The 144,179-nt window shown below is 38.2% G+C and overlaps 1 protein-coding gene across 1 annotated transcript; it reads left to right on the top strand.

The window, feature by feature from the left end:
- Positions 1 to 36,377: 36,377 nt before the first annotated feature.
- AHI1 (Abelson helper integration site 1) lies at positions 36,378 to 122,592 on the top strand. The gene is made up of 24 exons (XM_054393440.1): positions 36,378 to 36,429; positions 40,585 to 40,778; positions 43,829 to 44,439; positions 45,064 to 45,221; positions 46,206 to 46,416; positions 47,212 to 47,404; positions 49,447 to 49,542; positions 50,728 to 50,913; positions 53,105 to 53,257; positions 54,583 to 54,715; positions 55,674 to 55,797; positions 57,915 to 58,144; positions 59,466 to 59,557; positions 60,129 to 60,247; positions 63,263 to 63,393; positions 64,638 to 64,778; positions 66,968 to 67,170; positions 78,645 to 78,753; positions 101,986 to 102,044; positions 107,508 to 107,573; positions 110,102 to 110,264; positions 111,490 to 111,590; positions 118,216 to 118,295; positions 122,364 to 122,592. The coding sequence occupies exons 1-24, from the start codon at positions 36,378 to 36,380 to the stop codon at positions 122,590 to 122,592; spliced, it is 3,834 nt and encodes a 1,277-aa protein (XP_054249415.1).
- Positions 122,593 to 144,179: the final 21,587 nt, after the last annotated feature.

Below are 144,179 nucleotides of genomic sequence, written 5' to 3'. Positions count from 1 at the left end.
CAGTTTCAGATAATTCCAACCAGATTTAGAAAAGTGTGGGATCCGGATGATGATTTTCAAATTAGGTTTCTGAAACATTCATCTCTCTTTTTCCAAGTAGCACCTTTCCCTTTTCTCTACCATCCCACTCCTGTTCATGTTCACGTTTGACATTGTATTCACTCCACAAGCACGCATTCAGAATCTCACAATGCATTTTTTTTCCCTGTCACATTATAAAAGTCCTAGACAGAAATACAACTCTAAAGACCTTTTTAGAACACCATTACACACTGCCATTTTAGCAGCTTCATCTGTCATCTTAATAATGTCCCTGGTGCAAGACTGCAGCAGAACATATCACAGCCTGTAACAAATCCTGTCAGACAGTCCTTATAAACTCCTTTCAGCTGGAGTCTATTCAGACTGTATTTAGACATAGCCACAATAGGTCTGCTTACTGTCCCCAGTAGGCTGTGGGACTTCAGGCAAGCTCTGACTGCCTGCTCTAGAATATTTACTGTACATAGTTTTTTTCATATGTCCATCAGGCCAGTCTTCCTGGGCTTTCTAGACAAGGGTTGACATTATGTCCATCATCCATTCTTCATTTGGGGACTCTGCTGTTACAATTCATTCTTCTGAAGTTTAAGCATTATCTCCACATGCCTCCTTGTTGTAGAGGATTCTTAAATAAATTTTGGGTGTTCTTTCAGATGAGGTCATAGGAGTCCAAGAAGACAAGAAATACAGTTCAAACCAATCTTGAATTCTGCCAAGGGCTGCTCCTCCAAATCATGGGGTCTACCTTCCATGCAGCATGACTTTCTCTTTCTTGGCTGGCTCTTCAATGAGTTCCTATTGTAACAAAAAACATTCGCTCTGGTTTTCTGCCTTTTCTATACTTCCTGCCTGAAAGCCTCACTGTGTAGGTCAAGACAAAGCTTCTGCAATTATGGCCTTAAGCGTGACACGCTCTGCAGCCTACCCACCTTCTATTTGCACTACAGCGGGTCTGCTATAGTTGAGCCAGCTAATACAGGGAGGTATCTAACAGCTTACTACTGTACCTCCAACAAATTTAAAACTGTTCTTAATGACCGAACATATTGCCTTCAATGCAATTGTCCTTCAGTGTAATTGTCAAAGACACTGTAGATAAAGCCTTTCAGCTTTCCCTCCACCCATATACTGGAGCTTGCCAGCAGTGCGGTTTTCAAGACTCAGCATTAGACTCATTTCTTTGTTTTCCTTTCTAGGGGATTTCCACATTCAAACCACCATCCCCAGCAGAGCTGCTGGAGAAGACTGACTTCATCAAGGATGTGGCCATCTCATTGTTATAAGTAAGGACAACTCAAGCTTTTTCATCACCGTAGGCAAAATTGAACATAGAGGAGGCAGACCAACCACCCTAGGCTCCATAGCCCATCCCATCAGCACTGTGTTGGTTCACTAGCAACACAACCTCTCCTTTCAGTTGCAAGGAGGGGAAATCGGGACCATGGAGACACTGGAGAGCTACCAGCACCCATTGATGTGGATCTCAGTCTATGAGAATTGCTCTCCTGCTATTACCACTTAAAAATAACACAGTTTCAGACTAAAACAGCAAATGAAGCCCAAGAAGATAAGAATCCTTCTCAGTCTTCTGTTTAATGATATGATTTGGCTATTCCTCTTAGTCCATCTCTCCAAATACCAACTAGTTTGACCATGGTTACATGCAGCCAGAGTTTCAACATCTTCCCATCTGTATCTGAGGGATCAAAGTCCAGTGATTCTGCTCTGTTTGCATCTGACACAGGAGCTTGACGGCCTCCGGCTGACTCAACACACATGAAAACGTCCTCTCACACGATGATTCATGAATGGCAGTTCCCAAATTACAACAACCCTTCTTACAACAGATAACATGTCATTGCTAAAATCAACAAGACAGTGAGGATAATGTTATTGCATACATTTCATAAATGGTACTATACTGTGTATTATTAGTACTCCAATGAACACAGCAAAAGGCAGAATATGTGCTTACAGAGGGGAGAAAAAAAAAAAAGGTGGATTTTGGAATTAAAACACAATCTTTAAACCTGAATTTTAATTCCTGGAACTCTTTCCTAAAGCTGAACAGAGCTAAGCATAACTAGCTTTTGGTTTCCTATGTTTTTGCATTTGGTTTGTTGCTGTTTGTCTGGTTTTGGTTTGGGATTTTGGGGGTTTTGTTTGTTTAAGTTAATAATAAAATGGTAGAAATTGGATGGCAAAAAAATGCCAGTCTCCATCTACAGGCCTTCTCAACATTTTACATGTTTGCCTCTAAAACTACCTATGTATCATGATCTTCTATATTACATTGAGAATGAATTATGATAACAACAGAAGACTGGGAAAATGAAGGCAGTATTATCTGCAATTTATTTGGTGGATAAAAGATAATCAGAAAAAAGACACATGAAACTACAATTCCCTTACCATTTGTATACCAACCCACTTTCTGTCAGAAGGGTAAATTTTGTGAAAGTACATTAAAAGCAATTTTGCAACAACAGCCAGCATTTCCTAACTAACCTTGGGGACTCCTCAGTAAATTATAATATCCAATAGATGACATCTCTCTATTAATAGATATAAAAAATGTCCTCCTCTTCCTTGCACATGTGTATGCCACATATGGAAGTAATTTCCTGTTACAGTATTATCTAGACTATGGAAAATAAAACATTCACTTCCAGGAGTCCTGACTGACAACTTTTCCTGTATTTTCCCTCAGGCCTGGATACATGATAGGAAAGTTCTAAGGAACTGACCTTCTGTAGCCTATTTATTATCCCTAATAGGAAACAAATTACAGGATGATGAGACATACTAGCATAGTCATATATACATTTCCCTAGAAGATGACAAACATTTTCCACTGCAATTACATATGTAACAGCCAACACTGATTTTTCAAAACTTGTTTTTGTTAATAGATGTTAGATACTTAATATATGTGCAGTCTTTAATTTCTGTAAATACAATTATTCTAGTTTACAAACAAAGGTTAATCAAACTGAAGTATTTTAAAGTGGAACACCAGTCAGATATAGACTAGGGAGTCTTGATATATTTCATGTTACCATAATTTTAAATAGTCAGCCTTTAGCATCAGGTTGTGTCTGCTCTTTTACTTGTGCCATACTCTTTAAAAGAACTCAAAACTTGGACACAAATAAAATAAGTTCAGAGCATTGTTCTATCAGACAAATCAGAAAACACCACAGCTTTCCAGAAGGGAACTTACTTAGTACAAGTCATAACCTAGTTGAAAACAGTGTTATAAGCACATTTAATAATAATTTATTTATATAGAATAAGGTTCTTGAACAACTTTACAAAAATCAGACATAAACAGTAACTATTCAGAGAAAAGAGAACAGGTGGATCATTCTGGCCACCTCTCCATGGCACCCCTTCTGGTCTACCTCTGTGAAGTGAGCAGTTTGCAATGCTGCAGCTGCACCAGTCATCAGCCTCACTGAACATGCAATTACAGACAAACCTGAACCTGGGCTTGGAGCATCCGACTTGCCTGGAAGGAGGAGGAAAGCAGAACACAGTGCCACGTGGAACAAAGCACTTCTGATGCAATCACACTTCACATTATTGACGTACTGAGTAGCTGCAGTAAATGCACTAGTGAAATATGTCTAATATAAATCCTTATGAGGTAATGCTTGTACTTAAAAAGAGCGTGAACTAAATAGCAACAATGAAGTCCTACATAAACCCCTAAAAGGAGGACATTGTTTGGAAGGAAGGAAACAGATATTTCTAAGTGTAGAGAAAGGGTTTATATGCATTTAATCACCTAAAAGTATAGAGATGAAGAAAAAAATTACAGGACTTCAATAAAGCACTATGGTGTCTTCCATGAGTATTCTTATGTATTAGCACATAAATATGAAAAGTGGTCATTGGTACTTTTAAAAATAAACAAACATGTAAGTCAAGGACACTGACTATAAAACTGATTACAGGCAGACTATCACTTGCCCTCTTAAACTTGCACATTACAGAGCCAAATTCAGGTTAATTGTGAAAATGGAGGCAAATGCAAAAGCATTTCAGTTGCTGAAAAATGCTTCCCTTTTTTTAGAAGGTAGAAATAAAAAAAAAAAAAAAGAAAGAGAAGAGGAAAAAAAAGAATCATCTCCAGCGGTTCACTGCTAGCTTAGTTTCTGGTTTGTGTCAACTTGTTTATATCAGCTGCTGATTTGCGTCATTGGCTTGGCTCTGTGGTTGTATCTGGGGCCTGATGGACACCCTGGTGCATTAAGAAATTCACCACAACAGTACAGCATGTTAGGATCAGATAGCACAACTTAATTCTGTTTTCTTAAGCACACACACAACCCTACTAAAAAATTACTGGCGGCAGCTAAGAGAGGCAGACTATCAGTTTAATACAAACCAGGTTTCAATTCAGGTAATAAAGAAAATGTCCATGGAACACTAAAAAAGTGCTTGCCAAATAATTTTAAGGGTACTAAAAGGTTGTACATATATTTTTTTTAAGGGTTTGTATTTCTAGGAATCAAGATACCTTACACCTCTTCACTTCCTCTAAGCTTTCGGTAGAAGTATCTTGAACCACTGTGTATTCACTGAGTTGTGAAGGGAAAGTTTTTACTGTGAGACACGAAACATTATTTTAGCTATGGCTTTAATTAGCTCCTTGGAAATTAAAAACAAACAAAAAAAATTCCTGAATATTTAAGCTTGAGCATCTGATCTGATCATTTGGAATACCGAGCACAACATAACTTAGATGCTCTGCTTAAAAAACATTTACTTTATAATATACTCACAGTTCAAAGGGCACCCATACAGAAGTCAATATTACATTGTAAGCTTTGTGTCCATGATTAGACAACACATGTTCACACATATAGAGCTGACAGAAATGCCTGAGCACTACAGAAATGAGTAAAAGGTGGTGCTGCTAGCAGCCTTCTTGCTAAACCAGATGTGTGTAGCCAAAAATGCCCAGCAGGGACTACTGTTCTGCAGTTCTGAGTGCAGATTTCAGTCAACCTTCTACTTCAACTGATATCCATCTCCACATTTTCTCTCCAAGCTTCCACCACCAACCCTTACAATTTTTTCTAGTTCATAGAAGACCTAGTGAATAAATAATACATGTCTAAAGTCAGAGATATTTCATAAGAGAAAATAAAATGTTTTTCAAAATCGTGTTTGCTTTATGCAAACTTCCTTTATAAAACACTAAAGGTTTCAAGAGCCTCAAAATATTCCTTGAAGATATTCCCAAAGTAAAACAGGAATTGTATATTTAAAAATTGCAACTTCGATCAAATTTGTGGTAAAATATTAAAATGTCTTTCAAGATAAGTACTACAGTTAAAATGTTTTGATCAATCTGTTTTATTTCTCTTTCTTTCTGAGAATTCAAAAGCATCTGGCTGTTGCCCAATTTGAAATGAAGCCAGATTTTGAAAGCTCAGATTCTTGAGTAGAATCAGATACTGTAGAATGATTATCCCCTACGTTGTTCTGATAATATACCACATTTTAGATGGAGAATCTGAAGCTCTTGTGATTCAAAAATAAGTCCACAAAAGCTTACTAACCAAAACTCTCAAAGAACAATAATCCAGTTTTTAAGCAATGGGTCCAGGAATAATCCAGAAAAAAAAAAACAACAGGCTGTAAAGTCTGACATAGACTGATATAGTTGCTTTTCAGAAGTACATGCTTCATTACAGCAGTAATAGTTTACTTGAATCTCCTTTTTCTTTCCAGTCCTCACAAGGAGAGACATAAATGGTGCTGTTACCTACACAGATTATGGAAAGAAAAGTCACAAGAGCAGCTTCACACTTCTCAAAAGATCCTACAATGCAGAATCAACTCCTTTAATGTGAAGCGTGCGTTAATTGCCATGAAGTAAAAATCTGACCTCTGTATCTGTCCAAACACACAATGCTCATTCTTATCCTAAAGACCTTCATTTCCTCCCTCTCATACATGTTAATATTAACAGCAAGAATTATATAGCATCCTGAATAGAAGATATTAACCTACAATCATCACTCTTGATGGATACTGAGAGCTTCAAGAGGAGCTGGAACATGTACTGTCAGAGAAACTTATCATTTGGCAGCTTGGTTTGCTGTGTTTGACCTCCCTTTTGAAATGAAGAGAATTTTCTGTGTTGGGTTGTTATGATTTACTCTTTCAGAGGAATAGTAAAAAAGCAATATTAGAAACAATTTTCATCGGCTTTTCTTTTATTAGTAACCCCTGATAAAGCACAGTTGAAGAGAAGCAAAGGGGTTCTGATTTCATGTGACACCTTCCGTAAACATTTCCATGTCTCTGTCTATATCAGGATTCCGCAGCTCTGGAACTGGTTGCTTCTGAAAACATTGTGAAGTGTTAATACTGTTGGTGGAGTCTACCACACCAGCTGGAGGAGGCACACCGAGGATCTGGTGAGTAGGAGTGAGCCAGAAAACTGGGCTGGGGTAGCTCTGTGGTTTCAGGACTCTGGCACGGACCTCAGGATTTAAGGTGTTCTGGCCCCACCAGCTCCAGCAGAACAGGAAAGAATTCAGCTACCAAGGAACAATAAGGAGCAATTTGCCCATACCCATAAAGACAGTATTTGGGACAGCAACCCTCCCTGGATGCCCAGCTCCCATCCAGGGAGGATGGGAAGAACACAGAAGTGATGAGCAGTGGTCTCCAGTGTCAATTTCACTGAATCTGTGCATTAAAGAGCACTATCACCTTGCCCAGGTGGTAGCTACATCCCTTGGGGGCTCCTCTGTTCCCACAACAATAAGTCAAGAGTTTTGCCTTCCCCATGTTCTGGCGGCTACTTTGCTCCTCATTCAGACATCCCTCAGTGTTTCCCTGTTTTCTAAACCCTCAGTGTTTCCCTGTTTTCTAAATTCCATTCTTTCAGACCTCCTTAAGAACAGCAGAAGGGTCCTGAAGTATGCCATTATGACAGTCAGAGAAACTTGGAAAGGAGATTTTGCAAAAATATTTACTATGTGAACTCCTTTCTGCTGGTCTTCATAGGAACTGAACTAAGTGACCAAGGGGGAAATTTGAAAGCAAAGCTTCTAACTGAACCCACAATTGAATAGAAAATCAACATGTCCTGAAATGACAACTGAAAAGCTACGTGAAAAGCACAAGTCTTCACTGTCTTTATAGATTCGCAATCATTTTTTCCCCAATTTGTTTAAGTATGTACTAATTGGATAAGAAACACAGGAAGATGACTCTCTGGTGCTTTGCTGACAGCTTAATCTACTTCTGTCTAGTTCAGAGCTTCGACTAACTGCTTTTATTGTTAATTCTGACTGTTAGTCACTGACTTTGATGCAGCAAAATTGGAAAAAAAGTTAAGCCAGTCCTTTAGTTTTGATCTCTAGCTGAGATCAAAAGAATATGCAATTTTAGCTGTAATGCATTTTATTTCTTCAGCCATTTCAGTATTTGGAGGTTATCTTATTGTAGGAAGAAGGTGTATAGGATTTTTTAAAAAACAATGAACCAGACCAGTAACCACTCTTGAAACAAACAACTGTAAACTGAGAAGTGTGTACATAAGGTGGTTTGAGTCTTTTCATTTATTTTTTCACACTCCTACTTAATTTTATGTAACTGACACAATGATACCATAGGTGACAAAGATGTAATTCAGTTAGAAAACGTAATAAACATGGTACTGAACTGCAACTATTCCTTTTAAAAATGCCATGCTTAGTGTCAGATTTATATACCAATGATGGGATTAAAAGTAGGCAGTGTCTTGGCAAAGGAAGAATTGTCTAAGAGGGAGTTGGAAGAGAAAGGGAGGAACCAGACAGTTTATTCTATCTATGTGTATGTAAACAACAAAGGGGCCTCTGCTAGGTACCTCATCTTGAACCTTGCTGTGAGTCGTTAGGGGGTCTGTCAGAAGACGACAGACACTGAACACAGCCTGAACTTCTGGACAGCGCAGGGTTAATAGGCTACTGAATATTGACTTCTCCACTCAGAGAAGTGAAGAACCTAATTTAAATGAACACACATTGTATGATGCAGGGGGGTGCATGTGAAGGGGAGCATGTAGTAGGTGTTTCAGGAAAGACTGTAAATCCTGAGTACCTTAGCCAATGGGGAAAGGGAGAGGGAAACTCGTGTCCAGGAATTTAGGATAAAAGGGGAGCTGCATCTCCCAGCCATTTGAGAGACCCCACAGGGAACTGTGCCATGGACTCTCCCTTTATTCAAATAAAGTTTTAAAAGACTCCTCTGACTCTGTTGTGAACAGGAACTTCTAAATCAGATTAATTTTTCCTTACACCAATAAATAGACACATTTTTTCCCCACATTTGTTCTTTTTTCTCAACACTATTCATAAGGTGTGCAGACAAGCCAGACCTTCCCAGAATGCTGCACCATCTCATCTAAAAGGAAGAGCTATATTCCATACCCACTGTGATTCTCAGCCTCAGAACTAGAAGACTTCCAAATAATCCTAGTGAGAGGACTAGAACAGTGGTTGTGAATGTACATATAGACAAAGCATCTTTAAGAACCATATGTGGTGATCTTTCTCCCATGAATACCTGTTTATAAACATTTTCACATTGTGTGACTCTATGAAAGACATCTAAAAAATTACCATTGACCTCAAGAATGATCCTGGACTTTGAAGATTGTAACAGGTTAACGTACTGTAACAGGTTAATCTGCCACCTTTCCCCCAAAAACACAAGTGAGGGAAAAGTAACACACAAAACATCTCTAGGTCAAGATAAAAAGAGTTGAGATAAAAGGTGTTTAATATGAAAGAGATAACATAATGCACAACTACCTTAGCCTATTTGCAGAAAATGCACAGGAGAAAGCAGCAGCAAGCAGAAGCCAGCAAACTAAAGCCCTACATCCCTTCCCCTCATGCCACCATCCCAGTGGGAAAAAAAGCCAACACCCAAAACCCAGAATCCAAAACCAGCAACAGGAAGCCTCTTATGTTACAATCTGAACTTTAAGCCCCATAATACTTTGTTCCAGCCAGCACTTTCATTTTGAAGCTGGCATGACAGCAGCACAATATGAATAGCAGCAGATTTAAACTCAACCCATGACAAACCTGAATATAAAGCCTTCCGAAGATAGACCTCAGGAATTAATATACTTTGCAGAGAGGTCGCTGATAGCCTCTTCACATCTAACAGATGTGAAGGCCTTGATGGTTACAGGTATAAAAAAAAAAAATTACTTTTTAACGTTGACATACCTATCCCATCTTTCTGCCACTACTATGAAGATGGGAGATACTTTTTAAACATCTTGGCCTATCCATATAAAAAGTTGAAAGCTTGCCTATTCAACAAAGTTATAGAGGGGAAGCTTGACCATGACAAATTGTATCTTTGAAAATCATTACATATTAATCTCTCATAAATTCTTACTGAGGCTTTGGGAAGTTGTCTTCATCAATAGAGGAAAGGAGGATTAAGTAACTGCCCTCACAGGAAGGTCTCTCCCTTCATACTGAAGCTTCATTGTATCACATTGGGGCTGCCCAAAGGCCCAAGCCAAGAGACACTTCTAAACATCACTTCAAATAGCAGGACATGTACTGCAGCGTTCAACAAAGTTGAAGTGTTGAAGAGGGCAGCCTTTGCCAACAGCAAAATAACACCTTGCTGTAATTTGTGCAGCTGCATCACAAAGATAAATGCCAAATGATGAAACACTTTATGCCAGATAAGGCAAAAAAGGGCCAACTCTTTCAATTTGCATAATTACACCAATGCTAACAAGAATAATCAAGATTATTGAATGGATGCCAATGTGTGTTTGGCAATCCTCACTTCTTTGGTTATGTTTCTGTAATGTAAATCATGTTCAAGCAAGAGTGCTTGAGGCTCAGGAAAGCTCTGTGGAGCTTTGCTTTGCCATGACAGAGACGGTTACAGTAATACATGAGAAAGTCATTCCTGGTCAAGAAAGTAATTTCATGGTACCAATGAAAACTGGGCTGACGATACTCAAAAGCCCACTTTTAGGCACATGGATTGTCCATAAGAAGGAATATTAGGAATTGTTCAGAAGAGACTACAGAGGTTAAAAACTAGAAGAAGAATCAGATAACTTCAAGGCGAACCAACAAAACTTTCACCCCAGACAATGAATGATACAGATTAAAATGGTCAGATTTAAAAGGCTGAAGAGAGGAAAAAAGCATGAAGCATCTTCTCCTTCATTCCAGAGGGTGGAAAGTGGAGCATGCTTTTGGGGAGAGTGGTTTGTGGGCATGCCTTATCAAACAAAAATTCTCCTTTATGTATAGGGACAGTGTGACTGTAGATGAGAGACAATATGAAGGAAGAGATGGTATTGCTAAACTGCCTGACAAAGATCTGGGTTTTTTTAGGAATATTTGTCCAGATTTTCATGTTTTAAAGCTGTTGTAAATCAGAAAGAACACAGTTTTGTGTAAAATATGTAAACAGGTCAGTATGCTACCCATTGTATGAATAGATAACTTATTTTAAGCCAGAGTCAAAAGCTGTAATGCAGTTATTGCTCAACATATGTGCTTAACTTGTGGCAGTATCACAGAATGAAAACACAGTTTAATATATTAGAATATCCAGCTACTGGCTTGGTGACCACATCAAAGTATCAGTCTTCTTTCTTCCTACAGTTTAATGGAACAGAAGTTTGAGGTTCAAAAGAGGAGAGTTCTTTCCCTCAGTCTGCCAAGTGACCTTCAGAAAATCACTTCAGTGTGCCACAAATTCGCTACAAATCAAATCAATCACAATACTTGTGATTCTTCAGAAAGTACTTTCAAAGCAACTGATCAAAGTTCCAGAAACTGTTCAAGTGCCATTGCTTGTATATGTTTATGTGAATGCATGACTTGACATGTTCACATTATTAAACCCATTTTTTCTTTGTGTTTTTTTCACCCAGTTTGTTAATTTAATGAATAAAACCATGCAAGTTATGACAACTGTCTTTCTAGCAACTTCTTGAAACTCTTGGACAATGCAGAGCATAGCTGCTCTCCGCCATCACTATTTTCCAAGCAATCTATATTTCTTAATCTTTGTTTAAACTAGCTTCCCTCACACAGGAGGAAGGGCTCTCAGAGAAATACTGCTGTAGCTAGAACAGACGATTCAGGATGTTAACCCTTTCACTCATCCTTCTCACACCACCTTTGGAAGCCTAGCAGACTTGGTCAATTTGAACAGGCACGCACTTTTCAACTGTTGCTGTGCATAATCCATCAACTCAGAGCAAATTCCCTCTCCCTGCTGTTAAAGCCAAGGCTCCAGGCTCCTTCACATTTTGTTCTGTTAACTCTGCCACAAGATGTTAAGGGCACAAAATGTAAATACCCCGGTGTTCATCACTGAGTTAAATTGCTCATTAGTTTTTTAATTCATAGGATATTCATGACAGAATATCTCAGGCTAGAAAGGGTCTCATGAGATTTCTACTCCAATATCCTGCTCAAAGCAGGATCAGCTCTGAATTCAGACAAGGTTTCTCAGGGATTTATCTGTTCAGGCTATGGAGAATGCACACCCAACTAGGCAAATTGTTGCTGCATTTGATTCTCCTCATGGCAAAAAAGATTTTCCTTACATCTAGTCTGAACCCATCTCACTTCAGCTTATACTTGCTGTATAAGCTCCATTATGCAGCAGTGTGAAAGAGCCTGATTTTCTTGATAATCTTGTCTTGGCTAGGGCAAGGCTGCTGCTAGGTCTCCTCAAAACTTTCTTGTAGACTTAACTAGCCTAGTTCCTTCAGCCTTCCTTTGCAAGGCTCCAGCCTTTCAACCATCTTGGCTGTATTCTGCTGAACTTGCTCCAGATTATCAATATCTTTCTTAAAATGGAGGAGCTTGAAACTGGACACAGCCTTCCAGATGTTGTCTCATGAGTAGAGATCTCATGCATAGTGAGCAAAGGGGAATAGTTACTTTTCTTGATCCTGTGAATATAGCTCAGGATGCTGTTGGTTTTATTCACTGTCAGGGCATGCTGCTTGGTCATGTTCAGCCTGTTGTCCAGCAAGAGTCCCATGCCCTTTTTAGCAGAGCCCTTTCACTATCTCTCTCTAGCAGTTCCTACTGTCCAAAGTAGGCCTTATGCTCATAAAAGTAAAATTTCTGTCAATGACATGAGCTGTGCAATCAGCCAGTGACCCATGCAATCTGTCTGCTCCTCAAGCCTTTTTTTCCTCATCACTGGCAGGATTCAGGCAAATACTACCTGGGCCTCCATGCGTTTGGCCCTTGTTCCCAAAGCCAACAAGTCGCTCCTGATTAGCTCATATTCCAGATGTATTAATGCTGCCAATGGAGTTAAGCAGGAAGAGAAATAGTACAAGGGCCAGACAAGCCTTGGCAGATTCTTTGCAACGTGCAGGATCTGAGTTTCCTAGCAAGTGACAGACCTCTCTAGAGTCAGATCAGCAGACTGGGCCTTCTGTACCTCAGAGTTAAGTCCCTAACTACTATTACTCCTGACTTTTACTTCATGCTAATGCATAGCTCATCAGGTGGCTTTGTTGCTTCCCCAAAGATGGCTTTCTTTCCCTTGTCTGTCACCAGCACATTGAAACTGTTCTGCAAGAGCAGATCTGCCATGCTGCTCTTGCCAGGAGTCACAAGCTTCCTGGCTTTCCCAGGCTGGGACTCTCCATTTGCTCTGCAACTGACCATGGTCTCTGGCTTCCCTCCCTTGGTGCAGTTAGAAATTCAGGCTTTTACCTCTGCATCATCTCTGTGAAGATGCTGTCAACATCTTTATATTCCCTCATGTTATGCAGTTTGCTCTCTTGCTCCCACAACGCCTTATCACAGCAGAGTATTTCTTCATCTAGCACTGTAATGGTTTGAAACTGTCTCTTTAATTTTCCTTTCAAAGTTCAAGCAGAGAGAGTGAAAGAGTGTAAATAAGTCACTATTGGGTGTAAGAAAGCAAAATAATGATTGTTCTAAACACTTCCGTTGGATAGATAGAGATGTTTAAGAACTATTACTCAAAGTGGGCACTCTGCAGTCAGGGCAGCTTGCTGGGGTGTCTGGTTGCTGTTTCTTCTTCTCTTCTGGCTGAAGATAACACACTGATCTTGGCGAGCTAAGTTAACAACTTTTCTGCTTTAGCTAACTCTGCTTTCTGCCAGGGGAGTCTAGGGGGGGAGGCCTCTGGGAGAGAGGCCCTTGGGAAAGGTCCCCTTTGGGGGGAAGCAAAGGGAGCTTGGTTGTGCTTTTCTGTTGATTGTATATATTTGTAAGTGTTGTGAATTTTGTATATTTGTACATATTCATTGCATTTCATCTTAGATTGTAGATTTTGCTTGTAAATACAGCTTTCATTTGCTTCCAGACTGAGCTAGCCTGGTTATTGTCGGGGGGTGGGGGGGAGGGGGCAGAATTTCAGCTCACACTGACACAAGCACATACCTTCTGTAGGCAAGGACACTGTTTCCTCCTGCTCTAGCCTTTGCTACTCTGCAGCCTGAGATCTGGAGAGCTGTGTGCTCCCATTGGAGTTGTGACTTGAATAGAGGCCTCTCCTATGCTAGGGGTAGTTGCTCTATTTAGTGCTGAGAATTGTGCCTTGTGGTGCAACACTACTGTTGATTAGTCCCACATGGGCTTCAGCAGATTTCTGGCCTACTTCAATGTGCCCTTCTGAGCAAACTGCTACTTCTGAGAGCTGTGCCCTGGGACCACTAAAACCCTCTTTAATCAGGATCAGACCTTTCCAGCAATAGAGACTGGAACTAAGGACACCAGAATTATTTTTCCATAAAACCTAGAAGCAAAGCACAGAGCTGCTCAGCAAGCAACAAGCACTGACAGGAAGCAGGAGCCTGAGAAACAAGCCCCCCAGCTCCCTGACACATGCCCAGCCCCATGAATTACCACTCTGAGTGCCAAGTGCCTTTTTGCAGCTCCTAGTCACACTGCTGCTCCAGGTTTAGGCTGGCTTCACTGCAGGGTCCCTTCTCATGAGGCTAATATCCCACTTGAACATGTCCTAACATCAACTCAATGTGCTCATGAACTCAATCCCACTGCCTGCACTGTCCTAACAGCAGCTAGAAGTCAGCACAGATGACAGCCATTCCAGAACAAGACTCTCCCCTCACCGGTTGTGTTTCTTCTTGTAAGACAAGTCTGCCAGAGCATCCCTAAAGCACTGCCAAGTCATGGAGGTTGTCACTACTCTTCTGCATTGCCTCCACAGCAATTGGAAATCCACCAGGTGCAACTTCTCCACCTCACCAAGCTCCCCCCAAGTGCCTCTTCTCACAACACCATGAGGCTTCTCCAGCAGCCTCTGAATAGGTCTCATTTAGCTCAGGACTGTGGCTGCTACCACACACTCTTGGCACCATTGTTGCCCTCATAGTATCCAGAAACCAAGAGAACTCTGGAAGAATTCACTTAATTTTTAAGAGAGGTTCATATTTTTATGTTTGTTTGTTTTAACTTTGCAACAGCAGCTGGTTTTAAAAAGACTATGTGGTTTTGTTAGTATCTCAGGCTTTCCAGTCTTAAAATCCTTAGGCTCCTTGGTAGAGTATAAGCATCTAGATATTGCTCATCCTCAATAATTATTTTATTCCACTACTTAATTCTGGATGCTTCATTCATTGACAAACACTTTATCTTACTCAAATGAGAAGTGAACAGAAAGCCCCCTAAAGTGTCATTTGTCAGTTCTCTTGACTTAAAAAAAACCCAAAACCATCACAGCCACCCCTACAAGAAACAGTGGCATAAAAGGAGATAAATTACACATACAAGGTGATTCCATGTTATTCAATATGCACATACTGCTCACACTGAAATGAAAAGGTTGCATTATACTGAAGGGTAGGCTTTAGGTTCAAAGACTGATACCGTGTTTAGACTAACAAATATACCAGAAGTGATAAGGTAAAAACGTGACAAAATATTTTTCTTGTATTTTTTTTCCAGTGCCCATGTAATTCTCTGGGTAGAAGGGTCAAAACGAAATAAAACTCAACATTTCTAAGCTCTATATAGGCTAATAAAATAAAATAAATGCCAAAGTTGTAACAAACTACTATGAGATGGAGAAAATATTGGTACGAAAAATACTTCTAATCCAGAATGCCAAATAGACTCACACAGATGACAATGAGGAAAAAAGACTTTAAATACAAGAAGAATGTGTGTTAAAATAAAATAAGATAATAAACTGAAAGTTAATAATAAAGGAAGTAAGGACTAAGAAAACTAAATTATGCCATGTGAAACTTTATGTGAAAGAGGAAGAGTCTTTGACAGGGACATGTGCAGTTCCCATTGTTATTGATAGGATCTATGCACATCTATCAGAGACAGTGTGGTTCATTGTATGTAGCAGAAATCACAAATAATGAGAAAAGCTCCACAAAAATGAGGAGAAATTATTTACCATTGCCATTACTTCAGCTCTCTGACTTCACTGGTAGGCACTGCCTTACCTACTTTATGTAGGACTGAAGATTAGTGTGATGAGACTGAACTCATATTTTTTGCATACCACCAGGAAGCATGTCTGAAGTCATGAATTACCCACGACAGATTACAGAATGGTAGGGTTTGGAAAGGACCTCTGGAGATCACCTAGTCCAACCTCTCTGCTAAATTAGCAGCTTTGTTCTAGATCAGGTTGCCCAGGATCACACCCAGGTGGGTTTTGAAAGTCTCCAGAGACTCCACAAGCTCTCTGGGCAGCCTGTTCTAGTACTCTTTCACCCTCAAAGTAGAAAAGTTTTTCTTCACATTTAACTGAAAAAACACAGAAAATATAAAAGATAGTTTTATCTTAAAAACAAGTTATTTCCATCGTATACTCACAGGTTTCAAAATTATGTAAAGGAATTGCATAAAAAGTACTTTCTTAAAAGAAGGGAGTTCTCCCACACGTTAGAAGCGGTGAGCATCTGCTCTCTACATCTTACCAAAGGATTGAAAACTTGAATTTAAACATCCAGCAGTTTTGAACACACCATTCTGGAGTATTGTGTCCAAAAGCAAAGTAGATGGGGATTTTAGTGGGGTTTTAGTTCTTCACAAATGGGTACATTTGACATGTTGCTCCAATGTGGGATGAAAAATACTTCAAAATATTGAAAGTTTTCACAGAACTAAAATTAGATTTGCCAGCTTACACCACGTAACACAAAAAACATTTCAAAGCAAAATGCAACTATTTGTTGTATGTATGGAAGAGGAAACATTAGAACACAATGGGCTAAAGTAAACTTAAGCTGTTGATTTTAACAGCAAACAAATATTTCTGTACTCACAAGGAGTGAGCCCAAGAGGTCTGGACACTGTGTGTACATGCTGAGCTCAGAAATGTACCAGAATGCAATGCTTGGAATCGCTCCTTTCTCAGGGTTCATTGCGCAAGGGAAGGGGGAAAAAGGAGCTCTCTGAAGGCCCACAACATTTTACATCTCCAAAGGCAGTATTGTCTAAAGTGAAAACCCTTGCCCTGCAGTTTACAAGGAGTTTCTATGGAAGCTGAGCTACTTGTTGAATTTAGGGAGATTCTTGGGGCAATACTGCACACAATTGTTGAAAATGTTTCTACTTACCAACTGCCTTAACATTGCAGCAGTCCTACCCAGCACCTTCATCAAGGTAGTTCACAGGCCAACGCACAGCTCTGGTTCACAAGGAAACAATGAAAATGGCGGCGTCAGGACCCCGAGTGCTCTAATAGGCCCTAACTGCCTTGATCTGCCTCACCTGGCCCCATTTAAGCACAGTCTGTGTTATGTGGCCTCGGCTGTTTCTGGTTAACTCCTTCACTCCTCTCTGTGATGTTTCCAAATGGTGTTTTTCACTAGGTAATCACCCTGTATTTTGTATATTTACTATTATAGTTGTTTATTAATCATCATAGAATATACCAGGTTGGAAGAGACCTCCAAGATCATCCAGTCCAACCTATCATGCAGCCCTATCCAATCAACTAGACCATGGCACTAAATGCCTCATCCAGTCTTCTCTTGAACGTCTCCAGGGACGTTGACTCCACCACCTCCCTTGGCAGTCCATTTCAATGGGCAATCACTCTCTCTGTGAAGAACTTCCTCCTACTATCCAGCCTATACCTCCCCTGGCACAACTTGAGATATTAAGTCAAGATGAAATAATTTACTGTAAAACCAGAAAATGGCACCCTTGTAATGCATCACACCTTGCCAGCCTGTCTTGTCAAGATGTGTGTAGTAATACATTTGCGATGATAAAAGTCAGCATGTTAACAGACATAAATTGAGCAATGGACACCATGAAATTTGGGTGCAATTCACTAAGTTTTCCTAGTTTGTGACCTGTAAAGTTTTTTAGTAACTCATCAGACTAGCATTACTACTATAAGAGGTTATTTGATACTGCTATCATGTTTGGCTGTTAAAGGCGTATTACAAAATATTAACAACTAACCTAATGGAATTGTTTCTGCATATAGCAGTACCCAGGTAACAAAACCTTTTTTTTTTTTTTTTTTATTTTTTTTAAGAAGAGGCAATCATAGTAACTGGTTTTAAAGTGATTTTGATCTACCTGGGATCCTGAGAATGTAGAGGAATGGCTTATCTGCAGGAGACAAATATGAGGCAAAATGCTGTCACTTTACCCCTCCAAATCATTGAAAGTAAGTAGTACTGGTAATTAAGAATCCCAATTCAAGAATCAGTGGCCCTGTTTCTTTTTCAGTTCTTAAGTGACAACTAAAGCTCTACTCACAAGCATCAGCCAATGCAAAAGATAACCTTCAAATTTTCTTCTGCACCAGTTAATTTTTCTATTAGCAACTCAGAGTAAGCTCTATAGCTTCAAGCTATAAAATCTATTTCTAGGTGCACACACATAAAATTTAGCACCTGCTTGTCAGATATGAGAATGAAATTTTTCAGAAAAGCAACTTAGTAACTTATGAGAATAAAACATAGGGTGAATATTAACAGCATGCATCCTTTGCTGCTTCTGGTTCCATTTGAATGGGCAATACTATAGATCAGCTAACAAAAATGTACTGCAGCTAATCAGTAGTGATACAAAATAATTTTGCTTTATTGGCAGTATTTGAAATGAGAGTTCTAGTGTATTTTGGAAATGCTGTTAGTCTAACTTTGCCCACCAAAACCACTACATAGTTCTTTGACAACAATAAATTCCAAACACTACATGAAATTTTCTCTAAAGGTTAGTTTTTAGGACATAGCTGAAGTCATTCTTCCCAGTGAAGCACAGGGATGAAAAGCTAGGCTTGCTAGAGCTAGGATCATGTAAGACCTAGAAGGCTGGGCAGGAGGCTGGATCAGGCAAGTGGGCTTTGGCTGACGTTTCACCTAGCATGGTGTATGGGTTGTTGGTCTATGGTTAAGGCCAGGGTTCAAGTCCAGTTGTGTCAGGTTTTGAATTGAGGACAACAGTGACCGAAGATCTAGGTTTACCCTGGCAATTATGAGGACTGATGTAAGCAGCATCAATGAAAGATTCATGGCAGGTTATTGGGCATCTGGTGGTCAGTGGGCTGTAGTTACTAAGAGTTTGCTTTGCTGCACTGCATGGGGTTAAGAGAAGTAGTGCAAGAACTAACCACAGCAACACTGAGCGGGGCCAGCTTAGTGTTGCATCAGTCACATGGCAATAACTGGTTTGAATGAAGGTTATGGATTGGTAGAATATAGGATGGTAAATTCTCCTATTAGAGTTAAAATTTGAACAGCATTGGATAATGGGTTCTCACCTCTGTCTTGCTGGGAGATGGCATTTGCCTGCACTTGGCTTGGGAAGTATTAGTGGATTTTAGGTTAATACCCATGCTTAATTCTGCAAGACCTGCAGTGGTAGAAAATAGCTAATGTTGGGAGAAACAATGGCTTATGACAGGGCAATTATGAACTGCTTGGCTATTATTACATCTATGAAAAAAATGTTAAAAGATTTGCATAGGAGTCAGGACTGACACAAACACTTGAACTGGCCCTGATAGTGAGTTACAAAACTCAGATTTGTTATAGAACACTCAATAGCTTTGCCATCACTATCATAATCATTCTTTTCCTCCTACCTGTATCCTAGAAAAACTGATGAGCTTCATCAAGCCAGTATATTAACATCTGAAAGAACACAGAAGACAATTTTTCTATTTTCTATGCTAGGGAACTCTGAGTGGCAAAACGGTATGATACACGTTACTTATGTGTAGATTTAAATTTCCAGACTCAATGTGTCCAGATATTAACATCTCCACCTAATTAATAATCTTTTGTTCTTGTAGTATCCAGCACTGCCTTAAGATCCTGGATGAGGGGCCATACTGCCTTCTCCTCAGTTCTGACTGTGCTCAATACATGAAGCTATTTCAGACGATAGATAGTATCACATCACATGCACCTGTGCAAAAGATTTTAAATACATTTTAGTGTCTTTGTGAAATGAATTCTTAAGTTTCTGTAGCAGTTTTCCATTTTCTTTTAACAAAAACTTCTGAGAGCTGGTCTATCTTTCAGCCAGTAGGACTGCAAAGTTGTCCACATACGACTATCAGGGGAGCAACTACATCACTAGTGCATACAGAGAACCTCTGTACAAAGGTTGTGTAAAATCAAACAATAGATGAACTTGCACCTACTTAATTTACTATTCAAGATGCATAGTGGAATTAAAATATGTAAGCAGCTGAACAGTTTTATGATGTGTCATTAGAAGGTAATAGTGTGTCAATTAGTAAGTACTGTGCCCATGAGTGTCTCAGGGAAGGAAGTCCACTGAAATACTTAATACAAGACAATTTCTTAATACGTAAATAGGCATATAATTTCATTACATGAGCATTGTAATATAGTCCTTCATGTTTGAACTTTGTTGCAAATGGCGGATCAGAAATTTTTACTAACAAAAAACAAAGAAAACCAGAAAATTAGATATTTTGCCTTTCTTAAGCAACAAAGGCCTCAAATGTGGCATATTAATGATACAAGACATATTTATCTGTAATATCTCGTTATATATCAAGACTATTAACAGTGAATTTATTAAGGTATGCCAAGAGTCAAAGTGTTTCACCATGTAAAGTGAAACTTTCAGCATCAAATTAAAACTTTTTTGAATAAATTTTGAACAAAGTACCAAACAGCAATTGCAAATTTGAGATGTTAATTTAGTGTGAAATAATTCAATTTACATAAAGCTACAAAAATCCTCTGCAGTTTAAGTCAGGACCTTGCATGTAACCTATTAAAAAAAAAACCAACAACTGTGAGGTGATAAAACCAATATAATAAATCCAACAAGTAAATGCAACAGGAAGGACAGTATTAGATTTATTCATCACTGTTTATTGTTTTTCAGGATTAATTAAGATCCAGTCCTACCTCATATTCCAATTGTGCAGAAATAAAGTGTTTAGAACTATTTTTTAAGCTGAAAATATTTCATCAGTTTTTATAATGTGCAATACTTTCACCAAGTTGCTAGGTTTGCTTGGGTCACCTCAGAAAAAAAAAAAATAAAAAGGAGAGGATGAGAATCTAACAACCCAAATCCAAGCTCCAGGAAGAAAGAACCAGAGAAAATCAGTCAGTTTTCATCACCTTGTGAAATATCTGCTAGTTTCTCTTTACAGTGCTTTCTTTATCTGCTCTTTTTCTCTATATTGTAGAAGTCCATTACAAGACACTTTTAAAAGTAAGAACAAATTTTTACTTAAACTTTTACTTTAGTGTGTTTGGAAAGTAGTAATTAGAAATTAATGCGATAATGAGAAAACAGGACACAAATTTATTCAGGAACTTACTAAACTGATCAACACACTTTTGTTCAGAAAACAGTAACGCAGCACTTGATAAGAAAGGTTGGCATTAAAACAAAAGCTGTATAAAGCCATATGCGTATGAAAAAATCTTTTAAGTTTGTAAAAAAGTGGTAATCCTTTTTGATTGCCACACATGAAAGCTGTTTGTTTTTTTAAAAAAAAAACAAAAACATTGTATTTTTAATTCTTGCTCACACAGAACTCTAGGTACACAAGAGAACCAATGTTGTTAACTTAGAATATTGCTTAATCCTTTTGAAAAGGAGCATTACTTTTCAAGATTTTTAGCTTCCATTCAGAGTGTAACGTTCAGATAGAATCTGTTTAGAAGAAAAATTGACAGGGTTTTTGATTGTTTTTAACCAGCATATCATGCACCTCAGCACTGGATAGAGCTGCATAAAGTTATCATAAAGTAAAAATAAAACTCTTGGCCTCATTCCCTTGAGAAAAAGAAGGTGTAGGAGATCCAAGACGAGAACAAAGCTCCACAATAGTATATTTAAGTACACCTTAACTCACCCAAGAGGAAATGTCCTATCTTTACGGTTTATTATTTTTGTTAACACATAGCTCAGTTTACATCCCTGTGTTTGTGTTACGTGCCAAATATGAACGGTGAGGCTTCTGCAAAACAACTCAAAGGGACAGAGGTAAAATGCTCTGTGTGAAGCTTACGTGTGGAGGGACAGTGAACTACCAGTAGTATGTTCTCTCTCTTCTCTACAGGGTATCTTAATAACATAAGGGTGCAGATGAAATGTTCTTCATCTCACCATGACTAGGTGGACACTGAAACACTAATAATGAAAATTATTATTCCTGCTAGTTCATTCTTAGATTCTCCCACTCCTCAGGGAGGTCCTGATCTCATGATCAACTCTTGTAGAGCAACAGCACCCATTCAGCTAACCTCTAAGCCTTACCTACTCTCAGAGAAAGCTACATGAACACTGCTTTTTCCTTTTGCAATGCAATTGTTCCTTCCCAAAGAAAAGTGCACATATTCCTTCTATCAAGCCATCTCATGCTCTTTTGTACATTTTATCCAAGCAATAAAAACAGTCCTTAGTTTGATGATTTTGCCATAGGCAGTTTCAGAAGAATATGGACAGTAGAAGTGGTCCAAGAGAAAAAATATTTTGAGTTTATTGGGGGGTTTTGGGGTTTGTGTGTTTAATAAAGAACATTTAGTGCAATCTGATTTTGGGTGTCTAATTCTTTTCCTCAGCTCCCCTGTGTCCCTGAAGAATGTATGTCATTAACTTGTCAGCTTTGCCCAGAGTATGAACAGGACAGTCTAAGGCAATCATCGAGAGAGGTTAGGGATTAAGCCATTTCAGTTCATTTGAGATGATCCCATCAGCTTCTTTAGAACTTCTCAACCACCAAGAGGAGTCAGGACATGATAATGTTGTTCCCACTCACAGGGGAATGGAACACCTAGTATTTGCCACGGTGAAATCAGACTCAGGACCAGAAAAATACGTAAAAGAAAAGTAAGTTTTTATATTAAAAATGTTACATTACAAATCGTGTATTACTAGATTTAGAGAAAAATGGAATGAGAAATTGCAAAAATACATTAAGTGTCATGTGGATACCATTTGGTATGTCTCTGCTCTGTCTTGTTGGCAGAAGCGAGACTTGAAGATAGGGAAGAACTTTTGCAGTGGTGAAGTGACCCAGTTCTTGAAAGAACAGCACCCTCAGGCCTAGCCTTTCTGATTAAGAACCATTATTTGGAGTACAACTCAGGAGACCCTCGAGTGGAAATACACCCTTGCATGTTTCCTGTAATCTTTTATCTTGATAGGATTTTTTTAACAGAGAAAACAAAGTTCAACTTCTTTGCTAATGAGATGGAGCTTGCCTAAAAAGCAGCCTGTGGTTGGGTAGTTATAGACAGATTTAATGCTTCATTTATTAACAAAGAAAATATTCTTATACTGGCATTTCTGTGTAAACTGAGCATGACAAATAACTTTTTATGACATGGGGACATAAGCTCATTTCTCCACATTTTTTCTATAATATATACATTTGACATTTAGTTACTATATAATAATTACATAATTAAGAATGTACTTTTCTATCAGCTCCTGGTAACAACTACACACAACCATGAACGAGAAAATGGAAACAACGGTATCCTAGCACTAGGTACATCTAAATCACAGCTAGTCTTATTTCAAATATTACACTACAGCAAAAAAGAAAACTGCAGCTTCTGCTACAACAATTCATGATTCTGGATATGTCAAACCCCTGGGCCCCAAACCAAGTTCTTTCTGCTCTTCATCTCACCTTTTCCTTCTCCAAGTAACAACTTGGAGCACTTCCAACTGCTACAGCAAGAGGAAAAAGAAAGATGAAGAAAAGAATCGTGCAGGTCACAGGTTAAGCAAAATAGGAGAACTCCCTCAAGCAGTCCCTGGATTTTCTAATTCTCCCTTTCTGGCTTTGAGACCAGTCCAGTCTCCTGCTGTGGTGCTCTCACTACAGATGCAGCCAGAATAAGCCTAGATGGGGGCTAAGGATGTTCTTTTGAGCAGCTCAGGAAGACAGTGGAATACGCACCAGAGTTTTAGCTGAAACCTACCAATTCATGAAAATATTGTTACAGTTGGTGATGCAGACAATGGCAGGTTAAGCTATGATCTCTCTCTGGCCTTGTACGAGTGTGGGGTTTGTGTGGTTGAGCACAAAGCCTAAATGAAACACCTCGGTAAATGTGAGAATATTACCACTGAAACCAGTCTGACACAAGTGCACAAGATATCAACACCTCTGTCATAAATGGTGTCCTGTATTACAGTTGAGTGAACCAGAAAAAAGTTAAAGAGAAACAGAAGTTCTTTGAAGTATTTTAATTGAAAATATATTAATATGTAAAGATAAAACCAAAGCAAAGCTGCAAAGAAAAAGGTGTTTTTCAGTGACTAAAAAACCTTATATTTTTATTTCTCTATGTTAATACAAGATAACAAATGCATTTATTCAAAAAAGGAAAGTTTGTAACAGAGACTTAGGTCTGAAGCAAGCAAATGCTGTCAGCTGCAAACCACTTGAGATGATGAAGTTCCACAGCATGCATGGGTCACAAGTACAATGGCACATACCAGCAAACAATGTAGTCCTCTGTGGCTGAGAAACATGGTGATATTTTCTGCATGCATTGATCAATTTCTGTAAAGTGCAGAGAGGACTGTGAAATTTCAGTGTCTTGTCTTTAGCTGTTAAGGGTTTATAGCTAATTCACTAAAAAAAAAAGTACATAAAAATAGAAAAGGGATCTGACAAATCTTCCTTTTTAGGATGCCTTTTAAAAAGGTGAGCTCTCTTAATTCACAAAAAGGGCTTTTGTAGTGTAGTGGTTACAAGAAGGCAAAGTAGACCTTGGGACTTCTTCTTCCAGCAACTATTACCAGATTGTCCATCAAATAGTAAAAACAAGAATACTATTCAGCTACCTTGAATGTTTTACAGCATTCAGAGTTTGTGTAAGAAAAACACATTGTTCAAGTTTAATATTACAATTAATTAAAAATAAACAATTGTGATTCAGCAGCTATTTGTAAAAATCTAAGCTTTTAAAGAAGGAAATATATGAAAGACTAATTTTGTAACACAAGCAAAGAAGCGTTTCAGTTGCCTTGCTCCAGCAGAAGTTGATCTAAATTATTATTTGACTCCAACAGCGATCTTGTGTTGCTGAAGTGTTTGAAAAGAATTTCCAAATCAGCAATCAGCAAGTACTATTTGGCAATATGTGCCTTCCTATCAGAGCCTGTAATGAAGAGTTTCTTTTTATTCTGTGAAACATGGACTTTTCCCACCAAACACAGAATTGAACATTAATACAAACTTGGAATAAAATAATCAAAAGGGACATACTTGATGGTGCCAGAAAATTAAATAAAACAGAAAATCAGAATAATTTTTCTTTGATAAATATTATGAAATTTAAGAGTGATCTATGAGCTGAAAGGACCATTAAATCATCTAATAACCCTGTGGAGGTTAGATTTTATCCAAGTACCTGTACATAAGTCTTAAAGACTTTAGGAAAATGCTTCAGTTCTCAGAAGATTAAGCTGTGTGTCCCAGGCAAAGACAAGAGTTTGGCTCTCAGCAATGACAGATGCTGGCTAAGCCAAAAAGAACAATAGCAGCAGGCAAACCATACAGTAACTGCTGAAGGAAGCAAAACTTTGAAAAAGTTCTTGCCAAGCCAAGCCAGAGAAAGAGCTCCTTCCCAGGTCCAAAGCAAAGGAATAGTACATACTTACTAATTACCTCAGCCTTGAAAGCACCTCAGCACAGGCACTTACGTCACCTCAGCTTTCTTTCCAATGAACAGAATTGGTTGTCCTCCTCTGAAGTTCTGTTTCTGTGATCTTTCTTTGGACTGTCTCTAGGAACTTCCCGGGCTGGTCAAGGGCAAATATAAAGGGGTAGTGGAAAGATTAAAAATATTTCTTGGAAATTTTTGGACATTCAGTTTAGCAGCAGTCCCTAGAAAAGAAAAGAAAAAATAAAAAAGGAAGAAAAAAAATTTGGAATAACTAAACCCCTACATGACTGCACAGTGAGTTTGCTGATGGTACCAAACAGGGAGGATTGGCTGATACACCAGAAGTCTGTGTGGCCATTCAGTGAGACATGGACAAACCAGAGAGATGGGCAAAGGGGAACCTTATGAGGTACCACAAGAGTTAAGTGTAGAGACCTGCACCTGCGGAGGAACATCATGCACCAGTACAGATCAGAGGCTGACCTCCTGGAAAGCAGCTCCATGGACCTTGGAGTTCTGGTGGACAGCAAGTTATCGATAACACAGCAATGTGCCCTTATGGCCAAGAGGGCAAACGGTATCCTTGGGTGCATTTTTAAGTGTGGCAAACAAGTCAAGGCAGGGTCTCCTCCCCTGTACTCTGCCCTGGCGAGACCACATCTGGGGTACTGTGTTTGGTTTTGGGCTCCCCAGTTCAAGGGGGACAGGGATATACTGGAGTGTTCAACAGAGGGCTATGAGGATGATTAAGGGACTGGAACATCTGTTTTGAGGAAAGGCTGGGACACCTGGGGCTGTCTAGTCTGGAAAAGAGAGGGCTGTCAAGAAGAGGGTACGAGCCTATTTTCAATGGTGTTCTGTGAGAGAACAAGGACCAGTGGATGCAAAGTAGAAGACAGGAAGATCTACCACAACAGGAGGAAAAGCTCCTTTACTCTAAGGGTAGCAGAGCACTGAAACAGGCTGCTCAGAGAGACTGTGGAGAGACTTCTTCTCTAGAGACTTTGAAGACCCATTTGGATGTGCTCCTGTGTGGTGTGCCATAGGTGATCCTGCTTTAGCAGGGAGAGTTGGACTCAATCTTCAGAGGTCCCTTATAACCCTACCATTCTCTAAGTGAACTAACACTCATCTTAGTTGTGATGAAAATAAATTGTGTCAAATCCTAATTTCTCTCTGTAAGAGGATAACAAGCTTTGTGCATGAAACAACAGATGCCATATATTCACCTTTTGCAGAGTTTTGGACACTGTCTCACTTGTCTCTATCTTGCTTATGTAAATTTACCTACTCTAGAGGAAGTAAGTACACAGATGGTATAAAATGGTAGGAAACCTATTTTGAAGTATCTATCATTAACTCACTATAAGGAAGGCTGTATCAAGGTGATATCTGCAAGAATCTGCTCTGTGTCTGATACTATTTGATGCACTAGCTCTTTAAGTGGGTTGTATAATAAAGAGGAAGCTTTTTACACTGGCAGTTAAACCAGTCTGTGAGGAACTGTGACCGTTTCTGGACAGGAGGGCTGTAATTCAAAGTGATCTTGACAAACAGGAAATAAATCTGAAAAGGGAGACTGTGATTCAGTAAGGACATGTGCAAGACTCGCATGCAGAGCAATAAGCATGCATGCAGGTTGGGGAACGTTTAGCTGGCAGCTCTGCTGCAAAGGATCTGAAACTACAGGGTTGACAAGCTGTACATGAGTCAACAATATCAGTGCCATTGCAAATAAGAATACATGAGTATCATCCAGAAGAGTACCATCTAGATAGGTGAGAAGTGAGAAGTTGGATCAGATGATCTTTTGAGGTCTTTTTCCAGCATGGATTGTTCTGTGAACTTTATTAGAGCAAAGGCAACAAGACAGCAGGACACAGTGAGTGCAGAGACTGTGGAAACATCAGCTCTGGAAAATTTTTAAGAACAGTCTGTGATGATAGGTACATAATTACTTTGCCTTAAAAGGGGAAAAGAGACTGCAGGCCAGTTTAGCATCCACTGTCTATGAATCTAAGGCAAGTATATAAAACAGACATTTCTCTTCACAGCTCATTTAATATCAGTCACTGCACCTACTAAAAGTGGTAAGTAGAATTAATTCAATGAGCTAGGCTGAGATAGGCAGGCTCTATCAGGTCATAAAGAAACTTAAGTTTTGGCAGTACAAACAAAATGCAAGAGCCATGAAAATAAAAAACAAACAACAAAAAACCCCCACACAGTACATTATGCAAAGCATACTAAAAAGCATAGTGAGAAATTAATTTCATATCCATTCACTAGTAACTGGAGTAGTTTATGTTTTATAGGAGTGAGGATTCAAGTGTTCTCCAGCTTTATCCAATAATGCTGAGAATTAGGCTGCAGCATGGAACTGGAAAAACAAAACCATTTAGACAAAAGAAGGTGATTCAATAAGCAGTGTAAGAAAGCTTCAGAGGGTTGGGGTAATACAACAATAATCTTTTACTCTTGAAAGGATATGCAGGCCCAAGTCAGAGAAATTATCAAGAGATCAGAGACATGTAAAAGAAGAATTGAACCAAAACATAAAATGCCAAAATGGAGAATTATGGAATATTATTGTGTCTGACAGGTAGAACCTGATTACCTATGATCTTAGGAAAAGACTTCTTATAATACAATGGCCATAGGAAAGAGACAATTTGGAAAATCATAGAAATGCCTATCAAGAAATCTTTCCTGTCAAAATACTAGAGAGTAGTAAAGTATCTAGTAAGTATTTCAGGAGTAAATCAATTAACATCGATACTGTTATTTTCCAGTGCATTATTATGCAAAGTAGGTTTTTCTATTTGATTATGTGTCTGTATCTGATATCTTTGCCCCCCTTTGCAATGCAGTCAGTTGGCATGTCCTTGCTTTACAATGTTTTTTTGAAGTGATGGGAAACCAGATGGCAAAACACAGGTAACTAAGTTTTACGTCCTGATGCAAAAGAATTATTGCTAGTCTCTTGCAGCAATGAGAAAGAGTAGCTGCCTTTAGATTACCTAGCTTAAAAGAAAGAGGATATAGAAAGATCATAAGATGATGTCAGGCAAAAAAAGAAAATAATAAAAAAAAAAAATGGCCTAAACACAGAAAAAGGAGGCAACACCACATTGAGTACAAATTCTGACTGCAATCAAAGAGCAGGCAGAGTAAGCCTGTCTACACCCTGTAGACAGAGTATAGAAGGGAAAGAGAGAGGATTAAGGTCAATTCCTAGATTTCTGGTCTTTGAAACAAAAGTTAAGAACTAAGTTAGCAAATGTATTATGAAACCAGAAATTGGGAAAACTTTTTGCCACTAATTTCTTTCTAAATTAATTCATGCCCACATTTGGGAGGTAACAGAATCAAGACAAGCATGTAAGTAAGAGTCAGAAAATGTAGAATTGATAAAATGTACATAGAAACAATGGCTAAAATAGATACTCATTATGCATTGTGACAGGGTAAAGGTGTATGAAAAAACCTGCTAAAAGTGGATTCTTAAAGATCTCTAGAGATCAAGAGAGGAGGCTGCAGAGCTAGCCAGTACTGAAAATTGAACACGTAAAACGTATCTTCAGCCAGTTCTCGGTTTCTTGTCTGTATTGAATACCTGAATTGCAAGATTTTTTTAACTACAAGGACCTTCACAAGTAATTTGTGTTCTTACTTTGCATATTACTTAAGGAGGAATGTTTTATGAAAAATAATGTTGTTCATTTTGCTCTCAATCAACAAATTTTTCAGATGTTGAATTAATTTTCTTTACCAAGATGCATTTTTAGTTCGTTTTACTCAGAAATTAATCTATGAACCTATAGTGGCTTTTAAAGTGTCTTTATACATCCTGTATGTAGCTTTGACAGAGTGGTGTGTTTAAGTTACACAAATCAAAGCTGAAGTGTTTTTGTTTTTTTGCTGGTCAGTACCAACATCTTATTATATCACAGTACCGGCACATCACCCTGGTAAAAACAGAATTACTGAATACTCAGTGCTCATTACTACAGAAGTAAGCAGCACATTAAGTTGAATGCAGAATTTCAGTACAAAATGAAGATGAGACTTCTCATATTGTAGCACAACAAAATGAAAGCCAGTCAAAACTTCTATTTTTTGGAGTTTGAATAAATTTTGAAAGTCACTGCAAGATACCTCACTTTTGACAGCTGTTTAGACATGCTTGAACCCAAGCTGCTCTCTACAAAACCCGGCTCCTTCATGTGCATCAGCCAAGTGTAACACACTCAAGGGGATTACCTGGAGTCCACCTAGAAAACCAGATTCTTACACTTCAGTGCAAGTCCAAAAGTTTCATTACTCATTTGCTAATCTCATAAAGACGACACATCAATGGCTTTACTATAAAAAATGTAAACTTCAAAAAAGAGTAATGTTTTGATAGATACACCTTACAACATTCCTATTAAGTCAAACTAATTCACACAGTGTTTCATCTACCTGTCAGATCCTTCCAGTGAAGCTCTAGCAATATTCCACAACAGACTGATTAGAAACACGTAACAAGGACACAAAACAGCATATTTGCAATGGAACTATTAAAGTATTTCCCAAGTTAAAAAAATGGCAACTCTTTTGCTGACAATAGTGAGTCTTACTCAAGAAACCACTGAAAGCATGGAAGAGATGAACCTTAACAAAGCACTGAAGGATAAGATATCCCAGTGAAATAAACAATAAAAATTAAGAAGATAAGCTTGAAGGCTTTGAAGATAAGAGTTATGAGACATTACCCAAGGACTATGAACTAAAATCTCCAAACTGACCTGCTAAAATAATAAAACCCTTTAAAAGAAACATACCAGATGAAACACATCAACAATTGCATTTTTAAATCAACAATCACATTTTAAACTATTTTATATATTAAAAAAAATACTGTGGTGAGTAGCCTACAAATAAAAAGATTATTAATCACAGAACACAATAGGGGAATTTGGGAGATTCATTATTCTGTATTAAAGCTCACTGTATCGCTAATAAACAGCACAAACAGAAAACAATGTAATTAGAATGTATGCAAAGATGCACTAACCACACAAGGGTAACGATGGTATTTTGAAAAGTTACAAAGCAATAACGCTGCACACAGTTGCAGGCAAATTCTAGCTCCAATAGCCAATGTTTCCAGAACACTTCAGAAAAATTTAAGACACATGCTGTTACACTGCCATCCTGTGGCAAGATGCCTGCAGCTTTCTGTGAACATAATGCAGTTTTCCAGGTGATAACCTGCTTTTACCAGCATGAGAATCAGCGTTCTTGTTCTGAAGGCATGAAAACATCATTTAGCTATACCTCAGGAGATGTTATTCAAGAGACATTAACTCCACTGAACTTGCAATAAAGATTTCACTTCAGAGGGCTCATGACCTCCTTATCTGGAAAGTCAACTTGAAACCTAGTTTTCTGGCAGTTAAACAAAATGAGTTGAACTTAGTCTTTTCCTCATGTTGTAAAATACAACACATTGTCATAAAGAGCTAATTTAACATGCTGAACATATTGGTACACAATTTGAGATATGAAGGAGTATTGATGTGACCCTCCTATTAACTTGAGCTCACTTTGAAAATAAAGCTATTAATTAAAAAAAAAAGGAATCTCACATTTCATATTAATACCAGATCCTAGGATTGTGCTACTTCGTAGTTCCAGTCTTGCTCCAAATCACTGCATTAATATAACTAAGTCTTTTGTTTCTTAAAACATATAAAAGTCCTAAACTGCAAGCATCTTCAAATAGAAAAAAATGTTTTGCTGAATTTTAATAAAATAATTTTTTCCTCTTGTTCTCTAAGTAAAAACTGCAGTAAACTGTGAAACAAATCTTCTGCATTATGGAATTTCAGCTTTGGGAGAGCTGTCACCCAAAATAGGTAATAATAATTTAAAAAAACCATCTATGGCAATAGTTTTATCTCAGGAAAACACTTTAAGATAGCAATTATGGCTCGACAAAGTCAATGAGGATAAAGGACATTCTTGAAACACATGCAAAAGCCCTCTTCTGAGAAAGAACCCAGTATGTTACATGCTTATGTATACTCTGAACTAAGAGCACTCACTTTAAGACTAGAAGGTGGTCACAGATTGAATAAACATGGAAAACTTTACATGGAAAACTTTTCAGCTCAAAGAACTGAAGCTTTCTGAAAGCCACAGAAAGGTACACTGACAAATAAACACGTACACACACACTGCCAATATCTGCACATTTAGGGAACATTAGCTTTCCAAAATAGTTAGATCTCAAGGTGTGCTTTCAAAGCACTAAAAATTTGGTATGCAAGATACAGTAATCTCAGGATGCAGAGTATCCTGCACAATTGGTCTCTAAGTTTATTAAAGAAGTTGGTGATTGACTTCAAAGTCACTTTTGTGATATGTGCTTTTCTCATCAATATATGTTTGCTCCAGTGACAGAAACTGAATTATATTTTACTCTCAAGAGAAAATAATCCATCGATCAGTTAAGCAATTAACATCCACCACAGTATTACTGCCTCTTTAGAGCCAAGTTGCCTAACTGCAAATCTTGTTTCTGTTTTGTACCTCAAAGTGACACCCAGAGGTTGTCTCCTACATGTGACAGATTTCACCGTTTTGCTTAGGCTCTGCAAAAAAAAAAAACAACCAAAATTGATTCATTCCTCGTCATTCTGGAATTCCTGCAAGACTTCCAGAATATACTTCATATTTACAAACCCTCTACCTGTATGCTAAGCATCTGCTATGTGTGGCAAGTAGAAAGGGATGTGCACAAAGCTGGCACAAACATTCCACTGACCAGAACAAAGGATATTTGTTGGAAGACATATAGCAATATTTTTAGATGTCATGGAAGTGTGATAAGCAACCTTAAGAACTGCTTAGTATCAGCAGATCATGTTACACACTATGCAAAGTACACAAGAAGAACTGTAACACATAGGAACTCATAGGAAGAAACATGGGGGTAAAAAAAAAAAAAAATCTTCTTTAGCATGTCAAATCTTGGCTTATAGTAGTTCTGTATCTGGAATATTCTTACCTCCAGATAGCAATGTGCAACTATCCCAGGCTGAAGGTATCAAATTTAACACAGAATTATATTCTTGGTTTTATCACAGAATCTATTCTTTACGACTAAGCTGCAGTGTTTCCTTTTATTCCCCCCCAAAATCAAATTAAACAAGTCAGCTCAAAAGGTGAGATGGAATTTTCCTCTGACATGGAAAGTGGGCCTGACCACTACTCGGTTCTAGAACTGAGACTGCAAAAACACCTCAGGTCTTTCACAGGTGTCATGGCCAGAGAACTCTTTCAAGACATTCTTATGAAACAAGTATTGCTGGAAACTTGACCAAAATTTGTAAAACTTGTTGCTGTGGAGTGTCTGGTTTATTTATAAGGCCTTGTGGCCTCACTACTGCTAGCCAACAGGTCAAGTATCAAATCTGCTTTCTGTTTCAATGACTAAAAATGACTGTGTTTGAATAAACCACAACTGAGCCTCCCAGCAGCCAGATGCCACTCACTCTGCCAGGCTCAGCTTTCATGCTAGCCCTGGAGGACTTGCACAATCTCATCTTTCAAGAGTTTTGAAAAATAAGATCTTTCTTGACTCTTGATGTCAGAAAAGCTATCTGGCAATAGCCTCAACACTTACCCTTCTAATAACTACAGCCCTACATAGCCTGGGATTTTATACAGTGGGAACAAATCCACATCTTAGTACCATGAGCCACAGAAGATTGCCATTTAACCCCGGTCCTAATCCTCACTAGAAGCATGATTTCAAGACTGACAGCACTCATCAGAATTTTAACATAAAAGATTAATCACTTTTCAATCTACCTTGCTTTCCATAAGCCTATTGATTTGCTACATCCAACAATGTATTCTACAGTTCCTGCTTTCCCAACTATCAGAAAATTCGTCATAGCCAAAAAACTTCACTACAGTGATGGGAACTCTATCTCCCATTTAATCAGTTATGAGACTGCCCCAGAAAGTCTTCTTCCTAAATCCTTGGCACACAGGGTCCTGCAACACCATTAGCTTTACAACTCCCTTTTAATGGAAATTAACTCAACTGCATGCTAACCACACCACCAACAAAACCAACTGATTCTCAACTTCAAACGAGTCCTACCCCAAATTTTCCTTGCTTCAGTTATGTTTTCTGTGATAGCCTCAAAGGATACAGGAATACCTCTTCAGTCCTCACTCTCCAAAAGTTTAAATCTAATTCTGGGGTCTTCTCTCACCTGTGAGTGATTCTACTGTATAGTTGATATATTACCATACACCCTTAAATGCTCTTACTACAGCCCTCTCTCCAGCAGTGTGGCCATGGAAGGGTCCAGCAGTCTGATTTTTTTTTTCTTATAGGACAATGATCTTTTTAGAGGACTAAACATGCTGAACTATAAAAAAGTCCCCTACAGAAAGGTATCTCAACCAACCAGGACGAAGAGTTGAGATGGCATTGCAGACTGTCCTCTCTGTATGTGCACAATATGTACGACAGGGCTGATGCTACATTACCCAGGTAACTGTTAAACTGTGCAAGGGAGCTCTCAGCTTACTGTGCCAGATGGTACATTGAAAGCATTTGGGACCCTGCTATCATCAGTCACAGTCTTACAGTGGATTCTCAAGCAAATATGTTTTCAGTACAATTTGTCAGTCACAGCTGGTAAGCTGGTAGGGACCTGTACATTTCTTGACTGCAACAGAATTATTAGGCTTAGTATAGGTATTTATAAAAGAAGACACTGAAGAGGTAGCTTTTTTTCTGCTGCATCCTAAACAATGTGTGGAGGTAACAATAAAGCTAGTCAAACAGTTAACATACCACAATAATCAGTGTTCTCTTGAGGAACCACTTTGTCATTTTCCCTACATTGAAATTTGGGCCTACACTTTGGATTACTGCTAGGCTACAGACACAGACTGCTGTAATCAGGAACAGTAATCAGAAAACATTATAGTTGTCCTACCTATACATACTGAAAATTTGGATAAAGCTTCAGTCCTTTGCTGCAACTTCCTGGGACCATGCCATTAAAATAAAGGTAGCATTGGGCTAGTACATCTACCTTAAGACCATGAAACCATTTTAAGTACCTTGGCTACTGTAAAAGCTTGCACAAGAACAGCCATATAGTTAATTATAACAAATAAGCTCGTAAGCATGCAACTTAACCAGAAATCCAGATGTCCCTGGCCTAATTATCTGGACCCATCTCCTGTTCAAAGCAAGGCCAATTTCAAAGTGAGATCAGGCTGTTCAAGGCCATTATTTAATCAAGTTTTGGGTACTACCAAGGATAGAGAGATACCAAGTATACAAAGCTGCAAAAGAAATGCTGAAGAACTACTTGTGTTATGTCAAGGCAATGCCAGACACCTGTTGGTTGAATATGAGTAAGCACTGGAGAAAAAGTACCAGAAACCCACAGAAAGATGCGTCACTAAAAATACTTGGGAAACAAGGTTTCAGAACGTGTATTTTTCTGACAGGCAGTTTCACTTGCCAGAACCTGAGGGACATGCAAACTGACCAATAGTGTGATGAATAGTTCTTCCACAAAAGGCATGATGAACTACTATTCCTAGATAAAAAAAAAAACAACCAGCCTACTGCATAAGTTGCCTACTAAATCAGAAAGGAAGTTTCTGAAGGATCCGCATAGCTTCAAGATTTGCAAAGATCCACATAGATTTAATCCCCTTCCAATCAACTGAGACATCCTCCTGACTCCAAGCAAGGCTATCACCCAGAAACTGTATTACTGCAAGCAACCTTTGCAGCCTGTTTTGTAGAACATACTGCCTTGGTCTAACATAACATCTCTGCAAGGCACACGCCTGCAGTTTATTTGATCCATTTCCCAGGCGCAGTCACACAGGGGCGCGGGAGAAAGCATGCGCAACCTGCCCTTCTCTGCGCCAGCAACACTTCTCTGCAGGGATGGTTACTGCCAGGAGCTGCTTCTTAGCTCCTGTCCACCTCGCGTCTGCCAGACAGAGCGGCTCACCGTTTGGCGGGCCTGGCGGAGGGCAGCACTACTGCGCCTCCAGGGCCAGGGCCCACCCCACAGGCCCCCGCCAAGGGGAGGGTGGCACCGCCGGGAAGCGGCACCAGCAGCTGGCAGACGCGCGAGAGGAGTACCCGCGCAGGCGGCCCGGGACGCTTGCCGACAGCTTCCCCCGTTCATGGCCAACTCCAATCCCACTCCCGCTGCCTCAAGGCACCAAGTGAGTACAGAGCCACCACCCGCCAGCGCAGAACATGGGCATACGACTGAAGGCCGCGCATGAGCACAAGGACAGCCTACAGCTGCCGCTCCCGTTCGCCTTCCTCTTCCCTAGGAGAATAACCCTGCTACGCAGGCGCTCCCATGCACACCGCACGACTCTTTTACGTATGCGCACGCTGCCGGTCCGATTTCGTCGCCCAAGGGCGCACTGCCTAAGCCATCCCGGCGTGCAGCGTGCTGGTCGCTTATTCGTTGCTGCTCTTCTCTCCACACCCCCGCCTCACACCGCTCCCCTACACGCATGAACCACGTGCGCGGTTTCCTTGGTAGCCGTGATTGTTTTCGGCAAAACCACCTGCGTGGAGCTCCGAGGGGGAGTCCATGGGGAGGGAGACACCACTGGCGGCCACGGGGGAGAGGAAAACAGTGTAACTGCATCAGTAGCAGCCGGCCGACTGCAGTACTGCTAGCCGAACCGGACGGGGCTGACGTGAGTGATGTTCTGACGCTGCGGAGGTGCGGCGGGCCAGGGGCCGCGTTAGGCAGGGCTCGGGCCCAGAGGCTGCGTACTACCGGAGTCCCGCCGGGCACTGTAGCCACTCATCCTGGTGCGCGGCTCTAGGAGCGCGTAGACCGAGGCACGCCCCCGCTCTGCTCTTCCGTCCCCCGGCTCCCCTCCTGTGTACTTTTCCTCCCGTCTCTGTTGCCGCACGCAGGGCGCTCAGCCGAATGTTTGGAAGCCGTTACAGAGCACGCCCTTGCCGGGGCCTCTGGCGCGCGCGGCAGGAGCAGCGCGAGCGGGAGGTGGCGGGACCGGGGGCCGGCTGGCGGCCAGCCTTACCCGGGGAGCACGGCGGCATGCGGGCCGCACCTCGCCTCTGAGTGCGCAGGGCAACCTCCGGAGGCTGACTGAAGGGCCGATGCGGCTGGGCGGCCTAGAGAGGCCGCTGTGTGTGTCGGTTCCCGGTCTCGGTACGGAGTAGTGGGGTTGATTAGCTGGGGTTTGCCCTGCTCGCGTTACAAACTTTGGATTTTACTAGGCTGAGAATTCCTTGAGCAGTTCGTACTCCGCGGCACACCAATATCTGGTGCTCCGTGCCTGACGTGTTAAGACCGGGGGCAGCGATGCCTCCCTCATATACGGCATTCATCCCATCTACTAATTCAGTTGTGATTTGTGAACATTCCTTTGTACCTGTTGTTTATTTCTCTAAGCAAAGCAAAATGACGCTTAAGAAATTAAAATACTTAGGGTGGTCTTGTGATGCGAACCCATTTTCGTAATTAAGATCCAAGATAAGGCAGAGATATAAAGCTCTATTTCCTTCTACAGAACCGAAGTCCATACATTTGCCATCAGGGCAGAAACTGACTTCCTAACATCCTAATCAACAAAGAAATAAAACCAGATTGGTTTATGATGTCCCTTTTCTCATTAGTGAAGAGAAACAAATACCTACTCACTGTTATTTTGCTATATAATTGTGAGTTAAAGCTTTCCCAGATCTCAAAGTGGTGATACCTACAGATAGCTGAATTTGAAGCCTGCTAATAAATCCAGGATTTCCCACTATGATGAGCATTCTCATCTGAAAGATGAGAAGTAAACAAGGCCTGATGTTTTACTTATTTCCAGCCACTGAAAAATTATACTTAACTTTTCATGACAAAAGAAAAAAGAAACATTCATGAAGATCATGAAAATCCTGGTGTGCAATTACATTTTGTCATCTCAGATTCCGTACCGGTCCTAATTAGGACATTTGTCATTTCCCATTCTGAAGTACAGATTCTGTGTGTTCTGCTCCATTATAGTATACGTTTGATTGTTTTGGCTTTTTTTAGTGATCAATAAAAGTAATTTTGTAAACAGTGGACTTTGTGGCATGTTTTGCATAGGGAATTCCTATGCAAAATGTCACAGTTCAGTGTACTGTGAAAAGAGTAAGAATTTAATGTAAAATCACATTTATAAATACAGATGCAATACTAGAGAATAGCAAAGTAGATCATTTGCAGGAAGGTACATAGTCATTCTTGAAATTCATGGGAGGTTTGGATTCATGATTTTGTTTTCCAGGTTATTCCTGGTGGCTAGAATATGCCACTGTTGCAAGTATGTGTTTTTGTCATTCCTGGACTGCCCTGATGAGGCAAAAATGCATCTTATAAGACTAATTTTAATGATACCTAAATTTATGCAGATTGGGGCGCTGTGGTTGCTGAGCTTTGATATACGATTAAATCTCTTCTATTTTAAGGTGAGATTACACTGACTAAACAGCCTTGTTCTTATCCTTGTTGATTAATGATCTATATTTATGCAAGTCTAATAGTTGCTTTAATTTACCATGTCAAAGGTAATGTAATTCAAAATTGGAAACAAAATAATAGCACTGTCATTACAGGACTCCATCCCTTAATTTTATTGCCAGAAGAGGATAGACTTTTACTGAATAAATAGAGGTAAATAAAGCATTCTAGTTTGAGGTGTCTCTGCCCATGGCATTGGAGGTTGGAACTAGATGATCCTTGAGGTCCCTTCCAACCCTAACAATTCTATGATTCTGCACTCACTGGTAAATTGGCAAACCCATATGTTTTACAGACAGGGCTGGCAGATATGAGGTGAATGTAGCCTTTGGAAAGGTGTTTGTTCCATCATAAGCAAAAGTATGTGCAAATTAATTTACATATAGGGTTTTTTTTTTTAATAGTGTGATTCACCTTTGTCCATAAAATTATTTTGATGTTTGGAGCAAATATTCACTTGACTTAGTCTGGATGAACGTGAGGTAATGGTGTCTAGAAGGAGATGTTACCTAGGGGGAACTTGGAGCTATTGCCTTACAGGCTGTCAAGGAGATATGTATGGTAGTTCATTGTATAGAACACTAAGGGGAACATACCACAGTCATAGAAAGATAGGTTTCGTTAGTTCCACTGTTTACAAAACAGCTTTGAGTGTTAAAGTTTTTTGTAAAACATTGTGCATTTTCTAGATGAGATGATAAAGCTGTATAATATTTTTATTTGCCTTCGAGCTTTGTTTGGATTACATTTGTAGGCTTTTCTCCACCACCAGGAGAGCCTAAACATTTTTTCTTTAGAGAAATTAGTTTCATGTGAATGCTTGTCTGCTTTATGTAAAATTCAAAGGCCTTATGTAATCATAACTATGTAAATATTTGTAATAAAGTTAGATTTGCTGGCAGATATTAATCTTTGCATTGAAAACTATCAGCTGGCTACAATGTGACTTCCTTGGTGATGCTTGTGACGGTAGGAACCTTTTAAGAAAGGCTTCAAGGTAGAGGGCTTTGTGGGTTAGTATTGCTGAAATAAACTGTAGGGGAGGTTTTTAGGAGACTGGAGGACTACAGTGCTGGAATATTTGGCTATTGCCCAGAAATACATAGCTAGTTCATAGAATCACAGAATCATATAATTTTTTCAGTTGGCAAAGACCTCTAAGATCATTGAGTCCAACCATTGACCTAATACTACTATGACTCTTAAACCCTGCCCTGAGCTATGTCTAGCATGTTTTTTTGAACACCTGCAGGGATGGTGACTTCATCACCTCCCTGGGCAACCTATTCCAGTGCATCATCACCCTGTCAGTAAAGAAATTTTTCCTAATATCCAATCTAAACCTCCTCTGGTGCAACTTCAGGCCATTTCCTCTTGTTCTATCACTTGATATTAGGGACTCACTACTTCCAACTTGCTGCAACTGTGTTTCAGGTAGTTGTAGAGAGCAATGAGGTCTCGCATCAGCCTCCTCAAGGCTAAATCCCAGTTCTCTCAGCAGCTATTCATAAGACCAGTTCTCCAGAACCTTCATCAGCTTCATTGCCCTTTTCTGGACACACTCCAACACCTCAGTGTGCTTCTTGTGAGGGGTCCAAAACTGAACATAGTATCCAAGGTGCAGCCTCACCAGTGCCCAGTACAGGGGCACAATTACTTCTCTACTCCTGCTGACCACACTAAAATTCAACTGCTCTAGTTCTGGCTTTTATGTACTCCAAAATAACAAGTATCAGATAGATGCTGAGAATCCTGAGCTGAGATTTGATGGCAGAGAATTTCTAATAATTTAGACAGATAGCCTAGAAATAAATAGTTTCCTAAAAGATGTGTACTCGTCCTTGATGTTGCTTAGTGAGCATTCAATTGTTAGTTTCAAGTCTATGGACCAGTTATGTTAATGGAGTTGTTAATTACTTTACATAGAATGGTGAATTTTGAAGAAGGAGCAGCTGGTGTGTTGAGCCACTTCTAACTGAGGATTGAAAATGCCAGCAGGTAAGAATACTTCATGTTTGATTTCCAAGCATATTTTGTAGTCAGATCTAGATGTAACTAGGACTTACTTCTGTCTACAAACTTTTAATGCTGTATTGACTCTGTTTTGAGTCCATGTTTGAAAGTTATTTTCAAAGTGTTACTGTTTGGTTGATTAGTTGGTTGGTTTGTTTTTTTGTGTGTGTGTTTTATTTTCTATTTGAGGCCTTTTGGAAAAACTGACAGTATGCCATAGCTGAGGATTCAGCAGCCTCTTTGATTGCTGGGTCAGACTGTATTTTTAATTCTTTAGTTATTAATTAAGCATTTTTCCAGGGAGGTCTAGAATACCTACTATTTCAAGGCTTGAAATGCTGCTGACTGCACTACTGTGATTCACAGAAATGCAGGGACTTTCAGCTCCAACTGATTTCAGATCTGTGCATGCTCCTTCCTTTTACTGATCTTCTTAGGGTGATGCTTCTCTGAGTTCCACATGCAGTCAAAAACCAGAGGTGATGCTTCTCCTGGAGACTCTGTCACCTCTGTTATCAGTGTGCTACTGTTCATAAACAGTGAGGGCAATAATCTGTCCTCTGCTTTGGCAGTTTTATGCTGATCCTGATTGTGTGTGTTCTTCAAAACTTGCTTTCTTCAGGAAACAGTAGACAATACAGACTTCAGCAACAAGTAATGAATAGCCTGATGTGTTTGTAAAATGTTGCTGAGTTATCCTTGTAGTTTACATTGACAGTAGAAATTCTTAACTGAATACTAAGTGAATTTCCTGGTAAACTTTTCCTGATGAAATAATTCTTGTGCTTTGCAATTTTAAAGCATGCTTGTGGACTTTATTAGCAATGGTGACTATTGAACCCCGTGAATCATACTCTGGAGTTCTTTTTGCAGTTGAAAGTGAGGCAAAGGCAAAAACCAGAGTCCGCTTCGAGGAAATCTTCAGGCATCATGCTGGTCTAACAGACACAAAGAAATCAAAGAAAAAGAAGTTTCACACTCAAGAGAATATTGTGGTGAGTTTGAACATATGCAAATTTTGTTTTATTGCTTTCCTTAATGGAAAAAAAGATCAGGAAATTCTATTATTAAAAGAAGATGTAAGCAGTTTTTTAAAAATGAAGTATATTTCTTCATATGTATTTTTAGATTTGTTTTGGCTTTTATTTGTTGTGTACCAGCAAGGTATCCTTGAAATTTGGAGGTATGCTAAAATTTTATAGAATATAATACTGGTAAAAAGAAAGTGGCACATGAGGTCATGCACACTTTTAAAGTCTGCAAGTACATTTGTTTCCAGTTACATATTTCAGAAAAGTTTAAGATTTTCAAATTCAGATATTTAGTCAATAGTCTATACAAACAATCAATGTGGTATCTAAAATATGGAATAGAAGAGGTGGGTTCCCCCCCCTTTTTTTTTTTCTTTTTGCTAATGTGTGTAGACTTCCTTGGTTAGCTTTATTTTTTTGATGGAATGTGAGTTTTTCAATCTGTATGTGTAAGTATGAGTATTTTTGAGTATGTAACTGCTTATTCATATGCAACTACATATTACTCATAAGTATTTTAAGCTTACTTTGGTTTTAGAATTGGCTTCTATTCCAGAAGTCTCTAATGTAAAACCATGCACATGTGCTCCATGACCCTTACTTGTGTGCATCTTGGCTGGCACCTGTCACTTGTTCCTATGATGCCAGCAGATCTGTTCTTGGGGAAGAATGCTTCCTCTGCCCTGGTGTCCTAATGTGGCCATTAAGCTCTCTTGGAAAAAAAAAAAAAAAAAAAAAAAGACAACCTTCTGCTTTGTTCATTGCTTGAAGCTGAGGGGGCCAGGGTCAGGTTGGCAAACTTACGGAGTTACTCCAGAGACAGGCCCATTCTCTGAGCTGCTTTTCCAGCTTAATTGCTTTTTCCAACTCATTTCAAGTATGTCTATATATAGATGATTGCATGTAGTTATCTCTCTGTCTTGCATTTCAGAGAATCTGTGCCAGTATCCCTGCTTCTGACTAAAACCTAATCTAAAGGTTTTTATGAACCTCTTGGCTTTTACTTTATTGTTTTGTGACTCACTCCCATTTTTCCATCCTGTTTAATTACAACATGTGGAAAAAGAGACCTGAGTTAAAATCTTACAAGCTATGTATCTGAGAAATTTGAACTGCTGAAGCAGTTTCGTGTTGTGTACCACCAGATGCTGCCTGTAGTATCTGGTAATGTTCGTGGAATTTGCTGTCGTTTGAGATTGTGAATGCCATTTCATTTCATTATGGGAATATTCTGTACTTTATTTCTATGAGTAAATTTTCTATAATTAAGTGAACGTGTGCTTCTACATTTTCATAGAAATGCAGACAAGGAAGTGGATAACCCATTAGAAAGCATTATTTTGGGTTTTTTAATTTATACAGAGATTGTTGCTTTAATTTTTTTTAATTTATTCTCCTAACGCTATTCTGTATTTCAAGTTATTTGAAATCTTCCACATCCTCTTAAATCATTGATTCATGAATGCAGAAGGTGTTACTGGTCTATTTAAGGAAGTAAAAGATGAAGATACAAAGACAGGTTGCTTCATGATTTGATATGGAGATAGTTTAAACTATTTTTAGACATAGGATGCCAAAAATCAAGATAGCTACTGACAAGGTATATGAATGGCTTTAGATTTTTCTGATGTGTTAGATAAGGATACATGCACGAAATTCTATATGCTTCCTTTTTTTAACTTGTACTTCATTAGGGCAATGGTTGTTTAATACGTAGCATTAGTACACCTAGTGCTTTTAAAAGCTTTGCCTCTAGCTTCAGACACCAGCTTAAAATTTGTTTTGGTGTATTTTTCTTCTCACACTGCATTTATTTGACAGTTTCCCTGTACAAATAATAAACTTGCTTGATTTTTTTTTTGTTTCTGTACTTATATGCTTCAAGCTTTCCATTCTTTTTTCTCCCTTCTTTTTCACTAGTTACTATATTTAAAAAAAAATATTTGCTTTCTTTGTGTTTTAAAGTTCTTTCTGATATTTGATATGGAGACTCTAGAGAATTTTAGGTATGACAGCAGAATAAAAGAACCTGAATGACTTCATAGAAGTTCCATCAAGGAGCTATTGCATCTATGTGTCGAGCTCCTTACAAAATTAGGCCTTAGTTACTTATTCTGTTTTTTGGAGTTACCACAGAATCACATAATGATTGGGGTTGGAAGTGACTCAGTATCTAGTACAATGGCCCCTGCATTGGGCAAGGACATCTTCAGATAGATCACATTGGTCAGAGCCTCATCCAACCTGACTTTGAATGTTTCCAGGGATGTGACATTATAACTTTAAGTGACCAGGACTACAAACCTGAAGGAGGGAGGAAATGTTACAATGTGCTTTCTAAAAGCCACCAAAATTTGGCAGTACTACACAAAAATGCATTAGCTCAAATTAATTTTAGCTATTTTTACTGATTGGTCTTTGGATCAACTTTCTGTCATTCTACTAAAAACAATATAGAGGGTTTCTTCAAATTTAACAGGTTGGTTTGGTTTTGTTGCTTGTTTGGGGTTTTTTGTTTGTTGGTCGGTTTGTGTTTTTTGTTTTGTTTTTTAGAAAAGTCTTGATGGAATTTTTTCAGTTTTAGCTCTTTTTTAATATCATTTCATTATCAAAGTTTGGCAAGCTGCTTTCAGTAAAAGAAACTACAAACAAGTGAGCCTGAAGCCCATCTGTAAGTTGCATATTAAATACGTGGTGTATGTAATCTTCACATCTTCCATAATCTGTAGCACTGGAACCCGTTTGTGGAGGAGACTTGTGGATTTTTCTTCTTACTGGATATACATAAAAGTAATTTTAAAACACAGTGAAAGAAAATTGAGGGTGAAGTGCTCAAACATAGAATTTTATTTTTCGCTGTGTTTTTTCTGTTGCCCTTCAATCCGTCACTTTTAAATGAGAAACTAGATTTCATGTCTTTGATTTTGTTTTATTGTATGTAATGTTGATAAATAAAGTACTGTTTATCCTTACAACATAATTTTCAGTATGTTTTATGTTCTTCTCATTTATAGCTTGACACCTTTAAAAGTAATATTGATCTAGCTAAGGAGAGTGTGAATGATGAAGCGATTATAAACAACACATATAATCCTGAAGAAGAGAGCCCTCGATTTAAAAAAAATAAGCTGAGAGAGAAAGTCTCAATTGCAGAGAAAATAAACAATGATATTCTTAGTGGAGAGCAGGACATGCAACCAAAGTCTACCAAGAAGAAAAAGAAATCACTGTTACAGGAACAATTTAATGAGGAGGAAAATTTATATGAAACTAAATTGGAGAGTTTTGAGGAAAAGATTAATGATTTTCCAAAGAAGAACACAAAAAATAAATCACAAACAGATGTACCTCATCAAGGAAGCAATAAAAAGATTAAAAATTCCTTGACTGAAGTGAGAAATGTAAGTGAATTAGAAGAGGAAGAAGAGCTAATTCGAGCCTATCAGATGCATGTGGCTGAGGATGAGGCAAACGCAATTAAAAAGAAAATAAAAATGAAACTTAAAGAGCAGATGTCTGAATTTACCTCTACTGTTCAAAGCCATGAAGTTGTATCGAGCAATGAAGTGATCAAAAAGAAGAAAAAGAAGAAAGAAGTAACAGTTTTAAGTGAAACTGAAACAAGGTACCATGATAAACTGTATGCTGTGTGTCTGAATCTTGAGTGAAGTGTTTCATTTTGGTTTAAGATAGGCAGAAGCTTTCTCATAAACTATATATTTTCCAAGTGATGAACTGGATGATTCTGTTACGAAAAAATATTAACGGGTAACATTGTTTGGTTTGTTTGTGGTTTTTTGTTGTGGTTTTTTTTTTTTTTAATGCTGCCAAGATTAATATTTAACACAAAGATTCTGGTTTGTTTATTTATTTATTTGTTGATTTATGTATGTATGTCTTTATAAATATCCTCCATTTCAACACTATTTTTCTTTGGAACTCACTCTTAACTAATTTAAGGGAATTTTGTGCATGGTTCTTTAGTGATGAGTGATGGCCCTGATCCAGCTGAAGGCACAGGATAGCTCTACTCCCATGAATGCTTCTGCAATTATTTCAAAAATAGGGGGCAATGAAGAGGGAAGAGAAATGAAAAAGGCAAGATACTAATGTTGGGTGTGTATGTGGGATTTTCAAGATACACAGATGATGACTTGCAGAATTAAAGTGGAAATTTCAAGTGGATTAATAATGGTAATGAACAATTTTATCAATATATGCAGTACAGTGCAATTCTGTTATGTTACAGCGCAATGTCCCTTTCTGAGCTACAGCATCATCCAGCAGAAGATGGTAATGAAAATCAGTCATTGGAAAGACTATCTACATCAGAAGAACAGAAACTGGAGGAAAGCATAGAAAAACAAAAAGCTAAAGCAAAGAAGGTTAAAAAGAAAACCAGAAAAGGTCTGCCAACAAAATGTTAGAATGGTGTGCTGCTTTGCTGCTTTATCCAAGCCCCTTTCCCTTTGCCATAGTAGTAATGCATGGAGGAGGCTGAGCTGTTGAAGTTAATTATATTTCTTTAGCTAATTAATTGTATTTCTGTTCTCCAGTTCTGAGGGTAAGGAAGCTTGTTTGATATATCTGTCTAAAATCTTTAGAATTCAGTTAGTGTAAATCATTTTGAAATTGATAAATATTTTTTTAAGTGGACCTTTTTAAAGCATAATAATACAATATCTTAACAACGCATTACTTGGATGCATATTCTACTTGTCTTTTTATTAATTTATCTTTTTTATTTACTTTGTGCTATAAATGGTGTATCACCACTGTTTTAACCCAATGCTTAATTCAAACATAAGGAATACTTTTTAATGTAATACATAGTCAAATTGGAGAATTCATTTCCTCAGACGCAATGAAGGCCAAAATAAGTAACTAGTTTTAAAAGTGGAGATGACAGAAATTGATGAGGAGTAAGTTTTTTGGTGTCTCGTAGGTATGATGATCTTGCTATAACTTGTAAATGAGGAAATTCTGCAAACAGTGTTTGGTAAATTCAGGGAAAATGCGTTTGGAGAAGATGTTAATTTCTGTTTATCTTTTTTTTTCATGTTTTCCTTAAAAAAACAACCAAATAAACAAAACCTGCTATAGCCCAGAGCAGGATATTGAACTGCATGGATTTTTAAGTTATTTCTTAGAACTTCTGTCAGTAGAAGGATGACCTCTGATTGTAAATAAAAAAATGTTAATAGGAATAGATTACTTTAATATATATTCATGTCTATGTTTAAAATACTGCAAATCTGATAATTTTAAACTGTTACATAAAGGACATGTTAACTATTCTTGTCATTGATTGCTAAGACACCACAGAGCATTTTTACACTTTAAACTGTCACTAGTGGAACATAGTAATCTTTGTATTCTTCACATTTCTAGAAGAAAACACAGAAGTTGCTGCAGAAAATGATGAGGTGAATAACTCAGAAATTTCAGCTCAGTCTAAGCTTGGATTTGGTGATGATCTGGTGTTGGGAGTTTATATCCATCGATCTGATCGACTTAAAACCGATCTCCTGTTATCTCATCCTGTGGTTAAAATTCATGTTGTTGATCAGAGAACTGGCTTATATGTAAAGAAGGATCAGAGGTGACTTTTAGTAAATTGTTTATATTATCAATGGTTACTGTAAACAGATAGACTCTTCCCTAGAAAATTGAGAATAATTCTGAGTTTTAAGCTTGCAAAGTAACTCATTAGTTTCTACATCTCTGATAATACATGCATGCGAACAGTATCTGTGATTCTGTGATTCATTAGTTTCTACATCTCTGATAATACATATACACTTACAGTAAATTGGAGTGGTATTTTTCTTTTCTTTTGGCACTTTTAAATGTCCTGCACTGCTGTATTGCTCTAGAGGTCCCTGTATTTACAGCTCAATTCATTCTATATTCTTCCAGACAGAAAATTTCCTAAATCTCAAAAATATAAAGAAGCCAAGATGAGAATAAGCAAACTCTTGTAGCATAAATAGTATCAGCCTTTTCTTTTTTCATGAAATAACTTTGAAAATCCTGAAGTGAAATTTACTTTTTCTTATTTCAGAATGCTTCAGTTACTTGTTTTCACTGCTATTATGCATAATGTTCCTGAAAACCAAATTTTAACAGTGTTTAAGTGCTATACTTTACCGTGATCATTATGCATAACTTTGGTATCAGTAACTTGCTTGTTAGAATTTTGAACTTCCACATGTAGCACTTCTTTGTACATTGCAAATTGTCTTAAATTGTGGATGGTTTTAGGCATTTTATTTTTCTAAAATCAAGTCAATGGTATCCTGTATTTTTCTTTGCTTTCAGTAACTGAAAGTACTAGTTTAGGTTGGTTTTTAAAAGGCACTAAAGCAATTCTAACTGTTTGGAAATTTTCAAACAGCAAGAAGAAAGTTTCATCTCACCAGGAACAAGAACAAATGGAGCACATTCTTCCTGTTATGACACAACCATATGACTTCAGACAGTCTAAATCAACAGTTCCGGAGTGGGAGGAGCAAGTCATATTTAATAAGTGTTTTAGTTATTTTATTCAAAACACTGAAGAAAGCCCTCAAATAATCCTGTTTTTTGAGGTAAGTAAGGTTAAATGTTTTACTTCCAATATATGTTTGTGTTATGATGTTCTGTTTGTTTCTTCAATGGTATATATTTGACTGATTTGGACATTTTGTTTCAGTTATCTTGCATTAATAACTTAGCCTTAAGATACAAAATTAAGTGGAGATACCAAAAAAGTGGTATTGGTAATTGCTGATAATAATAAACGTTTGTTGTAGCAAACCTCCCCTGTTTTGATAGTCATAAGGAGGACAAAGCTTTCTTATTATAACTGTCAAACTTCTGGGAAAGGTTAGTAAAATCCTTCCAGATTAGCTGGGATGGCACAATGTATAAAAGATGTAACTTTCTCCTTTTTCACATTTTTTAAATTTGAAAATAAGCTTAAGTACCAGAAACTCAAAGATGGAATTTGCCTGCTTGTAGCAAAACCCTTTTTAACCCTTTTACCAATGAGCTGATTTAGAGAAGGACAGGAAACTCAGTAAGTTTCTTTTATTATGCCTTTATTACAGCGCTGGACACAGGTAGGATCTCTCCAAAAGACCTGTGTATCGAAAGAGATTTCAGTACAAACTTACATAGTCCATGTTGCTTATCTTATTCGGAAATATATCAATGTGAAAATAACAGAGGGATGTTGAGGTTTACACAGGCAACCATGTTTCCTCCTGTCTATACAAAGGTTATCTATCTAAAGATGACAGGGAATGGCAATATTTCACAGAAAATCAAAGGTTATCTATACAGGGGATGGAAGTCCTGGTTCCTGTTTGTTGGTCTTTTCCTTCTTTTCTTCAATCAGAGCAAACTATTGCATTGTTTTCCGTTAATGTTTTAGACGTCTACTTCTCTCCCATTCTTCACAAAGTATTTAAAAATTCATTCTCCAGTACAACAATGTTTTAAAAGAAAAATTGTGAGTTATATATTCAACATAATTTTGGGTTGAAGTACATGAATATTTGTAAAGAGAGATTCTGTAGTATTAACCTGAAAATGGGAACCTAATACAGTATTTTTTTAATTCCTTTTTATATTTCAAATAGTTTTATATACTATCACTACGTGTTTATTTTCTGTTATACTCAGAAATTAACAAGTTTATAGAATTGAGTCCTTAGTTGCTTAGTACAGAAGTAACTACCTTTGTAAGTCAAGTTTCTTCATGGAAGTCATGTTATTCTTGGGGCCAAAGTATGATCTGGGGGGTCTCCATGATCTTCGTAGGTCCCTTCCAACCCCTAACATCTTGTGATGGCTACACTGAAAGCATGCCAAAGGGTGGTTGCCCAGAGGATGGAGACTCCCTTTTTACAAGGAAGCACATTGAAAAGACAAGGGGTAATGGCTGCAGGTTACTCCTGGGGAGATTGTGTTTGGAATCCAGGAGAAAGTTTTTCACAATGAGAACAGTTAGACACTGGCATAATCTCCCAAGGGAAGCAGTGGATTCCTTTACATTGGACAGTTATAAGATTCAGCTTGACAGGGTGCTGGGCCATAGCGTACTATGACCTAGAAAGGTTGGACCAGGTGATCCTGGGGGTGCCTTTCAACCTGGCATTCTGTGATTCTGGGACTTCATCATAGTTTATGAAGTATCAATTTGAAGAAAGCACAATTCCAAGATTTTGTATACCAGATAAATGTCCAGGAGAAGATTCTGGTTACTGACCAGAAAATTGAAGAATCTCATGGACATAACTGGAGATTTTGAAAGTCAGACTCGGCAGGGCTTTGGGCAGCCTGGTCTAGTGAAACATGTCCTTGCCTGTGCCAGTGGGGTTGGGTGACATGGTCCTTGAAGGTTCCTTTCAATCCAAACCATTGATTGATTCTAAGATGTAAGTGATAAATCTAGGAAAGGGAAACTACCATTTTCCAACTAGATTAACATACAGTTGGTTTTAACTGTCAGATTTGTGGTCTGTGTGATTTGTGAATTATACAGGACTTAGGAAAATTACACATAAATATTTTCAGCAGTATTTTTGAATTGCCATTAAGTATACGTTCATTACAAGTATTTTTATATTCCTATCAATACTTTCAGATCCTTGATTTTCTAAGTATGAATGAAGCGAGAGCCAACTCTGATGTACAAATGCAAGAACGTGGTTTCCGAAAAATTTGTTGGGCCTTTCTAAAGGTATTGTAAATAATTAAAGAAGAAATAAAAATTGTAAGTCATCTTACTCAGTTTTCTAGAAGACACTAACCATGCTAATGGGAAAATGTTTTTTAGTATTTGCAGTCAACATAGATGGAAAAAAAATTCTTCCTTGCTTGGCTATGCTCTCCTTTTCCTTTATTCTATAAAATTTACAGTAACATGCTTGATAGTAAAGAATATGTAAAGAAAGTAAAGGAAGTGTAAGAAACTTTTTCTAGTTAATAAAGTACAGGAGGTTTTATTTGAGAAGGTTTTGTTGGTTTTGTGTGTTTTACTAGATTGTATCTGCAAAGAAAACAACAAATCCACCAACCTCAGCTATTCTGAATTGTAGTTGCTTTTTCAATTGACTAGTCCTTGGAAAGGATCCCTAGCCTGACTATAAAATACCTGTCATTTTTTTAGTTGCACATTTTGAATTGCCACAGCAATGAGATAAAGGTAATTTAGCCAGCACATCGTCTTCCTTTTTTTTTTTTTTTTTTAACCCTTTTAGGAGAGTCTTGAATGTGCTGATTTGGTCTTTGAGTCTTTAACTTGCTTGAGGGTTGTTCATTTACACCTACCCCTGTGGACAGCAGACCTTGACAGCCATTGAGCAGTCCACAAGATGAGACATACAGGAGGAGACAGGTGTATTATCTGCATTATCCTTTCATCTATATCAAAGTAAAAATGTCCTGATAAACAGTGGTCAGTGTTAATGGCATGAAGTACACTTGTTCAACAGAGAGAATTCTCTTTCCTCTGAACCTGGAAAGGTTGCTGCTTTGCTGTATCTTTTGCTATATCCTTACCAATGCCCTCTGCTGCAGCTTTCAAAAGAGGCAGAATTGGAGGAGGCTCTTTGTAGATCAACTGTCTTTTGAGGTCTGGGTGATTCCAGCAAGTAATGATTTAAACAATAATGGTGATAGTGCAGCGGTTTTCCCACATGCAGGATATTGCTCTTGTGCATATAAAGCATGTTTCAAATCTAGGCTGACGTCTAGGGATCCTGGGGGTATTTAATACACTTTACCTTCACTATAGCTTTTAAGGATAGTATATGTCCCTAACAAGACGTGGATTTCGTTTAAGATATTAGAAAAAAACATTGGCTTTTATTACTTCCATATTAATGTAACACTTTTTTTTCCCTCTTTTTGCTCACCCTTCCAGCTTGTAGGTGCAAATGGAGTTCTGAACATTGATAGAAAACTCCGTCTGCAATTATATAACCCACCTCCAAGGACCAAGGCACGTTCAAATGTGGTTGAGATTTATGACTGGTGGGAAAAATGTCCTAGAAATCGTTACCCATCAACTTTATATGTCACTGTAAGAGGCATAAAACTGCCAGATAACGTAAGTTAAATATTTCTATATATCAAAAAATATACAGACTTTAGGAACTAGCAGCCAGAGCATGTGAGTGTATGTGTTTGTATACATGTGTGTAAAAGCTGTACTTACATGCAGTATGTAAAATAGAAGCACAGAATCAATGAGGTTGGAAAAGACCTCAAGGATCATAAAGTCACCCAAGTCCTCATGACTACTAAACCACGTCGCCAAGTGCCATGTCCAATCCCCTCTTGAACACCTCCAGGGATGGTGACTCCACCACCTCCCTGGGCAGCACATTCTCAAGGGCTAACAACTGTCCCCCACAGCAAACTCCTGGCCAAGCTGTCAGCCTGTGGCTTGGACAGCAGCACTCTGTGCTGGGTTAGGAACTGGCTGGAGGGCCAAGCCCAGAGAGTGGTGGTGAATGGTGCCACATCCAGTTTGCAGCCTGTCACTAGTGGTGTCCCCCAGGGATCAGTGCTGGGCCCCATCCTGTTCAGTATCTTTATTGATGATCTGGATGAGGGGATTGAGTCCATCATCAGTAAATTGGCAGATGACACCAAGCTGGGAGCAGGTGTTGATCTGTTAGAAGGTAGAAGGGCTCTGCAGAGGGACCTTGACAGGCTGGACAGATGGGCAGAGTCCAACATGATGGCATTCAACAAATCCAAGTGCCGGGTGCTGCACTTTGGCCACAACAACCCCATGCAGAGCTACAGGCTGGGGTCAGAGTGGCTGGAGAGCAGCCAGGTGGAAAGGGACCTGGGGGTACTGGTTGACAGCAGCTGAACATGAGCCAGCAGTGTGCCCAGGTGGCCAAGAGAGCCAATGGCATCCTGGCCTGCATCAGGCACAGTGTGGCCAGCAGGAGCAGGGAGGTCATTGTAGCCCTGTACACAGCACTGGTTAGGCCACACCTTGAGTACTGTGTCCAGTTCTGGGCCCCTCAGTTTAGGAAAGATGTTGAATTGCTGGAGCATGTCCAGAGAAGGGCAACGAGGCTGGTGAGAGGCCTTGAGCTCAAGCCCTATGAGGAAAGGCTGAGGGAGCTGGGACTGTTTAGCCTGGAGAAGAGGAGGCTTAGGGGTGACCTCATTGCTGTCTACAACTACCTGAAGGGAGGTTGTAGCCAGGAGGGGGTTGGTCTCTTCTCCCAGGCAACCAGCATCAGAACAAGAGGACACAGTCTCAAGCTGCACCAGGGGAGGTTTAGGCTGGAGGTGAGGAGAAAGTTCTTCACAGAGAGAGTGGTTGGCCATTGGAATGTGCTGCCCAGGGAGGTGGTGGAGTCACCATCCCTGGAGGTGTTCAAGAGGGGATTGGACGTGGCACTTGGCGACGTGGTTTAGTAGTCATGAGGACTTGGGTGACTTTATGATCCTTGAGGTCTTTTCCAACCTCACTGATTCTTGGTGTGTGTGACCTCCCTTTGTAGTCACAGGAACCTAGACAGTTATTCACCCTAAAGTGGATACCTAGCAGCTGTCAGCCTGAAAGAAAACAGTAATTCTGCCTGGTACTCAGATCTGTTTCTGAAGAGACTTGTCTTAGTGAAACTGATCAGAACTTCAACTACTGTGTGATTATCAGACATGGGGCTGCTAGGCTTCTTCACAGCATTAAGGCTTCCTCTGTATTCAGGCTTGTTGTAACTTGTAGGTAAGGTTCTGTAAGCATACTTAAAGAAGTTTGGAAAGTATATAAGCTCTACCAACAATTGAAATCACAGATGTGTAAGTCCTGCTTTTTCCTTTGCAACCTAGTTTGTTCAATACACAACACTGCTAATGTCTTTCAGCATCATGTTCATGCTGAAGCAATATTCTGATTTGAAGGTGGTAGGTTAATGTCACTGCTGAAAATGTACATGCTGAAATCCTTTTTTTTTTTTTTTTTTTTTTTTTTGTCAGCCCTTACCAGGTGGTAAAGTATTTGTAATTTTCACTAAGCTAGATAGCTAATAAAAAAATAGAACTATTAATTATTTGAAAAATCTTTTATCTGGAAGCTCAGATTACTTTCTGACTTGATGGTTACTTTAAGTTTTTGCTAGGCAGTTTCCATGTATTAAACTTTTTCCAATCTCTGTTGTTCAGGTACAAAAATACAATGCAGTTAAAGTTAAAAGTACCTTTTAATCTTTCTAGATATTGCACTGTTCATTTTAAAAGTATTTTTTCTTAATACTCTTTTTGTTTGCCTTAAGGTTGCTCCTTGTTTCCCCTCTATGATAGCTGGTCAGCAGGAAGAAAGTAGTGCAACATTGTGTGAACTCCAGGGAGAAGGATCTAAAAAATCACGTGAACCTTTTCCAGAGGAGAAAAAGGAGCCATTTAAATGGACAAGATTGCCTGGACAGGTGAGATGTTTTTCTTTGCTTTTTAAAGAAAAAGAATTTAAAGATTACTAGTTTTTTATGACATTACTGTTATGGTATAGTTGTTATAAAGTCATTCATTAAAGCAAATTAAAAAAACACTAAACAGAATAGGAAACATAAGGACAAGTAGAGTTTTTTAATAAATGACAGCTCATTTAACCATTTTTCCCCCAAACAATCAGGTATTTTTATTCCCAGAGTTCTCTGGAAATTTGAAAGAGTAGGGCTATGCAGGTAGTGCAAGTTAGATAGGAAACCATTTCTCAGATTTTCAGCATTTATAGTTTCTGACAAGATCTGTTTATTCTGAAATGAACCAGAAATATTCAGTTATTTTACAAGTAGATCTATTTGTATACTTATGACTCTGTTCCTGCTATTTTTTAATTCATAAACATAAATTTGGTTTAAGTTAAAATAATCACATAACTACTCTGGGTATTTTAATTCTTGTTAAACTTGGAATTTAGTTCTGGAGAAAAAGACCTTGGATGAAAAAGAGGAAATATTTTGGGAGAGAGGAAGGAGGACTGTTAACACTTGTGCAACTTTTGGAAATCTTTCATCTGCAGTTACATTTAAAAAAAAAAAAAAAACAGAAGTTAAAATACAGATGAGGAATGCTAAAAGTGATTTGATAGACCAAAGGTTTGAGTGCCTGTAGTTAGTCTTCTGAGTTCACACTGCAATTACTAAATTATTAAAGTTGTCCTTAGACTCCTTAAATAAGCTTGACTTACAGACTAAATCTAAAGCTTGTATTATTCACAATAGTCATCATTCGGCACTTCTTAACATTAAGGAAATTATTTCCGTTTTAAGTGTTCTTAAGTTTTTTTAAAACTTGCTAGTTGTCTGTAAAAATACAGTAGAAACAAATACACAAAACAGGTATGTTTGGTGGCCTAAGTTAGGCCAAAGTTCATTACTATGAGGGTGGTGGAACACTGGAACAGGTTGCCTGGGAAGATGGCTGGGTCCTCATCCCTGGAGATACTCAAAGTGAGGCTCAACAGGGCTCTGGGCAACCTGATCTAGTTGAGGATGCCCCTGCTTTACTGCAGAGGGGGTTGGACTTAGATGACCTTCAGAGGTCACTTCCAACCCAGACCATTCTATGATTCTATGACAAATTATGCAGCAGAACTGGCTCTGTGTATAAGGTTGAACTCCTCTTTTAAATTCCTTTTAAGGTGTTCATGGCTTTTTAAAACTTATGCATGACAGGAACTAAGGATGTATTTTAATCATTGAGGAGATAATATTCATAACTGTGTAATCCCAATTCTTGCCTGAAAAGCTAGGCTTGCCGCATACCCAACAAGCTCCTGTTTTCCCTGCGAGCTGGAGATATGGGCTGCTTCTGTATTCGTTTCTCTCATGACGGAAAAACACTGGCAGCAGCATGTGCAGGAAGGAATGGCTATCCCATTATTTGTAAGTTCATAGTAATTTTAGGTTGTTGGGGTCATTTCTTGTAACTGATACAGTTTGAAATTAAAGGGCAAAATATGTGTTTTTTTCAATCGTGATTTTTTTTTTTAATGTTCTGTTTTTTATAATTGTATTTTACAAATTGTATTGTCCACTGAGAGCATTGAGGGGAATGTTCTTTCTGTGTTAATAGGGCTGAAACTGGCTTTTCATACATGATGATGCATATACAGTGGTATGAGATCACACTAATTCTGTGCTGAGGTCTAACAGAAATATTAAATCAGTTTGCATAAAGAGCATATTTTCTGATAATAAGGTATTAAGTGAAATAATTTTTCCAGCCTCTAGCTCACACGCTTTTTGTGTAAGTTTTTCTCCTACCCTATCATGAAAGTTAGACACATGAAATATTGTCATCTCCAGACAGATTACTGGAAGCAGCTGTCTTCCATGTTCCAGGTCAGTTGGAACTGCAAATATTCCTGTTACTCAGATTTGGGCTCCTTCTTCACATGGCATAGATGTTAAGCCCTACCTAAGTGTACATGAAGTAAATATTTAAATGTAAGGAACAGTAAGTCTAAATTCCTTTGTTACTCAGCCCCAGAAAATGATCTCAGTGTTAATCTATTTCAGAAATTGTTGGATAGTTGTAAAAATATTTATAAATTATAATCCAAACCTATTTCTAATAATTTAGAGAAGTAGGCTATTTCTTAAGGGTTAAGACATTTGTGACATGCATGAACCACTAGATGGAAGTATATGCTTGCCATCCATGCGTATCTAACAGCTATTTGGTCTTGTTCTCTGAAAATGAGAAGGTAAAGAAAATTAGCTGACTTATGCCAGCAGAAACTCAGCCTAAGGTCAGACTCAACTTTGGACTAATAATTGTAAATACAGATTTTTAATTTACTTTTTTGTTTAATTATTTTTTGTATTGAAATCTCACTAGTGTATGAAATCCCTTCTGGACGGTTCCTGAGAGAATTTTATGGTCACCTTAACATAGTGTATGATCTATGTTGGTCAAAAGACAATCAATGCCTTCTTACTGCATCTTCTGATGGCACTGTAAGGTCAGTATGATGAAGATGTTCTTACAGATAACATCAGAAGCAGAAAAGAAAGTGGTCCAGTTTCATGTCTTATGACAAACTGTACTATAATGTTTAGTTAAAGATTTGATTACAACCTGACTTGCCCTATAATAATAGAAAAATTCTGATGGAGTATGTCATTTATGCTGTATTTACTACATTGGTTTCTAACATACATGTTTGAGAAAAAAGCTTTTACAAACCCTAAAGTGTCTAAATCTACAATACAGCAGAAAAGCAAAGGCTTTCTCTCTTAGGAAGTCACTGAGACAGCTGGAGTATCCTGTCCTTGGAGAAACTACTGTATTACAAATGTATTATTATGTTTTCATGAGGCAGGAAACTGGAAATTTAAGATTCAAGTTAGGTATAAATTTGCCACACAGCACATACGCATGCTTATGGGGGCTTCGTAGTTTGTGGACGCTTAGTTAAATAATTCAACTTAAATTGCTGTAAATTACATTTTACAGTATTATTTCTGAGACTGAATATGTATACATGTTCCTTTATAATTAAAAAGTGTACTTTAATGCAGTGTTAACATTAAAAGACTAATCTGTTCAAGGTTTAAAAGCAAATCCTTGAAATTGTAGGAATACATGAAAGTATGGCTGTGACACTGCACAATCTTGTTACAAGCAACTTCATAGTTTTTCAACGGGGTTTTTTTTTGTGTTCTTCAGAACCCCATCTGTTGTTTCTGTTATGCAACCCAGAAACGCTACAGGCAGTTGCATAATTGAAATGCCAGAAGAATTGTTAAATGATACATTGTATGTATGGAACTTTTTTTTTTCCTGCTGCTTGTACTTCGGCATTAAAAGAGTATTTTAAGAGCTTAACCTAATTTCTAAATGAAATCAGATATTTTTTTTGTATTGAAGTAAATGGCAATTTCAGTAATTTACCTGTGAGAAGGCCCAGCTGTTCCTCAATTCTTGAAGTTTTGGCAGCAAGTTGAAACTAGTAGTCTGACTCCTTTTCTGTCACTGCACAAGTTACTAGTTCCTGTATTTACTGCCTGTTGCCTTAAGCTCCTTAAAATGCCTTCATTTAGGCAAGGAGTTTTTGGGTTTTTTCCCTTCCATGCTGGTAGAATGGTAGAATTGAAAGACGAGGGCTAAAAGGCACTCCATTGCTTTAAAGTCATGAGCTTATTACTTGAGTCATCTCTCAGACTCTATGCCAAGGCAACTTAAAGGGAAAATTAGGAATTTATGTGAATTCTTCTTTATATCATATTTTATGTATACCTTGAGCCTTTCCAAGGTTTATTCCCATGTTATTTGTGAGCAATAATTTAACTTTTATGTTACTAGAGCAAAAAACATTCTAAAGGTTAGGTAGACTCCTTGTGACCTTTGCACATGAAGTTGCAAGTTAATTGCTTCACTCTACAAAACTGCAGTTTCTTAAAAGAATTCACCTCAGAGTAACCTGGAAGGGTGGCACTCAAACAATTGAATTTGGTGTAGTAACTGAACTCTGAAACGTGCTGCCCCATCAGTAAATTGTATAGCATCAAACAAAAAACGTTTCCTAAGATAAATCTGATCTTACACCTATGGGTAGAGAAGGATAGGAAATAGATGAATAGTAAGGGCTGAATTTATGTAAAGAAAACATAAACGTCCCTGAGATCACACTATGTGGTAGGTAATTGTTCTTTTAAAACATTCTGGCATTTTAATTTTATCTAATGGTCCTAAATAGTCTTTTGTGGTTTATTTTTGTTCTTCTTTTTTTTTTTTTAAGAAGTCACCTTAATTTATTTATAAAGTCCTGAAAGAAACTGATCAATTCCATGCAATTCTTTGTGTGTTTTAAAATATACAAAATATCCATTAAGTGAGTGAGCAGTCATGAATTTACTTTGAAGACAGAGTACTATGTCAAGCAGTAAATACATCTCAATTCTTACTAGAAAGGACCACATTAAAGGATTAAATATAGGTGGAACAAATTGGTAGGATAAACAGATGGTGTTAAGTGTTTGCTAGTGTTTGCCTCTAGAACTACTAGCACAGAATATGCCATCAATTATGCATGTGACAGCTTTGTACAGTAGATATCCTAACATCCTTTCCTTTTAGAATATGGAAAATTGAAACACAGGCGGCATATGCAGTGAGAGTTTTCCCTCATCCTTCATTTGTGTACACTGCAAAGTACCACCCAACTGCTGACTCCTTGGTCGTGACAGGATGTTATGACTCAGTGATTAGAATCTGGAATGCAAATGTGAAAGAAATCTATGGGCAACTACTACAGGAGCTTGATGGTCACAAAAGTTTTGTCAACACACTTTGCTTTGATACAGAAGGTATGTACTGTGCTTAGTATTACTTTTTCAAATAGTCTTCTGTTCAGTTGAAGACAAACTTGAGGGCTACTTAGTTTGCTTTGTTAGAGGAGGCAGTATGCAATGATACAACAGAATGGTTTTAGCTGTGTTTGGAATTAATACATTATTATGATGAGGAACACAAAGGGATGCATAGTCCCTTCTATAAATTGAGAAAATTCAGAAAAGTTAAGTGTAGGCAAACAAACGTGTAGTGACCAGGCTATGATGACTGGGCAAATCTGGACACTACTTTTCCTTCTCCCTATAACTAGCTATTTGTAGTTAGCTAATACTTTATACACATTGCAGCAAAAATTAGCAGAACATAAAGCACAGGTGCCACTGTTTAGAGGAGATAAGTGCATCAGGATGCAGGTGGAAAGCCTAGGAATTAATATAGAGAGGTAAGTTTCAAAAAAGACAAATTCAGCTAGAACCCTTCTAGGTGGATGAATTATGTACTAAAAAGCAAAAGCAGAAAATCTGAAACCAGCTTCTAGAGAACTCTACATAGAGTTTCAGAACAGGAGATTGCATGATCAGATCAGTGTCAAAGACAGCTCTACCATACTGCAATTCAAGGTTATCAACGCAGTACAAAGAAAAAGAACATGAGGTAGCAGTATTTAGATTGTGAGAATTTTAATGCTAGACTGAAGTGAGAAAACGATGAACTTTACAACAGGGACAGAGAATGTGAAAATTTGAGAGAAGGGCAGAAATTTGACCATTGCAAATAATGTTAACTGGTAGATTAGTATCTGTGAGTGAGTCATGTAGTGATGGAGGGTGGGAAGAGTTGAAGATTGATGAATGAATAAGATACTTGGAAGTGTCTGACTTTTTCTGATATTAATGACATCATTTTGGGAGGTAGTCACTGGAGTAGGGCTATGAAGAGGAAGGAGTACTTGTGCTTAATTTAAGAACAACTGTTAGAAAACAGTATTCTTGTTCAAGATGCTCTCAGTGAACATATAGGTTAAGCAGTAGGCTATTGTGTGAAGCTTATTGAGCTATAAATACTTATTTTTTGCTGGTACTAAAATATGAGGCAAAATGAAAACCTTCAATAAGTATTCAGCACCCTGTTATCTGACTTAAGTGCTGAATCCAAATTTATAGTATGAACTTACGTCATGCAGTATGAGCCAAATGTATTTGCAATGAGTATATCATAGCAAAAGAGAGGAAATAATTGCTCTTCACCTATTCAAAAAAGACAAATTGTTTCTTGTTCATACATACTTTTTTAATTCTTTGTGTGGTATTCTTATAAAAAGTTATTATTTCACAGGGCTCCACATGTTCTCAGGAGATAGTTCAGGACTGATAATAGTTTGGGATACATCTGTCAGAGGAAGTTTTACTCACTGGAAGATTAATAAGGTATACAAGTTTCTTAAACTGGTATTGTAATTTTGATGTGAACTGTTTCCAAACCTAGACATTTGATTTTAATTCAGAATTTCTATACGTTAATTCTTGTTTAACTGAAAACTTACATTTCCTTTAAATAAAGGTACAGAAGAGCTGACAGTACATGCTGGGTTTCGCTAACTTAAGTCTTTTGAACAGTTTTGCAACTTCATTTTTTTTGTGTATAAAACATGAAAATGCTTGAGGTTTAAGAGCATTGTTCTAACATATATTGGGTTTGTTTTCTAGAGACAGCAATAAAATAGGCCACAGGCTTTACAAATTACCTTTGTTCATGTGTCAAAGGCCTAATGTTCAGCCAGCAGTTTTGTTGCCAACTGTAAAGTTCAGAATCCCATCAGACTTTGCTTTATGGTTGTGAAAAGTTGAGTGCCTTAATATAGGAACAAAACTTTTTCCTTAACCAAATAGAGTCAAGTAAGCAGAGAAAGAATAATGCAAGATAAAAATGAATAATGTGTAAAAACCATGAGGTTTAAAAGCACAGAGTTATAATTTTTTATTTTATTTCTTTCTGTAGGAAATAGCAGAAAATGATATTAAAGGAACACCAATAAACCATTTGGAGATGCATCCAAATGGAAAACGTTTATTAATCCATGCCAAAGACAGTACCCTGAGAATCATGGATCTCAGAATGTAAGCAGATTTGTGGTGACAAGCATGTATTTCCTTTTAGTTGAAAACTTACTTGGGGAAATGAAATAACGTAAAATTATTAAGTGTTCTGGAGAAGAAAGATATCCTAATAAGCAAGGATAGCAATATTAGGGTTAGGAAATTATTTCAAAAGACTGTCATATTGCAGACCGTTTGTGTGATACTGGTTGTCTTTTAGAACAGAATATCCAAAATTTGTTAAATTACTTGATAGCTTAATGTGACATGAAGGAGAAGACACTAGTCTCACAGAAATTGAATTCACTTTTGAAAATGCACTCTGGGTGTGAAAATAACATTTATTTGTGTGCTAGTTTCTCGTTGTTAAGATTCTGAGAAGAGTATTTAGATGATAAAATGGAACGAAAATTGTCATAAATACTGAAAAATGAAGTGATACATGTATTATGGTACATTAAGCAGCCAGTGAGATATTTTTAACATAGGTTTTGGTAATTTTCTTGTTTTTAACAGTTATGAACATTAGTGTTTAGTAATAAACTACAATAAAAAAAAGAAGACTATCAGAGAATCACTTGTGTACATGAGGTTGTCCAGTCCTACCCCAATAATCAAAGCATGAAAATATGTTACTCAGATTTGATGAGTTGGGCTTTGAATATCTCAAGGGATGAAGAGTTCTGTGATCACCATGTTCTAGTGTTTCTTCACCCTCAATGTAAATTAAGAAAAAAATCTTCTTAAAAAGGATTTCTTATATTGCAATTTGTGCCCATTCTATCTTGTCCATTCACTGGCTGAAACAGAGAAGAGTCTCAGTCCTATCAGTTAGACACATGATGTGTCTGAATGTTCTGTTCTGTAAAGTCCTGTTAAAAATATAAACACTCTTTTTAAATCATTTGCCCTTAATTTGATGGGTTCCCTTCCTTCTCTCCCCATGCAGAAAATCAAAGGTCCCTCATGATCTACGTGAAACTACCTGAGGGAAATACCTTTGCACTCCGGTAGCATGAGACATTCCTTTATAACATAATTTTGTACATATATATCCTGTCTCATGAAATCTCACTTTTAATTAATATGTTGGGTTGGATGTTTGAACTAGCAGAAGACTTTCCACTCTTATAGTGTACTCTTCATCTTCTACAATAAATGATAAATAGTAATGGCCAAGTTAGAAGGCTAAACTGTCCACTCAATTGAAGTCTAGAATTGGTGGATTAACAGAGGGAACCTGCAGGTTTTGAAGCACATAGTGTTCTATCTCTACTGTTCCTAAGAGGTGCAGATTTTTAGACAGAGAAAAATGGACATATGTATTGGTATTTAAGAAGGGGTTAATATGGTGTGCAGTTTCCCAATTACTTTAAGTCAGTTTATGCATAGGACAAACCATCTTCTCCTATCTCCCATACCTTTGGTCATGTATTCCTAGCATTTCCTTTTTATCATCTCTAGAGATCTTCTGATGCAGGGTAAGTCAGATCAGTGAACTGATCCGACTGAAAGTCAGCCTGCAAACACAAATGATTAATTTTCATTGTAATCAACTATCTGATCTAACTCCTCTGATAGCTGCTCAAACATTAGAGAAGAAATGAGGGAGAGCCTGGGAAAATAAGGGTGGAGAGGACAGCAGCAGGACTGCTGCTTTGACCACAGCCCACAGTTACATTGGCTTAAGTCTATCAATAAACCACAGGGTCAGATACCCAGCAGTGATAATTGTACACGTCAGCATTAACTGTTCATTCCCTGCATGAGAAAAGAGGGGGTGGAGGTCACAGATCAACACAATTCACTTTGATTGACAGCTAGTTGTTCTTAACTTTCCTCTTTCAACTTGTCTTTTTGATCCTTTTGGATAATGCTGCTGTCCTGTCACTCAGGTATGTGATGAGGGATTTGGTTTTGGTTCAGACCTCTCCTTAGGGTTTCACATGCAGGTTAGTTTTACATCTTGCAGAGCTCTTCTACATGACATCTCAGAGATATTATCTTTCTTATTAGCCCAAATAGAAATTTTAGTTGTGTGAATATGGTCTTGTACTGTGATCATGAAAACATCATTTTCTCAAACAGACCTGTATCTAGGGTATAGTTACTCAGAATATTGTTAAAGTTTTCCTGTTAAAGTTTTCACTGCACTTCTCCCAGAGTACCTTCATTGTTTCTGCAGTAACTCATATTAAAAATTGCTGTCTTCTGTCTTTGAGGGTTGTTGTGGCCTAGTACCATTCTTCTTGTCTCATATTCTGCATTGTAGTATTACTGCTGTGTTAGTCTGCATTTTGAACTTTCGTATCACTTTCTACCCTATGCTTTATGTTTGACACAGCCTCTTGCAAGCTTGCCACTTTCCACCCCATGCTTGATGTTTGACACAGCCTCTTGCTTCTTTAAATCCTTTTGGAGATTCTTTCTTACTTGATGCCTACAGACTTTTTGACAGTAGTTCATTAGTTGGTCATCATTACTATGCTGATTAGTAGTGTTTCACTGAAAAAAGATTAGGATACAAGTTGCAAAGCAATATTAAAAATATGAATGTTAATAGTAAACCAACAGTGATGTCTGACATTTGTTGTTCCTACTGCTGGTTTTCTAACCAAATGTTTAAAGCTGAAGAGAGCTGCTGAATAGATTTAAGCACTACTGGAATATAATCAAGTCAGGAAGCATAATGAGAAGGTTTTTGGCAGAGCTTGGAGTAATAGTGCCAATTTGCCCTTTTTTTGCAAAGCCTGGGATCAAGAAAATGTAAATTACTACATCTGTATCCATTCTCTGCATCTGAGTATTTCCATTTTCTGTTGAAAGACAGAGATGTACACTTTCATGTGTAATTTCAGGTGCATTATGAAAACCAGGGAAAAGAAAGGGTACACACTGCACTCTGCAAAAGGTGGGTGTTTGCATATCTGTTTAGGATGCAAAGTGTATTGATTATTTTGAGGAACAGAGGAGGGGACTGACACGTGAAAGTTGAATTTTCTGTTCTGAAGGTATCAAGATGTTCTTTGTCTCTAGCTTGGCTACAAAGAAATACATTGGTGCTACAAATCACAGAGAAAAGATCCACAGCACCTTAACACCATGTGGCACCTTACTGTTTTCTGGAAGTGAAGATGGAAAGGCTTATGTTTGGAATCCAGAAACAGGTAAATATTTTATGATCTTAAGCCAAGTTGTCCAGGCCAAGAGAGAAAGGGTTTTGTAAGATTTATTGAAACACTTTTGATATGGAATGAAACTTCAGTAAGATGTTGTTAAACTCTGAAACCTTAGCTCTAACTTTTAGATGGCTGTTACTAAATATCAAAGATTTAATTCTCTAGATGAAATTAATAGGCAGAGGTAGTGTTTATAATATCTAACAGAAATGGAGTATCTGAAATTCAGCTTTTTGTGTACTGCAATTCTCTATGAGGGTCATAGAACAGAATGCAGAAATATGTTGTAAGTCTAATCAGTCTTTCTCTTGAGTTGTTTTAATCTGGGAATTGGCTTTGTTTCTGAAGAATAGTCAAGAGACCGGGTAGTTTTGGCTTTTGGAATGTAAGGTTTCTTTGTAAATTATTCCTCAAACTCAGTGGTTTCAAAATGTCTATCAAAATCCTTCTGGGAAAATGTTAAACAAATGTAAGGTAAAGGGTTTGTCATTTTTGGATTGGGACAAAAATTACAGTAAAGGTAGCAGAATACACTTTTTTGTTTTGATGACATTACATTTTGTCTCCAGTTGTGATTTAAATACCTTTCAAAGGAAAAAAATGGGTATTTTTGAACTGGCAGCTAACCAGTTCTGGTTTGAATTTCTTTCTCTGTTTCCAACTATATTAGCTTACATCTAAGCCATAACACAATTTGTCTGAAAACTTTTTAAAAAGAATAAAAGGAGAGAAGAACTTATTAGTGTGTTTTCACTGGGCTTTGACTCTTGCTTGTACACTATATTTCCATAGTGCCATCACCTGAAGAGCTGATTGTATTAATATTTTTAATAATTTTGTGCTCAACATTCACTCCTATTGCCAGTATTATATAATTGAAATCCACAACTGAGATAGCTATCTCTGGCAAAGCTCAAGCACAAATACTGTGGAACGCCACCTTTCCAGAACTTGCTTATCAGTACAAGAGAACTCAGCTAACCTGATGCATCCTCTGGGGTTTCCTGCAGCTATTGCAACAGCACTAACTTTTCTCACTTATTCAGTAACTCAGAAGCATACACTGTTTTATGGCTTATGCCAAATAGTATTTTTCAATAAGGAGATTGACAGAATTTCATTTATTTACACTGGCACTCACTGCTCTGTAGTAAGGTATGCTCTAACAAACTGTTACTTTGCTGCATCAAATGTGTTTCTGTGGTATTAATAAGCATATTTCACTTCTGTAGGAGATCAAGTGGCCATATATTCTGAACTCTCCTTCACATCTCCACTTCGTGATGTGGCCTTTCATCCACATGAACACATGGTGTCGTTTTGTGCCTTTGGTCCAAACCAGCCAATACTTGTATACATATATGATTATAAAGGTACAATACACATTTTTTTTTTTATACACACCTGTAAATATTATATTTTTAGAAGTTACTTTCTTGTCTTTGTACTTCTTTTGAAGGAAAAACAAAACAGTCATTTGATGATAATGCATATCTTTATTCTGGGACATAGCAAAAAGTGAACTGGATAGGATGCTGAGCAGCCAGATCTAGGTGACTCTACTTTGAGCAGGTGCTTTAGCCCTGCCAGTCATCAGAGGTGCCTTGCAACCTCAGGTTTTAATGTGTTCCTGTATGCAATCCTGTGTGATTTTTACAGCACTTCTTCATATGTTGGCACCTTTGCACAAGTATTTTAATGTTCCTTTTCAGTGTCAAGATAGGTTATGGAGCCAGAAAATAGTATCATTCTGAAAATTAATCAGTATTTTTGGCTGGCTGGTAGAAAATAACGTTGAGGAGCTATATAAAAACCAGTGAGAGAGTATAGTTATTTAATAAAGAGGTGTAACATCTGTGATGTGATTATGGGAGAAATATATTTATTCTACGTGCTACATTAAAAAGAAGATAGTGATAAATGCTGACAAAATTTTTTATAGATAAAATAAAATTTAGATTGTTCTTTGCAGGCTTTTCTGTCAGTTCTGTTTTTGTGGTTAACTTTAGAAGTGTCATTGTTTCAATTAAGGACATTGTTTCAGATACCATGTTGCATCTGGGCAGGGGATAATATTAATACAAATGTGATAAATTTTGCCTACCTGTAAAATATTTTGATTTGAATTATATTTGCAATGAACTTAGGTTTATAAAGCTAATTCTGTCTGTCTACATTTTGCTTTTCAAGACACATGTGGTAAAGAACTTAGTAATATCAAATTTCACATTTTAGGTTGGTTGTCTGTTGAACTGGTTGACTTTTACAGAAAATAAAGTGGAATGACTTTACAATCAATACCCAGTGTTAAGCTTTGACCCAGTAAGATCTGTGTTCTAGACAGAAATGGAAAATTGCGGGGGGGGGGGGGGCGCGGGGAGAAGGATTTCTTTAAGATGTTTTTGACTGTTAAGGAGACAGTGAGTCTTCCAAAAGCTAGTAGGGTAGTATAAAATATATGTATGTGTGAGTGTATATTTAGAGATCACAGAGATATCACACTGGTAGTTACTTGTATAATCTGACTGCTTAGCTAAGTCACTGGTTGTGATGGTTTGAAACTGTCTTTTTAATTTTTTTCCTTGCAAAGTTCAGAACAGAGAAAGTGAAAGAGTATAAATAAGTCACTATTGGGTGTAAGAAAGCAAAATACTGATTGTTCTAAACACTTCCATTGGATAGATAGAAATGTTTAAGAACTATTACCCAAAACAAAGTAGGCACTCTGCACATTCTGCATTCTGCAGTGGGGGCAGTTGCTGGGCTGTCTGGCTGCTGTTTCTTCTTCCCTTCTGGCTGAAGATAACACACACTGACCTTGGCAGCTAAGTTAACAACTTTCTGCTTAACTAACTCTGCTTCTCTGTCCAGGGGGGTCTGGAGGGAAGCTCCTGGGAGAGAGAGAGAGAGGCCCCTTTGGGAGGGTCCCCTTGGGGGGAAGCAAAGGGAGATCGGTTGTGCTTTTCTGTTGATTGTACATATTTGTAAATGTTGTGAATTTTGTATATTTGTACATATTCATTGCATTTCATTGTAGATTTTAGACTCTGCTTGTAAATACAGCCTTCATTTGCTTCCAGACTGGGCTAGCCTGGTTATTGTTGGTGGGAGGGGAATTTCAGCTCTCACCGACACACTTTTTATACTGGTGACTGTAAGATTTTGCATAAGCTGTGGTCTTTTCTACCTTGACAGTTACTAACTTTTTGTTCCTTTTTGGTTAAAAGCACGCACACTGCTTTCTGAAGATAATCTTACTGCCCTAGTGTTGAAAGAGTTAATCATATGGTAATACTAATTTTCGTCACTGACACAGTTTTTTGAGAGTGTTTTATGTACACCAACAGTTTTATGAACATCCTGGACAGGTTAGGGGGATATGGAGTAGTGTGGTGAAAATTTTAAGTCATTTTCAGGTTTCTCATGTAGCACTATTAATATAGATTCTGATGGTGTTTGACTGAAGACATGACTGGCGAAAGGAGAGTGAGCATTCAATTATTTTCTTTCCTATGGCAATGTAAGACTTCACCTGACACTTTAATATTGGTTATTTCTACAGTTGCACAACAGGAAGCTGAACTCATAAAAGATCTCAGTTCATCACTTACCACAGCTGCACCAAGAGGGCCACAGTTCCTTAGCAGTTTTTCTGAAATTCCTGTACAGAAAAGTTCAGTGATGTCTCCAACAGATCAGTTTGTCAGTGTTGCAAGAGCATCAGTGAGAATGCAGAAGGTGAAACAAAAACTAGATTCTGTAATGGTAAGTCAAATTGAATTAATTTCCAGAAGTATATAGTCTTCTCAGCTAAACTTCATGTTCTGGAACTGGGGTATGTGACAAAACCTATATATATGTAGTCTAGAGATCTGTTCTTCAGAAATGAATACATCTCTCACTAGTATTAATGTACCTGTAAGTAGCTGTTTAGAAGAGATTCATCATACAAACCAAAGCTATTTTGTTTTTTCATGTACTGGTTACAAGAGATGTTTAATGGTTTTTGTCAATGTCAATTGCTGCTCATATGATTCACTCTATAGATCATTATGACTGAGCTTTAGAGTTTTATGTGGCTGAAAATGGCAGGGTTTTGTAGCAGGGGGTTGCAGGGCTGACCTGTGTGGGAAGAGATTACAGACTGCCCTGTGCTGGACAAAGCCATTTCCTCCCAACTCTGCAAAGGACAATGCAGACACACCGTACAACTGAAATGGAACTAAACAGAAGAGCATATTTGCACCTCTGCAAAAACAGGTTTAAGAAAGATCAGTAGCTACTACAGACAGGAGACACCAGCACAGAGGAAACGCAAAGGTAAACAATGTCAGGAGTTGCAAGTGGAGATACAGGAGGAGGAGCAGCTTTTTTGGCCTGTGGAGGACCCACACTGTTGAAAGGAGTAAGAAACAGAGAGGGGCAAAAGGAGCAAGATGCTGTGCAGTAACCTCACTCTCCTGCACCACCCATCGCCTTCCCAAAGGGACTGAGCATAACATAATGGCAAAAGCAAGGAATCTGGAGACTAGAAATAAGTGGAGAGAGGTGTCTGAAGTGAAGCTGAGACAAATAGGGTGGAAAAGTGTTTTCTTGACTGTTTGTCTGGTGTCTCAATACCCAAATCAGTAATTAAAGATTTGTAATTGGCAATAAATTTAACTAAGTGAGATTCGCCCTACTTGACACACCGAGAATAATGTAGAATAATCATCAGTAGCACTGTGCAGTTATAATTACTGTTTGCAGTGGCATGAACTGCATTTGGGTTTGTGCTTACTATTTTTCACTGTTAAGTAAATTTGAATGCATATAGATTTTATTTTTTTTTACACCCAGCTTTAGGCTTTCTCTGCATTAATAAGTAAGAAAGTGCAAAAGAAAGAGAAAAATAATGAAAGCAGTTGTTGATGAGGATGCTCATCATGTTTTAGGAGGTTTGCTTTGGATTAAATCTGGTTTTATTGCCTGACCTGGACATCTCTGTTAGGCCTGTGCTTTGAAACTATCCAAAAGAAAGGTGTAGCTCACAGGGGTAATGGTAGCATGTTGCTGCTGCCTTTACAATTACATGTAGTAGCCTTTACAATTAAAGGAAGCCAGCCTTGTTTCTGTTTTCTGCTTCTTTTGTTCATCTTATGGTGGGCCATAGTGCCTTCAAGTTGTTTATCAGTTAGACGGAGGCACATATGGAGAGAATGAGCATGTAACCTTGTGTCTGGAACAAGTACCCAGGAAAACATTCTGGAAAAAATAAATTTTACTTTTCTGGATGTCTTCAGAGGACAAAAACAAGGATAATGCATTTTTGGGAGTCTTTGTCATTGCAGCTCTTTAGTCCCTGATTAGCCAGTGTTTCTGAGCTGTGGAAGACAAATCTAGTGTAACAGAATCATGTAGTGGTTCCATGGAACCAGGTCAAATAGGTAAGCCTACAAATATGTTTGAGAAAGTAACTTTCTGCCATTGGATTTTGTAAGCCCAGACTCCTGTTGCTCAATCAACAGCTTGGGGTGAGTAAGGCAGGCAGAGGTTTTGGTCAGCATTCTCCAAAGTCTCTCCCAGTGGACAATATATATGGGAGCTGTCAGAAAGGTCATTTCCAATATGCATTTCCAAATAGTGCAGGACTGCGGTTGAAAGGGTCCACATCCAGTTTGATGCCTGAGGCATAACAGTGATGATTATAAAAACCAAGAGTGCTTCCTTGCAGGGTGTTATGATCCACTGAGATACTGGGAGAGATTTCTTTTCACTGAAAGGACTCTTCATACTCCTCTTTTCAGCAATCCAACATGAGATTCAGGGAACTTAGGGTGCCTTCTTTCCAAGTAGGAATAGGATCATTTCTTGCATAGGGGTGCAGTATTGCCTGTGTGTATTATAAGACATTCTGGGCAGCCCCAGAGTTGAGGTGCTCAATGCCTACTTTGCCTTGGTCTTTAGCAGAGGATCCAGCAGTTCCCTGGACACCCAGCCTCAGGAACTAGGAGTCAGTGAAGGGAATCAGAATGAGGTCATCACAATAAATGAGGAAGTGGTCAGTGATTTGCTACGCAACTAGACGCACACAAGTCTATGGGGCTGGATGGGCTACAGCCAGGGGTTCTGAGGGAGTTGGCAGATGTGCTTGCCAAGCCACTTTCCATTTTTTACCTGAAGTCCTGGCTAACTGGAGAGGTCCTAATGGACTGGAGAGTAGCAAACATAACACCTGTCTACAAGAAAGGAAGAAAGGAGGATCCAGGAAACTATAGACCTGTCAGTCTGATCTCAGTACCAGGGAAGGTCATGGAACAGATCATTTCAAGTGCTATTACATGCCATATAGAGAAGGACCAGGGTATCAGGCCAAGTAACCATGAGTTTATGAAGGGCAGGTCCTGCCTGACCAACCCTGATCTCCTTCTATGACATCATGGCCTGACTGTTGGATGAGGGAAAGGCTGTTGATATTGTCTACCTAGACTTTCGAAAAGCCTTTGACACTGTTCCTCACAGAATTCTTGTGGACAAAAACTGGCTGCTCGTGGCTTGGATGAGCACAGGCTCTGCTGGATAAGCACTGGCTGGGAAAATGGGCCCAAAGAGTGGTGGTCAATGGAGATATATCCAGCTGGTGACTGGTCACAAGTGTTCCTCAGGGCTCAGTGTTGGGACCACTTCTGTTTAATGTCTTTATTGATGACCTTGATGAAGACATGGAGATGACACCAAGTCAGGTGGGAGTGTTGATCTGCACAAGGGTAGGGAGGCTCTACAGATGGACTTGGATAGATTGGATCGATGGGCCAATGTCGATTGGCCGAGGGCCAGGTCCTGCACTTGGGTCACAACCACTCCAAGCAATGCTACAGGCTTGGGGAAGTGTGGCTGGAAAGCTGTCTGGCAGAAAGGGACCTGAGGGTTCTAATCGACAAGCAGCTGAATATGAGCAAGCAGTGTGCCCAGGTGGCCAAGAAATCCAATGGCATCCTGGCTTGTATCAGAAATGCTGTGTCCCGCAGGAGTAGGGAGGTGATTGCCCCCTTGTACTTAGCTCTGCTAAGGCCACACCTCGAGTATTGTGTCCAGTTTTGGGCACCTCAATACAGGAGAGAGAAGTGGAGGTGCTGGAGCGAGTGCAGAGGAGGGCAACGAAGCTGAGGAAGGGCCTGGAAAGTAAGTCTTAGGAGGAGCAAGTGAAGGAGCTGGGGCTGTTTAGTTTGAAAAAGAGGAGGCTGAGGGGAGACCTCATCACTCTCTACAACTACCTGCTCTCTACAACTACCTGCTCTCTACAACTACCTGAAAGGACATTGTGGAGAGGCTGATGCTGGTCTCTTCTCACAGGTAATTAGTGATAGAACAAGAGGGGAATGGCTTAAAGCTACGACTGGGTAGGTTTAGACTGGACATTAGGAAAAAAATTTTCACAGCAAGAGTGGTCAGGCATTGGAATGTGTTGCCCAGGGAGGTGGTTGAGTCACCAACCCTGGATGTGTTTAAAGGTTATTTAGACATGGTGCTTGGGAATATGGTTTAGGGGTGAACTTTGTAGAATAGGGTTATCGGTTGGGCTTGGTGATCCTGAGGGTCTTTTCCAACCTGAATGTTTCTGTGATTCTGTGGTAATAAATATTTCCACATGAAAGTTTCTACTCATTTGTAATTGGGAATTACAGTTTGGGATGTGTATGCACAGGGTTCTGCACCTGGGCTGGAACAATCCTCGCTATCAATACAGACTGGGGGATGAGGTGATAGAAAGCAGCCCTGTGGAAAAGGACTTGGGGATGCTGATGGATGAGAAGCTGGACGTGAGCAGACAGTGTGTGCTTGCAGCCCAGAAGGCAAATTACATCCTGGGCTGCATCAGAAGATGCATTGCCAGCAGATCCAGAGAGGTGATTCTGCCACTTTGCTCTGGTGAGACCTCACCTGGAGTTCTGCGTCCAGGTCTGGAGCCCTCAATATAGGAAGGACATGGACCTGATGGAGTGGGTCCAGAGGAGGGCCAAGGGAAAGATCAGGGAGTTGGAGCACCTCTGCTATGAGGACAGGCTGAGGGAGCTGGGGTTGTTCAGCCTGGAAAAGAGGAGGCTCCAGAGAGAGCTAATAGCAGCCTTCAGTACCTGAAGGGGGCCTACAAGAAGGATGGGGAGAGTCTGTTTGCAAGGGCCTGCAGTGACAGGACAAGGGGCAATGGCTGTAAGCTGGAGAAGAGCAGATTTAGATTGGATGTTAGGAACAAGTTCTTTACTGAGAGTGGTGGAACACTGGAACAGGTTGCCCAGGGAATGTGGTTGAGGCCCCTTCCCTGGAGATATTCAAGGTGAGGCTTGATGAGGCCCTGGGCAACCTGGTCTAGTTGAGGGTGTCCCTGCTGGCTGCAGGGAGGTTGGACTAGATGACCTTTGGAGGTCCCTTCCAGCCCAAGCCATTCTATGATTTACATGAGTGCAACTCCCTTTCTTGTGTGAAAGATGATGCATATGAATAAATGCAGGCTTTGCTGGAAGGCTCGCTGGAATGTGTACTTACATAAATGCTTTACTGAAGTGTTCATCAACGTAGGCCACTCAGCCACATACGTTAGAGTGTGCTAATACATCTGGGTACAGAAAAGTGAAAATGGTGAAAGGAGTCACAAAAGCTAGGACATTTTCTTAAAAGGTAAATATTAATTTCTGCATGAAACCAGAACAGAGCATTTTTTTTTTTTACCACACAGGAAAATTTCAGTATAGTGAATCTTGGCAGCAGTTGTTATTTGTCTGTGCCTCAAGGAACTAATAGTGATGTATGTTGCTATGCAGAGAAGTTTTTGATAGGAAGACACCCATTTCTGGTCATTGAAAGAAGTCATCAGTGCTTTTCATTGTATGTCACTATTTAGATATATATAAAATTCTATCTAGCAATCAAAATACCTGTTTATAATATTTGTCACCCCTTGTTATGTAGATACCGGCAGAAGGGCTTCCTTTAAAGATAAAATACCCTAGCTCTGAAGTTGTGATTTTTAGATGTCAAAACTTGCCTACTCTAATTTGAAGGAGAAAACCACCTTTATAGTGCTTGAGGACAAAATTTATATCGGTAGTATTAGTTTTTGAATCAATTATATGTTGCCTGCCTTGTCACTTAATATGTGAATACTTGTAAATTTATTAAAAGTATGTTTGTTTTCTCCAGTCCTTACTTCACAGTGTATTTCTGGAAACTGCAACTGAAAGGTTATCAGAGTGGTTACCAAAATTCTAATACTCAGAGGTGTTAAAAAGTGAAATTTTTTAAATGCAATATTGGACAAGTAGAATATAAGAATATTCTTTTCTATATACAGAAATACAGCTGGTTGAATTTGGTTTTATCCTTTGAGTGTGCTTATTACTATGCCAGAATTCATTAAGGAGTTGGTACTGTGTGGAAAATCCAGAAGCTTTTACCTTGGATTGCATCAAATGTACTGAACTTTCATCATTAAGCTGTATGACTACAAAGTATAGTTATATATGATGCTTTGATACAGTATACATCAAATAATATGTGTACTCCTTCCAGATGGTCTCCTTTGAGAATTTAGTTGAGATGCAAAATATATCTCGTTGTGTGAAAACAGAGTAGAATCAAAGCCATTGCTTTTCAGAAGAAAACATGCAGCTTTTTTAATGAACGCATAAAAATGGTACTGATATGAAACCATTAAATGGACGAAGATCTAAAGTTATCCTTTTGTCTGCCACAAAGACCTAGAATCAGCAAGGAATGCCAAAGTGGTATATATTTTCAGTCTTTTAAGTATCTGTCCTCTGGGTCATCTTGGTTGTTAGAGATTCTGGAATACCATGCTTGGCTTCTGTGTTTTAATGCAGATCAAGAAGAGAAGAGTTCTTTCGTAACTTACTACAAGTTTTACTTGAAGATAGAAAAACAGAAGATTGAGAACTCATGTAAAAACATTGCCCATTTCGTGAATATTTTTGGCTAAGTGCAAGGCAATACCACAGTGGCTCTGCAGACTGAAATAGCTTTTTCACTTGATTATGCCTGCAACATAAAATTTCTATCCATAAATTGTCAGAGGAGTTACTGGTATTCTGTAATCTTATCTATCATATTTATAAGAAATTTGTAGCATTTTTAAAACCTCTCTCACTGAGTAGGTTCATGAATTGTCTTAAATTTCTCTTTGTTTTTTCCCAAAGAAAACTTGCAAATGAATAGGAAGCCAGTTTTTGTCTGTGCATAACATAATGAGGAAAAAAAATAAGAGGAGCAAAAAAGCACTTTATTTTGAAACCAAAACTTTAGCTGAGCATTTTTTAGAAAATCATAAGTAAGATCCATTCCAGAATGTATATAAGGAGGATGCTTGTGTCCTCCTATCTAGGAAATCTAGGATGAGTCCATATGTTCAACACTATTATTTCATTACTCTTTCTGAAAAACAACATAGTGAAATGAGAAGAAGTTCAAACAAGAGTAACACAAATGCCAAGAGCTATTGAAGAGCTGTGTAATGAGATTAAATACACTAGTAGAGCTCTCACAGCTTAAGTTGGCACATGCAATGAAGCTGTGGTGAAGGCCATAGTGTACATCCATTTGCAGAGATTTTGTGTGGATTTGTAAAGGAGATTTTCAGCAAAAGTTGTTGGCCTAGTGAACTTTTATTACTGCTAGTTGATGCTCAAGAAGTTCCTAAACTTTTGAGTGATAAAAGTGAAAGAGCCCATAGGAGAAAGATGACTCTAAACTTAATCTTATCTAATACAGTTTGTTGCTGAAAAAAAAAATTAAGGTGGATCTTTGATGTAACAGAGAACAGTTATTTTGTGGAGTATATATGTAACATATATGAAAGTTACCCTGACAAGTGTGTAACATCATATTATGTATGAGTGGGTTGTGTGATAATTCTCCCTAGGAGTTACTAATATTCTTTTCATTACATCAGATTAGGATACTAATATTAGTATATGTGTATATCTAGGCATGTCCTTAAGCTGGAATGTCAGTTTTAGCCAACCCAGTAGCACTCTTTGTGTTTCATACCTGAGTGAGTCTACACTCAGTGTATAACTGAGCCTGTATTTAACTTTTTTTGTGTCTTATACAAATAATTTGGTTGGTTTTCCTGGTGGCTAAAAGAAAGAAGCTTACTATTCCAAATATTTATAGTAATGTTAATTTCTTCTTTGTTTTGTTTTGGTTTTTTTAAGAAAGGAAAAAAGGAAGAAAGCTTTAATGGCAAGCCTGTAATTGAAATGCCAGAGCTCTGTCAGAACCAAGGGACTGAATATGTGTCATTACTGTGTGATGAATCACAGAATGTAAGGGGTTGGAAGGGACCTCCAAAGATCAAGTCCAACCTCCCTGCCAGCGCAGGAAATGTATTGTCTGTGTAGACTATTTCTAAACTGTAGGATCAAACACTTTTTAGTTTAAATTTTCATATATATATATGTGCCATGGCTATTTCTGGGTTTCTGTGGGAAAAAGCAATGAAGCACACAAATTATGAGGGAACTCTATTGCCATCTAGATGAGTTTCCTGATCTGGATGATTGGATTAAGAGAACTGTAGGGAACGTCAAAGAAACTCACTTGCTTCAGAAAAGCAAACTAAATATGTTTTGGTTTTGCAAATGTCTAATGAGATTTTTTTTTATTCAGCTGTCTTTGGTTTTCCTGTTTAAGTCTAGAGCAGTCTCTAAGTGATTTCCAGACACCTGCCCCAGTATAATCCCAGCCTTCACAAGAGACTTCCTATTGCTGCTGTCATAAAAATCATTGTTTTATTTTCATAAGTGGACACTTGATTCAGACTTGCATTGTGGATTTAAAAGCAGTAGTACTGCACTCCTAGTTCAACCATTATTGCCTATATAATTTGAGAAAAATAGCAGAATTTGTATTTTGTTTTTATTTCAAATTCAATTGTCAACTTTTAAATTCTGCAGAATCATGGGTTAATAATGTTTTTTAAGTATCTTTAAAAAAAGATGTCCTAGAGGCCTACATTTTCAAAAGGGAAGCCTAAAAATAGAAGAGTAAGAGGTAATACAGGGCTGAACAACTTGATTTGACTTGTAACTATGTATAGAAATGTTAATTGTATTGATTGCAAAGGTCATAAAATTGCATTCTCAGGAAAAAAAGATAAATTGTAATTACTTGTCAAGTCTTGTATTTTGGGTTTTGTCTCATGCAATTGACTTTTAATCTGAAAACAAGTTCCATTGAATATGTAACAAAATGCAAATCAGCTTTGTTTAAACATGACAAAACTGTGTTAAGTATCCTTTTTTGCTGCAAAAGCTACATGAATGTTACAACTCTTACTTTTACTCAATCCAGGATAGTGGTAAACTGTGTATTTGATAAAGCTGTGGTTTGTGCATGTAGCAAGAGGAGCCTGTTGTGAAAAATAAGTAGACTGATGGTTGGCTGTCTTAGCCAACTTTACTCGTTGTAAAGGTATTTGGCAATGACTTCTCACAGCATGCATTTAAAAAAAATGATTGCTTCACTTCGTTCTGTAGGTAGTCTTATATCTGTTTTAGGAGAATTCATTATTCTTCATAGGACAGTGTACTTCATCTGGAAATAGTTCTGCTGAACCATTAATACTTATTAACTGAGTGGTTCCTTCTTCTGTTGTGGAGTTTTTTCCTCTCTGGGTGTTTTAGAGGTTTAAATAATACTTAAGATCTAGTGGGAGAAAAGCCATTAAAACTCTAATTTTGTGTTTACTTTGGATGGGCAGTCTTTTATAGCTCACCTGTGCTAAATTTCACTGCTGTTAAGGGAAGGAATGAATCACTCCTGTAAGACTGCCTGAATTTAAAGCTTTCTTTTTAATATGTCTTTTATAAAAATGGGGTTTTTCTTGGGTTTTAAGGCCTTGGAGAGGAAGGAAGAGTTGTAAGAGAGAACTTTGCGTTTTTAAAAGGCCTGTTTTCTTAAATATTCTGGAGTGTGCTTTCGTTCTCCTGTGTTCATGTCTGTTGCATTTATTTTCAAAGCATGCTGTTTGGCAGGTAAAAAGAAAGTGTTTGGGTAAGACAGCAGGAAAATAAAGAGAAATTGATTAAATGGTCTACAGGAATAATTTACATACATTATATGCATGAATATGTAATTCATTCAAACACAACTAAGACAAATTTTACCTGATACTTGTTTTCTTCCAGGGTGAACTATTCATCCTGGAAGCATCTGTTAAGTGCTAGCTTTGAGTAGTGTACTCCACTATGTTTAGTCTGATTTCCAAAGGCTAATATATTCAACCCATCTTCATTTCTCAATAGTGTCTGAAATCAACTTTTTGATAGCAAATTTGGAAGAGAATTCCATGTGAATACTTAACTGGAAAATGTACATTTGTATGACTGATGGAGTAATGTGCACTCAGCAAGCAAGTCATACAGCAGGGAGATCTCATTTATCTTACTGCAGAAAGGCTCTCCCTGGAGCTGACAGTGGGTGAAAAAGAGGAAACACTGAGAACCTGAGCTTGACATGTTTGCAGAACAGGTTATTTTACAGTGTTTGAGTAAGCACACAAACTAATGGCTTTCCACTGTATTTGTTTGTATCAGAGAAAAATTTATATTAGTGAAACTCATCACTTGTGTGCGTAAATACAAGAAAAGCAGAATGATGATGGTTTTATTCAGAAAAACAGACCTTTCCATTCTGCTGATACTTCACAACTACTACTTACTACTATTCTGTTAAATTTGTATACTGCAGTAAAATCAGTAGCTGAGGGAGTACTTGACTAGTAAAAGCCAGTTGTTATTATATATTTATTTCAGCAGAATTAAAGCCATATTGCTACACAAAGCTCAGATACGTTAAGATGAAAGTCTAATCTTAGTAATACAGATGAGATGATAGCAGATATCCTCTGCTTTTGCTAAGAAAGTTGGACCAGGTGATTCTTGAGGTCCTTTTCAACCTGCTATTCTATAGTTCTGTCACCTGATTAAGTTACTCGTTTTTAGTGCTATATAACCCACATCCCATTACACCTGCCAATTCCCAAATATTCTGCCTTATATAAACCTGTTGAATTGTTTGATACTTATTAAATGGCAAAAAATAGTAGTTAGATAAATGATACCACTTCTGGAAATAAGCCACTGATTCACTTTGTTTTAGCTGTCTCTTGTTTTTAAACAGAATTTACAAACCAGTTTCAAAATTTGCAATGTATCGTTGTTCTGTTTAGATCCACAACTGAAATTTAAAGGTTTGATCTAGAGTTTACAGAAACCAAAGGAAGTGCTCAACTGAGTGCAGGCTTTTAGTTGGATTAAGTCACTGTATGTATTTGTTCTAGATTGTGTAATAGGCCTGATTTGTGAAAGGGTCAAGAATGATGTGGGTTTATGTAAATAACTCTCAAAACTTCTAGCATATGAATCTGTTTTGCTTTAAGAAAGCCACCAGTCTTTTATTTAAGTCCTATTTCCCTCTCTTTTGCCTGTATTATCCAGACAGTGAAATATGTTTAACAAACTGTAAAATTCTCAGCTGGGTCAGGTGAAAAAAAATTAAGATTGTTATAATATACATAGGATGTATTGGATAATATGTCAAGAGTAATGTTGGGGAAAGATTTTTGCCATGTGGTAGGTGTGTGTATATCAAGAAACTCCATAGCAAACCAAATTTTAACTACATTATCTTCGGTGCTGTGGAAATGAGGAGTGCAGAGATATATTTTGTGTAGCTTGCATAAAGCAAGTGTCTGTTGATTTGATCTAAGTATGCTTTATTGATTTGTAGAAGTCAGGTTTGTGGTGGTTTAAGATTTACTATTTTTCCTCTTATTTTGATATTTAATAATTTCATCATAGCCGTAGTATAGTTTGAGCACTCAAATTTTTACTTTTATAAGTTTAAAATCACATGTTATTTTATTTTTATATACGCAGATAACAACACAATGCTAGGTCAAACGGTTCTGCTTCCATTGTTTGCATTGCTTATATCCCTGTCTAAACAAGCAATTCAATGTATTGCTTTCAATAATTTTTCAAAGTTTATATATCCAAACATTCTAAACTCCCCAAAAAACTACCCTATCACTGGAATTTTCTTTATCATCAAATTCAGTCTTGAATTTTTTCCTGGAATTAAGTAGTTATTTAGTGTAAACGAATATTTCTCTTATAGCTGTTGCATCAGTAAGTAACCCAGGAAATTACACTTCACTTTCTGATTTGTCTTTCCTATTACAGGCAAGCTCAAATCTCTTGCTTCCTGCATCATCATCACTGTCGCCAGACTCCAAGCTAAGACTGCCAAGCACTCCTCTGAATCCCCTGTATTCGTTCCCTAATAAAAGTGGTAAGTTTCTTCATTTCTTCATTCTCACTAGGGAATGAGTAATAACTTCCATGAAGGGTTTTTTCTACCTTTATAAATTTGCTGGGCAGCTCTTTAGGGAGTGTCCTGGTTCTTTTTTGTGATATTGTTTATGAAGTGTAGTGTGATAGAGCCCAATGCTCATAGATGTTCTTTTGTAATGCCTTTTTTTTAAAGCTATACACTTATTTATTAGTGCTATGAATTTCTAGAACCATATGAGATTACTAACTTTTCTTAATTTAATATTTGATAGTATTTTAATGCTCACTGAAGTATCTTGAACATAGACACTGAAATCCAGTAAAATTATATTTTAAAAGCATATGTACAGATGTAAGAAAACACTAATTAGAAAAGCAGTTTGCTTAAGAACAATAGTGCTTGGTAGTCTATTTGCAGTTGTGTTAAATTTGTTTTTAGATTGTTGTTTCTAAAGACATTTTGTTTCAGAGATCTTTAGAAAAGGGTAAGCTAGGAAATTACTCATTTTTGTGGTACTTGCTTTGTTAATAGTTGCGTTGCTAATCAAAGTATTTAATAATGAAATGGATAATTTCATGCATTTTTCCTTTTTTTTTGGCAGATGTAAAATAAGACAGAAAACTGAAACCTCAGTTTCAAAGAGGTTTTGTTTTGTATTGAGAAGAGTAAAAAGTCCAGGGGAAGGATGGGATATATAGTGAACTAAAACCACTTAATAGAGATTTAAAATGTAAAGATAGTATTGTCTGTAATTGTATAGAATTATCTCCTAAAGACAGACAATATACTTTACAAATCAAGTTACGATTACTTTTTCTGAGCTGTGGGGGAAGGGGTCCTTGCCATGGACTAGAAGATTGACCACTAGTCTCAGAGTCACTTTCAGTCACTAATTCACAATGCAGATGGCTATATACAAATTAACAACTTCGTGTCCATTTTCTGCCCTAGAGCCACACCACAGATGCCCTGCGTGTGTAAATCTTACAGCAGCTGTAGAATACATATGCTGTCCTTTGTATTGTGAATATTTAAAATAAGTCAACTAACCTTTTAAACGACATTAATGTATACCTTAGATTGTTTTAAATGGCAGTACCAGTGCATTTTATTGTCTTAAGTTTTATTTCATGCAGAAGCATAGATAAATGTGTTGATGGAAACTTCTTAAGTAGCATGAACAAACATAGACGTGTTTTAGCTGTTTGTGTGTGCAGCAATGTAATTCTTTCCAAAACTGACTAATACTGCAAGAGAGGTATAGTAAAAATAGAGATCTTTCAACAGTCAGTGAAAGCAATGAGAAAATGAAGATTTTTAGGGGGAAAGACCATAAAAATCCTAGTGGACCACAACTGAGATAGATTTTCTTGTAAGAAAATCTGCTAAAATCCTAATTTTCTTCTTTATTATTTGGGGGGCCTCTAAATTGTTCTACTGTAATAGAGTTGTTTTCAATGATACATGAGAAAAATTAACTCATTCGATCTTTCCTCATTGGTTTTGAAGTGTGAAGATAGGAGCTATGAACATAAGCACCTAACTGCCAGTTTCATTTTACTTTGGAGCAATAAAAAAATCTTTACTTAACCATATGGATTAATTTATGGATTTTGCTGGAATAACAAATCTTTTTTTTCCTGTTGGTTTCATACACATGCTTTTCTGTTCTTTTTTTATTGGGATGTTGCATTGTTAACAACTGTTTTGCAATAGAGATCCTTCATTTTTGTCCAGCAGATGGTTACACATTCCTGAGGGTCATGTTGACAGTTACTTCTCATTGTCACAGTTCCCTGTCACCTTTTGCTGTGTATTGCATGTATTTAGTAGACAGTGAAGTCCCCACAGGTAGCATGTGTATGCTCTGTTAGCAATCCTCTTAACCATGTAACTGGTGTATGTGCATGCTTGCAACTTGATAAGGTTGTAGCTGGTGTCCTGTGGTATAGACAGCCTGGATATATGCAGCACTTTCTTCTTTTAACAACATAATTTAATTATCCAGGGAAAACAAGTTGTTCACCTTTGTGATTTATGGGCAATAGGAGTAATACTCTAGATCTTTTACTGACTTATACATCTTCTTGTGTCCAGATACATTTGCAGAAAAAGTATAGTATTTCAGGTAACAGTACAACTCATTTACTGCTCTGCCTTTTAAACATGCCTGTTCATTTTAACAAATGCTATATACTCTCAAGCATATAGTATGTTTTGGCTTTTCTTAAGTGTGTACATCCACACGTTTATAGGCTTTCATGAATCCCTAGTCCTTGTTATTCTATTTAGCTTCCCTCACAGTAAGTTATCTCATGGTTAAGTGAGGCAGAACTGCCTTTGTCTCCGACCAGTTCTGCCTTATTCATTATTAGCATGCTCAGGGGTGCAGGCCCCTTAGTCAGCCTATCTGGCATCTCCTTCAAAAAGCTGTCCCCAGTGCATCCCAGGAGTCTGAATTGCTTGTAGCCTGTGTTTTTGTCTCTGAAGCTGATACTGAGGTGGTTAAAAACCTCTGGTGAGAAGAGACTGCCTGTGATTGTGAGACTTCTTGCTCTGTGTAAAGAAAGCTTTATCCACTTCCTCTTCTTGATCAGGCAGTCTGTAGCAGACACCTCCCGCATCTTTTAGGCCTCTTTTCCGATTCTGACCCATACGATCTTGACCAACCTGTCACCTGCTTTGTAGCTCTGTGCATTTGAGCCATTCCTCTCTGCTTTACAGTACTCTTTGTTCTTGTCTTCCTTGTTAGTCCTTCCTAAAGAGCCTGTGTCCACAAGCGTAGAATCAGAGTTTAGAATCATAGAACCGTGTGGGCTGGAAGGAACCTCCAAAGGTCATCTAGTCCAACCCCCTCTGCAGTAAGCTGGGGCATCCTCAACTAGATCAGGCTGCCCAGTGCCCTGTAGAGCCTCATTTCAAATATCTCCAGGGGTGGGGCCCCAACCACCTCCCTGGGCAACGTGTTCCAGTGTTCTACCACCCTCATAGGAAAGAACCTGTTCCTAACATCCAGTCTAAATTTGCTCTTCTCTAATTTGAAGCCATTGCCCCTTGTTTTATCACTACAGGCCTTTGTAAACAGTCTCTCTCCATGCTTCTTGCAGGGCCCCTTCAAGTACTGGAAGGCTGCTAATAGGTCTCCCCAGAGCCTTCTCTTCTCCAGGCTGAACAACCCCAGCTCCCTCAGCCTGTCCTCATAGCAGAGGTACTCTAAACTCCTGATCATTTGTGTGACCCTCCTCTGGACCCTCTCCATCAGGTCCATGTCCTTCCTATATTGAGGGCTCCAGACCTGGATGCAATACTCCAGGTGAGATCTCACCAGAGCAGAGTAAAGTGGCAGAATCACTTGTCTGGATCTGTTGGCAATGCATCTTTTGATGCAGCCCAGAATGTGACTGCCCTTTTGGCCTGCAAGCACACATTGTCTGCTCATGTCCAGCTTCTTGTTCATCAGCACCACCAAGTCCTTTTCCCCAGGGCTGCTTTCTATCACTTCATCCCCTAGTCTGTATTGATAGCAAGAATTGTTCCAGCCCAATCTCTCACAACACTGCAATTAAACAGTAAGAAACATAAATATATGAATTTCTCATTGATATAAAATATTCATAAAACATTAAAAATATGGTTCAAATCCATTTATCATTCTAATATAGCCTCATCTCCTCCAGCAATACTATTTTGTGTAAGCAGTCTTAAGTTACTTGGAAACTACTTCAGTTAGTCTGTCCATGAATACTGTTACAATGTGACAGCAAACATGCCTCTCCTGATTTCAGTCTTCCCTCTGTTTTATAATGTTTTAGAGACTTAAGGTAAGCTCCTCTCTCTCTATTTTCTTTAAAAGGTGAACTGTAATGTTTGTGAATTGACACCACACAGAGGGAAACAATCTGTAAGTGATTGGTTTTCTGCATGCTCAGATGCTGTGACTTCTCATTGTAAGCCAATGTTAGATCATTCCTTGTCTCCTTAGAGTTTGTTCAATTATGTTTTGGGGTTTTTTTAAATCCCTGATCTTTAATTTTACTAGCAGTGCTTAGATATCCTGACTTATTTTGTTGTCCTAACATAACACTGTTCTAAATTTTAAAATTCATTGTTTAATCATAAAATAGCTTCAGCACCTTTCTCAAACACAAGATGTTCTTTGTGTGAGGGGAGTAAAGATGAGATCATGGTGTTGTTGATGTGGAAAGGCATCTCTGGAAACCATATAGCCCATTCCTCCTGCTCAAAGCAAGTTTACCTAGAGCAGGGTGCTCAGAATCATGTTGAGCTGGATTTTGAATGTCCCTCAGGGCAGAGACTCCACTTTGTCTCTGGATAACCTATTACAACATTTGACAATTCCCACAGTAAAGGAATTTTTCTTATGTGTATTTTAGTCTGCATTGGTGCATGGGTTTACTATTCCCCAAATGAAGGACTTTATATTTCCCTTAGTTGAACTTCATGAGGTTCTTGCTGACCTGTTTCTGCAGCCTGTTAAGGCCCCTCTGAATGACAGCATGGCTGTCTGGTGTTATCAGCCACTCCTCAGAGTGTTTTATCATGTTCAAACTGAGGGTGTGCTCCTTCCCATCATTCAGGTCATTAATGGAGATGCTAAACCATGTGGTCCTCAGTATTGACTCCTGGTGGCAGTTTTCCAGTTAGAGTTCATGCAGATGGCTACAAACCTCTGATCCCTGCAGCTTAGCCAATTTTCAGTCTGCTGCAATGTCTTAAACAATCCATACTTCAAGAGTTTGTCTGTGAGAATGTAATGGGAGACAGTGTTGAAAGTCATGCTAAATACAAGGTTGGCAACATCTGCTGCTTTCCCATCAATGCTGTAGAGTGCTGTACAAGAAATGTATTTGAAGTTTTCTCAAGAAGATGATTAGAATTACTAAAAAAAGTAATGAATTCTGATAAATAGTAATTAATGAAACAAGAACCACAAAGCAGATACAAGACGTGGATGAACTTGCTTTTTATGTGTTATGTATAAAGCATTCCATTAAGAAAGATTTCTTTAAATTAATTAAGAAAAAAGGTGTCATGTGCATTTCTCTCACAAAGATTGTGTTGTATTTCAAAGGAAGGCATAGAACTTAAGTTTTCCTACTCTCAATCCTGATAGCCTGTCACAGGAATTCTTCACTGAGATTGTAACTCATTTTGCTATATCAGGGGGGTTTTGTGTCTGCCTCAGTAAAGCTTCATCTGTGCTGATAGGTACTTCAACTGTTTAAAAAAGTTTGTTAGATGTGTGTCATCCCCTATGGGCTCTACATTTGCAATTTAGATTAGTGAAGTCTTTACTCAAACTTCTCCATGTTGTAAAGCAGATTACTTTATTCTTACTTGATTATTGTTGAGGACACTTTGGGTAATCTGTTCCTAAAAGTATTTATGGTAATAAAATTTGTCTAAGACCTGTCTTTGATAGTCAGAATTGAGATTTTACCTTCCTTGTGCTGTATAGTTCGGCATATGCTCATGCTTAAGTGCTAATTTTACCATACCTATCCTGTAGTATGCTACTATGCCGCACTCCACGGTAGCATTGTCCAAGACTTCATCTTAGACAACCCTGTCTTTTCCTTGTTCTCATCTTTGTACCTTCTTTCAGGATAACCCGTTTCCTAGTTTTGTTTTGTTTTAACAAATAAGGGAGCAGCAAAAGCTCCAGCTACCTATTCTCTGAAAGACATTCAAATCCTTTCGGTTTTGTTTGCCTTTCCTGCTTAAGACCCTTTTAAGCGTCTTTGGACAGTGAAATCATCTTCCTGGGCTCTCAGACTCTCTTGCATGCCATGAAAGAAATGGTTCACAATTTGAAGCGTTATTCAACAATGACTCCTTGGTAACTCCCACTGCGTTCAGGGCATGTTTTCTAAAACTGAGTTTTAGGTTTCAAGTAATTGTAATCATCAGTGACCCTAATTATCAACTATGTGGGAGATTGAAGTTTGACTATAAATACTGCACGGATCTTTTCACTAAAACTTTGACTTCAATAAAACCAGTTAATTAAACTAGCTCTTAAAAATTACTTACAGATGTGCTGGGAACATGATGGTTCTTGTATCTTTAAAAAATCTTGAAGACAAAAAAACACAACACTTTGGCAGCGTTGAGAACAATTAGAGTTTTTCTCTCCCTTAATAGAACTGACAGTCAGAGGTGTTTTCCACCTATATAAAATGAAAGCTTCAAAGAATTTTCTTACTCTCTGAAGATACTAACAAACCTGACTTTGCATTTAAATCCTCTGTTATACCAGATAGACTATTTAAAACCTTTTCTTAAGTCTTGAGCAAGTGGTGAAATGGGTTTCTATATAAAAAACAAAAAATTGTGCATCAGCTAAATGCATTTAAAATACTGGTTTGATTTTTTTATATTTTTTTTTAGAAATAGAAAAAGGATAGGGCAAATAGGAAAATTCATGTTTTTACAGAGATACTGCAGAGACTTGTCCAAAGTTACATCCTCATATGTCTGTTGGTATCATTGATTACTTTTTGTTCAATATTTCATACTTTTTCCCTAACTCTATAACATCAATATTCAGTACTACCACAGTCCTGGAGGACTTCAGCAGTTTTGTTCATTTGGTTTGGGGCTATTTATCTTGCTTCCACACTCAAGGAAAGATGTGTTTAGAAAGCTAGTTCAGTGTGGCCTTGTTGTTTTTGTCTCTTACTAAGAAAATATCAGGGGAAGAAAGACTCATACAAACTATCTTTGGAAATATATCAAATGAACAATTTACAACTAAACAGTAGTACAGAGTATATATTAACTAAGGCTGCATGTATGTGTAGTATATAGTGCAAGCATAACATGAAATACAGTATTTGTAGGATGTCTCTGGCTATATTTGATACAGGTTAGTGACATTTTCAGACAGGACTGAAAGAACTGATTGACAGACAGAAGGTGACTAAGAAAAAACATGTGGCACAGCCAGCAGTATTGTCAGGTTTCTGACACTGCTGTACTGAAGTCAGATAACACTGATCTTGGGGGACCACTTTTGTTTAGTAGAAGTGACAATAGCAGCATCAGGTGGAGAAATCTGTTTCCTGGGATCCAGCCCATACACACAAATTAAATGGCACACAGATCATTTTGAATAGATAGTTCTTGTTTTGTTCTGCTGTTTTTCTTTGTTTTCAGACTTTTTTTTTTTGCCTTGTTTGTTTGCTTTTTAAATCCTGTATTACTGTAAATACTGTATTTAATTTTAAAGTAGTAGTGATTATTTATTTTTAAAAATAAATAGCTTGAGTGTATGTAAAAATACGAATATACAAAAAGAATTCTCAATTTTGTCAGGAAACAATCTGGGTGTATTTGTTCCCTTTTCATCCGTAGTGTGTGTTGCCTCATTAGCTCACCCAACAGCTTCATACAGATATACCGTGATGGGGAAAGCAATTAAGCCTGCAGGGCTGCACAGATCAGAGCTATGGAAATAATGTAGTAATTTACCATAATGTCTTGAGTCACTGAGATGTTTGGGGTTTTTTTTTTTCAGCCCCACATCTTCTTAAAAGTAGAACAGGAACATACTGTGGTGAAGAGTACCAAAAGCATACCTAAAAGTGGTTCAGTACCCACACTATTAGATGAAAGTGATTTAAGTGCAGTGCAAGCTGCTGGGAGGAATAGGTGATGATTGAAACTAATTTTACTTTTTTTGTATGAGAATGCCTACAAAAGGAAGTAATGTTTAATAATCTGACCGTCTCTCAGTTTCATTAGCATCAGTGAATGCACAGAGCTTTTTGAGATGGCAATATGAGGCCTGTGTAAAAGGATTTGCTTATTTTTTCCTTGATGTCCTGATATATTTACCTTTTCCTATTTATCCTCACGACTACAGAGGGGACATGTGCAAGTTTCCTGTGTGCTGTTGCCTGAATGTGATGAGGCAGTGCAGTGGGTGAGATATCTTTGATTAGTAGTCTACTGCCAATTGTCTGTATATAAATACATAATACTGTTAGTATGTCCTGTAGAGGTGCTGCCAAAATAGGAAATGGTCTAGGAGTACATGAAAGAAATGCTTACAAAATGGTTAGCTTCCTGCAAGCTATAATTTACTTATAGTAGATTGCCATGTGTTTGAATGTAGGAAAATAGCAAACTTTTGAACAACTTTTGAGAAGGCTATGTTTTGTCTTTGAGTTGGAAAGAATGTAAACACCTTGTAACTGAAGACTAGGCAGAAGTTGACTGGATATGGTGAGAAGCTTGTTTGTCACTATTAACCTATTGTATGCTTTGTTTGAACCCATGTCAGTGAAAGGATAGCCAACTGGGATGTGACAGCTCTGTATTAGAAAAGTATATAAGTTGACTATGTAACAGAGTAGTAGGCTTGGGCTTGGGCTTTGGCTTATGCTTCAGCTTTAGCTTTTGCTTGTGCTTAGTGCTTTGCTTAGTTACATAGACAATAAATGCTTTTGCCTTTCACAATAAGACTCGTCTTCCCCTGGAAACACCATAACATGCAGTCTATGAGAAGAATACTACTGCTACAATTATATTTGAAAAGGGTAAATGTGCATTAAGATGGAGGATATATACCAAATATTTGTCTTTCCCTTCTCAGTTGTGTTTCTGTTTCCCTGCTCTGTCATGTATTTCAAGAGCTGATTCTGCCTGACCCAGGATCTTTTTTTGCAGAAATTTAAAACCTTTTAAAAATCCATAAGGTAATTACTCTAAAATTTTTATGAGGAAAGAATTTTTTTGAAATTTGCTCTTTAATTATTCTAATGGGACAGTTGTTCTAAAAAAGGTGAAAAATTTGCCTGTAATGTTCTTTTGCATTCCTAAAGGTAGAAATATTAATTTCTTTTTGTTATTCTAACAAATACCTAGTTGCAGTTTTGCAGAATGCTTGCATTTTGCCAATTTGTAAAATGCCCTTGCTTTTAATTCTTTAGTTGGATTGAGTGTGTATGTTTTCTCTCTCTTAGAACGTGAATTACTTAACTATCACTTCATCTCCTAGTCTGGATAACAATAGCATTTAAAAACTGTTACAAGAAAGTGCAGGAAACCAGCATTTTTTGAGGTGAATAAATTTTGCTTATTGTGGTCTCGATTTTTTTTTTTTTTTTTTTTTTTAGTATATTCGTACTATTATTGTGGTTTTTTATTTTCTCTTGTCAACCAAAGATAATACCTTGACATTCATTACAATGTTTTAACTATAAATCACTGCATAGTCACAGATAAAATACTATAACAGATTAAGTTTTAAACACAATTTCCAGATCTTTTTATTTTTTAAAAGAAGGTTAGAGAACTGAGCAGAGACCAAGTACCAACAAAAATCATCTCTTTAGCACATGTGAACTGACTTAACTACGCTGAAGTAGGTAAAATATTTGTACCAAAAAATAGGTAGGTCTGAAATACTTTTTATCTATGTCTGCATGCTAATTTGAATGGGAACTCCCCTGGGGAAAATGAGCATTCATTTTTAGATATTCATATCTCTCATTTTTACTTATGGGAAAAGTATAAGAGAGAAGGGAGAAAGGAAATAAACCTTTTTAATTGTTGTTATTTGATTATAGCAAATTGAAAGTACTGAAGAATTCAAAATTTCTTTTAAAACAATAAAAATGTTCATCACAAGACATTTAAAAAAAAAATAATGCCTTTCTGATTCTTTTATAACCTATTTTTTCTATACCACTTATATTTTGAAGAAGCTATGTCTCCATTTCTTCACTGCAAATAGATTACAAAGGCTTGCGTGTCACCTGCAGCCAACCTTTGTGTGTACTTCCCTGATTTTTTTTCCTTCTGCTTACTCACTAGAGGCATCTGAGATATTCCACTGTGCAGCTGACTTCGGCTGTAAATCAAAATTAAGAGTACCAGGACACAGCCATGCCCTCATCATGGCTTACAGGCAGCTCAGGGCATTCTGCAGGGGAAGGAACTTCATGAGAGCTCTGTGGCCTTATCGTGCCTTTGTCAGAGTTTGGCTCAAAGCACAAGTACAGAACCTTGTTTTTAGGCAGAAGAGCTGAGCATTTACATTTATAAAATTAATAGTAAAAATATTTTTTTTCATTTGTAAACAAAAGGTGTATGAATAGTTTCATCTAACCACAATTATGTTCCAACAGAATAGTAAAGACATAGAGACAAAACCATTAACATTAATGACAATCTAGTTCTTCTGTTTTAAAGCTTGGTTATCCAGTTTCCTCTATCTGATTGATAAGATGTTATAAATGTCAGAAGTTTGTATTTTCTAGTTAAACTTGCTTGAATTGTATATACTGAGATCAAAGATACATGTTTCTTTATTATATGTTCTTTTTCACGTTTCTTCTAGCCAAGTTAATTAAAACGTTTCACTAAAAATTACACTAAATACAGAGCACAATAACAGCAATCTTTGAAGATTCCAAAAACTTTATCAAAAGAACACCATTTATATTTACTTGAAATTGGTGTATGTTAGGTTAATTACTGCTGTGCCTTCAGGCTAAAGGAAGTACTCTCAGCCAAATTATACAAGGGTGTGGATTAAATGAAGCATTACTCTCTGTTTGGCAGCAGTGGGTATGGATTGCAAAATCAGGGTGTGACGTAGTACTGTGGAAAGACTCTGCCAAACATGATTTGGCCTGAGTGTGCCCCTACTTTCTCAATTATGTGGATCCTAAAACAACTAAATCTAATTAATTTCTAAGTAGGGAGGTCCTATTAACTGTTTTCAGTCTGAGCTTCTCTATACTTTCAAATAGAGCTTGTCTGTGCTTTTTGAGCTATTGAGCCACAAGACAGCAAGTGTTGACAGTGTGCTTAAATGCAATTCTAGCTGGTGGAAACAGTTCTTCCGTTCAAGGGCAGTGCAGTAAAGTATCGATTCCCTGCCAGCAGAAAGTTCAGGTCAGCAAGGATGCTGTCTGTACAACAATGAGGATGAGTGAGTAAGATGAGAAAATTGATCCCTCCTTACATCACTGCAATGTTTCTGATCCTATTATTTCCAGTGGATCAGGGTAACTGTGCAGAAGACCCAGTAGCAGCCATGGTGCACAGAGGAAGGCATTTCTCTCTCCCAGGAAGAGACCCAAGATCCTTTGTCAAGGGAGCGAAAACTATGTAAAAAAAAATCTGTACTTCTAAGGTAAATTATCCATCCTTTTTTGTGGTAATACATACCTACTTTTTCAAGTATTTTTAAAACCCTTTGCAAATTTTGTAGACAGATACCTTTTTTTAAATATGTATGAAACAACTAAATTTTCATGAATTCTTACACAACTGTTTCTACCCTTGTTGCTGAGGCACCAAGTTCAGTGAGAGCAAGCTTCCCTCATGTGATTCATGCTGCCAATATAACACCTTTTACATTCACTTTGGGTATCTGTGGTTCATATTACGCTCTGCAGCAGAGTGGGGTACCAGTGTAACTTCATGCTGATCATGTTGGTCCTATAGAAAGTGACGATAAAGGATGGTGGCTTGGGAAAGCACTTAGAAAGCAGAAGACACAGAGAGAGAAGTGAAGGCCTCTGGAGGTGTGTAGTTTATACGTTGCTGTTGTCATGCAACCTAGTGACCTGACATTATTTGTAGAGCTGGCCTGCTTTGATCCACATGAAATGAAAGCTTCACTGCAGTCTGCCTGCTCACTTGTAGCTTGCTTTCTTGCTCACTGGAGACTTTAAGGAACAGTGACTCATTGCTTGTTGGCCTCAAATGAGGCAACAGAATTGCCTTAAAACTGTACTGGAAACGTGGTTTTGGGTGTTTTCTACAACCTTATGGCACATTCCAGTGAAGGAACAGATTGCACAGGCTCCTTTCTCATCTTTTCCCCTCAGAATTAGGGCTTGGTTTCTTCGGTTTTTACTATCTTGGCCAGAGAAAAAAGATCTGAATGACACAGAGGCAAATTAAAAAAACTCTTTATAAAGAGTCTTTCCTGCTCACTTGGCCCCAGCCTTGCTATGGTGTGCCTGATAGTCTTCCTGAAGAACACTCTTCCTCAGACCTAATAACAGTATTTGAAATTGTGTTTCTCATTTGAAGATTGATTCCAGCATATTGAATCCCCATATGCTTCTAGATAGCGTCTTTTCCTACCCTGTCAATATATTTTGTTTTAAATAGAGGGACAGTGTTTCTACTTCAGCTGTGTGTGCTAGCTTCTGGTGCTTCATTGATTTGTTGGGGTTTTTTTCCAGTTTAGCTGAAGGGTGTTGCAGTGACATATGTTGGTACAGGCCTTTCTGGAATCCATTCAGAGCCTGACTGGTCAAAGGAAGTAGACTGATGCAGATACTATACCAAAGATAAAATATAGTAAATCAGACCTTATTTCATAATATATATTGATGATTTTTAGTGTGATGAATTGCATAGTAGCAGAAAATATTTTGAGAATTCTTTCACCAAACTTCTGGTTGTCACTCTACCAGCAGAGCATGAGAAGTGATTCTCCTAGCTTGGTGTTGTTTCCTAGCAAGGACTAACTGCTAAGGTTCACTTTGTAAGAAGTCATATTTTCTGCTCTTTTCAGGTGAAGATGATAAATAGACTCTTCCTACTCCTTGCATTTTTGAATTTTCATTTAGGGATACCCACATTTAAGCAGAGTTCACCTCTAACAAAAAAGGACAGTCTTATCCTTGAAGGTTTGGGGGGAGGAGGTAATCAGTGAAGTCTGTTACCTCCTCTGCTTTTTCAAGAGAATCTGTTGCAACCAAGCCCTTGAGAAATTCTGTATAGTACACGTTGACAGTTGAAGAACTTCACTTGTGGGCCATATACAAGCTAAAACTGAGTTGTATTTATCTCCTTTAAGGCCTCCAAGTCATACTCTTGAAATTTTCAGTTTTATAAACACATTCAGGACTTGTGTTTTTTAGTATATATTGATTAATTAAGTGATAAACTTTCACCTTTTCTGTCCAGCAGTTTGATCTAATAATATGTTCAGCCCAATTATATTTGTTTCAGATTTTGCTGCTTCTGTATAAATCTGGAATGCAGTTGCCCACTTAACATGTATCTATAACATATCACATCGTGTGTACCTTAATAACAGTACTTCATTGGAAAGTTGTTTTCCTTGTGCTAAGGAGCATAAAGGACACATAAAGGACACTTCTGTCCTTTTTTTTTTTTTCACTCATGCATGTAAAGGATCTTCACCTATTGAAACTGCAGGAAGATTCTTAATTCGAGTTACAAATCAGCTTTTCTTACCAAAACAACCAATTTTCTAGGTTAGTTCCAGGAATCTCACAGAGAACAAGGTGTGTCCAGCATTATCTCTATCACCAGCTATTGAGTTAAGAATTTGGCACATGCAAATGTGGAAAAAAACATCTAGGAAGATTTAAAAACTTTGTACTTTTATGTGAACAAGGCTATTAAAGGCATGTGCTTTGAGAGTTCTGACTTCTCAAGTGTTACCAGACAGTTTTCTCTGTTTTACCAGACAATTTTCTCTGTTTTGTACAGTTGCTTGGTCCTTTTGAAGAAACAAAGTTTTGTGTAGCCGTGAGCAATTAAGTTAATCTTTCACAATAATGTATAGAAGTGGGTTACTTTCATAGTAAGCTATGGAGAAGGATTTCCCGTCCTTGAATATTCAGACCTCAATAATCCTTTTTTTGTTATTGAGTATGAAACTTAGTAGTTGCTGCTTTTATGTGGATTTAGGGTTGTTGGAAATGAATTATGAGCATAGTCAGTAGCTGCTGGTGTTAGTCAAACCAGAGAGGATGGTGATGCATTTAAGCTTTTATGTTAAAATACTGCAGTTTTTATCAGTTTGGCACTACTTGTGTGATGATGTGAAAAAACTCTGATTATATTAAGCACTGAATCCAATTGTATTTCGTAATACTGTAGAAAATATTTAGTCAAATGGCATTTCTGTATCCATTCTTCATTTCATGTTTATTAATATGTTTTACATCTGTGCACATTTTTGCTGTGCAGATATCCTTGTTTGTAAAATTCATATACAAGTTCACTAGACAGGACTGTAACTGCTATTTACTGGCTTGATACTGAGATTCTGTTAAGTCCTACTTTCTTGTAATACCAGTTGCTGATTGAACCAGGGAGAGAAGTCTGTTCTCTCTGGGATATAGAGAGTTCTGGAAATGTGATCTTAGCCCAAGGCTGGGCATGGTCCCTCTTTATGAACGTGCCCATCTTGGTTTTCTGTCTTTTACCTCTGGTAAAAGATCTGGTACCACTTTGTAAATTAAAGGGGTTACTGCCTCTTAATGATGTTCTTTGCAAATGGTTTGATTTCCATGATTATTTGTTGCATATCCTCTACCCAAGACCTAAGGAAAAATCTGTCTACAATAGATTACTTTTCATCTCTTTGTCAAGTGATAATTCAAGGAGACCAGAGCCTCCTGTACTAGAACATGGCTCTTTATGGCCACATCATTGTTTTACTCTCTCGTAACATTTGTTATCCATGTGTTTATATGTATAACCAGTGTAACTTCTGCTACAGCATTTGCATGGTGGGTGAAGATTGAGTATAGCAATAGTGGTATCTTCTTAAAGGCATTCCGTAAATCCACTCCCGTAAAAAGTAGCAGCAGGTTGCTACTGCTTTCTGGAGAATTTTGTGGATCTTGTAAGACAAGGAAACTGAAAAATCAGCATTGTTAAAATCTGTGTCCACTGGTTCTGTAGTGTGTTGCTTTAATATTGGACTTAACTCCTTGGTATTTTTTCCTCTGTAATAGATAATACCAATATTAGTTTCAAGCACTTTGTCAATATATTATTTACCAAAACGTGTATTCAGATTTTGTTACCAAGGTTGCTGCAGACAGTTATTTTATTTACATACATGTGCAGTTGGAAACCAATTAGAAAATATTTACTTACTCATAATGACAGCCACAAAAATGATCAAGGAGAGACTGAGGGAGCTGGGGCTCTTTAGCTTGGAGAAGAGGAGACTAAGGGGTGACCTCATGAATGTTTCTAAATATGTAAAGGGTGAGTGCCAAGAGTATGGAGCCAGGCTCCTTTTGGTGATGCCCAGTGACAGAACAAGGGGCATTGGGTGGAAGCTGAGGCATAGGAAGTTCCATGGAAACAGGAGGAAAAAAATTTTCCCTGTGAGGGTGACAGACACTGGAACAGGATTCCCAGGCAGGTTGTGGAACCTCCCTCTCTGGAGATATTCTAAACCTGCCTGGATACATTCCTGTGTGATCTGGTACGGGTGATCCTGCTCTAGCAGGGGGAAATGGACTAGATGATCTTTCAAGGTCTTTTCCAGCCCCTAATATTCTATGATTCTGTGATAATTGCTCTAATCACTGGTATGTAGAAAAAAATCAGAATAGTTTGTTCATAATGTATGTGAAAACTTGAAAGTATGCATGCACTAAAACTCATGTGGTAGATTGGTCTCACCACAGACACATATACTCCTGAAATATCTACCCAATCTAGTTTCTGAACTATTAAATAGAAAGTAAATTTGTATTTTAAAGACATAGCTGCCTACTTCTAAAAACACAATAATAAGTGTATGTGCTATGAACTATTTTGTTACTCTTTTGATTCTAGACCATAGTAAAGCTCTTAAATAAACAGTTTCCAGATTTAGTGCCTGCCAATGGTCTTGCACTTTTTAGGTTTAATAATGTATGGATTGTTTGGCAATGTCTTAGAATTAGACTATATTGCAGCTATCACAAAGATGTTAATGGCTGATTTTTGAAAAGCGTTTGTGGTATTCTGAGTATGTTTTCTTACTTACAGCTTTCCATTTGTAGTGCAATAGGCTAATTTGGTTTAAGTAACTGTGAGCAAATGACCATTACTGAATTTTAGTTGTGGGATGAACCACACTTTGTTTTCCTTCCTTCCATAATTTTAATTCTTTGTCTTCTATCCCTAGTTAAGTATGTTTTTAAAAGACGTGAGTAGAGCTCCTGAGGTCAGTAGATACTTCAGGTTGACAGTTAAAGATGGAGTTAATTTCTATGTAATACAGTTAAACAGAATTTAACTGTGCTACATATTTTTAGGAAACAGAAGCATAAGTCCTGCTTAGGAACTCCATTCCCTCTCATTCAGGGAAAATAAGTTGATGGAGAAACAAAAACATTACCAAACCCAAAAGTGAAGGCTACTACTTCAGTGTTGTGCATCCACAGCTGTTTTTCAGTAGGGTGACACCACAAGCTTCATTTAATATAATCCAAAAAAATATTTTCAAATTTAATTTAGCTCCCTCACTCTTAAATGGTGCTGTGGAACTTTGCAAAACTCATAATTACTTTTTCAAGATATCTATAGCACTAGAAGAAAAATAACCTGTTAATACAAAATATGTGTCATAGTCTGCATTTTCCTTACACCTTTTTTATCTACTATCTAGAATTTGTTAATAATATTGCCAATCTGATTTCAGAATGCTGATGATATCTGTGCAGGCTTATTGATGTTTGCTGTAGTCACTTTCTGTTCTCTATTGTAGAAACAAACAACTGGATACTATAACCAATCCCTGCTCATTTTCAGTTGTATCTACTGCCATTATGATGTAACGTTGGAGGTTGTCATAAATTAGCACATTCCTGATTAGCATTAATTCAATAAATGTTCTTTACTTCAAAAGAATGCTTTGGACACGTGCTACTACTTGCATTGTTTATATATGGTACTGTAGAAACCTAACATTTGGAAGAAAAATGTAAGATGATGATTTGATAAGATTAGTCAGAAATAATTGGGTGGGTGTGTAGGCTACTAAATGTATTTGATTTTAATCTCTAATTAAAAAGTTGGATTTTTAATTGTTTTTGTGATGCAATAGTTCTTACTTCATTATAGCTTTGTAAATAAGGGCCAAATTCTGCCTGTACATTGTGCCCAAATACAGAAAAATGTATTTGTATGAAACAATATTCTCCTCAAAGTCAGTCACAGACTGTCTCTGTACTTTCTTCTGGGAGATTATTCTAAGATTTTGGAGCAAATATATGTTTATGCCTTTATACACCTTGAAATGGGAATGAAAATGGTGGCTAACCTTGAATGACTATCTCTATTCATTCCTTTTTTCTGATGGTAGATTTAATAATCTTGTGGGATATGGCACTGCCAGAAGCATAGTGGGTTCTGTCGTGTTGATGCTGTCTGATTTGGAGGTCTGCTAGATGAGGTTTGGAATTAGTTGATGTTATAGGGGAAGTATCTTGCTGTGGAGCTACAGGTGTGAATTCAAGCCCTGCTCTATTCTACTGCTCCAGTATTTACATAGCTTTGCCATTAGTGTACTTGGTCATTTGGGTTAGGAAATCAGAGACCAGCAGATGCAGTAGCTAAGGATAACTCTACTTGATCCAGCTCTGGCAGCAGGATTGGACTAGATGATCTTTCGATGTCCCTTCCAACCCCTAACATTCTGTGATTTCTTCCAGTATCTGGAACCGGGGCATCTACTGGAAACAGCAGCAGCAGTATGTGTGGAACTGCATGGTACTGAACGTGTAACTCCCTAGACTTGCTTTTCTAGATAACTGGTTTGAATACCAGAATTTAGTAAAGGATTGGTTAAAAGATAAATAGTTCATACATTTTTGTTGAAAGCTTATCCTTCTCTGCCAACTTTTCTATATAGTAGAGTATTTTGAATGGCAGCTACAGCCTGATCTACCGACATGAGCTAAAAGTTTCTTTTATCTTGTTAGTTTATAAACTGATCTACCGACATGAGATAAAAGTTTCTTTTATCTTGTTAGTTTATAAACGTTCAATGTATTCATGGGGATGGGGAAGGGAAACAAAAAGAAATTATGCTTTTTCACTGATGAGTGCAGCTCTGTTTTGGCTTATGGGAGGGACTTAGGTTTCTTTATTTGTTCTGGTTTTGTCATTGCCATCTAAATCAATCACTGCATTAATTGGGGAAGTGACATCTGGCAGCAGTATAGCAAAAGATTCTCTCTCATTTTTTTAAGTGTATACAGCATGAAACCAGCTCTTGTGTCCAACTGGTAAAATAAATTAACAAAAGTTTCTGTATTTAACTTACAGAAAGTAACACAGTAGCAGAAAGGGATTTTATTTGTTCTATAGAAAATGAAAGTGATATAGAGGAGATAGTTGAATGTTTTCCAGATGCTCCAACAGAAAAAAAAGTAAGGAAAAGACAGGGAGAGGGCTAATAACAGAAAGGACTCATCTAATGCTGAGTAGACTTCTACAGTGCAGAATATGTTGCAAGAACCTTAGGTGTTTGTGGAAGTCTTTGCGTTCAGTAGTGGTGCCATCACAGCACTTCTGTATACACACTTAAAAATAGCATGCGAAAGCCATCTCTGCTGAGAACACACATTTTAAGTGGCTTGCAAGATACAAGCTCTCAAGAGAATTAACAGTTTTCTTGGGCATCATAGAGAACACTGTATTAGAAAGAATGCTAACGATGCTCTTCCTTTTCTCACATTGCACTGCTTTTGAATTGCAATTTTCTTGCTCTGCCTTCAGCCAAATGTGTTCCAAAGTAGTTTTAAAAGCTGTGCTCAGATTAAGCTTCATTGAAACAGTTTGCAATACAGTTGCATCCTATATGTTCTCCTATTCAGCTTGGAATACGTTCAAGATCATAGGTGCTAGATGAAGTTACGTAGAGCAGACTTTGAGGTGGGTTTCCTCCTACAGCATTAGATCTTAGTAAAACATGTATTTTGCTGGTGAAACAAGAAAGCACACTTGTGTTCAGTGGATGCATCCATTCCTTTGATTTTGTGTGAACTGCAACTGAAAGTGTTTGCAGTGGGCTTTGAAAGTATTTGTGATCCTGTGTTTAAGTAAAGGAAGACAGGTTCTTAACCAAAATATAAACAACCTTTTTGTTTAATGAATCCCGTTTGATCTGTTAAAGCATAACTGTTGTGAAGATAAAGCCTTGAAGGGAATATTAATATATATTTAGATCATTACAGAATGATATTATACCTAGTCTGAAAAATAAAATTACAGAAAGAACTGAGGAATACTGCTCTGAAAACCTGTACTTCTAAAGAAACCTCAGAACTATCCATTGAAACCTAAAGATTATGCTGCATATTGAATGATCTTTTGGTCACAAAGGCCATACTTTTGAATAGGTGACTGTGCTGAAAACATAATTCTGTTTACTGGGAACAGTTTTAAAGCCACAGAATATGATTAGGAAAAGGACTGAGCTGATAAACACATATTTATCTCATATTGGAGTTGGCTTTTTTCCCCCTAGTATTTGTTGTTTATTTGGGTTTATTTTACATACGCCACCTTACAAGAGGCCACAATATAAATCATGAGAAGAATGTCTGCAATAAGAAATACTATTTCCTAGAGACATAGGTTGTTTTCGTGTCTTTCACAATTTGTTTGTGCATTTTTTTAGATGTTAATAGTTAGTACAAACTTTAGAATAATATGGAACTGGAATAGGTACAATTAATTTTTTTCCCTCTGTGCATGTTTTAGAGGGGTTCATCACAGAAGGGTCTGAATGATGATTCTTTCAATAATGATTCCATGAGACTGGAATCTTTAGAGATTTATGATACACAAATACCTTTACTGATTAACAGCCTATATTAAGTGGAATTTTTCACATAAACCTTTAATAGTAGGTGACTGTAAACACTCCAGTAGGATAGTAATGGAATTACTCATCTTCCTAGATGGACTTTCTTCCCTATTCTGGATGTCTTGCTGTTAATTAAAACCAAATGTAATAGCTAAAGATACTGTTCTCAAAAAGGAAATGTTCTTAATTATTACAAGTGCTATTTGGGGCCATTGTTGCTGTTTCAGTCTGTTTGGAAGTGAACTCATCTACTTCATGTGTATTTCAGCCCAACTATTTCAGATTTGATCACTTCACACTAATGCATTTATCTAGAACAGAGGGTAGTTTTTCAGTGAAAGCATAAAAAAGAAACCTAGTAGTACAGACATATTTTGGATAGGAAGACAACTACTGGTTTCTGTCTTCTTTTCCCATTAGTTGCAATTACACTGGCAGAGGATATATTGCCAGAAGTGACCCAGGGTCACTAAGGGTAGACTTTCATTTCACTGTGCCAATTGTACAGGAAACAAGTAGAGTTTCAGACTCCCTCTCAAGGCAGATAGCTATGCTATCTTTCAGAAAATACCTCTTCTTTGGTAGGCATTTACCTAAAGTCAGCACATTGCATGGATTCACAAGATAATGGTAGCAAGAGGATTGTGTGGACTATAAAGAGCTGTCCTGCTGTTAAATTGTGTCAATGTGAAAATTCTGATCATTTAAGAAAAAGCATTACCACAATCAATTTGAGACATGTGACATTGCATTTAGACGTTTGCAGTAGGATTTTCTAGAAATAATTTTTTCTTTCAGATAAAATTCCATATAAGAGAAACTGCTGAAGAATCAATGAAGACTAATAAGAAATACATTAATTCAGATGTTAATATTTTCATAGAGAAGATTAGCTTCTTGAGATTACAGGATTGTGAAGGTGAATACAGCAAATGCTGTTGAGAATTGTTGGAAATTACTTGAATTGTTGGAAAGTTCAAGTAAACCCTATGAATCAATAAAAATGCTTCTCCATTAGTGATTCTGAGGCATCCATAAGACAGGCTAGGTTGACATGGGTGGTGTTTTTTTCTCAGGTTTGACCTTACAAGGGATGTAATGACCTCTGTGAAAACTCAAGCTAAGTGGTGGTCTCAGTAGGTCACAGTGTCCTGTAAAATTCATTTTTGGATGGAGTGGAAATGCAATTTTTCATTCCTGGCCACGATTTTAAGTACATTGCTATAGTAGTTGAAAAGTTTGCACTGCCTGGATCAGAGCAAAGCATTACTGAGGCTGTTCGTCACACCTGCTTGGTGTCATTTACACGCTTCATCAAGCATGGAACCACGTCAAGCCAATAGCTGTGTAAAAAGGCTTTAAGAATCTCCTGCATCATTTGAGAAAGAAGGGATGAATATTCCCTCACTTGTCAAATAGGCGTTGTTTTGTGAATGAGGAAGATTTGAGTTTGAAGATTCATGGGGGCTGGGTTTTGTGGGGGTTTTTGTTTTGTTTTAAATGACTGTTCTGAATGTAGGAGCTACTAAAGGGATGCTTTATAACTGAAAACAGCTAAAAAATGACACTAAAGAGTAGTTTGGAGTATCCCAACATGATTAGTGTGAACAAATAGCACTGGCTCTGTGGAGTGCCAAGGTCTATTTAGTATTTACAACTCAAGTGGAATAATAAGAATTTCCTGCTTGTTTTGAAAGAAGGCTCTAGTTATGGGAAGTATGAAGTCAAAACCAGTACCAGCTGCTAGAATTCAGTACTCTTTACAACTTTGAGTTACACATCTGTCTCTTTCCTACGCTTGCAGCAGAACAGGTCTGTGCTGCCCTTTATGGAGGTTTGGGGGGATATCAGCCCAACCATAAAGTTTTCATCTCACAAGCAGCGAAAGATGGAGACTACTCAGGAGTACTCATGTAATAAACATACAGTCCAGAAGTACTTGGGGGTAATACATCTTTTCTTCAGGAGAACAAGAAAATCAGTGATATTACTGATAAAAATACAGACATTTTCAAACATTTTTTTGTTTAATTAAAGTTGTAAGGTTTTTCCAAACAAACAGTTGCTTTCATCGTATGTTTTACATGTTTCATATAGCTTTTATCTTAGAATGAGTTTCTGTGAACTGGCACAACGCTACAATGCTCAAACTAAAAATCTTACAGCTGTCAAAAGAAAAACGTGGGGTTTTTACCATGTAGACATTTTATTGGTCTTGTGTTTGTTGGATTTTTTTCTTTTAATTCAAAGAATTGATATGACATTTGTATGCAACAGTATATCCATATGTAGTATCATCTTTGTGGCACCGTGTTTTGTAACTGTATGGGTATGTAGATAACAAATCACTAGGAGCAATGTTCTCACTGACTTAGTGCTGAACAAATGTTGTAACAAATATCTTATCTGAAGAAAGGTAGGCTTGAGGTCTTCCGTCTTCAACTATGGGGTTAAATTCAGAAAATTATTTCTATTCTCATCTCTTTCTTCTTCTGAAAAGAGAGAGATATAAAGTAGTAAAAGCCAAACTAAGATTTTCAAAATTAAGTATTTTGGAATTTTTACCACCTTTTCTGAAATTAAGATCAGATCAGAAAACCTTTAATTCCTGCACAACATCTAAAAATTAATTATTGCACTTCTTTAAGATTTATCACAGGTACAAAATCATTCATGTGCATGAGATCTGCATGAGCATAGTTTAGCTGATTATTTGAGCTTGCAGCTTTTATTATATTTAGAAATAACTAAATATCTTAATGATTAAACATTAATGAGTAAATCTCCTGTGAAAGTCAAAACCACTGGGCTTCAGAAAATAGACTGGTACAAAGGGATTCAGAGAAAAATCAAGTGAGCTTAACTCTGTGTTGTCTGGCGTCTCTATACTTCAGAAACCCACGCCAGCATATTTCACTGTCCTGCTCAACAATTTTTCAGATTTCTGTATCTTTTCCTTTTAAGATGTTTTCTTAAGTATAGAGCGGAGGAGACCAATAACAAAAAGATAAATCCATAGATGATGAAAGGATTTTCCTGATCTTAGTAGTTAACATAATAGTTTGAAAAGAAAAGAATTTACAAGTACTTGTTCAAATGCAGTACGTAGAGAGTGAATAAAATAAACAGCAAGATGTGTTCTGATAGGAACTCAGATGATCAAAGGGAACTACTGAATAGGCATAGTTATTCTTTCAGATAAAATAAGGAAGTAATTCCTTTGAGAGTTTTTGTGATCATTTCTGTTGGAAAACTTTGTATGCATTACTCAGAAATTCAATGAAGAGAAAAGCAATACAGCCTAGATAATAGGGTCAGCTTTGAGCATGAGGTGGCATGTGGACATGGCTTGACTTATTTCTCCAAATCATTTGAATGGAAATATTGGATTAGTTAACCTTGTGTCAGGTCTGTTAGTTAAATAAACCCTCCAACTGTTCCTGACTGAAGGATGCATAGTTGTGGCTGAAAGATGCTGCTGCTTTTCATTAGAATTTTGTCAAATATATCCTGCTAACATAATGATTTTAAAATAAAATGGTTTATTCGATGGAAAGGATAACAAGCAGAAAATTCACATCCTTTTCTTCTCACAGGGTGTTTCAGCCCAGTAGGAAATCCTCTTAGCCGAACACTATTGGGTAGACTACAGACGGTAAGGAATTCTATTTTTGCATTTTTTAAAATTGATTTTTAACTATAAAATGTCGTTATTCAGAATTTCTCATTGTAGAAAGGAGGATGTTGGGGTTTTTTTTACCTGTCTTTATTCTGATATCTTCAAGCAAATTTTCTACATGGGCTTTAAGCTCGTGCTGCAGCCAGCTGGTGGCAACATCAGATATTTACAAATTAAAAGCTATTTATTTTTTTCATTAATTACTTTTTGATGTTTTAGAAATAAATAAACTGAAATCACAGTCCTCTGGGTTTTATTATTACTAAGAATGCAGACATTGAGAAATAGGTAGAGAAAGCTGGGATAGTAACTTGAATCCTATTTGCAACACCATGTTTTTATTGTTTACTCATACTTCACCTTTTTGCAACAAGCGAAATCACAGCCATCCTCTCTTTATTTAATTACTTACCTGTTAAATGTTGATTGGAAAGTGCTAGTAATTATATTTGTTCCGTTCTTTCTGATATGCTGATCACCATACTAAAAATCCAACAGGATCTGTAAATGCCATTAATTCTAACTGTACACGTGATAAACCTGGATTAACCACAAAACAAGTGGAGAGACTGGGGGATGAAGAACAAGTGGTGCTTCTGAATACTGAATGTAGTGTGGCTCTAGAAGGATGGGCCTGTTTTACTTGACATATTAATCCTCCTACACCCATGGACAGAATGCCGTGATTTAATATTCTGTCTTAATTGCATGCTAATAGTAATCTTCCAGAGAACTGTTGGATATTCACATAAATTAACTTGGATCATTCATAGGTGTTTTACAGTTTGGATTTGAAGTTTGGGTTTGGGTTGATTCAGGGATATTTTTTTTATCTACCTTATGAAACAGAATCTATTTTGTAATACTGTGTAAATATCATAAGATACATAGGGTCACCAAGAAATTTCAAAAGAATGTGTTGTTGTTTTGTTAGTAGCCAAATGATTCTTGTTTTCACATTTTAAATTTTTTTAGCTGTCAACATGTAACTTTTAAGAAAAAGTATAAATTATTCAATCAGTATTTTAGTTTCTCCATCACAATAGCTCTACAAACACAGGATCTACTGTTTTGGAAAATGCTAAATAGCAGCTAATTTGTTCTTTTTCTGAAGGAGTTAAATTCAGGTTTTGAACATTTTTTTTCTTTTGTAAATGCAGTAATACATAAGTTGTAAGCACTGGTAAACTCTAAGTTATATCAAGAATGTAACATATTTACAAATAACGAAATAGTTGAAGAGATTTTAAATAATTTGAGGAGCTGGAATATTTTACATGTTTCTGAATTGATCTTTTTTTGTGTCTTTTTTCCTTCTGTTTTTATGTTTTTTATCCCTGTAGGGTTTACTAAAGCAGCTGTGTTTGCATTTCTGTTTTCTGTTTGTGCATTGCAGGTTTCAATAAAGTGCAGCCTGGCACAGTTTTGTTTTGTTTTCTTTTCTTTTTTCCTCTAGGCAGATTATAGATTCCCATGCTCATTAAATATTGAAGGGCTGTAATCAAATAAAGATTGTAGTCATCTGAAGCCTAAGGAGGTAGCTTTATAGTGTCTACAGACAGATTAATTAAGACCAAAGAAGAGTACATTATTCTTAGCAATTAATGGTTTTTAGAATCATTTTAATTTAGCTATTAATTCTGGCCTTGGACTTCTTTTCCTGTAGACTAAATTTGTCATTTAGATGTCCTGAGGTAGGAGTGTGTTGACAATTAATTGAATTAGAGAACAAGAACAGAAATATGATACTGCTAACAATCTTTAATTATTTTATGCTAAGTCTCAGCTTATTTAGCGTTTCACTTTAAACTTCAGTTACTAGGTTAAGGAGATTGCATGGCATTGTTGGGGAAGGTGAGGATTAAGTACATTTGTAACCTTTGGGTTCAAAAGGAAAAATGAAAGCAATGGAGCAACTGTAAAAATTCAGATTGTCTTTTTAGAATTCTTACGTTTTCCATATTTTCTCATTTACAAGCCAGTTGTGAGTTATTTTGAGCACTGCAGGTTCATTTCATTCTTTGTCTCCTTTTAAAAAATGAAAATAAAAAAAAAACCCACCATAAAACCAGCAACAACAACCAAAAAACCCAAAAGGGAAGAATATCAGAACTTAGGCTATTAAACACGGAGGCACAGATTTAGTGAACAGACAAGAGAAGCTTTGACACTTAATCCCCGTGTCTTCACCAGAGTGTTTGCATGAGCAGTATCTCTTCCATTCTGGCAGATAACAGGTATAGGGAAGTGGAGTGGAGAGAAGCAGTGGCACTGTGCAGCATCCAATAGAATAATGTTTCCCTTCTTCATTGTCACTGAGCCTGTCACTCTGAACTGGAAAAGCAGGGAAGGTGGCTTTGGCCCTGCACACACACGCATTTGGGATCAGCCCAGTATGTGTAGTCACTGCTTAACCTTAATCTTAGAAAAACTTAGTTTTCAAATGTAGTTATTAAGAGTTAATGACTAATTAGAAGTGAGACTTAATCTGTATGTTTATTGTGTTACAATGGAGGATGTATTTTTATATAAGGAAGAAGCATGAGAAACCACTGGTAGACTTCAAATTTTTCAATATTTGTTTTCCTTTAAACTTTGTTAATGTGGTATATGAAATATATTTGTTCCACAGCAGAAATGAAATGCTGGGATTTTTACAGAAAAGACAGTAATGAGATATCACTTGTTCTTACTCAGTGTTGCTTTTTCCAAAGGAAAGTATGCTTTCTGATGTCCAAAACCTTTGGCTGCTGTACATCAGCATGATAAAAGCAAAACCTCCATTACCACAGTCACTGAAATTGCCCAATTCAAAATAAACGATAAACTTTATTTCAGTGACACTTGATACAGCAACTTATTTAGCAGTTTACTCTTACCTGTAGTGCTTTCTTTTGTACTAGTGTCTTAAAACATTTTGGGGTGATTGTGTGTGTGTGTGTGTGTGTGTTATGAATGCCAAGACTAAGTAGCTTAGTCATGAATAACCAGCATGATATTCTATGATCTAGAACTCTGCATCAACTGCTGGATCTGTTTGTTTTCTTTTGAGGATGTTCCTCATGCTGAAAGCTCCTAGCACCTTTCTGCAACCAAAATCAGAGTGAAATGGCAAGCATTTTCAGCAAGCATTTTGTTCCTGTTTCTCCCAGATGGTTTGCCTCCTCAGAACACGACTATAGCCCCACATCTGTTCTGATGGAAGAAAAGGACTAACTAGTTTCCATCTTGCATTTAAAACAAAAACAAAAAAAAAAAAAAAACAAGAAAAGGGATCTTAATATAGTGTTAAAAGCGATGTATTCCTACACTTCAGTATGGAATACTGAAAATGTGGCTTATTGTTGGAACAATGTTAAAAAATGTTTCTAAATTGAAAGGCCAGTCATCTTCACTGTAACTTGCAGTGTAACTAGTATTTCACACTGTGTAACTCGCAATGTAACTAACTAGTATTTGACACTGTGTGTAACTTGCAGTGTAACTAGTGTTTGACACTGTCCAAGAAGTGGTGTGGCTCACCAGAGGTAGCTCTGCTGCCTGGCGGTAGCTATGTCAGTGGTAGGCTGCCCTGGCAATTCCCCAGTCCTGCTGGAGACAGGGGATATGTGCAGCCCCCACAGAGTGTCTCTTTAAGAGGAAACTTTGGAATGTTGCTGCCTTAGAAGTTTAACAAAGTGTTCGAGAACATTCAACATAGTCTCAGTGTGACTCATGGATTTTAGCATATTTCCAAGTATCTGGTTCTCTTCAAGCTCTTCTTATGTTGAGTGTTTGAGAGTGCATGAATACTTTATTAAAAAGAGAGGTTGAGACACAATAATGGGGCAATACGAGTACCTGAACTAGATACCTAAATAATACTGCTAATAATTCTGATGAATCATTTTTGAGCAACAGGAGGCACTCCCATCCCACGGGCTAAGCACATTGCCTGCACAGTTCTCTTAACCTTGAGAATGGAAAATGAGAATTAGCTGAAACCTGTAAGGCAATGCTGACTACCAGTAGACCACTGAACAAGCCACGTACTCTGAACTGCAGCTCCACCAGTCTTTGTTCAAAATTTGTTTATCAAATCAGGCAGTTACGCTGTTACACTGTTGGTGGTTTTTTTTAGTCTGTGTATGTGCATAATTACTCAGAACTCTTTAGGTGGTAGGCTTAGATGTTCTCGCAGATGATAAGAAATGAATGAGTCTGTTTGCTTTTATACTTGTTAGTGTGTCTGTAACTACTGTGGCACTATTGAAACAATCTGGAGGCTAGATGTAATCTCTGTGTTCAGGATAGTCAGTGATTTCTTTTCCGTATGGTGTAAACCAGGCTCAGGAAAAAAATGTTGAAGGGAAGAATCTATGTTCTGGAGAATGCCATTTATTCTGCTAAGGACTGCACTAATGATTCTCCTTGGATCAGCCTAATTTTGAGAATAATAATAAGCCTCACAAGCAAAAAAAGCATATCAAAAAACCAAACCAAAATATTTTCTGTGATCGTTTTTTGTTTAAAAAGAGCAATACATTTTCGATGTATGTGACAAAGCAAGAGAAGAAAAAGAAGTTAAAGCAAAAGACAATTAAAGGAGGGGCTATAAATTATGAAAAAGGTGAAGCATGTTGGGTAGAAATCTTGAAATTTGAATGTTGTTTATAATGCAGTACACTCTGCTATGGGTGGAAATGTTTGCTTAACAAAGCTCACATTTGATTCTTTGAAATATTTTCATTGCTGTGTAAGATTTCTATTCTGTGTTATATTTTGTGTCTTTTGGCACACACAATCTAGGAGGAACTGATTTCCCGATTTTGAAAACAGGCCTTTGAAAAAATTTAAGTAATACCAAGAAAAGACTTCCATCTCTTCCTAGTTTGTTGTTCCTCAGCTAATTTTAATAGTTTTTCTGGTTTTAATCTTTTTTCAAATGAAGAATTGTTTTGTTTGACAGAAACCAAATTTTATAGGTACAGGCACATCTTAATTATTTCACTGCATACCTGCTACCCCTTTGACTTTGTTGGAAGTCTGAACAGTAAGTGATAAAGGTAGAACAATTAGAAGTAAATGGAAAGCATTGGTGATTAAGACCAACCTGAAACTCTCCATTATATGAAAGTGCCATCTTTTGCATAGTGGTTCAGAGGTAAAGTTCACTGCAACAACTTCTTAAACATTTGCTGTAGTATTTGCAATGCAAACAAGCTTATACTTCATAGTCATCAATCCTCTGCCTTCCTCCATGCTGTCTCTACTGCAGTGTGCGTACTTGCAAATATCCAGTATTACTCATTGTTGCCTAATACCACTTCTGCTTTCTCTTTTGTAATAAAAAGATTTTATTACAGATAATTCTTAGTGCTTTACAGTAGACATAAAAATACTCAAAATTATAGTTTATAAAAATATTTCATATTCAACTTTTTTAATAATTACTTGTAGAATGATGACTGCCTGACTGCCCTGGGACTGAGAGGAGGAAGCAGTTGTCCACTTAGGCAAGAGACAGTGAGTATTATGTGATTTTTTTTTTTTTTTTTTCTCAATGCTTTCTATACCTGTTACACTGTATCTGTGCTTTTGAAAGAACTTGTTTGGTTTGGTTTGGTTTGGTTTTTGTTTGTTTTAGCATGATCTCATGGAATTATTTTTTTTTTTTTGCTGCCCTAGATTTTATAGTTTTTACAGACGTGTTCAAAACCAGCATAGCTACATTACTGCTTTTTTTATATCACTTTTGAAAAACAATTTTGTAAATGTTCATGAATATCAATATCATTATTTATTTATTTTGTGCTTGAACTTAAAGCAAACCAGAACTTACCATGTGCCTAAATGTCACAACAGAAGAAGTTATATTGCATTGGGCGTAATTGTGAGTGTTTTACATTCTTGTTTGGGCCTGAGATGCATTTCTTGTATCTCCCTATGGTCATTTTCTGATCATATGTCTCCAGAGAATATAATAGCAATTTCTACATTTCATTTAAATTGTTAGGCTTGCTAAACCAGTTGTATTACAAGACACACTGGTATTTTCATTTTTTATTTCTGGGAGACAGACAGTGGGACTTGCTCAATAGGTTTGAGCTGTTTGTTGGCAGTGTTTCCTGTTACTGAATTTTTGGAATTTTTTCCAAAAGAAACATAAAATCATAGAATTGTCAGGGTTGGAAGGGACCTCAAGGATCATCTCGTTCCAACCCCACTGCTATGGGCAGGGTTAGATTAGATCAGGTTGCTCAGAGCCTGGCCTTAAAAACTTCCAGGGATGGGCCTTCTGTCACCTCTCTGGGCAACCTGTTTCAGTGTCTCACCACCCTCATGGGGAAGAACTTCTTTCTAACATCCAATCTGAATCTACCCACTTCACACCAGATCTTACAAAAGACATTGCAGAGAGAAATATTTGTTGTTCTGGCTTTCATTGTTTTTCATGCTATCAAATAATTAGTGTTATCTTTTTTTTTCTTCTTGAACCTTGAGCGACCTCATGATTTTCATAGTACTGCTAAGGAAACTTTTGTCACTTAACTGAAGTGGGCACTGTTAGAGCACCCCTTGCTGGACATAATCATGCAAGCTTCCATTTCTGTACTGTTTCTCTATGGTACTCATTAGTATATTTTAGTTTGGTTCTATTCTATAGATCATATCTGTATATTGCCAACATTTGTAATTACTGTATTAGCTTTCCTAATGCAGAGAGGAGAGTTATTCTAAAGGATATTTCATTGTTTCACGTCTTTATGAATGCATATTTGAGTGAATTTCCCAGCTACTAAGAACTATGCTCATAGAAATTTTTTCATGATGACCAGCTCACAAATTACATAATAGAATTTGCAATGGTAGAATCATTTCCATCTTTTGTCATTCATAACTGATGTAATCCACTTGATTGCTCATAGGGAATTATGAAAAAACTAAATGACCTTGTCAGTATTTTTACACTCAGCTCACAGATGATCTTACTCAAAAGAGAAACAAAAATATGAAAAGCTGCGCAGTTCAGCAGTCTTAGGATTTCAATATATGCATGAGTTGTAAAAAAAGGAAGTATTTTCTCCAGGTCCCCATTTTCATAATAATTTTGCTGTCTCCATCAGTCACCTATAACTTTCTAACAGACCCTGTTTCTGACCTCTTAGATTTTCATAGAGGTATCTGAAGTGAAGATTATATGTAGGGAAGCAGTGTTCTTTGTGTAGAATAGGTCATAATTTTACTCTTCACTTATGATGAGTAAAGTGAGCAATTCCCTTATTCCTAGAGTTCACTTGTTTTCAGTCCTTTTTGAGTCCCTCAGGACAGATTTTTGTCTGCAGGGCAATATTTGGATATGCAGTGTTGAAATTGGGTTTCTGGTAATCATGGAATCACAGAATGCCAGGTAGGAAGGGACCCTAAGGATCAGCTACCTTCTTGTAGTATGCATGGTGCTGATCACTGCTAGTACTTCTTTTCAGAAAGGTATAGATGCCCTGTGTTTTACTGGCAAATGGATTTATTGTGTGAAGTGGAATATAAATGTAATTTTGGCAGGTTAGGTATTTGTACAATTGTATATGCAAATACTTGTTGCTGAAGAAAACAATAATAATTTCCTTCAGTAAAACTGTCATGCTGCTGAAGTGTTTATTCAAACACATATGCTTCATGAGCACACACAGAATGGGATATGAAGGTGGTGTAGCAATTCTGAGAAAGTAAATATATGAAGGTTGTGTGTTTTTTTTTCTCTTCCCTTTGCTTCACAAGTAAATTGCTTATAAAACTAGCAGCTGCTGTTTTGAAGCTAATCTTAGTGAATTGAATGTTCTTAACTATTTCTACAATCCCACAGTCCTTTATCTTGCCTCTCCTGCTGCTTTCCCACCACCCCTGATCCCATTAGCAAAACTTGAGACAGCCTCAGCTTTTACCAAAGTGCAGCTTTGGTTTCAGCTGCTTTTCTGCAAGAGGAAGTGAATGTTGCGCTTTTTTCTCTGTGGCATGGTTGTGATAAAGCTGTGGTGCTCTTATCTCTCTTTTAGGTAGTGGCTCTTTATGACTACACAGCGCATCGATCAGATGAGCTAACCATCCATCGCAGTGACATTATCCAAGTGTTATACAAAGATAATGATAACTGGTGGTTTGGCAGCCTAGCAAATGGACAGCAAGGCTATTTTCCAGCTAATTATGTGGCTGGTGAAAGTAAGTTTACTGCTGTCTTCCTGGTATACCAGTGCAGGTTTAACTGATGGTCCAGGATTTTACTATGCTCTACAGTTTATTGTTCTGAAGATACGAATTTATGTAGCACAAAAATGGCATGATGCTGACTTACTGGGATGCAGAAATTGTATAATGTTAGCTAACCACTTAGCAAGTTAACATACCTGGCTGAAGAAGGTACTGGCACTTAGTTAAATATTCCAGCTTATACAGTAATAGCTTAATTATCAGTCAAGTGGATTGATTCCTTATCTCTTCTTACATATAGCCACCCGATTCGTGCCCTGCTTTGGCGGTGTTCTAGGGCACATCAAAACATTTCACAGAAATCATAGGTTGCTATTAGGCAGTATCTGTTAGATCTAACTGGTTACTTTTATGAAAGCTCTCGATTTTCCCCTCAGTCTAATGGAGAATATGGAGTTCCCCAAAAGTGGACTGAAGTGTGAAATTTTAAAAGAACACTAATGGTTAACTCTCATATCTTAGCATTGAACTTGCTTACAGGTGTTTACCAATGTTAACCCAAGATTTCTCAAGATATTTCCCCCCATTTTCTAGTTCCTCCCTCTGTCTTTCCCTCTGTATTTTTGTCTCTTTCTTAAGAGGTTGTAGCAGTGTGGTAGCCTGATGATGATAAAATCAGCTTAAAATCAGCTTAATTAATGCTCTTCCTCTCTGTTCTCCACTTGCACATCCTGTGCATTTTCTCCTTCCTTTATTCCTTGCAAAATAAGCCAAAGAGCAGTCTTTAGAAGGGTCTTCAGTGATGATCTGTTGTTCTTAAAAATAAAAGTTCCAAGAGAAATGGCGAAAAAAAAAAAATGGCATGCAGTTTGTTGTTTCAGTTGGTGACCATCTTTTTACTGGACCCAAAGAAATGCATATGACACGTTTGTTAAGTATTAGCTGAGTTGCTGCCAGTATGCAGCTTGTTCTTAGTCACATAAACATTTGATTGTTTTCATATAACAACCTATTTTATAAATGGTCTCTATATTAAATCACATCTAAAACTAACTAATATAAATAAAATTTAGTGAGCACATTTTGATAAACTCTCATACAAAACTTGTCCTTAGACACTTTTTCACTTACTTCAGTTTACATCCCATTTTTGATAGATTTTTGATAGTCACATAAAACAGATACTTTCCGTAATTTTCAGTGACTCATAATGGTGAATTATCGATCCTGTTTTCAGAAGAATATGAAGAACAACCTTCACGATTAATACCAGATTCTGCTCCTCTCCTACCTGAAGGACCAACAGAGGCAGAGGAAGGTTCTCCAACACTACATAAGGTAGTAAATTGAGAAGGAAGTATGCTGTAAATAGTGGTGGAATATGTCTTTTGTGTGCTGGGTAGCCTGTATTAATTCTCATTCCTTTTGGAAAATTTTCTGATGTATAGACCTCCTTCCATGTAAGCAGGTAGATTTTCAGCAGATACCTAATACTTGTCTCATGTGGAACCAGCTGTTCCATCATGTGCCAATTAAATATTCTGTCTACTTTTGCACTCATTGTAATGAGTGTCAATTCTCTCATTGACTCCAAGGTTTACAGAAGTATCTTTACCAGCTACCTGACATAAATAGAGGTTGCATGTGGATTTGTCAAAACCTTGACATACTTCTGGGCACTTAACTGCCATTCTTGGCACTGCCCACAGATTATTCAAATTTTCTGCTATTAAATATGGGTTGTTTAGGAAAAAAAAACGTTGAAGCTTTTCTCTCAAGAGTTTTCAGTCCATGTAGTAATATTCTAATTATAGATATACAATGTGATCATAAAGCCTTAGCCCAGGAGACATGCTGCATTTATATGTTCTTGTCAATGGATATTTCAGTTTACAGGCTGCTGATGGGTTCTCTAATGTGAATGAGTGCACTTGCATTCATCCTGTAGATTGCTCAGGAGAGTGGACTTCATAGTTTGAAGGAGCAAAGGGAAAGAAAAGCTTTTGTTCTATCTCCCACTATATGTTTATATTGGGTTGCAATTGCATATGGCATTATGTTGCTGTTTACATATCACATACTATGTGTCCAGAGAAGGGTGACGAAGCTGGTGAGGGGCCTGGAACACAAGCCCTATGAGGAGAGGCTGAGGGAGCTGGGACTGTTTAGCCTGGAGAAGAGGAGGCTCAGGGGAGACCTCATTGCTGTCTACAACTACCTGAAGGGAGGTTGTAGCCAGGTGGGGGTTGGTCTCTTCTCCCAGGCACCCAGCAGCAGAACGAGGGGACACAGTCTCAAGTTGTGCCAGGGGAGGTATAGGCTGGATATTAGGAGGAAGTTCTTCACAGAGAGAGTGATTGCCCATTGGAATGGGCTGCCCAGGGAGGTGGTGGAGTCACCATCGCTGGAGACGTTCAAGAAAAGCCTGGATGAGGCACTTGGTGCCATGGTCTAGTTGATTGGATAGGGCTGGGTGATAGGTTGGACTGGATGATCTTGGAGGTCTCTTCCAACCTGGTTGATTCTATGATTCTATATTGTGTGCAGAAGCTTTCCTGTTTCTGTGACTATAGTGAGCAGTCAGAATATGCTGTGTGCAGAATAACAAACAAAAAACAGCAACTAGGATTTTTTTTTTTTTTGTCAAGGGAAAAATTTGTTGGGTTATTTATTTAATTTTCTATTTTTTCAGATCTTTAGAGATACTGCTATGTGCAAAGCAGGCCAAATGATTCTCACTTCTCCAGAAAAGCACAGATTAGAAACTTTGCATAGCTTATGTTCCCCTTCTTTGAAGACTGATTATTATCTTAAAATGTGGGATATTTTGTAAGCAAAAAAAAAAACAATGGTAGTTCAATATCTGCTAAAATTTAATTCATTTTCTATTACAAAATGTCTATATCCTTCTTAAATGTGATTTCCACAGCTGTTCATTTAGTCAGATGGTACTAACAAATCCTTTAAAAATTGTTTTCAGATTTCTTCCAAACTACTTGACTTTTGCCTGTACTTTCCTAAAATTGAGTCTAATGTTTTGTCTGATTTGCAAGACTCAAAACGGGCTCTGTGTTGCTTAGTTACAATTCTTTTTTTTTTCAAGTGATTTATGTAATCGTTGCTGCATAATATATATTCCAGTGTTCAAGGTTAAAACACTCAAAATTACTTCTATTTTTTTGTGTAGCTTTTGTTTTTAATAGGTGAATAGAGAGAGGCTGCATTTAATAAATTATTGAGTACAGGTTGCTCACTTGTTAGCCTTGCTGAAACCAGCTGTCTTGTTGAAGCCAATTGCTATAAATCAAATTACTAAATGTTTTGTTTCTAACTATACTTGAAAACCAGAATTATTCATTACACCAAGTGGTAATAATTAATCTGAAGTATCTTTTACCCCTATGTAGTGAGAAATTCCTAGCCAAACCATTATGCATGACAGACAAGAGTGCATTACTTCTGGATACTCCTGTAAAGGCACACTGCAACAAATACAGGAAAAAAGATTACAACACTACTGGAAAGCCTGGGGATTTCTTTCATATGTTGTCTATGTTGCTAGAGGCAAGGAAGGTATCCCAGAGGGATTATGCTGCTATACTCTTCCAGTTTCATTTACACCTGGATTAGAGAAGGGGAAAGGTGCTGAGACATACACTGTCATTAAAGACTTGATCATTTTTATCCACATCTTATTTCCTGTTTTCATATAGTAGGAATCTAGTTGATTTACTGGATCAAAATGCTTTCATGTGTACCAGCTAGTGTTACTAGAATGTACAGCTGCTATTTGTTATTCATCTCTGTGAGAATTAACCTTGGATTAGTTTTGATCACTTGTATTTTCTCAAGTGTCTGTGGTTGCCATATTTTTCTAACAATAGACCTAGTAGCACTTTTTTCAGTAAAATTCAGTTTTAGTAATATTTCATTAAAATAGTCTTTACTGTGATTCTTCTGGCTCTTCAAATTAAATTGACTCCATTTTTAATAACTAATTGGAATTTTGTAATAGGCTGAATTAATACATAGGTATTCAAAAGGCACATGTGTACAGTAACCAAAGCAAATATGTTGCTTTTTATCTTGCACAGCATCCAAGGGCAATACAAAATCATAGAGTCCAGAGAAAAGTATTTAATCATTTACAAGTCCTGGAAAAAGTTACATAAGAGGGTATACTTACAAGATTAAACTAGCAAAGAAGTGGTGAGCGAAAAGAGTGTAGAAAAGAGTCCATGATTTAGAAAGGTGAGCTGGGTGCACTCTTATTTTCCTTTTTTTTTTTTTCCTTCTGCTTTTAAACAAGATCAGGGAACACTAAGCTGGAATGGAATACATCTAATAATAGTAGAAGAAAATTTTGTTAAACCTAGCTACTACATGTCAAAAGCTCTAGCTAGAGATTTAATTTTTTTCACTAAACACATTTTAGGATGAGGTAATGACTGAGATTCCAAAAATACTTAAATGATTGGGAAACACAAATCAGGCTGTTTTGCTATGTTTTTGAATTTCAAGTTGCTAAGAAGGCAGTGAGTTGAATCAAAGAATGAATCAAATCTCTGTGTAAGGCTTGTGATGCCTTGAAATGTAATGGTTTTACAGAAGCTAGAGTGCTGCATAGAAGAAACAAGCTGTCATTCAGCTGTGATAATGAAGGAAAGTTTTACAGTACTTTGGCTTTAGGCAATACCTGATTCTTTTGAGACAAAACTGCTAAGAAGACCACTGAGGGGGCTGATCGGTTATGGCAGTTCCTGTGTTGCAGCAGTGACACAGCAACTTTTCTTCCTATTCCTGTCTTTTTTTTTTCAGTATAAGAGCTGATGAAAGGCAATTTCTTTTACATGAGAAATAAGGCAAATCATTATTTTGTAATACCCTATGAGGGGTATTTGCTCTGGCAGAAAATTAATCTGCCTTTTTTTTTTCCCCCTCTTTTTTTTTTTTTTAAATCCAAAAATATTTATTGAATAATGAAGTTGTTGCTTAAGTTGTTACCATGAGCAGGAAGATATGACTGCTTTTTTTTTTTTTTTGCTGTGTTTGGGTTTTGGCCACAATCATGTTTTCCCAAATACTGAGTTATGCACAAGTCTGCTACATATACTGTCCTTACTGGGGTTTTTTGAGGAATACTTGAGTTCATAAGTCTGCAAAACACAACTACTTTGAAAATCATCATAGTAGTTACTTTTAAGATCTTGCTATAATATGAGACTAAATAAGGCACTTAAAATGTAGAATACTAATAGTGTTTTAATTACTGATAATGCCAGATAGTCTAATTAAAAATAGTTTTCCATATCTAGGTAAGCATCAGAATTTTATGGTGAGTGAATAAAATGGAATCATTAACATCAGAAGAGGGTGTAGTACTCAAGATCCAATATTAATCTTTGCAAATAATAATTAAAAAAAAGTTGTAGTTCAAAGAACCTAGTTTCAAAATGCTTTCTACCATCAGCTTTACATTCATAACATAATCATTTTATGCAAAACTTGTTTTCCTGCCTTATGAGTTACTTAACTTCTGACCCACAAAATTAGGTCACAGTCATCTTTAATTACAACATACATCTAAACTGCCAATAGAAATTTCATGGAGTGAAGTTCTTACTGCACTGATGAAGAATCCCAAGAAATTGAGATGGACCTGTAACCTGGGTGCTGCAGTGAATGTGCTGTTTTCAGGTTCCTTAAATGAGGGCAGAAAAGACAGGAATTTAGAAAGGGGTCTATTAGAAAACAGAATTTGGATTTTGCAAAATTTTGGTGAATCAGAGGCATTTCAAAGTCAAGGCAATGTCTTCTCTGCCTTTGGCTCTGTCATTCACAGACAGAGAATGTGCTTACTTTTACCACTGACTTAGTCTCAAGTTTATTACTGTATTAGCAAGGATTTTGTATGTGAAGTGGAAGATTTGTTTTCTTCTCAGTCCCACCAGTGTTACATTATTATACTCTAATAGGCTGACTCCTGCTTAAACTAATCCAGCAATCTGTGTGTTTTCAGCAGACTATTTCTAATGACTAATGTTTGAGTATGGCTGTTGTGGGCAGTGTACTTATATTAATTTAATAAGCAAATGGGAGTTTGACCTTGTTTCTTCTAAGTCAGCAGAAAAATAATATTAAGCTAATAAAATACTACTAGATAGCAGGACTGCAGGACCAGGACAAAAAAGTTCAAATTTCATTCAACTGCTAACATTGACTAGATATATTTTTTAATTAATTCTGCTTAGAATTTTAAAAAGTAATTAAACTAGTCATGACCTAGAACTGATGTTTGGGAGATACAGGCTCTGGTTCACATATGATCTTCATCAGAGCATGCCAAGACACTTTACATCAATGCCTCACTTTATCCTGAATTAAAGCTGGGCATTAGTACTTGAATGTTAAGTTTTATTAAGTTTAAGAAGGAGAATGTTAAGTTTTATTCATTAGGGCTTTGAAATCTGTGATGGATAAGTTTAGTCTGAAAACAAAGAATTTTCATTCCATTTTTAAATACTGAAACTAAAGCTTAAGCCATAAAAAGAAGTCATGAAGCAACCCTCTGTTTTCTCTTTATTTGATGTGTTGAGGGTGATGGTATACCTTGCCTGTGAGGTCACACAAAATTAAATGAATAACTGGCAGACTGGAGAGTCAAGAACTGTATTTTTTTTTATTCTATATTGCTTGCAGAAAGCTCTTGTTGACTTTGTGGTTTGTTTTTTGAGATGCTGTTGTTAGGCACTCCAGAGCTGCTGAATGATTCTCCCTTCCTAACATTGCTCATTTTTAACTGGAGTTTCAGAGACAGTAGTCTCCATAACTGGCTGTTTCCTGGAGCAATTCAGGCTGATAGCAAAACTTTAAGCATCTTATTTACAAGCAGATTAGGTACCTCTGTGCTTGGCAGAACTGGATGGTCTGATAATTTTAACACTAAGGCTATTTCAGCTGTTCAGAAACAATATAGTAGGTTTTGCTTTAGGCTGGCTATGAATCTGAAATTCAACTAGCAGTCAAAAAGTCATAAATATGGGCCAAGTTAGTTTCAAGCCCATCCTTCTCCCACTGTGATGCTGCGTGTATGAACCTACAATGTGCTGCACTGCTTTCCACAGCTGTTCTTCTCAGCTGTGGTGCTCTGGAGGCATGATGTTCATAGCTTGAGGTATTGTGTATGCCTGGTTCCAGCAGAGCAAATTTTGAGTGAAGCCTATCAGTTGTGTTGGTTTCTGCCCTCCATGAAAATGAAACTGAATGAGTAGTTACTAGATACTTGTAGGGAAAATAATTTGTCCTTGAAGACGGTAAACTCAGGAAGGACTTTCACATTTCCTGTGTGAGACCTCTTTATAGAGGGAGTGAGTTGCATAGAGACCCGCTAATTGCATTGGAAATTAGAGAATTTATTTAAATTCTTCCAGGTTTGAAGTTGGTTGGGGTTTTTTCTCTTTTTTTTTTTTTTTTCTTTTCAGGTGGGGGAAGGATGTTGTTGGACTTTTTAGTTCTGAATTATAGTCACCTGGATTCATTTGAAGTGGGCTTATAGAATAGAGAGGTTTTTCTGGTGAAAACTCTGCCATAAGATGGCTTTTTAGCATTCCTTCCTTAATCGTGTAGTAGCCAAAATAATTCATTACAGACAGATAATGAATGATTTCAGGCAGATTCATAACCTTCTGTTTCTACACATACTGAAAAGTGTCTTTTGTTTGCAAGTAGCTTCCTTTCCCCCCCACCCCCCACCCCTGTTTTTTTATTTTTTTTAAAGCAGGGTACTGTTTCCTTGTTTGTAACCACATAGGAGTTAACATTTTATGGCTGATAGACACTCTTTTTCAAACGAGGTATATTCTCTCCTTATTCAGGAAGCTGGTGGGTTTTCTATGTACATGTGTTGGCCCCATTGTATGTCTTCGTTTTACCTTCCTGCTTTTTTTTTTCCTCTCTTTTACAGATGTCACCAGTCATCAGTAAGTCAAGGGACCTAAAATGTAGTTCAGAGCATGACACAAATGAAGCCTCACCTGCTACACAGTAAGCAAGAAATACTTAAAACAATTTGCAGTGTTATTTCAAGTTTCATAAACAACACTAAATTGGGTGGAACTGCTGATGTGCTTGAAGGTAGGAAGGCTCTGCAAAGGGATCTGGACAGGCTGGTTCAGTGGTCCGAGGTCAGCGGTACAAGGTTTAACAAGGTCAAGTGCCAGGTGCTGCACTTGGGTCACAACAACCCCATGCAACTCTGCAGGCTTGGAGGAGAGGAAAATGTTAGAGGTTGGAAGGGACTTCCAGAGATCCTTGAGTCCAACTCCCCTGCCAAAGCAGGATCACCTAGGGTAGTCTGCACAGGAATGCATCCAGGTGGGTTTTGAAATTCTCCAGAGGAGACTCCACAACGTCTCTGGGCAGCCTGTTCCACTGCTTCATCACCTTCACTGTAAACAAAATAACAGTTTGTGTGTGTATATATGTATACACATATATACTCACTCTGTCCCCCAGAAGATCAAGCATATAAGAATCAAAACTCAGGGAGATGGGATTGCCCTGTGTCATCCCTTAGCTATGTGCATTGGGCTTCTTGCTGCAAACTGCTTTTGCACCTTCTAAAAATTAACTGATGTAAATTACAGAAGTTTGTCACATAGTGAGAAGACAGCATTTGTTAAAAAGTTGTATGTATTCATTGTGTGAAAGCTGTAAACAGATAACATCTCAAGATTTTAAATAAGAGCTTCCACAATGTCTTTACCTATTGCAATCACTTAGACTTCAAGAAACACATCTGAAAATACTTCCTGTCTTTCCCATTACAGGTATCTGTCATCTAAGCAGTTGTTTCACTGATCATTTTCCAGAGTGGTCCCCTCCCCTTATAATTAATCTGCACATGTGCAGTGTGGATGCAGATACATACCTAATTTTAGCTTACCTTTATATCTTCATTTTCTGTCTCAAGCTATATCTAGATCTGAAAATAAATTGTGAGTGGAAAGTTTAACCTTCATTATGATGAGGAGCAGGCCATGTAACTACACATGGGCAGAATTCAGCATTGAATTTTGGACATAACTATTCTGATAGTCTAGACATTAAAGAAGTCCCTTAAAAGGACAGTTACTGTGGTGGTTGGTGTAATATTTTAGAAGCCAGTATGAAAAATTTGGTGTAATTCAACTGATTAATAGCACTTCAGGAAACTATTATTTTGAATGGCCTTTCCAGGACATCCGGTAAAGAACTTGGGGCCACAGATTTAAAATGTGGGATCACAAATGATTTGATCAAATTCAAGATTTTTGAGTCACATCAAATGTGAAGTACTCATTTTAATGGAATGTCCTTAGAATAGGTCATACTGAAAAAACAGAGCCCCAAAACCACTTCACTTACCTTTCCAAATGTGACAAAATACTGATGTGTCTGAGTCACTGAAATGTACTCCCTCCTCCTGAACTATCAGGAGCAGGAGCATCATGGAGATGCCAGTCTGAAGTCATGCTTCATGTGATTGCTGTCCTGTCTTGGCAAAGAGCAGTGTTGCAAAGCCTCATTCACAAGCTTTCAGGGCACTGAGCCATTTACACCTGATAATTAGTGAAGGAGAGTGAAAGATACCGTGAGGTAACATTTGGTACTGAAGGACATCCCTGTCAAGGGAGAACTAAATTGAAAGGGAGTAAGACAGACATGTCAGTCCTCCATGGTGCTGTATTTTCCATCCATGTACAAGGACAGTGTAGGCTTCCCTACATTTTTGCAGCTTTTTTTTTATCCAGTGCTTGCTTTTTGCCTGATGTGGAGAGAGCAGTTTTCACTGCATGCTTTAAGATCAGAATGCAGATCTGAGTGATGGATTTCCTTGATCTTAAAGCTTGAATCTAAAAGTATGCATTTTGCAAGCCCTTCCATGGACTAGAACATAATGAAATGTGATTCACTTGTCTTTGTAATGGTAGCAGTGACTGCATGTAGTGAGTCTTTTTTATGGAAAAGACTGGAAGTGTTTGCCCTGGAATAGTAATGATTAGATATTATTTGTCAGTGCAAACATTATCTCCTAAGATGTATTCTTACTGTACAGTTTTGTTAAGCTGCACTAGGTAGTGCTCTCTGCATAAATTTACAAGTGATTATGCATGAGACCGAGCTGAACACTCAGTTTGATACATTGGGACTTATATGACTGATTAATTAAGATTTTGTCCCCCAGTTTCCTGATGCAGCAGTACTTCTCAAATTCTTCCAGGAAACTCCACAAACTTTTCCTTAGGATGTTCCAGTATCAAAGCTACAGCAGTTCATCTATTCATTGAATACACAATTTACCTTAGAAAAAATTCGAACTATAGGTAGATATTCATCAGTCCATTAGCAAGGCTGATGTGTAAAGATTTTCATCTACTAAAATATGAGTATATTAGAACCGCATCGCCAGCAATAAATGCTCTTTCCCTTTTGGGGGACCAACTGCACCTGGAAAAGAACAACCCCATGTATCAGTATATGTTGGGGACTGACCTGTTGGAGAGCAGTGAAGTGGAAAAAGACCTGGGGGTCCTAGTGGATGGAAGGTTGACCATGAACCAGCAATGTGCTCTTGTGGCCAAGAAGGCCAATGCCGTTCTGAGGTGTATTGCAAAGGGCGTGATTAGTAGGTCGAAAGAGGTTCTCCTTCTCCTCTACTCTGTCCTGGTGAGGCTGCATCTGGAATATCATGTCCAGTTCTGGGCCCCTCAGTTCAAGAAGGACCTCAGGGAGCTGCTTGAAAGAGTCCAGCGTGGAGCCACAAAAATGATGAAGGGAGTGGAACATCTTCCTTATGAGGAGAGACTGAGGGAGCTGAATCTCTTTCGCTTGGGGAAGAGACTGAGGGGTTACCTCATTAATGTTTATAAAGATGTGAAGGGTGAGTGCCAAGGGGATCTATCCAGGCTCTTCTTGGTGATGCCCAATGACAGAACAAGGGGCAATGGGTAGAAGCTGAGGCATAAGAAGTTCCATGGAAACAGGAGGAAAAATTTTTTCCTTGTGAGGGTGACGAAACACTGGAACAGGCTGCCCAGGGGAGTGTGGAGTCTCCTTCTCTGGAGATATTCAAACCCCACCTGGAAGTGTTCCAGAGTGATCTGGTATAGGTGATCATACTCTGGCAGGGAGGTTAGACTAGGTGATCTTTCCAGCCCCTAATATTCTGTGATTCTGTGATCTCATTACATACTTCAGTCTTGGTTCATCAACTAATTTATGTGTTTCAGCAGTGTTCAACTTAACAGTTCTGGTTACAAACCAAGACCCCTTTGTGCTAGGCACAACAAAAATTTTGAACACAAATTTTGAAGAAAGATATCACCTGCCCTTGAAAGGTTACAGTTGAAATATTAGGTATTGATAGCTGAATAGTTACAGCTTCTGCCAAGAGTGGGAATTCATGGTAGAAGTAGTGTAACATCTGCATAATCCCTGGCGTCATCTGCAAGGCCAGTCTAATTCCCTTGTTAAAGACACTAACTAGGAAAGATACAGGAACTCAACTGATGCTTTTGGCATTGTATGAAGTTTGATAAGCATAAATAGCCCTTAAAGTGATTTCTAATTCTGTAAATCTGTCATAGGCAGGTAAATTAAAATGGAAAAACCTATTTCATGCACTTTGCCTGCCTGTCTTATTCTTGTTAAATAAATAAATCACAAATTTCTCTTTAAATGTAAGTATTTTGATGTTTGAGTTTAGGAAATGAGGAAAAAAAAAGTACAGTGGCTTTTATGGGAGGAGGAGATTGGTAATTTGTATTTTTTAATTGCATCTGTTGACTATTGATTAAGACTAGCAGGTTTTTAAAATTATGATCAGTTCTCTTCAAAGCAGTGCTATGATAGGTGATAAAGTGGACTAGTGGAATGGTCTCTCATTCTGTCTTCGTGATTTTTCTGCCTTTGTTCTGCTGTGGAACAGTAGTTTCTGTAGCTGTTTCAGCATTATACCCAAGGAGGACAGCCAAACAATTGTTCTAACACATCAGCTGTGAGTGGAAAGTGCTCTAAATTTGGACTAACTTTGTGTTTCTTTTTACTCTTTTCATATCCACCTTCCTCTAGAGTTGAAAAGAAAAAGAAGAAAAGGATACAGAGAAATGAGAGGGAAAATCAGCACAACTTAATGGGTCTCGATACTCCTGTATCATCAGTTACCACTAATGGTGCTGAAAATGAACCTACAGCCCACAGGGTGGAATTGAGGAAGAAGAAAAAGGCAGCAAGAGGCTCAAACTTAAGCACAAATGGAAAGACAAATACTGCCTTTGAGCCTGAATGCTATGATGTATAGTCATAATTTAACTCCAAATGCTGATGTGATATTCAGCATACACATTGAAGGCTGCAACTACAATCTCACCTCTAGGATTAGCAAGGAAAAAATAAATTAAAATACTCCAATATGCAAAATAGCATCAGTTGTGACTTAAAAGTGGTGTAAACCTGTTTCGGTAGACTTTTGCCCTGGGCTCCTTGAAATCAACAGAACTTGAACGTTCAGCTCCTCATTGGACTGGTAAAATCTGAATCTGACTTTCATACTTCATGAGAACCCCACTGAAAACAACAACGTTAACCAAGTTATTATCTGGTTGCAACTTAACTTAGGCATTTCTGTAGACTGTAGATCAATCCACTGGGAACAGAAAATCAAGTGAAAAAGTGCAGAGCAAAACAAGCCAAACCACTACATAAGTTATTAAATTAGCATTTTAAAATGTGTTGTAAGTAAAATGGAATGTTCAGAATAGTAAAATCCTAAAGGAGCATTAACATCCCAGTGTACCTAAACCATAAGCTTTTTACAAAGATTTTCCCAACATCAAATATTCACTTGGACTGTTTTGCAGCTCAGAAGTGAATTGTTGAATAACCAGCTATGCAGCTACACTGTCTTCAGTGGGACTGCTCATGCTTACCAAGGTAAATAAATGTTGCCAATTGCAGGCAATTATATTTTTCAGATGAGGTTTTCTACACATAATAAAGATGCATTGCAGTTTTGTCAGATTTCCTGGCTGCTGTGGCAGCAGTCTTGCCAAATATACTTTCTTTTGTCTGAATGAAATATTTCATATCCAACTGTGCTGTTTGTTTTACTTGTAGTCCTTACTCCCTTGAGTAAGTGTCATTCTGGTTTTTTTAATGAGCGTTATGTTGTGAACTTTTGCTAATGACTTCACTGATGATCTACAGTGCTAAATAATTTATGTTTTATATTAAACAGAGCACATTCTATCTGTTAGTGTCGGTATTTTTTCTGGTTGATGATGTCCAGTTTATTTTTACTCTGCTAGGAAATTCTTCCTCCTCCCCCTCTGAAGCAATAAATAACATAAAATTAGAAAGCCTTTATTTAGTAGACATGGCACTTGATTCTATTAAAAAAAGAAGTGAGAATAACAATGTTGGGCACTGATGTGTGAAATACACCCAGATGCAGAGGACTAGTTGCTATATATTGTAATACTTCCATGCACATGTTTCAAAGCCAGAAAAATCTGTAAACTTGCTTCCTTTGAGTAAAGCATGGTAGCAAATACTCTTTTTTTGGCTCCACTAGTGGCTGTTCTCTGCTGACAGTGCTGGCTTTGCTCTACCTACAGCATGTGTGCTGAATCCTCCCCTAAAAGGGGCTTGCATATGTATGCTGGAAACTTACCAATGCCTATTTCCCCACTCAGAGGTGATGTAAAATTATCTTTGTCCTGGGACTGCCTGATTTAGGGAGGCTTCTAGCCTCTTACCTCTGTGCTTTTGCAGTGTGTTCTAATGCATCATTCTGTGCAATTTGTAGGATTTAAAAAATTTATAAAAGAGATAAATCTCAACATTTTAATTTTCTTAACATGTCCTGGATCACATCTAAAATAAGGGTAGAGCATGACATCAGGTTCCACGTCAGGGAGAGCTGAGCAGTAGCTAAGTTCTGGGAGCTCATTGGAAAGCATTGTAAAATGTTAATTTGGCATTGTGGACACTGAAGACAGAAATAACACTTCAGATAAACACCACAGAGAGATGGTGGTTCTAATCAAAGGCACAGCACCTCCTTTCATGCTTGCGAAGTAGGGCTCCAATTATGTTCACTGCTCTGAAGCTGAATAGAGCTGCTTTGCCACACTTTCCAAATTGAGAGGAGAGGCAGCAGTAGTGTCTTCCAAGGCATAGTTCCAAATAACAATTAAGCAGAAGGAATCAGATAAGAGCCAAACATGAAAATGCAGGGATCTGAAAATAAACTTTTCATAACGTTTTGTTGTACTTCCAATGGCTTTTGTTTTCTTTTTTTTTTTTTCTTCCTCTCCACCACATGGTTGGTTCAGCACTTCTGTTTCTTTATACCATGTCACTGGTGCTGGAGTTTCTTGCATTCACTTAACAGGAAATGGACAAAAAGATCTGAAATTAAAAAAAAAAAATGTCTAAGTGATCTTTCAGTATTGAAAGTAGAGCCTTCACTCTAAAATCTTGTTACAAATTAAGATGGCATAGTATCAAAGAGACGTTTTACCTTTTCTTCAGAAATATGGCTTCAGAAAACTGCTTTTCTCTTCAGTGTTAGTAGATTCTTTATTCTTCAGACACTGCCATTCAGATTTTAAACTTAGAAGAAAGGATGAAAGTTAGAGACAGTTTAGATTAGGGTAATACTTTAAAAAAGAAGTTTTTAATTTCAACTTTGTGTAATGCTTCTTGCTTCTGTGTTGTTGGTCCTTAAAATCACTTTAAAATGGACATCGTACATTTGCTGAAAATTATCCCAAGTATTTAAAGGACTTCAATTTCAGTGGAAGAAAAGAATTCCAGGAGGATTCAGATTACCTACTGGAAAAAAATTTCATTCTTTTTTCTTAGTTGAAGAACTACATTAAATATCCTACAACACAAGTGCCCTGCAAAATTGCTCCCTGAGCCATGAATTAAAATACAAGTGTTATAAAAGTCTATTTGAAGGATTTTTTTAGAGGGTGATACAAGTTCATTGCTGGAACAAAGCAGATAAAACCTTACTTTAAAAAGGGGTAAATATTAGATAGTTATAACTGCCTGGTGATAACAGCATAGTGAGTCTTTCATTGTTCTGCTGGGTTTAGGTTTTGTGAGTGTGGTTACAGCACGCAGTTCCTATTACATTTTATGACATGGCAGAGACATTGAGAGCAGTGCATAAATTAACAAAACAGAAAAGAAGGGCTGGCCCATTTTTCCTGTATTTCCCCATAACCACCAGATTGCATTTGGTTGTTTTGTTGCCTTTTTTTTTTTTTTTCCTCCCTTAAAATAATTTGAGGAACAGACATCATAAAACACAGTAAGTGTATTTGTAGCATCACTTAATTCAGAAGGCAGTAGGGGATGGATCACAGTCAAACAAGGGCTAATGAGAACACAGAGGAACATGACAACTGAAAGTCTCTGTTGACTAGTGAACTAAATCTGCCGGCTGGACCCAATTGTCTGATGGAGAATTGAATGTCAGGATCATTTAGGGTTAACAATGGCCCATTACAAGCAAAAGCAGACAGCTATGAAAAATAGCCGGCATGGTAGCCATTCTGCAGGGACCATGGATACAAACTTGATAATGAGGCACTTCATTCACTACATCCTTCTGCTCTAATTACGAAGGTGAATAGGAAATACTTCATTTAAGGCGGGAACAGACTAAAGCAAAAACACTTGTTTGGTAAACACAAAGAGTGGTGAATTTTCTTAATGATCTTTTTTCCTAGCATGTATGAAATTAGTATGTATGCAGTGCAACCTATTTTATGGATGTGGAAATTGGGAGGGGATAGAAGTGTTTTCTGAATACTGAAGGGTGGCCAGAAAGATTCGTGTGCAGGTTTATATGTCGGGGTTTCCCCTTAGCATTTTGTAGAGTGACTATCAAGAATGTTTTGGACAACTGAGTTTATGGATGTTCACCTGCACTTATAAAAACATCCTGTGTTAGTTCAAGGAGTTTTATTGCTTGGAGTATAAAATATGCATATTAGGAACAAAACTACTGCACAGAAGGAATAGAAACAAGAGGAGGCCTGAGAGAAGGAAATAAGCAACTTAAGAAGAAAACTGCTGTCTGGAGGAGACATGCAAGAATGTGGCAATTAGAAATTGGAACTTAAGAAGAAGGAACAAGATAGTGAGAAGGCATGTTATGGCAGAGCTTTGGTGGCTTCAGTTGTGTTTTAATACACACTTTTTAATACATTTCAGTTCTGTGCCATTTACAGGAGCGTTTTGGATTAACTCTTAGAACCCATGAAGAATATTCTCTTGTGTCTCTCCAGTAATTTGTCGCTCAGTATCGTCCTAACTCTGAGCTGGAACGATCTATGTTATCCGTGGTTTGAAGTGCTGTTGGGATAGGTGAAGCTTTGGTTCCATAATTTCTGGCTGAGGTCTTCAGAAGGCACCTATGTAGTTTTCTTCTGCTGCAATATGCAGGTCTGCCTTGATTCAGTGCACTCCAACCTCTTCATCTGGCACAAAACAGAGCAGAGACAAGAATTTCACATCAGGCATCGAGCTGCTGTTCTCTGCATCAAATATCTTACGATCCTTTCCTTATGCATAGATGTGTTCTACTCAGTGGTTTTGGCAGGAGTTTTGTCCTTTGTTCAGTCTGTTATGTGCCTGTTGCTTGCTGCCTTCCCTTCAGAAGGGTCTGTTTTCCAGTGGTGACGTGAAAAATACATTCTTAGTCCTGCAAGCTGCTCGGATTAGATGGACCCTGATACTCAAAACTCCAGAAAAGTCAGGGAGGATTAGACTTTCAGCAGCAACATCATGGCTGTTAGTTTATGCTAACTTTAAAGACTGAAAAAAATATTTTCTGGCATGTATTAAAAAAAAAAAAAAAAAAAAAGGTAGCTGCATTTCATCCAAAATCCCAACTATCTGATTTATTGGTTGGTTGGTTGGTTTGTTTGTTTTTGATTTTGGTGAGAACTATGTCAGGCTGAATGAATTTGCACTGTGTTTGACTGGCAAACAAGTTTACAAGACTAAATGCTTGAATGCAAATACTTGACAGAAACTGCAGATGCCACTTTTGGCGGAAAAATGTTTCCACACTGCTAAAGCAATATCAGTAAAATCTATGCTGTGAGCAGAACATCAAATTTTTGTTGCACTTACATCGCCTGCCCAGGCAGGGAGTATAATAAACTAATGTGCAGCAGCTGTAAATTTTCTGAGGATTTATCTAACCACAAATACATCGAAATGGGGAAATAGGGCTATATTAAACTGTGCAAGATGCTGCTGGCACTCAGCCATTTCTGCAACATCCTGTAATTAATTTATTATGACAGGTCTGGCAAACTGAAACACCCAATACACTTGCGACAGGCTGTTATGATATAGCTCTTTGAAAACTCTGTAGTCACATAAAATGCAGGTATAGTTGGAATAGGAGAAGGTGGGAGAGGGGAAAGAAGAAAAAAGGCCACTATTACCATTGTTTCTTTGACGCTAGAAATCTTTCCCAAACTTTCCCAAACATTCACTGACATCATGAAGTGTCCCTGGCAAAGTCAGTGCAGGCAGAGGTACTAACTGGAAAGGAAGTTGCGGAATATATTGGCTTAAATCCCATTCTTCTGCGAGTCAGGAAAAGAGTTAATGATGTTCTGTGGACATGTTCGACTGAGGAGCCTCTTTTCACACATTTTGTGAGTCAGTACAGGCTCTAGCCTTGTGTTTGGAGACTGAAATTAAGAAGTGGGGCTGAGACACTGATCAGTACATATTGTTATATCTGCCTATGTTAAAGACACTCCGTTTTGTTTAATAAGAGAGAGTTTCAATTGAATTATCTGTGAGCTGAAAAGAGAAGTAACAAATTTTTCAGAAGCCAATTTTTCAATGTCTCTTACTGCCTAGTTCTCACAAAGGTGACTTAAATAGGTCTTCCATGTACTCATCTGCTTACCCTAAATTTGTTGCTTCAGCTCTCAGTTAAAATGGAGGCATACTGAATTTCATGTGCTTCTGGAGGCACCTTCCATCTTGAAGACTTTGGTGTTAATCCACAGCTAAATGTAGCCAATTCAGCGCTGTACAACTGTATAATCTGAAGAAAAAATCCTTTCTTCCCTCTCAAATTTTGCTAAGAAGACTAGGTTGTTTTGCATCCTTTTTTGCACCACGTTTTAATGTGCACAAGTTAAGCCTTTGCATATGTGTTGGTACAGGTGAGTGGTGCAGAGTAAATCCAAGTAGTTGCCATCGAGTGTTACACACTTGGTAGTGTCTTTTTTTATTATGGACTGTATTATGGACTCAGTTACACTTTGACATTTTTATTTTGCTGTTGCATCATCAGCCATTTTTATTTTCAGTGTTTGTCATCAGGATTTTGACACCTTTGTATAGATGCTTTATAAAGGAACTTGATTTTATGTTCCACATTAATTGTAGCACTTAACAGGCATATACAGTCGTGAGCGTAGCCGTGACATCAGCCTGAAGCTCATTAAAATAAATGCCATCTAAAGCTCTAGCAGCCTGCATAAGCCTATAATAAGCTTATACGGGGGTGGTTAATCCCCATTGTGATTTGGTATAATGTTATAATGAGAAAGTGACATCAGGGAAAGGACAGAAGGGGCAGTAAATGTGCTCTGCAGTGTGGCCAAGGCCTCCTGCCACCCCTCCTGTTTCACCAACAGTGTAACTGGAGCTGCTCTGGTCTGGGTTACAATGGGTGGGTGACCAAAAATGGCTTTTCTGCTGACTGAGGCAAGTCCTACAATGCAGTTAATATCTTGGGACAGCTTTCCTTGGTGATGCAGCATAGACCTGTGTAAGCAGACAGAAGGTGTGGAGCAACATGTGGCCTTCTGCTGGCTTACTGCCCAATGAAGATACAGCCTTGCAGGTCCTTTTCACTGAAGGAAACACCCTGGAAACAGAACTCCTAGTTAAGACTCCAAAGCTCCTAATTTGTTGCCTCAGTCCAGAAGTTTGGATGAGAACCAGGTGGGCTCCCCCAGGGTCACATCAGTAGGCAGCAGAGCACACTTGCGTCTCAGAGGGATGCCACCTGGGGCACATTCCTCAGAGAGGACGCTGCAGGTTGGCACTGAGCATGGCAGAGCCAGGGATGCACTCCAGTCACTGAGCCAGCACAAGGAAACAATGGTGGAAGCTGTAGACATGTCACATGCAAAAGGCAGGGTCTCTGGATGTTACCCTTTTTACTCTTTGGCAACAAAACAGGGTGAGGTTTTGGATCACATTTGAAACCTGGGCACCTGACTCTTGACAAAACTCACTCGAGGCAGTGTTTATGCTATTTAGGTTCGTTGACCAAGGGTACAAGAATCAAGAATCAAGAAGGTTGGAAGAGACCTCAAAGATCATCAAGTCCAATCTGTCACCCTAAACCTTATGACTATCTAAACCATGGCACCAAGTGCCACGTCCAATCCCCTCTTGAACACCTCCAGGGATGGTGACTCCACCACCTCCCTGGGCAGCCCATTCCAATGGCCAACCACTCTCTCTGTGAAGAACTTTCTCCTCACCTCCAGCCTAAACCTCCCCTGGCACAGCTTGAGACTGTGTCCTCTTGTTCTGGTGCTGGTTGCCTGGGAGAAGAGACCAACCCCCTCCTGGCTACAACCTCCCTTCAGGTAGTTGTAGACAGCAATGAGGTCACCCCTGAGCCTCCTCTTCTCCAGGCTAAACAGTCCCAGCTCCCTCAGCCTCTCCTCATAGGGCTTGTGCTCAAGGCCTCTCCCCAGCCTCGTTGCCCTTCTCTGGACATGCTCCAGCAATTCAACATCTTTCCTAAACTGAGGAGCCCAGAACTGGACACAGGACTCAAGGTGTGGCCTAACCAGTGCTGAGTACAGGGGTACAATGACCTCCCTGCTCCTGCTGGCCACACTATGCCTGATGCAGGCCAGGATGCCATTGGCTCTCTTGGCCACCTGGGCACACTGCTGGCTCATGTTCAGCTGCTGTCAGTCAGTACCCCCAGGTCCCTTTCCACCTGGCTGCTCTCCAGCCACTCTGACCCCAGGCTGTAGCTCTGCATGGGGTTGTTGTGGCCAAAGTGCAGCACCCGGCACTTGGACTTGTTGAATGCCATCATGTTGGACTCTGCCCTTCTGTCCAGCCTGTCAAGGTCCCTCTGCAGAGCCCTTCTACCTTCTAACAGATCAACACCTGCTCCCAGCTTGGTGTCATCTGCAGATTTACTGATGATGGACTCAATCCCCTCATCCAGATCATCAATAAAGTTACTGAACAGGATGGGGCCCAGCACTGATCCCTGGGGGACACCACTAATGACAGGCTGCCAGCTGGCATGTGGCACCATTCACCACCACTCTCTGGGCTCGGCCCTCCAGCCAGTTCCTAACCCAACGCAGAGTGCTGCTGTCCAAGCCACAGGCTGACAGCTTGGCCAGGAGTTTGCTGTGGGGGACAGTGTCAAAGGCCTTGCTGAAGTCCAGATAGACTACATCCACAGCCTTCCCCACGTCCACCAGGTGGTCACCTAATCATAGAAGGAGATCAGGTTGGTGAGGCAGGACCTGCCTTTCCTAAATCCATGTTGGCTGGGCCTGATTCCTTGGCCATCCTTCAGGTGCGCAGTGTTTGCCCCCAAGACAATCTGCTCCATGATTTTCCCTGGCACTGAGGTCAGGCTGACAGGCCTGTAGTTCCCAGGTTCTTCTGTCCGTCCCTTCTTGGGGATGGGTGTCACATTGGCCAGTTTCCAGTCTTCTGGGACCTCTCCAGTGAGCCAGGACTGGTGGAAAATGATGGAGAGAGGCTTGGCCAGCTCATCTGCCAGCTCTTTCAGCACCCTAGGATGAATCCCATCAGGTCCCATGGACTTGTGAATATCCAAGTGACTCAAGAAGTCTCGAACTAATTCCACATGGATTTCAGGAGTACAACACTGCTCCTTGACCCCATCGACCAGCTCAGGAGGCCAGTTATCCTGAAGTCCTCCTGCCTTACTGTTGAAAATGGAGGCAAAGAAGGTATTTAGAATCTCAGCCTTCTCCTCATCCTTAGTTACAATGTTACCCTCCACGTCCAATAAAGAGTGGAGGCTCCTCTTGCCCCTCTTTTTAGAGTTAATATACTATACAGACTTCATTGCTTCCAGCTAGGTCCCTGAGTGGACTGAATTCACAGGGAAAAAAAAAAAACTGCGTTAATTCCCAGGTTCTGGTTGTTAATCAGGTTCTGTGTCGAAGGACAGAGACCCATGTAGACATGATCTGAGGTACGGTTTCCTAATTGGTTTGTGCTATCATCTAGCAACAGTTTGATTCCATTTGCTTCAACAGGAGAGAATTTTTGGCAATTCTTAGTTAGCATTTACTGGTGGTTTTTCATGCCAGTGTAACAGGAGGCAATACAGGGCTAGTAAAGCTGACAGCCAGGTCATACCACTATATCAACTTCAGTTTCTGCTGAGCCATGAAAAAATAGGGGGAGTAAACTGTAAAATTTTCAGCCTAAATATACTTACTGGGCCTGCCACCCAAGGTGATAAATCCTAATGTTTATCTCAGGTTGCTTATTCTGAGAATAAGTTTTGTGTGGAGAGGACTGGTCAAAGACTGTCAAGGTTCAGTCTTTTTGTAGGCTGAGGTTGCTTCACTGAATCATTTGCACTCAGCCAGTTTCCCACGCTAAGAGCAGTGCTGTAACATCTGTGAAAGTTCTGGGGTATCTTTTTTTGTTTTCTGTTTTTGTTTTTCTGGGTTTTCTTTTTGTTTTCTGGTTTTGTTCCTTTTTTGAATGTGTGGTAATATATATTGGAAACTTATCTCTGTATCATTGAAGAAATCTGTTCCTAATTCGTTTGAACTGTTGGTACCTTTTTCTGGAACCCTGCCATCATTTCCTAGAGCTAGAATCAGCTAAGTTTAGATACCTGCTTACTTAGGACCCAACAATGGACCAGCACGGCTTCCAAATTTGAAGGTGCATTTATTTGCACCTGAAGCTGTAGCTGAACAGTGGTTAACCTCACTTGCAAAGTTCTTATGTGACTTGGAGTTTCTTGGCATGAGTACATCCTGTAGGGTCAGGTTGAATCCTGCGAGTTGAGTAAAAGTTTAGTGAGAAAGAGAAGAAGAGAATTTGCTTGTCACTTGAGCCTGTGCAAAACCAGCTGAGTGTTGGAGCAGCACACTGGCAGTCTCCTTGCTGCTCAGTACAGCAGTGTGGAAAACAGGCCCTGCTGTAAGCAGATTTGTGTGCGGTGGCAAATGTCACATGGGATTAAGGGCTCCTGGAAGGACACGCAGTTTGTGGTGCTGCTCTCATTCTCCCTCCCAGCCGCCCTCAGTTCCCCGCTGGCCTCCTGCCTCCTCTGTAAAACTCCAGCTGAAATGGAGAAATGGGATGGGTGGCAGTGTGCCAGATGCCCAGGCATCAAATGCTGCTTACCTCTCTGACAGACACCCTGCCATCCATCCCCAGGGCGACTCACTTCTTCAGGCACTCCTGCCTCCTGGAACTCAAAGAACCTATTCACACATTTGTGCAAACATTGCCTGGTTTTGTACCGGCCCTTTTGAAGGTTGGCTTTTTTGATTAGGTTAGTTGGCCAGTTATTTGTCAGTATTATTATAACTTTCTTTGACTGGAAAGGTGTGAGTAGAACTGGGTTTAGCTGCTTCTGTCCTAAGCTGCTGAAGTACCTGCTCTAGGATGAAAAGCATTTGAAAATGCTTTGGAAAGCTAAATTTAAAGTTGTGATCTGGAATCTTAGTGCTGTCTGAAATGCAAGAAAGTGAGTTATCAAAGGTGTTGAAATTATTATTTGTTTCCATTTTGTGGGGTTTAATTTACAGCTGGTTTTGTGAATTTTAAATTAAATCAGATTAACCAACTTTAATCTGACACTGTTGTCCAAATACTTAATGACCTAATAAATTAGCCTAATTTTATTGGTATTTACTTAAAAATACTGGCAGCGATTTTACAGTAATTTTTTGGGGAAAAAATAGTAGTTACGTTGTCACAGGAAATGTTGACAACATTGACAATTTTTCACAAAGAACTTCTGCGCTTAAATACCTTTCTTTGTTTTGATAGGGAGGGGAAAGTCTTTGTGTGGAAAAACAGTGATGTTGAATACCCAAATTAATTTGCTTCTTTGTAGTTATAAACGGTCTGAGTAAGACTACACAAATTTTATTTCAGTAACGTTTTTGATCCACTCCTATATTTTATAAGCAAAGGAGGGAAAGATGTTCTGGGTGAAACTATCACAAGGAGTTGATGCATAACTAATTCAAAAAGAAAAGTTGCATTCAAAGAAGAGGTACCCAAGTGCAGTTATCATACCAGGGAGATATTGCATGTGAGGTCCCTGAGGTCAGTTCTCTGTCACTTCTATTCACTATTTCCATTAACGAGCTGGAGGATGTAGTAGTATTTATAAAACTTGTGCGTGACACCGGGAGGTTGCAGGCTCTTGGAAGGACATGATTAGAATTAAAAATTATTTGGGGAAATGGAAGTAATCGTACAAATCTGGTAAAGAGCAGCCAGTAAGATTTGTGCTAAGTAGAGGAAGAAGTAACCAAAGGCAAAAATCTAAACTGGCTCTTCAGTTTTATGCAGAAAAAGTTCAACGTCATGGCTTCAAACACAAAATAAGTGAATCAATGCTGCTGTTCTGGGGTGGATTAGAAGGGCTGTGCTCAGCAGATCGAAAGAGGTTCTCCTGCCCCTCTACTCTGCCCTGGTGAGGCTGCATCTGAAATATTGTGTCCAGTTCTGGGCCCCTCAGTTCAAGGAGGACCTCAGGTAACTGCTTGAAAGAGTCCAGCACAGAGTCATGAAAATGATGAAGGGACTGGAACATCTTCCTTATGAGGAGAGACTGAGGGAGCTGGGGCTCTTTAGCTTGGAGAAGAGGAGATTAAGGGGTGACCTTGTTAATATTTATAGTGATGTAAAAGGTGAGTCCCAAGAGGATGGAGCCAGGCTCTTCTTGGTGATGCCCAATGACAGGACAAGGGGCAATGGGTGGAAGTTGAGGCATAGAAAGTTTCATGGAAACAGGAGGAAAATTTTTTGCGCTGTGAGGATGACAGAACACTGGAACAGGCTGCCCAGGGAGTTGTGGAGTCTCCCTCTCTGGAGGTATTCAAAACCCACCTAGATGAATTCCAGTATGATCTGGTACAGGTGGTCCTGCTCTGGCAGAGGATTTAGACTAGATGATCTTTCAAGGGCCCTTCCAGCCCTTAACATTCTGTGATTCTGTGAACAACATGCTGTGGCTGTTTGAAAAACAATTCATCTGAATCTTGATTTTAGCAGAGATGAAATATGTAAGATCAGAAGATGGTTCTTTCTTTCCAAGTCATGCTGGTGAAGCTTCAGTGGGAATACTTTGCTTTAGTTTTGGGCACCACATACTGAAACTTGAAGACAAACTGAAAAGTGTCCAGGAAACAGCAGTGGAGGTGACAAGAGATTTAGAAACCTATGTGGAATGTGCAGGGAACTGGCTTTTTTAGTGTGGAAAAGAGATAAGGAACGGGACACATAGGAGTGCTTAACTGTGCATAGGTTTTTACAGAGAGCAAGAGGTTAGACATCCTTGTCTGGTATGACCTATGTCCATGTGATTTCATTACAAAGCATATCTTTTTTTTCCTCTGTCTTGTGAACAAGCTTAGTTTTATCTGACAGCAGTGTGACAGAACAAAAAGAAGCATTTCTGGGGCCATTTAAATTAGATGGTCATATATTTCCTATCTCTGTGCTAAGCATATTATTATTAGTTGCCTTTTTCTTCCTCTAATACAGCATCTGTAACACCCACTAAATCAGTGTTGGTGCTTAACAACCATTCTTTGAGGAAAAAATGACAGTGAAAATGTTTTATTCATTATCTCCTCTGTCATAAATCTCTAACTGAAGCAAAAATCCTGACCCCGAATCTTTCTCCAGAACTCATGAGCCCATGGCTATTCAGTTTTAACTGCACTGTTCTGATGATTTATGGCATGGCCTGGGGTAAATTGAACCTCCACCTCAATTTCCCTGTCTTTAGCTGGAGATACTAATATTTGTCCTGCAGACAGCCTGGGAGATAATCTATGTACAACTGCCTTGACAATGCACAGTCCTCAAGCCCTTGTCTAGAAGCATCTTCAAAGTTTATCTGTCACGTACCTCTATGGCTCAGTTAGTGGTTGGAAAATTGTTCATATTTATGGTGGGACCAAGTTTTGAGTTTGGGGTTTTTTTGATGTGCTTCTGTAAACTGATGTTTTTCAGTCTTATGGCTCAGATAGGCAACTTTGATTCTCTTATTTTGAGGTCTGGCAATATCAGACATGAGATGAAAAAGCTTTAAAAAAGGCCTTTGTAAGGGTGGATTATTCTGCTGTAGTTGGGAGTCTATAACTTATCACAATGCACTCTCCCCTGACAGCTGTAATAGACTGTGGGGCAAGTACCACTGGAGCTGCAAAAGTCTGGTATGGGAGTCTGGCCAGAAAAACTCAAAGCCTTGAAGTTCATTCCATGGCAAGGAAAGAGAGGTTACTTTTTCCCTCAGGTTTCTTGTATTTGTAAGTGATAATTACCATCAAAACAGAGAGAAGATAAATGCTGGATAAGCTGGCAAGGAAAGGACCCAAGCTGCTGTCCCCCACGAACAGGAATGCCTGTCTAACACAGGGTAGTGTGCCAATTTGATAACAGAACAGAAATGCGTTAAGGAGTAGTTGAGGAGAGACCTGGCCTGTTTTACACTACGTGAGATAATAATGCCCCATCAAAAGATCAGAAGGTCGTGCTGCAGTTCCAGTGTTTATGTCAATTGTAAGCAAGCCCTCATTAAGGAGTGGAAGTACTTTTACATTGAAACAGGACTAATAAAGGCTGTTACCACTTAGGCTTTTGAAAACTATGCAGCGTGACACTATGATAGGAGAGGTGGGTGTTCTTGGTGGGTCCTGAGCTGTGCACCTTCAGTTCATTAATTCACTGAACCATATGTTTAAGCTAAAATAAATACTTCAGTCCAGTTGGGAAAGTCTCACTGTTGGAGAACTTGTTCTTTCTTTTCATGTCCATTTTTCTTCTTTTATGATCTCAGTCAGTGAATAGTTTGTAATGATCTCACATTTCTTCTCAATGGGGGAATCTTTCTCCACATTTCAGAATTAACACTCTGTTCAGGAAATAATGTAGTCAGTGAATGCAGTATTTGGTGGAAAGGAGGAAAATAACAGAGAGGAAATCAATTACACTGTGTTTTGGTTGGGTTATTGTCCCCACTCTTTCCCATTCCCACAAACTCTCTGAAAGTACCAAATCTACTTCCTTGCAAGTAAAATACATTTGCTCCAGATGTATTTTAGTTTTGTGCTACACATGGGCATATGGATTTCATTGATCCCCTCAGCCATTAAAATATTTTTTGGCTTTTGGTGGCAAATGATGGAAGCTAAACATTTCTAAATGTGCTGATGATGTACAGCTGAATGCTCTTGACATATTTTATCATCTGTAGCGTGCTGCATGTTTGGCCCTAGGAAAGCTCCTCTAGTGTCTGTTCCAAAGCTCTGGAGCTTCTTTAGGGATAGCTTTCATCACACACTTGTTGCTCAGGCTGAGCCCTTGGTAACTTAAAATGTGGAATTCCTGCAAGCATGAATATTTACATTCTTCATTGCTGGGCAAGTCCTGCTGAAATCAGGAATATCCTGCTCTGGATTTTCCTAACAAAGGTTCTAACTCACTTCTAGGAGAGTTTCAGCAGTGGCTTCAAATGGCAGCCGGGTTTTAGAGGGTCTCAATAAGAAAGAGAAGCACAAATAGACTGGGCCTGAGTGGCACTAGCTCTTTGCCCAGCTTTCTATGTGCACAACACTTTCTGGGTGCCCCTGAGGCACTGCCCTTACCCACTGCCCATGGTAGCAGAGGAGAAGTGTAACTTCAGACTCTGCCTTCTCTGTCGCTGGTAGCTTGTGTAGGTCATATTGACAGCATCTATTGTTCTGAAGCAATTGAAGGGCATCCAAGTTTTGGCATCATTAGATTATTGCCATGGTACTTGGGCTGCAGATCCTGTACAATAAAAGGAGTTTTACTTTGTGTTCAATCTCATGAACTGTTATCTGTGGCTTTCATCTAGTTTCCATTAATGAAAGAACAAATCATTCCTGGGTCTAAATAGATGTTTGACCATTCAAATATATGCAAAGTGGCACGATTTATGACTGGGAGGAACTCATTTTGCAAGCCTGGAATTCCATTTGCTGTGGAATGTCAATTTAGCAGTGTGAATCCAGTTAAATCCTGAAATATTAAACATAAGAGCCCTTTATAGCCAAAGAGCAGGTTTTGTCATACCAAATTGCCAACCTGCACTGCCTTGCAGCTGATGAAAATTCCTAATGATTGATATTTCTAAATCTCATTCCATTTCATTGAAGGATGATTATTTATTGATACTGTCAATATTGCTGTAAAGAGGAAAATAACATGATTGTGCTGATTGAAAAAAGAAGGAATGGCCTTGAACTGCAGCAAGGAAGATTCTTTGAGAAGGCACTGCATTAAGCACAGAGATGTCTGAAGAAGAAACTGGGGATCACCACCACTGCAGATATTCAAGGAGAGCTTAAACAAATCTCTAGCAGGATTGCTTCTGAGGCTTGATGCTGCTTAAAATCTTGAGGGTGAACATAATGACCTCTTGAGATGCCTTCCAAATGTATTTTCTGTTTTCATTGCCAACAAAACATCCAAAACTTGCTGTTCTAGTGCCTTGGCAAGGGAAATATTTTTCCTTTCACTTAGCCTGTGCATGGCATCTTTCAAAGCAAGGGATGTGGAAGGCACAACTGGCACAGCAGTGCAAGCACTGCTGGCGATTGCCAAAGCATTGCATCATGACCCAGCTTTCCAGCAGCTCTAGCCCTGTGGCAGGCTTTCACCTCTTGGGTCTGGAGGTATCGCTTTCCTTGACACTTCTCCTGAGAAGCAGAGTGGGCGGTTTTGCTGAGGGCCAGGAATGTGACTGCAGCTCAAGAATCCCCAACTCCAGGCTGAGGAGGTGTTTTGAACTGGCTTGCTTGAAGTGAATCACGTAGGGCTCAACAGCTCTGACACCAGCGCTGAACTCCTGCCCTGCCAGCTTTTCCCCCTCTTGCAGCCTGCCTTGTCCTTTTTATCCCAGACCTGTGCTTTACTACCTTTCCCAAAACTGCCTTATTTACAGCTACAAAGGCTTTGGTAGATGAGAGTTTGAACTTCGTTACAGCTGGACAGCATCCACAGTGTCCTCCAAAGTCTCCACACCGGAAACTGAGACAGAATTCATGATAGCGATTTAGAAAGCTTGGCAGAAGGGCAGAGCAAGGTAGAGAGCATCTCTTATTTTAATTTATATGCCTGTCTCTCCTCCTAATGTGGTCACACCAGAGAATGAGAGTGAAAACAAGACAGATTTTGCCTTCCTGTTTGCCCTTTCTGTCATGCCATCAGTTGGCTTTTGGTGATGGGTAGGAAGCTGTCAGTGTTTGTGACAGAAGCCTGGTTAGGTCTAATTCAAGATGCTATGGAAAAACTGATGTTGGGGGGAAAGTAACCTGGACTAAATATACTTTCCTCAAGAGAAGAAACTTTTCTGCCTCAAGTTAAACACATTCTCCTTCTGTGGCTGTGGTGAGCCTGGCCCTGGCAGGCTGGAGGGATTCAGAACAGCTCTGCCATCACTGATGGGTAACTTCTACAGAGGCCATCAGAGAACTAAATATACCTCAGGTAGTGATAGCCATTTAGCTAGTGAGGGTTGTGAACATGAGGTAAATATTTAAAAACATACAAATAATGATTTTTTTTTTTGGTGGAGGAGGTATAAATTACAAGAACAAAATGAAAATGAGAAGCAAAATTTAGGATACATGCAAATAGAAAGATCCTGACATTGGGACTGTGGGATCGTGTCCTTGGGGTAGTAGTGGAAGCCTATAGTTTAGTACTTGAACAACCAGACAGAGAAGGAACACAAGGCACTACATGGAAGGGAACAATCCTGCCTTTTGCATGGATCATTTGGATTTTGCCTGGCTTCTCTGAGGAAGAAAGTTAAAAGTCACAAGGCTCCTTGGCCACCACTTCTCCTTGAGGATCCGAAGGAATGTTTAATGTTGACAGCTCAGCCAAGCTGCAGCTTTGGGAATTCTTATCTTCAGTTTGTGTTGTTCATATTTCCTGACTTCCTGCCTACAGTGCTTATCCAAGTTTATTGTTCAGTTTTACTATTCCTTGCTTAACAACTGCTCCTTTACACTCAGGAGCTGGCGGTGCTTCAGCAGTGGGTGATTTCTCTGTTTATCTTCACCACCTCATTCAGGTGTTAGAAGTAGCATGCTAACCTTGGAGCAGTCTCAACAATACCCAAATGCAAAGTTTCCCCATACTTTTGCTGTGTCTTTTTACTTTTGTAGCAAGCTTTTAGTGGCACAGTTCTGAACTAGGCATGATTATTGCATTTCTCTTCTTGTGTAGTTTTAAGTTTGGGTGGCAGGTTGGTGGAGATTTCGGTCTTTTTTTTCCCCCTCTGATCCATCCTAGGCAAAAAAGGGTTAATTAGTCTCAGTAAAACATTGACAGTCACTAGGGACTGCCGCCACTGAGATGAAAAACAAGACTGCACCTGTATGCTGGCAATTTCAGATAGATTCTGGTCAACTATTTTTCTCTAGTACTTTGTTCTGCCAGCTGCCTCCGTGCTTTGGATGCAGGTGGAAGGATGGACTTTGCTATCTATAAAAAAATTTAATGGTGAAAACCAACTTCCGCCTCACCTCCCCCGGGGATCAAAGTTAGTGCATTGCCACACAACATGGCAGAGCACAACACAGGCACCAGGCTGCCTGCACCCAGCTGCTGCGTGGAGGTCCCAGCCAGAAAGAAATAGCTTGATATTTTCTCCTCCCTTCCTTCTCTCTTTCCTTTTGTATCTTTTTCTTTTACAAGGGACAATGCACACATGGAAGGAATCCCAGCCTGCATGACTGTAGGCAGAAGGGACCAGCCAGCGCTGTATAACAAATGCCATGCAATGTCATTAGCGTAGTTCCTCGACAGAGGAGCGGTTGTAGCTCTTCCAATAATCCAATGCAAGGCAAAGGACTGCTCAGGAGCTCTCACTGTACAGCCTGATGTATGTTCACAAAAGAAGCACTCACAGAGACCCTATAGATTTATGTCATGATGTGCTAGTGTATGATGAAAACAAATAGTCCCACCTGCCCATGAAGGTACCTTCAGAGCAGCAGATAACGCACAGAGTCTTTGAAGGGGCGAGATCTATTCTCATGACAATACAATACTATTAAATCTCATAACAGCAAATTCAGCTTGGCACAATGGGAACTTTCTGGGGTTGTGTTACATTGTATCACACAATAGGGCTCTCCTTGACATTTCTGACTACTGTTGTGATAGAAATAAACAATAGTTTAATAGCAGTATTAAAAGCTGAGATATTCAAATGCGAGTGGAACATAAGAGGCTCTGTGAAAGGACTTTTAGCAGGGGGAAAAACCCAAAATATCCAATGGAAAAGTTCAAGAGCTATCCACTGTTTGTGTGGGCTTTGAAAACACTATCAGAAGCAAAAGGCATCTGATTTTACTCCCTCTTTTTAAAATGATATGAACAGATGCTTAATTTAGGTTGTTTTCTAAGGTGGTTGTTTTACATCACTACTCTACAAACTCATGCCATCAAAGGTAACCAAGAAAAGAGGAAAAAAACCAGAAGTTGTTAAACAGACATCAGCAAGTTACAGCAGCTGAAAAGTAACCCACATGCATATTGCAATAAAGTGGGGGGAGAGGAGGGGGACTTGGGAGGAGGTAGCTGGGTGTTTTAAAAAACTTTATTTCGAGCTCCCTACAGCTTTCTAATTCTGATCTGTCTTTAAGGAGTGTATATTTATATTCATAACATGGGTAGCTGGCTATAAAAGAGCATGTGATATTCACAAAAAACTCACGTCAGTACATGCAGTACCCAAAGGAGGCTGGATTCTTCTCCACCACTGCTGAGAATACTTAGCTGGTTTGCAGATAGACCTCACCTGTCTCTACAGCAACAGGTACCACCATTTACTGCATAAGGCAAAACAGGATAACAGCTGCACCAAGGATCTTAACCTGGTTTAGTATACAGAAAGTGTGCTCCTAAACATTTCTGCTATTTAGACTTTCTAATGTGTGGTGCTAATGCCACATTTGACTTTCTGGAGGAGGGTCATGCCAATGCTCATTTTGTACCACTAGTTTCACATGTAGTCATAGGACATCACTTTGCCATGTGTGTATAAGGTAATTAACGAAGGCTCTTGTAGCTGTCATTGCCTAAGAATGCAAGTGAGATTCCATTTTCTGCTATGGAGAAAATAAAAGTATGAAATATCTCTGTATTAGTTCAGCCATTGGTCTAAGAAGCTGTAGCAGGTAGTCTAATAAAAATATTGCTCTCCCTATAATCCTTGTCTTACTCCATTGTAAATGAGTCACTTTTCATGATAGCTGATGAGAGCTTGCATGGTGCTTGAGTGGGTTTCTGAACTTTCTATCCACACTGCTAGTTTTATCTTATGTTTGGCAGAATATTGACATCATTAAGACAAATGACTCATGATTTCCTTTTAGTTTGGAGAGTTACATGAGGCAGTTACAATACTATTCTTATGTCTTTTACATCCAGATCCATTAGTAATAACTAATTATTGTTGTACAGAGACTAAACTTAATGTAAAGTTTACAGTCTATGCTTTTTACTTTGTAAGCTGGCCCTTTTATGGTGGCGTGAACTCATATTTGACATAATTTCTTCTCCAATGCAACACACATTTAGTGTAAAATGGTGGAGCTGAAACCTGAAATACTCTATCAGCAGATAGTGGTAACTGAGGAAAGTAAATGCTGATTGCTTATACAAATAAGCAAGTTTTTACCTCAGGTGGACTAAGCCTGAGAGCTGAGTCTGATTTTATGAAGAGAACTTCATTTTCAGATGTACAAACTCTGGATGGGCCAAATTAGTGCACAAGGCCTGAATTGAATGCTAGGATGTTTTGTTGCTAACCTTTCACTTGGCAAAACTTTGTTTTCAGTCTGTATTGCATGGGCTTGTACTTAAGGGTATGCTGGGAATGTCATCTAGTGGCATGCGTTTTATAGTGTGAATGCAGAATATTCTTGATAGGCAGGTGGTGCCAGAAACGTTGGATGGTGGTTTGGAGAGGTTTGATCCTCCACTTACTGAGCACATTAATGGATTTCCTCATTCATCCCTTTATGCTCTACACCTTTTGGTCTCTCCTATGAAATATTAAGATTTTTTTCTAGACAGAAATTGCAGAGTTACTAATGTCCTCCTTGGTATATTGAAAGATGGAAAATGTCCATTCAGTCCTGGATCCCCACACAAACCTATGCAAGACTGCATAGATTGGTCTGGGTTGGAAGGGACCTCTGAAGGTCATCCAGTCCAACTCCCTCTGCAGTAAGCAAGGGCATCCTCAACTAAACCAGGCTGCCCAGAGCCCTGTCAAGCTCCACTTTGAATATCTCTAGGGATGGGGGCCCAACCACCTCCCTGGGCAACCCATTCCAGTGTTCCACCACCCTCATAGTAAAGAACCTGTTCCTAATATCCAACCTAAATCTGCTCTTTATTGCAATAAAACTGCCTTCAGTAATATCCAAATCTATGGGAGTATGTAAGTAGTATAATGCTCATTTCCAAAAGTAAAAATTGCATAATGAGTCCTGACATTGACTTAAGATAAAGGGCCTGCCTGAGTTCTTGGAATGCCTAAAATAAGATCAAAGATATTATATTGTTTTCCCTGCCAAAGGTTGATTTTGACTGTCATAAACAGTACTAAGCAACCATTGCATTTTTCTCTTTCTACAGTACTCACCTCTGAGGTTTTCCTTGGTGTGGGAAATGTATGTGAGTCTAAGTGATGTGAAGCTCTGATTTCTTTCAGTCTCAAATTATGGGGGTTTCTGAAGTATTGAAACAGCATAGAAGTGCTGAAACAGCCTAGGTGTTTCTGAAGAAGTTTCACAGATCTCATCCTATCTGCAGTTCTCTTGTAATACCACTGAACTATTCCAGTTGCCTTAATATGCTGATATCAAGACAGAATGCTGAGCCTCATGATGCATGAAGTGCCTCCCAATATAAATATCAGTGTGGTTAGTGAAGCTTTGCCTATATTAATATGTTTGTTCTCTTTACCTGTGCTTAACTCACAAGGAAATTCTGCATATCTCTTCAGTAAAGGCATTTGCATGTTTTCAATTACTTTGCTTGAATGTAAAGTGTTGGTGTAAAATATTGCCCATCTTTTGAATAATCAAAAGGTAAATTATCATTTAAAGTATAAATTAAAAGATCATTAAGGCTTGGGAGTGCAGTACTTCAAAGTTAGGAGAGTCAGAATAGAGATTCTCCACGCAATTAATTCACCATCCCCTCGCTCCCCTTTTTCTGTGTATGCATTATGGCACTAATCCTAATTACACATATTTATGTGTGCACACAGTCATACACACATTTACATCTGGCTCCTAGCCAGTACTTCCCATTGCTTCCACCTTGCCTTGCACCCACCCTGCTCCCTGTCTCTCCACATCTGTGTTGAGTAAGCTGCTTCTTCCCATGCTGGCTCAGCAAGGGGCAAAGGGAGGCCCCCTTAGAGACCAAGGCAGCTCAGCTGAGCTGCACCAGTTCTCGGTGGTGAGGAGAAGGCTCACAGATGGCCAGCTGGAGCTCCTGAGCCTCAGATGTATGGTGTGTGCTGCCCAGGGGGTCTACAAGGAG

This window comes from Indicator indicator, chromosome 2 (assembly GCF_027791375.1).
Source record: "Indicator indicator isolate 239-I01 chromosome 2, UM_Iind_1.1, whole genome shotgun sequence".
Taxonomy (NCBI): Eukaryota; Metazoa; Chordata; class Aves; order Piciformes; family Indicatoridae; genus Indicator; species Indicator indicator.
Note: the sequence above shows the minus strand (reverse complement) of the source record. Positions and strands in the feature narration are given on the sequence as shown.

What these genes read in the sequence shown, in the direction of transcription:
- AHI1 (XM_054393440.1), top strand. Translation starts at nt 36,378, where the DNA reads ATGCGGCTGGGCGGCCTAGAGAGGCCGCTGTGTGTGTCGGTTCCCGGT. An exon ending in ATACATATATGATTATAAAG is followed by an intron (nt 64,779 to 66,967) that starts GTACAATACACA and finishes TTATTTCTACAG; the next exon opens with TTGCACAACAGGAAGCTGAA. An exon ending in GTCCACTTAGGCAAGAGACA is followed by an intron (nt 107,574 to 110,101) that starts GTGAGTATTATG and finishes TCTCTCTTTTAG; the next exon opens with GTAGTGGCTCTTTATGACTA.